The sequence below is a fragment of the Gasterosteus aculeatus genome, chromosome 1 (genome assembly GCF_964276395.1).
Source record: "Gasterosteus aculeatus chromosome 1, fGasAcu3.hap1.1, whole genome shotgun sequence".
NCBI lineage: Eukaryota > Metazoa > Chordata > Actinopteri > Perciformes > Gasterosteidae > Gasterosteus > Gasterosteus aculeatus.
The window spans coordinates 5840223-5984401 of NC_135688.1; the positions used below are offsets into that span (position 1 = coordinate 5840223).

At 41.4% G+C, this 144179-nt stretch overlaps 3 protein-coding genes across 8 annotated transcripts; 1 reads left to right on the forward strand and 2 right to left on the reverse strand.

The window, feature by feature from the left end:
- Positions 1-19044: 19044 nt before the first annotated feature.
- Positions 19045-25071, forward strand: LOC144409896 (uncharacterized). Its single transcript, XM_078105037.1, has 2 exons — positions 19045-23963; positions 24613-25071. The coding sequence occupies exons 1-2, from the start codon at positions 19717-19719 to the stop codon at positions 24614-24616; spliced, it is 4251 nt and encodes a 1416-aa protein (XP_077961163.1). The 5' UTR covers positions 19045-19716; the 3' UTR covers positions 24617-25071.
- A 20656-nt stretch (positions 25072-45727) lies between these two features.
- On the reverse strand, positions 45728-102440 carry si (sucrase-isomaltase). Of its 3 annotated transcripts, none has more exons than XM_040187171.2 (48): positions 102284-102440; positions 97059-97182; positions 95725-95810; positions 95343-95463; positions 94001-94110; positions 93571-93722; positions 91290-91461; positions 90829-90928; positions 90296-90408; positions 90006-90131; positions 87905-88036; positions 87595-87714; positions 85361-85474; positions 84829-84913; positions 84074-84191; positions 80857-81028; positions 79348-79464; positions 77592-77746; positions 75987-76071; positions 72474-72530; positions 70745-70869; positions 70407-70495; positions 70179-70228; positions 69467-69652; positions 67639-67788; positions 67331-67537; positions 67067-67221; positions 65672-65840; positions 63723-63819; positions 63317-63429; positions 62900-63025; positions 62318-62446; positions 62041-62154; positions 61672-61734; positions 61449-61562; positions 61260-61350; positions 60956-61094; positions 60309-60442; positions 60097-60131; positions 59298-59414; positions 54337-54485; positions 53517-53601; positions 53355-53411; positions 52359-52483; positions 52009-52097; positions 50474-50523; positions 48488-48658; positions 45728-46041 (listed from the first exon to the last, which is right to left on the reverse strand). In XM_040187171.2, the coding sequence occupies exons 2-48, from the start codon at positions 97180-97182 to the stop codon at positions 45964-45966; spliced, it is 5466 nt and encodes a 1821-aa protein (XP_040043105.2). In that variant the 5' UTR covers positions 102284-102440; the 3' UTR covers positions 45728-45963. The 3 variants fall into 3 exon arrangements, with proteins under 3 accessions (XP_040043105.2, XP_040043098.2, XP_077960745.1); XM_040187164.2 differs by lacking the exon at positions 102284-102440 and adding an exon at positions 98460-98833; XM_078104619.1 differs by lacking the exon at positions 102284-102440 and adding an exon at positions 97846-97978.
- A 9705-nt stretch (positions 102441-112145) lies between these two features.
- On the reverse strand, positions 112146-124418 carry slitrk3a (SLIT and NTRK-like family, member 3a). Of its 4 annotated transcripts, none has more exons than XM_040178668.2 (3): positions 123224-124418; positions 122505-122590; positions 112146-119917 (listed from the first exon to the last, which is right to left on the reverse strand). In XM_040178668.2, the coding sequence occupies exon 3, from the start codon at positions 119857-119859 to the stop codon at positions 117145-117147; it is 2715 nt and encodes a 904-aa protein (XP_040034602.1). In that variant the 5' UTR covers positions 119860-119917; positions 122505-122590; positions 123224-124418; the 3' UTR covers positions 112146-117144. The 4 variants fall into 4 exon arrangements, with proteins under 4 accessions (XP_040034602.1, XP_040034612.1, XP_040034627.1 ...); XM_040178678.2 differs by having other exon boundaries at positions 122505-122624; XM_040178693.2 differs by lacking the exon at positions 123224-124418 and adding an exon at positions 122730-123159.
- Positions 124419-144179: the final 19761 nt, after the last annotated feature.

Consider the following 144179-nt stretch of genomic DNA (forward strand, 5'->3'; position numbering starts at 1 on the left):
GCATTGAGAGCTCTGTATTATATACACGAAGAGCTCGGCTAACGTTAGCTAACGCTAGTGAGGTAAACAAGCTAACGTTAGCCTGTTTACCTAACTAACAGGTAACGTTAGCTTGTTTACCTCACTAACAGGTAACGTTAGCTTGTTTACCTCACTAATGGGTAACGTTAGCTTGTTTTACCTCCCAGGTTACCCAATTGACAATACATGTGCAGCATTTAGAAATTACACTGCAAATTTCGGCAACACAGTAAATAAAGACAAAGACAAAAGTGTTTCCAGGGGACACTAAAAGGTTATGAACACGGCTTGGACAAGCTTGTTGTTGCTACAGTTTGTGACTCATGAAGTTAGGTCCGTGTTAGTTCGTTTATGTTTATGTTTTGGACTTACATAATGCTATTGATCTACTCTACGGAAAGTGTGCTGCATGCACCTCGCAGGACCGTGCAGAGTGGAAAAGCAGAATTTTATCAATCATTCTAAGTATATTTGAGGAGATTTGTCAGATTTGAAACTTTACTATCCGGTTCCACAGTGAGTAATTAGCCTACATAATAATCATATAGGCATTGTTAAATAAAATAGTATACAAAGGTATAGGTTACAGTAGGCCAAGGAGAGTAAGAAAAACTGAGGTTATATGAGAAACAATTCTCCTTTTTGTGAGTTGCGTGCAGCGGTCAGCAAAAGTCAGTTCACAAGGTAAATATTAACGGATAATACAAGGAACCGACTTCAATAACTTCATGAGTCTCTAACTGTAGCAGCAACAAACGCGTTCAGCACTAGTGTCCTTTGGAAAAAGTTCTGTTTTCTTTATTTGCAGCATGTTTTTGTTTTGATTAGTTTCATGTGTTTTCTTAAGTGGCAGTGTGTTGAGCTCTCAGGGCCACCATAGAGCTGGCATACTTTTCAAATACATTTCATCATGATCAATCTTTTTTTTCGAGAGAGAGAACATTAAGGGAATGACCCTCACACCTGTCACAACGGTTAAGATAAGATATTCCTTTATTAGTCCTACAACGGGGAAATTCACAGGATTGCAGCAGCAAAGTGGACAGTGCACACAAGTTACATGGTAAACATAGCTGCAGATAATACATCATGTATCATCATAAGAATACGGAAATGATCTGTAAAATAACAGTATTTATCTATATAACCGTGAATGAAAATTACCATAAATTTATGGTTTTTGCATTTTATTTGAATTAAGGTATTTAACCTTAGCTGCCAGTCATTTGACCTTTTTACAGGGGTTTATTTTACAGTGTGACCTATACATACACATCCATTAATTAATTCACTTGCATAATCACAGCTCATTCAGAGATACAACAATCTAAAACTGCGTTTTACTTTTAGTTTTTGTATCACTTGATATGTTTAATAAAAGCATTCGTTAAAGTTCAATCAACTCCTTAACTCCACAAACCCAAATTCCTTTTTATACATTTAGTTGATGAAGAACAGGAGTAGAGCATCACGCACAGCGAGTCCCTTCTTTTCACGTGCCCTAAGCCCCAAGTACAAAAAGCCCAATTCCCAAGATAGATAAGATAGATAGATAGATTGATACTTTATTGATCCCTCAAGAGGGAAATTTTGGTATCACAGCAGCATGTACAGGGAAGAAAATAGAATAAAAAGATACACATTATATACAATATAATAAGATAGAAATATTAAATTATTAAATTAAATTAAGTTAAATAAACTAAAACTGAAACAAAAGAATAACTTTCCAAAAGAGACAATAATAATAATTTGTAAAAGGAGAAGAGGAGGAGCAGCAACATCACAGCATTACAGAGTTGTTATTGTCATTATTTAGCCAGCTATGATTTATTGTAAAGTGTTATTGCACTGGGCAGGAATGATCTCCTGTATCGGTCCTTGTGACAGCGGAGCTGAAGGAGTCTGTTGGAGAACGTGCTCCGCTGTCCCTGTAGCAGGTGGTGGAGGGGGTGGTCAGGATTATCCAATATGGATAACAGTTTCTTCAGTGACCTCCCCTCCAACACCTTTTCCAAGTTGTCCTGTTTGTCCCAAGATGACCCGTTTAGGATATATGCCAGTATTCCCAGACCACACAGCACTGCACATGACAAATGCACATGTATAAATTCAAAGGATAGGATAAATTACGAGAGCAATCTGGTGTTTCTACACACAGTGGCTGCAAATGTTCTGACTTGCAGTTCATCTGTCTTTCATTCCACTCACGTTGCCTCACTAAAATGGGTGTTAAGGTGACTGTGGTACGTGATGTCTCAGCAAGAAGAGTGAGAAAATATTTTTTTGCTCACGCTTAGCGTTATCTTCGTCCTCTGAAGGTGCAAACTTCAGCAGCAACACATCCTGTGAGATACTTGGAGCGCTGGATCTGAGAATGCTCATATTTTACTCTTCAACACTAGTGCTCCATAAGGGGTAAGGAGCTCTGGTGATCGATCCCAATCACATGATGCAAGTAAAAATGGAAATCTGGTCAAGGTCAATGGTTAATATAAAAGAGGAGGAAAATAAGTAATTAATGAGAGGTTAAGCCATCCCTGGAAAAATCTCACCACAAGCCTCAATGGATAGATGCTGTGGAGCATTCCGTGATATCAATTGAGCAGATGGTCCAGCCTAATCCACATTTAAATGTAAATGTTGAAATCTCAATTATTCTGCTAATTTAAAGATGTTTTCCGACTTTGAACATTGGGCAGCACTAGTCATAACATTCACATCACAAGGTACACTTTTCTGGAGTCTGCTGATAAAGCCTAGTTTCATGGCAGGTTGTGAAATAATTATGAAAAGCAATATATTGAAGTGAGAAGAGAGGTGGATGTATTTAACAAATAATAAACGTGTAGTACTGTACTGTACCAATGAGCCATGTCTGCGCTTTAACGTCGTCTGGTGAAATGACTCCAAAAGGGATCCCCGCCTGCTAGTCTGCTAGTCTGCTAGCTGGCTGCAAACTGTGGAATGGATTTCCTGAGCGTGTCTTATAACTGTCTCATTGAGCCGTGCCTCCGTTCAGGAATCCATTCCACAGTTTGCAGCCAGCTAGCAGGCTAGCAGGCTAGCGCTGAGCTAGCTAGACTGTTTAGCACGGCAGCCAATACCGTGGATGAAAAAAGGAATCGTCTAACTGCAGAGAGCAGAAATAGTTAGACCCTGGTGTTTAGTTTATTTCAGGTCATCTTAAGTGCTGTTCTGATGCACACTGTTTTAAAACTTATTGTGTGTGTGTGTGTGTGTGTGTGTAAGTGAGAGAGAGTAAGTGTGATTGTGTGTGTGAATGAGTGAGTGAGACTGTGTGTCAAGTGTGTAAGATGTTTACAGTTATTTTATTGCACTTTTCTTCAGATATTTGACATGTTGTTCATGATACAAGAGTCAGTTTACTTGATTTGTGCTGTTATTTTTGTGAACGAGTGAGTGAGACTGTGTCAAGTGTGTGTATGTGCCACACATACACACACACACATTTGTGTCACAAATTTGTGTCACAAATGTGTGTGTCACAAATTTTAAGACTTATTAAAAATAAGTCTTTGACATTCATGAAATTAAATAAATATTGACATGACAATCAATCTGAAACCCTTAGTTTCAAATTTGTTTTCAGAATTTTTTCTGTTAACAGGATTTCCTGTTTTTCAAACACAGCTCTGGTATCGGAATATTATCTGTATCGGCCGATATCCAAATTTAGGTATCGGGATCGGATCGGAAGTGAAAAAATGTGGATCGGTGCATCCCTAATGTAAAGTGATCATATGTCAAGGGATTTCCAAACCCAACCAAACTTCTTTAGTTATAGCTAAAGGGCTGGTGTTGGATTGAGGGTGTAATACCAGTGGTGTCTGTTTGGAACGGGAAAGCCCGAGCAGAGGAACAGTAAAGCTGGTTTGGAATGCTGCCGTTAAGACAGCTAAGCCACTCAGATGCTTCAGCAACAAACCCGACGCCACTATAATATCAGAATTATTATAGAGGGATACCACACAAGGGGTTGGGAGGAGGAAGGGGGCTAGGAAAGATGGAGGTTTAATGTTCATGTGTGGGAGGTAGCATACTAATATTTAGCAGACATGTGATTTAACATAAAATGAGGTTTAACATGCTGGTAAATTAGTTAGTCTATGGGAAGTATCCAGGAAAGATGAATGATCAGTATGCTGCCGTATGAGGCACAAAGAAATGCATCTTACTTTAATAATTTTAATTATCGTTAACTATAAAGGTCGGTGAAACTCCCCAGGTTGATTAATTAATGAAAACTCTTAAGAGAAAGGTGACATTTAGAAAAAAATATTTTTTACCTGCAGATGTAAACTTCTGCTACACCGCCACTACACCAAAAAGACTAATCACAACGAAAATAATGCAATTTAAACATTGATTCAAGGACTGCCACTGTGTGCCTCTCAGTAGAATTGCATCCTAAGCAGTGTAGTCAGGCAGCGAGATGAGCATGAGGATGTCCTTCTGTCAAACAAACCACATAACCAAGTCTCCGATGGTGTGCTGTCGAATCAAATTCAAGCAATTTCCAGCTCACTACATCCTGTCTATGCATCCACACAGACACACACAGACTTTCAAAGTACTAAGAGCTTCCACTGTTGAGCATCATTTATTAAACTTTACCCCACAGGGAGAGGAAGGAGACATCCCACTTAACCCAGTGTAGGTCTCACTAATCTCAATCAACAGCTTCACGAAACTGATTCCTGCCTCCAGTGATTCATTTTAACAAGCATTATTTTGTGGTGCAAATTAATTGAAAACTTATGAAGGAAAAGGCAATTATCAATGCAATTTATATCCAGCTAAAAGTAAATCAATCCCATGTCAACCCTCCTTTGAAGAAACCCTTAGCTGTCTGACTGTAAACACCAGAGGGGATTGTGTTTTTGACTAAAAGTATCCGTTTCCCAGGTTATTAAAAGACTTGAGAGTCCAGCCGTCAGTTTTTATGCATTGTTTTGTATTAGTAATTCTGAATCATTATGATCATCATCATCATTATGAATTCTGTAATTCTGAACGCACTCACTAAAAGACTGTTTCGACGAAACCTGTTATTTGCAGAAAAAAGATATTCTTCCAATATTTCACTCGAACTGTTCAAAATATATAATTTTACAAGATTATATTATTACCGTTATTTTCAGTCCAACAAGGACCAACATCAAAATATATTTAAAAAAACAAGTTTCCATGTTTTAGATGCTATTACTGTCGAAAAGCAACTAGCAAGGCCTAATTTGTCACTTGTTTGCTTTCCCATACACGCTTTGGCACACAATGAGTTTGATAACTGTTGTAAAAATGTTTTCCCAACGTTAGTTCTAAATGCCTCCCACAAAATCAATGACGAAAACCTTTTGAAGTATAAAATAGGTTGCAGACCGCTAATCCATTCAAAGGGAAACTCCTTATTGAAGACAGTTTAGTGTCAGAGCAAGATTGCTTGTTAGAGGGCAAAGTAGTCATGGCTCCAACGAAAAGGAGGTCAGGTCCCTTGTCCTGGCATATAGTCTTTTCTTTACCTTTTTCAGTTCCAATCCATGTAGCAGCCATATTTTTTCTGCCATAAGAGATTTTCTGGGATACCATTTTTTGGTCACCCTCTCACGAAGCAGTTCTTACAGGGAATGAAAACACAGCGAGTGGTAATGTGTGCAATTAGTCCGACCTCTGTTCTGTAAGCCTTGGGGATGCCTTCTACTTATAACGGAACACAAGTGAGCCTGTTGTTCCAGATTTCACCACTATATACAAAACCTAGCCTACATACAATATATCGTACAGTATGGTCTCTCAGAAAGGTAAATGGCAAGCATATTCAAATATACATAATGTGCAATAGTTGGTCATCAGGTAAGGTACCAAATATTTTAGTGGGGGAAACAATTGTACAAAAGACTCTGATCCAGGGCATAATTTAGCTAACGGTTTTCTCCAAATATGTATTATTGTCAGAGAAGGAATTTGTGTTATTGTTGGACCAATGACCCCTTCTGTTAAATATCACTAACAGGCCAAACTTTGTACTTGTTACATAAGCTTGTGAAGAAATAACATTTTTTGAACTCTTCAAACATGCTGGCATTAAATGTCAGTCTTACCTGGTTACTTTGACAGGAATAAACAAATATAACTACAAATAAGCCTAGAATCCCGTCAATGCACCCATATGTACCTAAGTATTTATAAAGTTAATATTTTACATGTTGTATTTCAAAAATACGGATATGGAAGGTTTTATGTAAAGCTATTTGGATGTAAAAAAGAAATTAGACGTGAGGAGTATGAGAAGGAGTAATGTATGTGGATGCTTTGCAAATTGGTAGCGGGGGTTACCAGCAAATTCTCATTGGAGCTTTATAATTACTTCATGCCATTAAACCTACAGTCTATAATTAACTACCTATTTGGATTAGCATGAACAAAGTTACTGGGAGAAGAAAGAGATAGAAATGGAAAAAATGAAGAAAGAGCAGAATAGACACAGATAAAACAGTGGGAGTGTGGTGAGATTGAAGAGAAAGAGACAGGAACAGCAATAGAAAGGGAAATTCAAGTGAACTTCAGCGATTGAATGCTATTGTTTGCATTTAATGAGTGCAGAAATAACACCAACAGACCAGCGAAAATTTGTATGCACATACTGTTGATAGTTTCTGTGTATCAAATAAAGAACTATGATAAAAAAAGTAAGTATTATTTTTTTACTTGTTTCCTGTGTTATATAACAATTTGGCCACGGCTAAAATATAAATTGTTAATTAATCGAGTGATGTTAGTGAGTTTATGGAGAAGAGAAGGTAGGCAATGAAACCTGTGATGCTGGTAATGGTGCATGGAATAATGAGGGAACATTGAAGCATAATGAGAATATTATTATGATCATAAACAGGGCATCTGTATACGGTTCATGTTTAGAATGCTATGATTCATGTGGATGTGTACTCAATAAAAGCGAGAAATTAACATGGGTTTAATGATGTGAGGAAACCTATGATAAAGACAGGTTTGGCTAATGGAGAGAATGGTTAGGTGAAACAATAGGGAAATGGATTATGTTGATGGAGAGTCATCACATGTGCATAGGACTGTGGATCATGGGCTATGGAGGAATTATGCCACTGCATCGCTCAAGTTCTTCATTGAAAGAGACAGCGTGGGTTAACTGAATGTTAAGTGCTGTATGAATAGTTACATAAATCCAATACTTTCAGTTTCCATCTCATTTGACTGTTATTAACTGGTTGCAATGTATACGTTTTGCCTAATATAAAAATATCTATCTATTTAGAAATTGTGAGAGCCTTCTCACAATAGATAGAGGGAGTAAGAGAGAGAGAGAGAGAGCATAAGGAGTAAGGGGCAGGGAAAAGAGACAGAAGGAATTAGTGAGTGTGTTGAGGTGTGACTTCCTTGCTCTACTTGACTAATGAGCTGGTGTTAACTCAGAGGAAGTCAGGGCTCATTCTGGCTATGCTTGACCCTGACGCTAACACTTAACACTGTGCGACAGCTACATATACACTGACTGCCACCATCAACCCTTACACTGTTCATTAACTACTGTGTCCTGAGTGTGGGTTTGCGTTTGTGTGTTTCAGCGTTTAATTTCAAGTCTTAAAACCTCATTGTCAAGTTCTTGCAGATATGGATGCTTACTGTACGAACAAAAAGTGTGTTCTTCCAACCCACTTTTTCAAAAATCTCTTACGAATTGTAAAAATATCCCTCCTCTCAGGTGTCTTCCCATAAGCCCTAAAAACTGCTGTTATCAAACCACTCCCAAAGAAAGCTAATTTAGACGCCGCAACAATAACAATATCAAACCTTTAAGTAAAATAATTGAAAAGGTGTTTTTTCACGAGCTTAACTACTTCTTGGTTGTAAATAAGGGTTTTGATGCCTTCCAGTGAGGCTTTCGACAGCACCAAAGTATTGAAACTGCTCTTGTTAAGGTTTTCAACCAGATCCACCTAAACACAGACAATGGTTCGCAGACATGTGATTTTAGATTTAGTATTTAGTCTTAGTATTACTGGACCTCAAAACTGCATTTTGACACAGTTGACCATGACATACTACTTGACAGACTAATCAACTGGGTGGGACTCTCTGGCACATTACTTGGTTTGAATCCTATTTGAAAGGCCGAGAATACTTTGTGTCTGTCATTGCACATCAGAGCTGAAGAAAATGGCATGTTGTGTTCCCCAAGGTTCAATAATGGGGCCCCTTTGGTTCAACATCTACAACAACAATGCCCTCTGCTGCTGCTGCTGCTGCTGCTGGTGTGACTGCTGCAGCTGCTTCTTGCATTCGCTCAACACTGCGGTGTGCGGTGTGTTCCCTGCTCCCTTCTTCCTTCTCTTTCCAGTGTCCCGTCTTACTGTTTTTAAAAGAAAAAGTTCCACCCCTAGCCTTTCCCCATTGGTCCATTGGCCATGTGCCACCAATTGCTAAATTGTTAATTGAGGATACAATGCAAACCAAAACTCAAAGCACACACTAAATCGTTAAACATGCAAACAATCATAAATCATAAAATATGCAATCCATGAATCGTAAAATATGCAATCAATAAAGCATGCAATTGTCCCCAATCGTCCACCCCGTGACACTTAAAAACACTAGTGTGTTATGGTATGGCAAAAAAGCAGTGTTCAGATTTTCTGCTCCACATATCTGGAAAAAAGTCACGGAAGGCTGCAGGTCTGCTGAGTCCCTTAGCTCTTTTAAATCTATATTAAATACTTTTATGTTTGCTACTGCCTTTGATTGTACATTTCTGCATTTTGGTGCTCTTAAACTACACTTCAAATGTTATTCGTTTTATTTCTTTAATGACTGTTTTACTTTGTTCCAATCAGCGTTCTCCTTGCTTGATGTTTGGATGTTATTAATGGTTTTATGTCCAACACTTTGAATTGCCTTGTTGTTGAAATGTGCAAAACCAATAAAATTGCCTCGCCTTGCATATTATTTGATCAATTAGCAAATTGTCTAGTCGACACAGAGGCGGGGGAACATTTTTAAATCACACATTATTAGGTATTCAGAGGTCTCAATTTAAAAAAGACAAAAAAACAAATGTAACATACTTTGAGTGAGTTTGAATATCACAAAGTATGGAAACTGTGGGAGCAGGAAGGAGGCCCCTACACTGAACAACTGTCAAAGAGAACTGAATAAGATGTTGGTATTTACTCCATTATTCTGAGAACAATGCGTTATATTTTCCCTTTGACATCAATGGTGACAACGTATCAAATAGTTCAACTAACTTTCTCAGTTTACCACGATATTAATCAATAGAGGGAGGTTTGGAAAATTGGTTGAGGATCGGTAAGTATAACGTAATGCCAGTCCACGGCCTGGTAATTCATTTTTACAGAGCATCCTAGAGGTACGAGCCTTACGTGCCTTGTTTGTGTTTGCTTGTGTGTGGGTGTGTGTGTGAGTGGGTGTGATTTTCTTCAGGTGTGCTGGTGACGTCACTCCTGCAGCTGATCAGCATGGGATTAAAAGGCTGGGCAAAACCAGAGTGGGGGGTTGCTTCAGTGGAAGCCAGAGCGGAACCAGAGAGGTTGTGAGGTGCTACCGTGAGGAGGTTTTGGGAGCCAGTAAAGAAGGAGCCATACGCCTCACTCGTCTTCCTTTTGGAGATTGTTTTCAGTTGCCTTGTGTTGTTTGCAATCATTAAATATCCTGTTTTGCCGTTGGTCCAAATCTCCCGGGTTTATTATTTTAACTTATTTATGTCTTCCACCCCTAGGGACGTAACAGTTGTGTATGTTGACTTCTGTAAAAACTCAGACAAAGGACTGGTTTTAGCAGAGTGACCCAATGTACTGCTTAGTTGTGACAGGTCCTGGTCCTGAGCCTCCCAGTTTAGGTGTGCATTGTTGGTACTCTGCTGTGAAAGGCATCACTGTGGAAAAACATACATGAATACCTTACATGCAAACAGACAGTTTAACTAAATGACTCAGAGCAAGGGAGAGACAAAGAAGGAGCCAGAAAAACTTTGACGGATATATATAGAGAGGAATTCGCACAGCCCGTCAGTTGTTTGATTATGACTTGTGTCATAACTTTTCCCATATGGCTTGTCTTGTCTCTCTCATCTGTACCATGGGACAGCTGTATTGAAGCTAGGGATACATAACTATTAGGCTATGCATATGGGAGCTGTCTGTTCTAGATACCCCTTGGCATATCAAAGCTACAGCATATATTGAATCATCCTCCCAATGCTGAAGAAGCAAAGTAGGGAAGTAAAGTATTATATTTCCTGGTGGATGCATATGGATGGCGGTATGGATAAAGAAATACAGCGATGATGGTGCTAATGGGGTCAAATAACCAGGGCTGATACTTCTAAAGAGCACATATATATTTGAATATTTAATCGCAAGTTTGCAAATACAACATTTAACACATAACACTGATGACCGGCAATGTAGGCTATAACTTAAATAGAAGAAATGACTAATGATCAGCTATTAAACTACCATCATTGCCAGATAAATTACCATGTACATAGTTAACAATATCCTTCCTTTGTTACTCTTTTCTACTTTCCTTTTCCAAGATTACCTGTGGACAGACAGCGATGCACAACCACTCACAAACCGACAAAAGCGTTTAAGCACACATAAGAGCAAATTGTCTAACTGTACATCAATCTTCAGCTCCTTTCAGTCTGCTGTAGGCTACTAATGTATTTCCATATTATATACCTGCTAGACTTAATAGTGTCATTGCCAGGTACCAAAGATCAGCCTTAAAATCAGTTGCTGTCGGACACTATTAATATGTTAATATAGTGAATGTCCTAGTTTTAGGAACATGGCGGTATGTCAGTAAACTGCAGATTCAAGATTTGAAGCAAGGTTCCTTTACTTCAGACACATAACCATCAGCGCTTGATTAACATAAGATTAACATTAACATTTGTTTGGTGTAGGTTTTTCACTGAGAGGACACCAATCGATTTTGTTAGATCAACAACTGCAGCGATATCTGCAACTCTCAAAGTAACCCCACACCTTTTTTTATCTCCATCTCATCCCATCTCCGCTGTCCTTACCCCCTCTTCCACTCCCTCCTGTGGTCGCTGTGCCTGCTGTTCATCCATGTGTGATTGATGGAGGAGTGCATCCTTCCTTCCCTCCGCCACTCAGCACTCCTCCGTCCCCAAAGCCCCTCTATCCTTCTCTCTTACCTGCCGTCACCAGATGGCCCACCACCTGCCTCCAACAGTCAACAAAAGCTGCAATTACCCTTCATGTCCAACAAAGGGAAACTCACTCAGTTTCTCACATGCATGAGGAGATATCCAGAGAAGTAACACACACAGAAAAGTAAACTCTGTGAGCATGCACATAATTACACACCTACGCCAGTTCTTCAATTATTTATATAACGTATTACTAATTGTGATCTGTCCCAGTCTCTGTAAACATTTTCAACCCATTCTTGTGTGATATGATAATGTTCCTTTTTCCACTACATGAATAACAATCAGAATTGACCAGAGTTTATATGCACTCAAACAAGGTATATGCACATTTATCTTCACAACTACACAGTTGAGTTGGTGATGGGTAGAGCAAGATTTGTTAGAACTACAAACCTATCTTTATAACTTAATGATGGTTATTATTCTGTCATAGTGTGACTCGCTATGCAGAAATGTTACTGACTGCAAGTTATTTTTCTCAATATACCATAATTACACATGATTGATTATGCGTGTGTGTCACGGTGTGTGTAGACAGTTCCCTTTAGCTGCTGATAATTACAGGGACAACTGACAGCTGTAATAAACAGAATCACTGCTACACCTACCGTATTCTGTTGCCCTTGATTGCCAGCAATACAGATAAAAACTGAAAGAGCTCTAAAGTAGTCTAAGTTGTATTACATTTTTCTTCTTCTTTTGTTATTGAAGTGGAAATGAAAAATAAAAGAGCGGAGCCGTCGTTCAATTTGATATGCATAATCAACTTTTATAGAGATCAGCTTCCTTAATTCCCTTGCAGTATCTCAAAGGATTCAGGCTTCCTGAAAAATGCCTAATGCCCACTTGTGCTATGGTCACAGCACAAGCCTGCTGCATTCAATAAAAATACTATCGTTTTATTCAGTTGTGTTCATGTCATAGTTCTAATGTGTTCAATCAGTTGTGATGAAGGCAAATAATCCTTTATTTTATCTTCTATGAAAGCAAGAGAAGTCAACAAAGTGCTGCATCCTTCCCGATAGATCACATAACATCAGACTACTTCTCTGGCCCCAACGGAAAACTGAACCACATGAAAAGCGAATTACTCACCGAATGCTAAAAAAGGGATCTGGCCCCACGTTCATTCTAACTTTATTTGTTAGTGAATGCATTATGGCCACAATAATTCTCTATTAATGTAATAACATTTTTGTCAGTTTAAAATCAGCCGGCTAGTTTGGTATGTATGTGGATCACAGTAGTTCCAGAAAACTATTATATTCCATTCCATTATATTCCAGAAAAGTACCTTCTCACTGACATTTATGGATTTTGTAAAATCTGTATCTATTAACACTTAATAATAAAAAAACATTCTAACAGGGAAATAGGCACCTCCAAAATGCCTTACTTTGTACTGTGTAGTACTTTATTGGCCCATTTTATTTTGCACTGTGCATGACAACCTTTCTCTATGCGCTAGAGCTTTTCAATAAACGTACGTCTTTGAATTCATACCCAAGTGAACATTGATTTGGCTATATTGAAAAGTGGATCCCTTATTTGATGCATGGCCTCACGATAGCTTGCACCGTCAGTGAAATGTCCATAAAGAAGTAGAGCAATGCGAATTACCACACGAAAAGTAAAATGAAAAAAGTCCTTGCTCATCCATGCATTCACACTCCCTTACTTCTCACTTATTTACTCAATTTCGGGTTATGATGGATGTATCAAATATGATTTATTTCCCTCTCTCATTTCACATTTCTTCTGAATATATATTACTCCAAAGTGATGTTATTTCTGCTTGCAGATGTGAATGCAGACACACACACACACACACACACACACACGCACACACATGTACACACATAGCAAGGCAGTGTTCCTCTCTTAGGGAGGCCAATCACACGTTTCTGTCTCCTGGTGCAGCAATCAACAGTGACAGGCAGACCAATTACATGAGGAAATCATGTAATCTCAATTATTCCACTCCACAGATCATATGATAGCACTTAACATATGCAGACACACAGCACTTTGTACAGCAGATACACATATACAGTATGCGCCCAGTAAACCATAGCATTCATATTTTTCTCAGGAAAGATGTCTTTGGTTGTCATCAAAAGTAAAACTATTACTAAAATTGTTAAATTACTCACCCTGCTTAGCAGACAGCGACGTATGGTACAAGTTTATTGTTTTGCATTTTATTTCTTAACTCCGTCCCATGTCTCTAAATGCAGCACCAGCACAAAGAGCCATTTATCTCAGCAAACAGCACGAGAAAACATTCGTCCTCAGAAACATAACCAAATCGCTAGATTTCATAACATAACATTTTACAAACAATGGATTTATGTGAACATAGTATCCTGCATCATCCATAAACTGAAAAAACACTGTAATGTCCCTTTTCTTCCTCTCTGACATCCACCAGTTAATTAATATCAATAAATTCAACTAAAATAGAGCCCCGGTCTCTCAATGTGTCCCCCAAGTCCTGGTACTCGGCCCCTAATTATTTTAATTTCATGTCAAGTATGCTGACACTAAGCTTTGCATCCCAACCAGATCTATACCTGCCACCACTTGAATCCTTGGATGTTAGACAACTTTCTCAAACTCACAGCGACACATTTGAACTTCAGACCAAAATCAATCAACATATCCTGCCACATTTTCTTCCTCTGCCTCTTTGGCTCCACTTTTTCTGCTTTCACGCATCTGTATACTTGGTGTCTTCTTTGATAATCTCTTTCATCTCAAAAACATGGCCCGTCTTTGCCCTCCCCTCGAGTCCTCAGGCACTGTCCATGCCTTTAGCATTTCACAACTCACTAACTGCAACAGGATCCTCTACAGCACATCCACCAAACTCATCAACACATTACAATAGAACCAGAAATCACTGTTCAGCCATGCCCACACCATGGGTGAATTCCCCCCGCACCCTCCAGTCTTCTAAAACCTTTACTGGAACACCCAACATAAATTATGTCGAAAATGACCCTTATCTCAGACATTCCCCTGTCACCAAGTATTGCCAGCGATATAATTTCAATGTAATAACGTAATTGTCTTGTTATAGATAGGTAACATATCCAATGGCTCATTGAAATTTGGTAATATTTATCAAAGTCCATTGACATCATTTTTGGTTTTGCCATAATGGGACGGATGTTAAAAAGAAGCTGCACTTATTTACAATTCCCTTTCAAGTTTACCAGACAGTAGTACAGTGTGTACCTATGACTTTGCTACCAAACACCCACTCTCCTCTCTGACAACTCTATTACAACTCAATGGGGAGGGGTTGTAATGGCAAGAATCCCACCAAGCTGAGATGGCAAACAGTAATTCTGCAGAGCAAATTGAACTTAGAATCCAATTCCATGGACAGATTTGATGTGTTCCTCAGACCTGCTGCAAAAAGTTAACTAGTAGAGTGCAGCATAGCAAATTAGGAAACACATCAGTTTCTTTCTCAAACATTAAATGTATGTTCAACATATTTCTAATGTGTTTTTTTTAATTCAAAACATGTAGAAAAGAAACAATAAACAGATAAACCTTTCCCAAATGTTCATTTTATAGGAGCATAAACAAATCTGAATGAGTCTAAAATGTTACCAGGATGTCAACATATCTAACATTCCTGTTGAGGCCAGTTAAAGCACTTTAATATTTAAACACTCATGTTGGTCGTTCTATCAAGATAATTAGTGGATCGTGTATAGATTCGATATGGTGTTCAATTGTGATTAGACGCTACTTTCGAACTTTTCAAATCCAAATTTTAAAAAGTGGACTTTTTTTTGCTGTTTTGGTGAGTTACATGTGTGATCTTGTGGAGGTTGGCATAAACTCCCCCTACTCTTCCCTGCTCCACCTCCTCTAACACTACAGAGCAGGTAAGAAGGTCTGGAGACATACCCTGGCAGAAAATAACACTTTAATTTTGAATACAGCATCCAAAGAACGATTAAAAAAACTTTTTAAAAGCCATATATTAAGTGCATTAAGCTTTTTTTGCTTGATGTAATAGTGAGGCATGAGCTGCATCAACAGCATCTACACCATACACTAACCATTACACAACCCACATTGCTCTGTTTTGGACAGCTGTGTCTGACTCTGAGCTGTCTAATCCAGTGTGGCGACTTAAAAATGTTTCATAGTCTGTCAACTGTTTTCTGCATTTGGTAATATTAAATGAATTCTACCACAGTCCTTCAGATTATGCCTAATAATAGGAGTTACTATTTCTTTTTTTAAATGTCCCAAAAATATTTATAATATATATATATATATATATATATATATATATATATATATATATATATATATAAATCCGTCAAGGACTATTTTTAGATATGATTTCAAATTTTAGATATGATTTCCAGTAAACACGTATGGCTCTCAGTGTGTTAGAAACCACCCCCCATGACTATTTAAATCAATGTGTGTGTGTGTTTATGAATGTGCAAACGTTCCTATTAGATGCGTGTTGCATCTAAAGCTCAAGTTCAATTAGTTGTGCATTGTTTTTGCATAATGAGTCAGTTGGAAGTAGAGTGCCCTCTCTGAAAGTCAATTAAAGCCCTTCAAAGGCTCAGAAAGGGTTTAATGCTGCCTCAGATAATTATACCAAATAAAATATAGTCATTGTCACCTAAAGTGACTGTGTAGTCATGACTGTGTGTGTGTGTGTGGGGAGGTTGCGGTCCGGTATCTCTTTGATGGGTCATGACTGCTTGCAAGTGAGCTGTGTGTCTGTTGGATATGTATATTTTGTTCATGAATAATAATGAATGATCTAAATACGCTGAACCTGTGTGTCTTTCTGGGTTTTTATGGAATCCAATGATGGTTGTATGCGTGTCTTTTTAAAGTCTCCTGTGTGATGGCTGTGTGTCAAGTGCCAAGACGAACAGACGCCATGGAAAACCAGAGCTCACTGCAGGAGGCAGCGATGTTTATTGAACCATTTGGTTGGCTGTGTATGCAGAATACCACACTCACAGACACACACACACACACACACACACACACACACATACTGGTTAGTATGTGTTTCAGAGTGTAAGAATTTGCACATTAATCCAGGGTGAGTTTCCGGTTTGATTTTTTTCCAATTGTTCTGGATAAAAAACTTTTGACTCTGCATTTTGGAGCAACAACCTGACATAGTATTGCAAACATCCTTAAACGTCCTGACAGAATACATGCAACTTTTCTTTTCATTATTCACTTACATTTGAGTATTTTTTTTTTTTCAGTTGTATTTTTATGCTGGATGATGCAGTTAGAGATTGTGAGATCCTTAAATCTCCCGGGCATAATCTTACAAAGCCCACAGTCTATTGTTGTTGTTGCCTGCTGTTCCACAATGGTGAAAGTGTAAATTAGAATGCATCATCCCAAATTTCATTAGATCTATTTGGCTAAGCATTTTTGCATCAAGCCTCTGTGGGCTTGGGTTCAGATCAAAATATCCTGACCTTGGATGCAACCATCAATTACAAGATGGATTGACATACATTTTGCGGCCGACAATCACATCCCCCAGAAGATCAATCCTAATAGCTTTAAAGGTCCTTTTCATTTAGCAAATAGTGATGTCGTTATCATCAGTCTTACTTCCTTGAGTTCAATGTAAATAAGGACATTTTGTAATAATAATAGTAATAAAACACTAAACTAAAATGGTGAAAACATTCTGCTGGAAATCAGTGTGCTAAAAATTGACCTCTCAGAACTAGTCTGGCTGTAAACTCATTTGATAGTTATTCCAATTGAAAACAGCCCAAGTTGGTGGGAGGGTGGTGTTTCAGCTACAGAAAATAAAATCAAAATGGATCAAAAAAGTTCTGTTTAGGAAACAGATATACGAGTAGGAAATGCTCCTTAAAGTGAATCTGACCTGCCAGACAGTTTGTTATACAGAACCATCAGAGAAGCCTTCAATAGTAAAAAAAAAGTGACGAGATGAGCCATCTGTCAATAAAACTTACATAAGAGAGCTGGTAGAAGATTTACTAGATTCAATTTCATAACACCATTAGGCAATCAGATGTAAATCACAATATTAATGATGGACCAAGGTTTAAATTCAGGTCAGATTTGGCGAGACAGGAGGGTTAAAGGTTTCAGGAATTTTCTGTGTGGAGTCTGCATGTTCTCACTGTGTCTGAGGAGGTTCTCTCTGGGTACTCCGGCTTCCTCCCACAGTCCAAAAACATGCTATGGGGATTAGGTTAATTGGTAACTCTGTGGATGTGAGTGTGAATGGTAGATTGTCTTTGTATTAGCCCTGCAATTGGCTAGCGACCAATCCAGGGTGTACCCTGTCTATCGCCCAAAGTTGGTTAGGATGGACTCCAGCGGTTTGCAGATGCGTGGGTGGATGAACTTAACAACATACATTTTTTATGGCAGAACCCAATGGCATAGTAGTGTTGGTAATGGAATCCCCAGCAAGTCCAGCTATTTTGACAGCTACATATTTGGAATTCAATGGGCACTTAGTGTGTCGAGCCTCTACGCTTGTTTCAGAAATAGTGCTTGCGGGCTGTGAGGAGTGACTGACGGATGTGTTATGGGATGAATTGACTGACTTGTCAGGATTTGGTGAAGAAGTAGTAGAGGTACTACGAACAGCCCCATCCCAGTGGCCAAGACCTTAATGATCTGAGCCAACCACAAGTCTTCCCTGAAAACAATAATAATTAGGGGTGGACAGAAGATTGATAATGGGTCTCTGTGTTTATTTGAGTTTGTGCAAAAGTGTGTCTGTTGTGCTTGCTATTGTGGTGTGTTGGCCTCAGGGGATATAAATCAATGTGTCACGTAATTGCTTGAGTGACCTTTGCTGATAAAAGACGGTAGCCTTTTGAAATCTCTATCTGTCTCTGTCACTTTGGCCATCTTCACCTCTCAACCACTGCTTTCTCTCTGTCACATGCTTTCACATCATTATACTCACATACTCAAACGCTTATGGAATCACATGGCTGTTGAAGGCTTTGCATCAATTTGCCTATCGTTAACCTATGCACAAAGTGAATCTAATTTCGACCACGGATCCAATCACTTACGCAATTTGCCTTTTTTTTCCAATAACCAGGCCAGTGGAAAGGCCAATTGAAGAGATCACCATGACCTTTAATACTTTAACCGACAGTGTCATTTTTCAAGCAGAGCTCATGAAATATTGAACCTTTACAGTGGAGTGAGGGTAGGCCAGTCTTTTTTCTATTTTTATCATACTGAGAAAAACTATTGCCTAGGATCAATTTGTTATTCCAAAATCTAGATAGGAAATGTCTCTGGGATTGTTGTTAAAGGGGACCTCTATTATAGACTAAGACCTTGATTTTCTGTGACATTTCCTTTCATAAAAGTGCAGTTTAATACCATTTCTTATTGATCATTATTTATTGCTTGAGAAACTCATACTGTATCTATCATAGACTGTAAACTTGTCTCATGTGGAGTTTTCAAAGGGGTTCGATAATATTTTAGCCAAGCACATTATATATATAGACGGCCCATTAATTGCTGACAGGAACATTGCGCCCAAACCCAAAGTATGGCATTTGCAGTTATCATGATTATCCTTTATGTTTTTTATTTTTACTTTCACATATTTTTCCATGTTGTCGATCACTTCTTAATATTTGACCTGCACCTGTTTATCCCACCAGAATTTTTAAAGATGCGGCCAGCCTTTGCACCTCATGGATAAAGCATTTTCACTGTTGTTACGTGTAGAGATTTGTGCCTCTTGCCCTCACCTTTTTTTTGTTTGTCCTGCAGGTGAGGGGCGGAGTATTGGCTGGCCCTGCCTCCAGAGCACCCCGGTATTGGCCCACACTCCGGCCAATCCGATATGGAGGGCAACTATAAAGCCTCTCACTGTGCTCTCTCTCGGGGCTTGCTTTTTTTCCATTGAGGTTTGTGGTGGGGGAAGTGGGACTGAGGTAAGGCTGGGGTACCCTGTACACACCCACATACACGCAGAGTTACTGTTGTTATTCCACTAGGTTATGGGTTGTTGCCACCGATGTATTTCTGTTATGTTGAGCATTTGTAGAATAGAGTCAGGTCTTTTGTTTTCCTTTTTCTTTCCACAGAGTTGAGCTAGGCCTGGTTTTATTGTACTTTGATCATTTTGTTTGGCACAACCCCCACAGTACACTCTCCCCCCCCCACCTTTTTCCAACTTACCCGTTATGTTCTTTTTTTTGTAAATAAACCTACTTTTCTTTAACTGCCTCACACGGTTCCTGTTTTATTCCCCCATTGGATGTCAGCGTTTCCCTCTTAACCGGAGGAAACGTAACAAGTGGGGGCTCGTCCGGGATCTACCTGTTTTTTTCTTCTTCTGACAACCAATGGGAAATTATACATGGGGTTTGTTTGGCATGTGATTGAAAATGAGTTTCAATTTACAAGATTTTGTTGACAATCCCTCTTTTGAAAAGGTTGATGTGTGTCGCAAGGATGATTTATTGTGTATTGCAGCACACTTTGATATTACTGTTCACAAGTACGGACTTAAGAAAGAAATAAAGACGCAGGTCCTAGAAAAATTAGTTGATTTAAATGTCCTTAGTCCTGCCCAGTCCGTGGCTGAAGTTTCAACTAATGATGTTCCTTCTACTACAGCAGGGGTTTTGTCTCAGAGTGCCGAGGAGACCGCAGCATTATTCACACCTCCTGCAGACCGTGCTGGGAAGTCTGCGCCAGCTACGTTACCTCGTTTTGATCCTTTCTCTCCTTCACACCCTCCGGGGTTCAGTTCGAGTTCCAAGCTGAAGGTTCGCTTGACTCGCCTTCAGCTGGAGGCCCAAGAAAAAGAGTCCATGCGTAAGGCAGAGTATGATCTCCGCCTACAGGTACGAAAGTTAGAAATTGAAGCGGATAAAGAAGTAAGACTAAAGCAACTTGAGGTTGAGGCTCTGAAAATCTCTTCCAGTCACTCGTTGAACATGTCCGACCGGTCGACACCTTTTCAAACGGTAGCCGGTAAGCAAAGTTTTGATGTCAGTAAAAATATTTCTCTGGTGCCAGCATTTCGGGAGGCCGAAGTCGATTCATATTTCAGTGCTTTTGAACGAATAGCCTCCGCACTCGACTGGCCGAGGGACATGTGGCCTATCCTCCTCCAATGCACACTGATTGGAAAAGCACAAGAGGTAGCCTCTGCCCTTTCCTTACAAGATAGTTTGCAGTATGATTCATTAAAGGAGGCCATTTTGCGTGCTTATGAACTTGTTCCTGAAGCCTATCGGCAGAAATTTAGGAATCACAGAAAATCTAATGATCAGACTTTTGTTGAGTTTGCACGGGAAAAGGGCACCCTCTTCGATAAGTGGTGTGCCGCCAGTGATGTCAAAAACGACTTTGAGTCACTTCGCCAGCTTGTTCTGTTGGAAGAATTTAAAGGCTCTTTGCCAGATAAGGTGGTGATGTTCTTGAATGAACAGAAGGTGTCGTCAATATCCAAGGCTGCTGTCCTTGCAGATGAGTTTGTGCTAACACATAAGAATGTCTTTGTATCTGCCCCTCGATCTGACAGAACTTTTGTTTCACGTTCAACCAGACCTGGTTCTGGTCATTCTGCCTCTGAACAGGCAAAAGGACCCTGGTCGCACACACAAGAGAACCGTGAGTGTTTCTATTGCCACAAAAAAGGCCATGTTGTTGCTGACTGTTTGACGTTGAAACGGAAACAGCAATCTTCCCTAGCTTCCCAGCAAAAGGATGTGTGTTTGATTAAAACACTTCCAACGCTTGTTACTGAACAGTCTGAGGACGTTAAGGATAAACCTGATCCTTGTTTCAAACCGTTTATCTCAGAAGGCTTTGTGTCGTTAACTAGCAATCCAAAAGACCAGAAAGTGGTCACCTTACTGAGAGACTCAGCTGGTTCTCAGTCAATCATTAGGGATGGGGTCTTACCATTGTCATCTTTTACCTCCTGTCAGTCTAGTGTTAAACTCCGGGGGGTTGGGATGGTTAATGTACTTGCGCCACTACATAGAATCCATCTTCAGTGTCCTCTACTTAGTGGATGGTTCGACGTTGCAGTACTCCCTGACTTGCCTGTTGCTGGTGTTGATTTCCTCTTATGTAATGATATTGCTGGGGGAAAGGTGAGTTCAACTCCTGTGGTCATGGACGTTCCTGTTGTAACAGACCCTGCTGGTGACAGCCAAGATTCTTCGGAGATTTTCCCGGCTTGTGCAGTCACAAGGGCTCAGACCAAGAAATACGGAGCTGACCTGTCTGACTCATTCATCTTTGTAGATCAGCCGTCTGGTACTGAAACTCTGTCGGAGGATCAGTCAGTGTTTAAATCAAACCATGAGCAGTCTGGTATCTCAAGGATGGAGGCAGTGGAGCTGCCAGCCACAAGAGAGGAGTTTATGGCAGCCCAACAGAGTGATAAGACACTACAAAACTGTTTTTCATCTGTTCTCAGTGTTGAAGATGCTAAGGAAAAGAAAGTGGCCTACCTCATGGATCATGGGTTGCTGGTTCGCCATTGGAGTGGCAATGACTTAGATGGGGGGGACTGGAATGTAACCTATCAAGTTGTTGTCCCCACGGCATATCGATCTCAGGTTTTGTCTCTGGCTCATGACAACCCGTGGGCGGGACATCTAGGTATCACAAAGACTTATAATGGAGTCCTTCGACATTTTTTCTGGCCAGGACTCAAGGCTGACGTGGTGCGCCATTGCCGATTGTGTCATGTGTGTCAGGTAACTGGCAAACCGAACCAAGTGATTTCTCCTGCCCCACTCTGTCCCATACCAGTGATGGGTGAGCCATTTGAAAAAGTAATCGTTGACTGTGTGGGGCCGTTACCGAAGACCAAATCTGGCAACCAGTTTCTTTTAACCATAATGTGTGTTTCCACTAGGTTCCCAGAGGCTGTTCCGCTACGGAGGATCACGGCTCCAGTGGTCAGTAAAGCACTTATAAAGTTCTTCACGAAGTTTGGCCTTCCTAAGGTTGTTCAGACCGATCAAGGTACCAACTTCACGTCTCGAGTGTTTGCCCAGGTACTGAAAACCTTGGGCATTAAGCACATAATGTCAAGCCCATACCATCCTGAAAGCCAAGGGGCACTAGAAAGGTTTCATCAGACCTTAAAGTCCATGCTCAGAAAGCATTGTTTTGAGAGTCAAAAGGACTGGGATGATGCTGTGCCATTTGTGTTGTTTGCTGCTCGCGAAGCTGTACAGGAGTCACTCGGATATAGTCCTGCCGAACTGGTGTTTGGACATCAGGTTCGTGGCCCCCTAAAACTTTTGAAAGAACAACTTCTCTTGCCTGAAGGGAAGGTCCATAGCATCCCTGATTATGTTGCGAAACTCAGAGCTCGGCTCCAGAGAGCCTGCTCTTTGGCCAGAGAATCGCTATCCTCTGCTCAGGTGAAAATGAAGAAATACTACGATCAGAAAGCCACTGCCCATTCGTTTCAACCCGGTGACAAGGTTTTGATTCTTTCTCCCATCTCTGGTTCTGCCCTGTCGTCGAAATTTTCCGGTCCCTATCTTGTGGAAAAGAAAGTCAGTGACACTAACTTCATCATTCAAACGCCCGATCGCAGACGGAGAAACAGATTATGTCATGTGAATATGATGAAGCCATATTTTACAGCAGAGAATGAAAGTGGAACGTCTGGACTTCCTAAAATACAAAATGTGTCAGCGGTATCTGCGTGCTCAGCAGAGAGCTCCACTGAGGAGGATGGGCTGGTTATGCGTAGTGCCACCCCACAGGGGTTAAGACTGAAAAACACTGAGCTACTTTCGGATTTGTCTAACTTTTTGTCCCACCTGCCTGATGACCATCGTGGTGATGTGGAGAATTTAATATCTGGCTTCCCATGCTTATTTGGTGATATACCCTCTCAAACTTCTGTCCTTATGCATGACATTGTTTTGACTAACCCGAAGCCCATCAAACAGCATGCTTATCGAGTAAATCCTGCAAAAAGGGAATGCATGAGGAAGGAGGTGAACTACCTTGTGGAACATGGATTCGCGGTACCCAGCTCCAGTTCATGGAGCTCACCATGTGTCCTGGATGCGAAGTCCGACGGCAGCCAAAGGTTCTGTACTGACTTTCGTAAGGTGAATTCCGTGACTGTCCCTGATGCACATCCCTTACCCCTTATTGAAGACTGTATCGATGAGGTCGGTCCAGCAGAGTATGTCAGTAAACTTGACATGTTAAAGGGTTACTGGCAGGTTCCGTTAACCCCACGTGCCTCGGAGATCTCAGCTTTTGTCACCCCTGACAGTTTTCTTCAGTACACAGTAATGCCCTTTGGACTCTGCAATGCGCCTGCTACTTTTCAGAGACTTGTAAACAAGGTTTTGCGAGATGTTCCACACTGTAAGGCATACTTGGATGACATTGTTATATACTCTGATGATTGGAATTCTCACATGGCTACCTTAAGGGACGTTTTCAAACGTCTAGCTGAGGCGTCTCTGACTCTCAACCTCTCAAAGTGTGAATTTGGGAGGGGTTCTCTTTTGTATCTAGGTCAGCAGGTTGGTCGAGGCCAGGTGTGTCCTGCGGATGTAAAGATCACTGCAATCGCTGCCTTTCCTGAGCCAACCACCAGGCGGGAGTTGCGGCGGTTTCTTGGGATGGCCGGGTACTACCGCAGGTTTTGTAAAAACTTTTCTACGGTGGCCGCCCCATTGACTGCACTTACCAGTCCGTTGAAGCCATTTACTTGGTCTAGTGAGTGCCAACAGTCTTTTGAGGATCTCAAGTGGCTTCTCAGTTGTAACCCTGTCTTGTCTGCGCCAAACTTTTCCTTGCCATTTAAGTTAGAAGTTGATGCCAGCGCTGTGGGAGCAGGAGCTGTACTCCTACAGGAGGATTTCCAGGGCATCGACCATCCTGTGGCCTACTTTTCAAGGAAATTTGACAAACACCAACTAAAGTACTCCACAATAGAGAAAGAAACCCTTGCATTGTTGTATGCTTTGCAACATTTTGAAGTATATCTTGTCTCCACTGGTAAACCTATAAAGGTTTTCACTGACCACAACCCTCTAGTCTTCCTCTCCAGGATGTACAACAGTAACCACCGCCTAATGCGTTGGTCCCTGATTGTTCAGAACTACAACCTGGAGATTGTGCATAAAAAGGGTTCTGAAAATGTACTCGCCGATGCCCTGTCTCGTGCATTATAATTAAATGATTGTCCAAACCTTTGGTTGGACTTGTATGTGTGGGGGTGTTACGTGTAGAGATTTGTGCCTCTTGCCCTCACCTTTTTTTTGTTTGTCCTGCAGGTGAGGGGCGGAGTATTGGCTGGCCCTGCCTCCAGAGCACCCCGGTATTGGCCCACACTCCGGCCAATCCGATATGGAGGGCAACTATAAAGCCTCTCACTGTGCTCTCTCTCGGGGCTTGCTTTTTTTCCATTGAGGTTTGTGGTGGGGGAAGTGGGACTGAGGTAAGGCTGGGGTACCCTGTACACACCCACATACACGCAGAGTTACTGTTGTTATTCCACTAGGTTATGGGTTGTTGCCACCGATGTATTTCTGTTATGTTGAGCATTTGTAGAATAGAGTCAGGTCTTTTGTTTTCCTTTTTCTTTCCACAGAGTTGAGCTAGGCCTGGTTTTATTGTACTTTGATCATTTTGTTTGGCACAACCCCCACAGTACACTCTCCCCCCCCCACCTTTTTCCAACTTACCCGTTATGTTCTTTTTTTTGTAAATAAACCTACTTTTCTTTAACTGCCTCACACGGTTCCTGTTTTATTCCCCCATTGGATGTCAGCGTTTCCCTCTTAACCGGAGGAAACGTAACAACTGTACATATCTTTGGTTCGACATCTTTGTCACTCCGTCACACTTTCTCTATTTAACCTCTCACAACTTCATCTGCCAATATAACTAAAGCCCTCCATGGTTACCTCTGCTCAAGCACTCTCCCTCCATTTTTCTTTTCTGCTCATGTGCTTGACGCTTAGTCATTTACAGCGGTGTGTCACATTAAATCTCTTCCCTGCTGTGGCAGGAGCCTGTGGTGAAGGAAGTAAAGAGGGAAAGAGGAGAAATGAACAGAAGAGTGATTCGTCGTTCCAGGTAGTTGCTTGCTCCTTAGGGAAGGGTAATGGCCATTGGCTCTTCAAAGTGTCTCTAATCCGTCATGAATGTTCACTGCAGATGGACACATACAGAAGCGAGCGGCGGCCTGGCAGCTGTATGTCAAAGATCGAGGCGAACTTTGGGGCAAGTGAACAAGGACATCCGCCTGCTGCAGTGTGTGTGCATGTGTGTGTTTGTGCAGAACACTGTTTGTGCAAGCAACTCTGTGTGCTTAAAGGGTGATATCATGTATGACCTGTACTTATTATTCTGTATATGGCTGAATAGCTGAGAAACAGAAACCTGCTGCAATGCAAATAATAACATTATTGCCTGTATTCAATATATAGTAACTTCTGCCCTATACTGCTCTGCCTCCATGTAATGGTACTATTCTTCTCGCACACGCTCCCCTTTTTCTTTTTCCACGACTCTGACTGTAAATCTGATTTTCTGCTGCGCAAACTTACCTCACTCTTCATTTCAGACCTCGGCTGTCTGTCTTTTACTGCCTGTGGCCAAGTTTTCATCGCAGGTTAGAGACAGACCACTTGTGTAGTTGTCAAATGTTTTTTTCTCGTTTTGCTAAAAGGTGCCTATAAAATCCCTGAATCTTTAAGAAATTTAATTAATTAATTACTGCAGCGCAAAATACATCTCCAGCAGCACAAAGTTTTGAAACACACCACAGCAGCAGGGAGTCTAGTTTTATAACAATTCCTAATGCTCAAGGTAAACACAACAATTAAGATCACTGTCTTGACATTCTCTGAGTGGAAATCCTCACCATCACTTATGATTTAAGTAAAACAATTACATCCTCCCTGCATGTTTTAATTCAAATTAAAAATGTAAATAAATGCATCATTCATATTCTAAAAAAGATGTTACAGTTTTCCTTCACGTATTTATTTTAACATTGCGAGTCTTAGTACTCAGAGGTAAGCACGGGTTTGCTGTAAATAGTTGATGAGGTCTCATTGTTATTGGAGTGAATATTTAATGGTGGAAAAAAATACAGATTGAAAAGGGCCGACAGCCAGGAAATGCGACCGGCTTTCTGGTCCTCACAAATACACACTTTCTCGCTCTCTCAAATATCGTGCAGTAATGATATTCACTCACACGCACCTGCAGATGCAAAGAGAATCACCCCCAGGATGTGCTCTAAATGCAGCCTATTAAGTTATTTTTGAGGTCGGTATTGTGGAACGTTGTAATGTGTCATTAGACGTCTGTGCTTGTGTTTGTCTGTGTGAGTCTTTGGGGCTTACTTGAAATGGGGTCCAAATGTACAACACTTTTAGAATGCAACAGAAGATTGCAAAGTACTTCAGGAAGTTACTTTAGTCCCCTGATTGAGACAAACAATTACGAACAGCATAGTCCATTGATTTTTTTGAGTATAGGTACAATTTATCTTGTTGTTTTCTCTGGTCTTGTATTTACAGAGAGATATTTTGTGTATTGCATCTAAGATGTTACACGGAATTATGCTTTTTATGTGAGTTCATTATGTCGTTCCCACATTCCAACACTCATTTAAATTACGCATTTCTTTGTCAGGAAACAGCAGCAATAGAACCCCATGTCCTCTCCTTTTGGGATATTTTTCTTGAAGCTAATCAGCTAGGATGCTCAGGCTAAACTTTTCAGCTAATTTTTGCAACATATTTCTTATACTTCTTATATCAACAGGGAAAAGAGTGAGTTTTCACCCGTTTTGCTTCCCTGTTTAAATATCCAGTATGCTTGAAGAAATACAAAAAAAAAGTATTTTCATCTCATGGCTCCAAATAAGCAGTACTATAATCCTCTTTGTATCAGCACCTTCATGATGTCTGCAATCCACTTTCAATTAACGTGATTGGAGAGGGGCCAAGTTTGCATTTTTACTCTGAATTAATCGTTGACATGCTTCTTCAGGACATTAGTATGTATAGCATATCTCGGTTTTCTTCTTAAATTAGGAAAAATAGTTTGGGAGAAGGTAAGAAATAGGAAAATTAAATTACAGAAAAAAGGGGAGGGGGATGAGAGTGAATATAATCAATGAAATGGTGGCCCATGCCACCGGATCTTTGATACATACCGTACACACACATAAATAGACCACCTGTCTGGGGGTTAGGGGAACTATTTAGGCAAGTTGAGGATCCGTGATATCTCCAGCGTAAACAAAAGCAGTTGCTCATGGTCTGCTGGCATACAGCTTTGAGTCTCTGTGTGTGTGCTCAGTTGTTTTGTGTTAATTTGCAGATGCGTGTGTATGTGTGTCTCTGTGTGCAGGAATCATGAAGTGTGTGACTGAGGAAGAACAGGAAAGATAATATAGACAAAGAGACGTGCATCTTAAACAAATGACCACACATCTAGCAGCTATTAAGATAAATATAGATGTGCTCACACTTTTTACGTTTTAAGACATTTTACACAAAACACACAAATCAACCCTCTGCATTCATACGGAAATCCACTGTCTGGTTTCTCTTCTTGCAATTTCTTCCTTTTCCCACAATCAGACTCAAAATGCATTGACACACACCTGTCTAAAGGTCCAAGAGGGACGATGAGAAGAGGCCTTGAAGCATCAACAGTCAATATGGTAAAACATTTCCCAAACAAAACTTACCTGTATGTTTTATTTTTAATAAATAAAATATGGGGCTTCTATAACAACTGACAACCAGGGTGAGAATTGAATTGAGCAATGAAGAATATTAGTTACATATTTTAACTGCAGATTATAAAGGCGTAGCCCTCTTGAGATTTGTCACTATTGGATTCATCCCTGCCAGGTCATGAAGATTAATTTTGACCACAGCTCTGCGTCTAATTTAAACCAAACAAATACTTAACGTTCGGGTGTGAAACCAGAGGTGCCTAAAACTTAAAGGGGTATGCCAAAACTGATGGAATCTTGACTGCAGCATTCCGATCTGTAAAGGCTTTGCCCTGAGCTGTCACTCTTTGGAAGAGGGTGAAGGTGGTGTTGTCACACTGTGGCTTCTACAAGCAGACAACATTCACCAGATCATAGCCCATGAAAGCGATGCACAGTAAGGCAGGTAGGGGCCAGCTGTGCTGCAGTTAACATGTCAACCCTGTGTGGAGAAAATAAGTTGGTAATTTTTTCTACAAAGGAGTGGGGAAAAAGTATATAATAACAGTCCCAATGCAGCCCGTTTGGTGCTCAGTCATGAAGGCTTAGGTCTCACAAAAAAAAAGTGAAAGAGGTACGCAGAAGCCAAGCATGCTGTTGCAACAGAAAGATACTTTGTCAACCGAAAGCTTGAGTTAGAACCATTGATTGGGCTAACGAGGAATAAAGGAGCAAATGAGAGTCCGTCAATCTTCTCAAACAGAAGGGTCCTGGAAAGCAGACTCCCTAATAGCGTAATGCTCCTTACTAGATGGGGCTCCAGCACCCTGGACATTGTGCACCGCTGCACGGCCGAGCCCTAACCTTTTAAAGCGCCGCCATTCAGTTGCCAGGCCCTCATTTATCGCCCTCAATAGCTGGCCTTTCTCCGGAAAGTGGGAAATTGCACTGTTCAGCTGTGATAGTGCATCTAAGCGCCATGGGTTCCACAATAGCAGCTGTACCATGGTCAGGAATAATAATACACTTGAGCGTTCTTGTGGCAACAGAATGACTTTGCGCCAAAAGGTGACGAATCAGAGACGCTGGGAAAAATGCGTAAAGGAGAGCCCTGGGCCACAGTTATCTGGCCTCCTACTGAAGGTTGGTGGTGTGTGTAAATTTATGGAAACCAGGCATTACTACATTGAGCGAGCGTTCCGAGCTGTGTGTGCAAGACCTGAGGTGGTCTGACACCAGACATGCAGGGATTGCCACTAACTTCCTTAAATGGGTGGGAGGTGATTGATAATTCTTTATGATGGTATTTTGAGAAAGTGACTGGGCTTCGACTGCTGCCTTGTGACTTTTTTGCAACAACGTGCCTTTTTATTTTGAGTTGTGCATTCACTTTATATGTTGGACTGGACTGGAGAGAAACATTTTTTCAAACCCCACTCTTGTGTGTTTGATAGATGCGATTGACAATACAACTGACTTTGACTTTGAGTGTGTGTCTGTGTGGGCGAGGCACTGGGGCCAGAGCCTGTTGAGTTGCAATGGCAGGAGTAGCTGGAGGGCGCCCAACTACGGGTTGGCGTCTTGCTGTCTGTAATCCTGCAGCTGACGTGCAGTTTGCTTGACCCTCCAAACGTCCTCTGAGGCTGTGTGCAGATGAGACATTACCACCTGGGGGAGTGGTCAAAACAGCCCATTAGGGATTATGGGATCACAGCAGCTGTTTCCCTGTGATCTCGGCCACCTCGGAAGCCGTGGTAAGGGTCAGGAAAGCAGTCGTAACATTCCCAATGTGCAAGACAGCAATGATATTTTCTTATGTTCCCCAGCCACCTTAGTGGAAAACTGGTTGAGTGGTCAGAGAGGTGAACATAAATCTAGTCCCAAGGTATGAAAAAGCCGCCTCTGGGAAAAGCAAGTGCAGTTTTTTTTTTACGGCATTACAATGCCTCTCAGATCTGCCGGAAAGAGAAAAAGTGTCTTAGCATGGAGGATTTAATCAAGACTGAGAAAAGGCCCTACTTGTGGGGATCAGCCCCCATTGCTTCAAATGGAGAAGGGGAAGATAAACCACCATGCACTGAACAGAGCCAGCAGCTGATGTTCTTCATAGCAGTCTTGATATCCAGGATGTCCAGTAATATTAGTTTAGAACATTTCCAGTTCCGCCTTCAGCAAGTTGACATTCTGCCCAGCTCTTGGATGTAATTCATTTATGTATGCACAGACCGGCAACCGGTACATGAACAGACTTCCCTGGATGTCTTTGTTGTCTTTAATTTGTCACCTTTTTGCCTGCTTGAAGCTGATGACTGAGAATAGGAGCAGAACCTCGGTTGCACGATTACACATTAGTGCAGACAAAGAGTGGACCATAAAGAGCATCAGGTCTGGACGCACAAAAAAGAGAACACCAATAGCAATAGGAATAGGGATAGAAGCATGTTCACACCTGATATGAACTCAGCAGCTTTCTGTCAAATGCATTTGGATAGAATTTTGAATTGAATACAATTAAAATCCCTTATAGAGTATTTTATTAATTCATTTTATAAACCTGTAAATATAGCACACATACATAAGAAACAGTGAGTAAACAAAGAAAGAGGTGACACTGCTGTCAAACTGTAGGGAGAGGTCAGGCAAACTCAGACAAGTGTACTGAGTAGGTGAATTAACTTTTCAGATAAGTGATTTGTATCAATCAGTGTGCCTCTGGTTACCAAGGTGACGACTATCTTTCGTATTCACTTAACCTCAGTGTATCTTTGCATTAATCCTTATCAACTTTACCTCCAACCTAACCCCATTTTAATACACATCTTTACTTTACTTTTACTTTCCCTCCTCTTCCCATCCAAAGCTACTGTAGTGTGATGTTGGAGGTAGGTAGTCACTATAGGTACTGACTAGTACCTATAGTGCTAGTACCCTGATTGCCCTTGATTGTCTCTTTCATTTAGATTTCTTCTTCTATTATTATACTGCATTTGCTGCTGTGTTTGCCTTTTTCTCTTCGTCAATCACAACACGTTTTGGCCCTGCGTGTTCTACATCCTCTTCCAGGTTGAATTTATTCGTTTTCACACATGGAGACAACTACAGCACAGAAGCTCGGACATGCACTCAAACGACATGGCCATCAGAACACCCAAGCAACAGTAACACATACATGTACTATTGGATTTCATTTTAACAAGTGGGACCACAAGGTTGTTTGAGTCACCTTTCCTGTGAAGATGTTGTTAACAAGGGGACAGATTCTAAGTTAACAAGGCTGTGTTACCTGCCTGCAACCCTACAAAAAATCTTCTTCTTCACAATCTACTCTCGTACACACTATCTCTAACTAACACGTATCAGATATCGCAGATCAGCAGACGTAATTATAACAACATACAGAAATACCAGGATGTTCAAAAGTGGCTCTCAATGTCGCCACCCTGGATTCAGTAACTATCAAAAATATCAGTCCACACTAAAAAAGAAATGGTCGCTTAGACTCCTAAATAGACAAACACACACAGCTCCAAGTTTAGTCGGCTTTTAACGAACCACACACCGGTGGCTTTGTTCAGAACAACTGCCTTCCTCCGTAATGTGTTTTGGTTGCTGCTGTTTGGGCCTTTAGATTACGTGACACTCTGCTGTTGCCACATTTCTACAGAGGTCATTGCAATAACTTGCCCCCCCCCTGTGACTTACATCTAGCAAAATACACAAACACATGTCAGCCCATTTACACACTGACACACAAATACATGGCGTGGACATACACAGCACAACACACTCACACAAAATCTCCACTAAAGTAAAGTTGTTGATCTGATGCACTCTCTTTTCAGTTAACAGCAATTAGCGATGCTCTGTGTGAGTATTAGCCATGACCTTTTTTAGTTAAATTAAACGTTAAGAGGAAAACTATTCTTGGTATGTCACTGCGACCTGTCTCACAGCTTTAGCTGAGCATGATTATTTTTTTAACATTCAGCTGCACATTCAAGCTCTTACAATGTACATGTACTTTCCTCTTTTTTCATTAAGAATGTAACAAAGTGGTAAAAAAGTAGGAATATGCCTGTCTGGTGAGTGGTGGGCCTGATGCTGTGGCACGCACACTACAATTTTGACTGTAATATATATATACATATATATAAATATAGTGTCTTAGATATATATGTTAAATATACATTTGACTACTTTGCTATTGACTTTGAGGCTTAAGGGGGCTTTTCAAATATCCCTCAATAAAGACTGGACCTTATAACAATAGCTTATTTTTGTAGTATTTCCAAAAGCAATAGTATAGCAGTAAAAACAAGCAATTATTAAACTAATCTTTGAACTGAAATGTTTAGGGACCAACATCCGAACCAAGCCATTTTTTGGACCTTTGGCAGCAGACCTTGCACCAAACAATGCGAAATGAAACAACCTACAAGACGACAACAATCCATTTCAACTCACTTATGGTCAGAAGCAAATTACATCACCAATGTGGAGCATTTTCTTGGCATAGTCTCTTTTTAATATGTCTTCCTTGATTTTTTTCAGAGGCACAAATAACAACGATGTACAAAACAATTTCTAAGGAATCAATCATCCGAAAGAGAAAATAAATATGCAGGCTATGGAAAATTGAGTTGTACTTAACCGTGTCAAAATGATGAAAGAATTGCAGTACAGAAGGCTCACATTTAGAAAAATGTTTACAATTGTTAAATGTGAACACAATTACAAAAATCTAATTGGCAACATAATGAGACTGATAATTAAACATATTGCATTAGCGTTTCTTTTTTTTAATTTCCTTGTCATATTGTGTCAAATGTATCTCAAAACCTCCATGAGAAACTAGAGAAGAAGGAAAGTCGATCCTTCAATGTGTAAGAAATAACTGACGGCGCTGGCAGATAATATCACTGCATATCATGAATTACAAATATATGGTAATTAAGGGCTTGCTTTTATCATTGAGGTGGTGTTGCCCCATATGTATTAAGAATGAATGTTTTTGTTATCTCTTTCCCTAAAACTTTCTTCTCATATTTCTTTTCCATATGAATTCACCCTAAACAAGGAATTTCCATCTGTTTGATGTGTTTGCTTTCCTCTCTCCCACTTCCCACTTCTCACATCTCACTTCCATATTAACAGAAACTCCCTCTTGAGTCTACCTATCTGTGTAGTGAGCAATTCCTGGGGGAAAGCATGGCGCTTCAACACCTAGCGCTTTTTAAGTTAAAAATAGTGCTCCTCCGCAAACGAAAAGGTTATCCAATTAAAAGTAATTGCTTGAGAAGAGGATTGGATGCGCTGGTCTTCCAGGAAAATAAATAAATAAATAATGACAACAAGTCGCTAACGGCCTGTTATTGCATTATTCAGCGTGATGTCCCTCAATCTACATCCCCCCCAGGTCCTTCTCAGTCTCTCCTTTCTCATAATTTACCATAAAACATCAAAGGTTTTTAACTCTTAATTTAGAGTAAGGTGCGATGACTTGAGACGGGACAGCGAGGAGACTGGCAGACTTCCAAAAGCTCTTCTGCAGAAGACAAAGAATATAAAACAAAGCAGAAAAAAAGAGAGCTGACGGTTTTGTTAAAGGTTCAGAGTGAAACACCTGAAGGAACTTAAATTGCTGGGGTTACTTGTGTAAAACATCTTCACCACAGTAGTTCCCTTCATCATTAGCTGTCCAGTCAAAGACCACGTCTCAGCTCTCCTAATTCTCTGTGATCAACGATTTGCTTCAATTCAGTGTGCACCTAAACTCAATAAGATTTTCTACGCAGGAATATGCAGAAAACACACTTATCATATAGAATACAACTCTCTACGTTCAACACAGTTCTTATTTAGCACACTCCAGGTTGGTGTCCTCCGATCAACCCTTTAAATGGTTAAATTAGGTAGCTTAGTTTCTGCTAAGATAAGACAAGATAAAACATTATTCTTCCCGAGGGAAGTTCTTCTGGCAGAGTCTGATCAAAGTTTACAACAGAAGAACAACAGCAAACAAAAAACAATACTAATGGGACTAGCAGCTTCAAAATGTGACCTATATAACTTCAAAAGTACTAATTGCAGAACTGTTAACTATGGACCTCATCAATAGTCTGGGTGGTTACTACAGTTTTATGGGTACCATTTTATAACATGGTATGGGGGAGGGGGGTGGCATTCATTCTCAATGCAAATATGTAGCATCCGTGTTGCTGGGTACCTTATGAAGGATGGAGGCCTGTCGGAGGTTAAAATGAAAGCATTAGTAACACTTTTTACCTCAGTGGCAGTCGCCAAAAAAAGGCCGCAAAAGACCGGTTTCGGGCAATGCAAGCTTTCGCAACCGATGTAGGGCACTTAGCTGAAGAGGACAATTCAGGTGGACGTCATGAGCAAAGTGAATGAATGAGACGGTGCGAGATCTAGCAAGGAGACCTGGGATGTTTTCAGACAAAGCACAAATCAATGTCAATCTAGTTGTATTTCCGTTATTCAAACACAGTCAGCAGTTTAACAGCATTAGCAGCATGCATGGTGTTTATCTGTATAGAACTTCCTTGTCATTTTACATACAACACTCACTTCATTTTGTAGTTTTACCGACACCCACCGTTTAAATGATAAACCACAAATCACAAGAGCAATTGTGGGTATGATAAACAAGCTGTGAGCTTGCTCTGTACCTGTGGCCATTGACATCAATACAGCCATTTAAGAAAAGCTGACCTTTAAAATACAATTTTTGACAATTTTCTTTTCTTTCCCTGTTTTATACACACAGAATTCAGCGCTCGAAGAGAGCACAGACACAATAAACCAGTTGCTATCCATCATTTTAGTCCTCGCTGTGCAGCTACCATACCATACAATGAATTTGAGTGGCAAGAATCATTTGCAGGTTAACGACAGAGAAGCGCCACCAGAGATGTGGATTCAGCGACGTCCAAAGACAGCTTTCATTATAACTAATGCAATATGAGAGTAGGGCATTGACATAGCTTCTGATATAAAGCAACAAACAATGAGACAACCACAAAAAGCCGGGCCCATCAAGGATGACAGCCAGCTAGAATGAGAAAAGAACAGCACATGGTAGACAGAAGGAGGGAATACCAATGTTGTCCTCTATTCGTTCTTTCCTTCGCAGTCTTGTTGCCAAGAGTGAAACAGGATTGTTGCCTCCACCTCTGTTTTCCACGATTAGTCTTACTTTCTCCCTTCTTGTCCTTCTTCCTTCCATTTATCTTCCTCCTTTACACCCCATTTTCAACTCTGTGTTCCGCCTTTTCCTCTATCTGCCGCACGTCCCCGTTCCTCTCCCCCTTTCCTTCTTATCTCTATTTCCATCCTCATTTCTTTTGTCCCGATCACTCACCAGTCCTGTTTCCTTACTCCGCCTTCTGCTCCATTTCCATCTCTTCCGTCACTCTGTCAATCATCTCTCTTATATGTCTCCACATTTACTCCAAACTGTTTCTTGCCCCTCCCTGTGTAGCCTGTTGCATTATTCAGTCGGGCATCTTTCACTTTTGGTCTTCCGTCTACCAGTTTGAGATTACACTAGAAGGGCCACAGGAAAGTGAATGAACAGTCAAAGTCTGTCATTTATCCTGATTTGCTGTCAAACACCTGAGTGAAGCCTAGAGGATGACGGAGTGGGGTTGATGGGGTGGGGAAGAGCAAAGGGAAGGAAAGGAGAGAGATGCAGAGGGTCAGGGAGTCAGAGGACAATTTGTGTAGTTCTCGCTCTCTCCAACAGACACCTTTCCTCTGGCTTGTCTGCAACCTAAACAGGTGATTGCGCCCCCCCAGTAAGGTGCCATATGACGTTTATATATGGCTTATTTTTCAAGTGGCTTTGTGAAACAGCTTTTGTTGGAATAGTCCGTTTCTCTGCAGCACGAGACACACGTAGCAGCATGGCAACAGCTTGAATCCCAGACAGAAGAAACAACAGGCAAACGGGTCTCGTGGAGAAATCCGCTTGTTGGATTGTCAAGCCGACAGAAACCAGGGGAAGGAGGGGCTAATCTCGTGGTCGGGGACAGAACACCAGGGCGATTTACCACAGCAGATGCAAGGCAGGAGTCTCATGGTCGGGGACGGAAGGCTGAGGACTCCAAACGGACGGGGTCAGCAACAGGAAATCAGTCGGAGGGTAAACGCGAGGGGGAAAGTCTGTCGAAAAGAATGAATGAGTGAGTGTGGATGAAATACCGAGGTGAGCAGGTGCAGCGGAGTGGGCACCTGAGAGTGATTGAGCCGACGAGGAGGGTGTGGCTGACTGCATGAGCCAATTAGATGAGCGAGGCAAACGCAAACACACAACAAACACACGGGCGCACAAGCGCACCAGCGACACTTTGGGGCCCGTGGCCAGTGGCAGCCTCAGTGGTCCCGCCAACGCCAAGAGGAGCTTAACTCTCAGCACTCGCTTGGACAGCGCTCACTCAAAAGCTTACAGGGCAAGTGCATGTTTGTGTGTCTGTGTGTGAAAGACCAAACCATTATTGTATAAGCTGCTGCAACAGGCCTGTGCAGGGGAAAAAAACTGTGTTGTGCCTCGTCTGTAAGGCTTCTGCCCGATGTGAAATTAAATGTTGGATGCTAGCATGTAAGCACTGAGCAATCGTTTTTACTGTTTCAGATTAATGATACATTTATTCATCTATTTCTTTTTTTAAAGTAACAACAAATAGCTTGTTCCAGGTTCACATGGGTTGTTGTTACAGCAACAGTCCAGTAGCATAGGTTTGGATTCATAGTCGACACTGGTTGGTATCCCCACAACAGCTTTTCTGCTTATCTATTTCACCGAACACGAAAGCATTACTGATCACTAAGGCAGAAATGCCTTCTACCACAAAAGCCAATTCAAAAGATACTTGTAATTAGTTATTTGTCGTTTTAGAATTATTTCTATTAATAGAGGTGGAGTTTTTTTTTGCATACACGCACATCATATATAAATACAGTATAAGCTTATTCATGCACAGTGTAAAAATGTGTTTTTGATGTTTGCTTTTACTGTTCACCTCGTCTTCAACAATTCAATTACTCAAAACACATTCCTCTCTCACCAAAGCAACAGTTGCACAAATATACATAAGATTTCCTGCCGATTTCTTTTGCCGATACGGTGCACACACAAGATTGTCTCGTCTCAAATCTTCAAATCTCTACTTTTTGATACATGAGCACTAATATGTCACCTACTAGTCGATTGTCCTGCAGCTAATTAATGGTCCGTAAAGCAATAACTTCTCAGTCTGAGCGTTCACTAGATCCCCACACAGTAATTTGCATTAGCAAACATCAATAGTGTGGCGCAGATGGTTAAACAGATGAAGAGTAATATTAACACCAGAAAGGTAAACAACGGCTCACAGTTGAATCAACCAAATGTCAAGGACCAGAATACTGATTATAAATTCAATATACAAAACCCTGAGCCGAACACTATCTCTTCCCCCTTTCCCAACTATTTAATGATATAACCATACAAGGCCTCACAGTAAATGTGTTTATTACTCATTCTTTAAGAAAATTGTTGTTAAATTACTTACAATTTAACATTAAAATAGAAATGATAAGGAGGACTTGAACCTAGCATTTCATTTTACGTTAATTGTGAGAGAATTATAGGCTACAGCTTTATTGTTTAGAATAGTGTTCTGAAGATGGCTTATATGATTATCAGCCAAATTACTTTTCCTTGTTTGTGTAATATGGTGTGATGTATCACTCTGGCTCAATGTGGATAAGGTTATATTTAATATCATTACATTATGTGAACTTTTTTTTAAGTATTAGTTCTCTACCTCTCTCTCTCATCCCTCTCTGTGTGGTTCTTTTCCTCTGTTTGTCTGGTCTTCTTTAGCCTTCTTCCGCTCTCCCTGGTTGTCTCCAGCATTATGCTAACACATTTAAACGCATGCTCCCGCTGTGCAGAGTAATCCTTCTGTGAAGCTGCACTCCCTTAATGTGTCTGCAGGGCCTCCAATTCCTCCCAAACCGATCTATCTCTTGGATGACACCAGCCCCAAGGTTAAACCAGGGTTACACGCAGGCTGCACACTCCCGTACATTCACATGCAAGAGCATACTCGTACTAAATGCATCTGCACACAGATGGAAAGGGAATGCATTTTAAAAGGTTTTGTTCCTGTTTAAGATTTTTCACTCTTTTGGCTAACAAAAATTATGTATCTTAGTATTGCATTGTGTAATGTTGACTTAATAACTTATGACACACGTGTACACACACACACAGCCTTACATAGAAACCAAGCCATGTGCCACTAGCATTGCAAACCATGCATGAAATTGCATAAACATCCATATGTAGACAGCTGTCCAAAAGCATGAAAGGATGACCTTTGTCTTGAAGTCAAACCCACACAACTCACAAACTCAAAGGGATGTTTTATGGGCCACTCGGACATCAACATTCTGTGATACTGTGTAGTTGGAACATGTATTTAATATCTCCATCACCTTTAATGATTTTATGATTTGGTATTTTCAAAATGAAGTAATCCGACAGCTTTATCATTGTGATAATAATACAGAACAGGAATTCAAGGTAAAAAAAAACAACTGACGAGACTATTCTGATTAGCTTAATGTTGAACAAGGTTCACAAAGTTTGTTTGTTGTTGCATTTGTTGTAATTGGCTATCTTGACGTCAAAGCGACTTTCGGGAAGGATTTGGTCATCATCCATATCTTAGTTACCGCGGGAACAGCTTTCATCAGGACCTGAGACAGAGGGGGTTTATGTGATGAGAATTTTATTAGACTGCGCTTCCGGGGTCTAGATGTATAGGGACAACATATCCCTCCGTGGGGCTCAATTCCAAGAATAGCACTGGAGGCAAAGCTGTGTTACGCAATGTTCACCCACACAGGGCCACAATGTGCTCGCTAGCGGTGATGGTTTGTGTGATGTGAATGTCCCCTTGTCTCTGCTATTCGGCAACAGAGAGTCTCATACCTCCGTGACCCACGGCGAGGCACAGTCTGCTTCTGTACAAGCACCAGGGTCACAGCCAGAGCATGCGGATAAGGCTCTGGTTATTCTTTTTTTCCCCTGTGTGCCACCCTGCCAGTTGTCAATGACAACGTTGACGCCTGAATAATGTTTCTTTCATAATTGAAACAATTGAATCCAAATTTGTACACCGTTCAGGGGAAATAGGATATTTAAACATATCCTGTGCAGCACTGTTCGCCTTGCAACCTTTTTCGTCATTTGCAAATCAACTCGTCTGCAGTCAATCAGAAAGGCTGGTAATGGTGTACAAATGCGTTTCAAACCTGCAATGACATGATCCTGCTCCCAAACATACCGTTGCTGTTTGCCTTAAGTGATGTTGGCTTTCATCTTGGTTCCAAAACGTTCAAAAAACAACCCATTGAACCACACTTCAGTTGTAGATTGTGTAATTAAATTGAACTACCCCATCCTTCATCGGAGAGTACCCACTTTGGCAGCAAATGCCCCTTGTATGAAACATTTTCTTAAAAATACAGTACCCAACTATTTTTGAAATGGTGTGGCATTTATTCAAAACGAGTACTGCCTGCTAAAGCTCAGTGTGCCATTTTGAATCAAAGCTAAGTAGGTGTCACTCTTGCTGCAGACAGATGGGAGATCCCAAGCTGAAACCAGGATCTTCTCATCTATGTCTCTCTCGCGCTCTGCTATCTTTCTCCGTCTGCCTATCTCCATGTTTTATCCTCGCGTCAGAGGGGGCTATGTTGTCACTCGGTGGGCTTTTATTCTGTCAATTTTGTATGAATGCGTTGGGGGTTACCTATAGCAAAAATACTTAAATAGTCATTTTTATGGAATGAATCATTCTTACAAAGCAGAAAGAAATCAACCAAACGAAGCAGTCACACTGAATTGTAGTTTATGTGTATTAAGAAAGCACAATGTGTACTGGATAACTACGATAATGCTTCAGCTCTCATGCCATGGTAACATTCATAGTGTCCTTTTATGTTTGATCACAATTACTTAGAACAATTAGGCCACTCTAAATACATTGGGTATTCATGGTATTAGTGTAATTAGCTTGACTTTGCTTATGATGCTTCCCTAACGATCATTAGGAAATAACACAGTCCTTTAAGTTGTGCTTCTCTATCTTTAGCTCCATGTAAATTTCAGTGAATATCTTTTCAGGTCCTTTACTGGATACACATTTACAATTACTGCATGTAAAAAGATTGTTCATAACGTTACATTTTTCCTTTAATGTTGAGCTGCCATATTTCCCTGTATGAAGTTGATATGATATGTGGAACCTAAATTGAATTTTCATGCTGGATGAATGTGGCGTAGTGAAAAGCACAATACATTATCCCGAGTGTGGAGTAGAAGACCAAAGCATCATAAAATAGTGGATGAGGAAAGTTGAAGCGTTTTACCTTCACATAAAGACGTCATCATCAGAAAAGCACTAACAAGGAGGAAAGTGGGCTTACAAGGTTCAAGGGGGGGGTTTAAATGCGTGTTTTTCCTCTAGTCTGATAAACGTTGCATTTAATGCCGCATTTATTTTTCTCTGTCACTTGGCCCTTTGCTGTCTAATTCTCTCATTGTGGATCTGCCGCCCACTTTTATTGAGCACATCCCGCTCAAATGGTGCATGCGTCTCTCTCCTTGTAATTCTTTTTATTTCTCCTGTCAATGTGTCTCCCTCTCTCCACGCACTGACTCTCCTCTCGTCCTGATGAGGCCAGCCCCTCCATGCCGATGAGACTGATAGAGGGTGATTAAAGTGCAGTCTCATCTGGTGGGAAAACTGACCTCAATCAGAACTATTCTACCCGAGAGGACGCTCTCCTCCTCTCTGTTTCCGTTCATCCATCCTTGCTCCACAGCATATTCCTGACTCTCATCCACCATCTTTTATCCTCCCTGACCTGCTCCCTCAGCATGTCAGTGCTCCCCATCCCTCCACGTCCCACTCGGCCCTCTCATTTTTCATATACACCGTCCACTCACAGGGATCACTCTCAATTTGTCATCATGGGCCGTGTTGTCCTCAGATGGTAATCTGTCCTTCTGGAGGACTCTCAAATTTGTTGTCTTTGCTTTTCAAGAAAGCGCTTATTGACAAAAAGGCTACTTTTCAGGGTATATCTGACTATGTATGGATGCATAATTGCCGAAATTGTGGAAAAAGAGTTTAATAAATGGAAATGCAATGTGTAAACGTAACAAAATACAAGATGAGGAGCATGTGGTTTAATCAGTTGATATCTTAACTTGGTTTCGTTCCATCATTTATTCTGTTTAAATGGATGGAAAGACGAGTGGAAAGTTTCTTCTGCAACATAAAACATGTTGTCTTATGGTCAAGGTTTGGCATAATATGGTATATAATATATACATATAACAATGTGGTTTATGAATAGACTCCCGGTTGTCACAAATCCCTCAACAAGTTTCTGCCCGTTAGCTTGTAGATTTAGCTTGCTAAGCTGAGACAGATGGTAAAACAATAGCATTGAACCTCAGGGGAGCGGCACACACTTGATGCAGTAAGCGTAACAATGTTGTTGTTTTTTTCCGCTGTAAATGATTGAGGAGCACCGCTAGAAAACCCCACGAGTCATCTGTCCAACTCCAACTCCTTTGTTAGCTAGCTGTGTCCGACTTAGCTAGTGAGTCTTATGCTAAGAACTGAGCCGTGGGGAAATTACTTTCATGGAGAGTATAATAACTGGTAAAGCTTGTTGACATAAGGCTGCTCGTCTCTTTTTATGGTGGGATGGAAATCAGATTGTAATTCCCCTTCTCTGCGAAAGTGAGCTGCCGAAGTGAGCTCCTCGTGCACGCAAAGGTGCTCCTGTTGTGTTTGCATTTCTAATCGGTTGACAGTATATCGACCAGTAAGGTGTTGATCTGGCGACAAGAAAGAACACACTTTTCAAGTGTTCTTCATATATATATTATATATATATATATGTTATTTAAATATTATATATATAGGCTATAATATTTAAATAAGGCCATGCTCAAGATTTAAACTGTAACATTTGTCTCGTTCTCTCTGTCAAAGGCAACGTGAAAGGTCAGAGTTATTATACTCAGCTGATAACGTCCGTCCCCCTTTAGATCGGTTGTCTCTGGTAAAGTAACAAGTTGAGTTTTGCTCAACGTTCAAGATCACAGATCACTCTTACCGCGCAATAAATTCACATATGTTGCATGTGTGGACCTGAAATAAAGGAGAGCAATCTCAGTGTGTCCTTCTATAAATGTCAGCCGTAATGTGTGTTGTCATGGCAACGTTCAGCCACGGACTAAATAAAGCGCTTTCCAGCTTTAGCTTCGCAATTACTACGATACATCACGGCTGTCAGCCTTTGCTACACTTTCTGACTTGGAAAATATAACATGTGATTCCCACAAACGTCGCCAAGCCCACACACACAAGTGTGTGTGAAGTGTGTGAATGAATCACGTGTGTGTCATTTTCTGGGGATGATTGTAATGTCCAGTGAGTCTAGAGGTAAGTGCCACTTTGTTTCTATGTTGTTGCTACGAATGAACAGTGAAGAAAAGAAGGAAATAAAGTAAACAGGGAGATTTCCCCTCACTGTCAGCGCACATAATTAGCAGAGATCGTGCATTTGTTCGCAGGTCTTTTTTCTTGTCCCCGTTTTTATCACCTGACAGACACAGCGAGCAGCTGTCACGTGATCTCTCCCATATTCAAATGAGGCAAGCTCGGGAACAAAGATTGTATTTCGGAGTTAAGACCACGGAGTTATATATTACATAAGTAATATAACTGGTGCTACAGTCAAAGCACCAAAGGGCAGAAGGAGTTGAATGTATTATTGCGTGCTCCCTGGGCGACACTCTTGGGATAGCTTGATTTGAATCTTCAGTTAGAAGAACACATGCTATCTGGAGTATTGAATCGCTCCGCCACCAGAGGCATTTAACTAGCTCTGCTGAACCGGAAGTGATGCAATCACACCGGCCCCATTTCCAGTGATATTTAAATCCTTTTCTGCGTGGATGGTCTGGCCAATTGGAAAATTGCTTTTCCTTCGTGCGTGCCCTGTTTCTGATTTGATTTGTGAGGAATGTTTGTGTCAGTGTGTAAGTGCGTGGGTGCACCGTTGTGCCCGTTGATGTGATTTTTTGTGAAGATGTTTGCATGTGGCCACACTTTGGTGCCTAATCCACAATCCGTCGTGTGCCAGAAAGAAATGTCTCCTTCCCATTTCTTCTTTTCTTTCTCAATTTGCACAGACTGCTAAGTAGCCGTGCAGTTTTCACCCTCCTTTTCAGCGAATGCAAAAAACATGGAAAAAAATCATGGTCCATCATTTTGTTGATTTTGAGCTTTGTGACTCAGTTCCAGCTGGAAATACTACCGTCAGGTAGAAGCATGTTATTGGTAGGCGACGCGATAGAACAATGTCTAAGACACAAGGAACATACGCATTTTAATTATCAACATTTCTTACTTTATTCAATAAATGTTGTTTTACCTTTTCCTTGTGCATGTGAGGGAAGTCATGGTTCTATTCTTCAATCGTTAAAGAACGATGATAAAGAGGTAGCTGGTGTCAACAGATGCGTTACAATCGCATTTATTAATTAAATAGTTGTTCACTCTGATAAAAACATCAATCTAGTTCTCTCTGTATATCTATCTCTGGATTTTGCTGATGTTGATCTAAATGTTAACTGTCACACACATTTGTTTTCGCCTTTTGTCTCAGAAATTGTCCTTTTGATGTTCACTGTCATGTTTTTAAATTTACTCAGATGCACAATTGTCTCTCACTTAGACAGTCAATCATAATATTGTGGTTGTGTTGGATTTTTAATGTGAATAATGAAACGTTAATGTTAAAATAAGATTATTATAAAGATTTTATATATATATATATATATATATTATAAATACTGTCTAGAAGGTAGAAACATTTTCCACTGCTTTTTTCTTAGTGAGGACATGAAACGGCTTAAGGCTCTTGACATTTCAGGTTATATGCATAAAAACATCTAATACCTTATACACATTAATTTGCACAAACATATTAAAGTATACCAACACATTAACAAATGTTCTCACAAACAAACACACACACACACACGTCACATCTGACAGTCTTTGAAGTTGTCAAAGTGTTTCCCTACTTTCTCGCATGTTGTTTCATTCTCTTTTCCTCCCTTCATCTGCGACACACTTGTATCTGTCACTCACCCCAGTAACAAAGACGCATTGTTACTGCAGCTCATTTAAAAGCATGTCGGCTGGTAAAAATTCTCTTTCAGAAAGTAAGTGAAAAACACATTGATCTGTGCACAACGAGATACAAACCAGACTGTCTGTGAAAAGGGCCATATTATGTTATTGTGTTGGACGAAGGGAACCAGTTTTTAAAATGTATTATATAGATAAAATTTCATGTCATGAATACGGTCTATTGGTGTTGTCTGTGTAAACATTGCGCATGCATCTTGTTTTCTAACGGAAATCAATTATACAACTATGGGATGTCAATTTTGTGATACAAATATAACTGAAATTGTCTTAATGTTTTAGAAGAAAGCCCGATTTAACTCCTCAACTCGCCCTTGGTGTTGTCTGTCAGGGTAGTTTGTTTTTGGCAGAAAATAAAAGCGAAAAAACATGATGTCAGGGGACATTTATCTGAGTTTCTTCTTCCAGCGAAATTAGATATAAATCTTTTCTTAGTTTAGAATTTTTCATAACAACTGATTAAACCGGTAATCATCAGTGTATGAATGCGAAGGGACGAATAAAAATACTTTTCCTCTCGCTTATGACGCTTATGATCCTGAATCCAGGAGGAACAACCAGACACATCGCCTGCTCAATTAGGCCTGCTGCTGCTCGCGGGTGACCAACAAAACACAGAACCTCGGTCTTCGATGTCCCATTTTACCTGAAGACGGGGACCAGAATGAATCATCACAAACATTTTATACAAGTATCACAGAAATACACAAGAGACACACACACACACACACACACACACACACACACGTCCACCATTCATCATTCAAGCCCTTTGTACATTCTTGTCCAAGCAGTGGCGATTAGAGTGGAAATCAATTTCAGGTGCCCATGGTTAAATTGATATCATTATGTTTACTGCAGGCCGAATAATGGATGACTATATCATTATATGTGGAAGTAATGGGACGAGGCAAAGCACAGGTAGACAGCTTGCCGCAGGTGAGAGCTATAATTAGTGGCTAGTTCCTGGCACACCCATACGTGTGCTGATGCATTCATAAGTGCAACTGTGGGATCACACATGTAGCCACGCATATTTAAATCATGGCATTTCAAGCTGGTTAATGATTCCATTATTCATTTTATTTAATGTGAAAAACTTTAAGATTATTATTGCCTAGAAAGTAGACATGCAAAAAAACATTCTCTTAGTGAGGACATTTAAGGGCTACGGTTTCATGTTATATGCTTAAAAACATCTAATACTACTGCATATAATTGCAATTGAATGAACAGTTCTCGAGTGTGGATCAGTGGAATATTGTAAAAACATTGTGTATCATTCCCTTTGTGTACATCCTCACGCAGAGCTTATTGATTCTAGAGGTCAACGACTCCATGAGACACCTTGTATATAATTTGTAAAAAAAAAATCAACAAAACAACAAAAAATCCATAATTTTGCACTTTAATGAATGTGTGGTTCTGATAATAAGATAATGAGACATTGTACAATTCATTGTAAAAAGCATTTTTCGGGTTAATGATATAGTAGTGTATGTTAAAGAAAGAAATTGAAGTGATGATCTGAAGTTGGAAAAAAAAAAATCGGCATTTAGTTTACATCGTACATTGTGACAATGGACTAGGTGTATTAGCTATCTGGTAAAAACACTGTACTCTGTTGATTAGATGCTGGTCTTCCATGTGATGGTAAATTTCTGATCCACAGGAACAGACAGCGGAGCAGCATATATTATCAGCTCCTGCAGACACAATAAGAAAGGTTCATATAGTTTGCTTAATTAGACATGTTGTCAAACCATTGCTAGGATACTGCACAGTTATGAAAGAGCACGTCTACTAATACACAATCTTTTGAAACATTTGAAAAAAGTACAACCCAATGACATGACGATTGATTGTTATGTATTGGTTAATGTAGTTTTGTTTAATATTGCTTCTTTTTTATTCGTTTTCCTGTACCGCACAAGTGACCCGAGAGTTTTATTGATCCACACCGGTGCTGTAAATATAAATGTGTAAAAGAAAGAAGGAGAGAGGATTCTTGCTTTAATCTATCACTCATTTTTTCATCTCTGTTGGCTGATTGTATGCTGTTTGCAAAGGCTATTTCCAAATAATGGGACATGTGAACATGTACGTGCAAGAGTGGGGAAAAAGCATCCCGACAATGGTCAGAACGTGGGTGTGAATAATTGCCTGTCCACACACTTAACCTGTCAGCCCGCAATAGACTTGTGACTCCTCGGTTGTATTCTGCCTGCTGCCTCGTGCATTCTAAGCTCCCCGAACTTGCCCTTGAGAATTTAAGTCTCCTTAATGTGACACGTGTGAACATATAAACTCCATTCATCCGGTCCTGTACGTTGTATCTGATTTAAAAAGGAAAATCCCAATTTGTCCCTGTCGTATAAAAAACCAGGGGTCACATGCTAAGCCATACAAGCCGGGCTTGAACATGATGATTATATGTATATTGTAAATGAGAGTATAAATAGGTCTAAACTTATTCAAAATAAAGCATGCTGTACCAGACAGACATGCGTGGCGCCCTCTCTGTATTTAAGTGACACGACGCCGGCTGCTAACAAGTCAAGGCGTCGCTATCAGACGATACTCAAGGAGATGAATGGATTGTCTTGCACTGAAAAACCACTTATTACCATATGCCCACTGTGTCATCCTCATTGTCTCCGTCTCCCTTTTCCACCCCTGTCTGTCTGTCGTCCTTTACCTCCCCCTTTTTTAAAGATGGCCTAACTTTTCATTATTCTTTTCCGATCATTGCGTCCGTAACACACACAAACGCACACGCGCATGCACACAATCCAGATCCGTTCTGACTTCTTCATTTGTAATTCTCGCCTCCTTTCTCCTCTTCTCCGAGAACAGTATAAATCAAGAGCTTCTGGGCTGTTTCACCTACGGTTATTTATGGAGCTACTGCAGCTATGATGTTCATGCTTCCTATTAGTGCACAAAGAGTACAAACGTGGAATATTTTATTCACTGGCCGAATAGAGGAGACCTGGCCTTGTTTTTCTGTTTCCCTGCTGCTTCACACTCTTGCGGTACTCTTGCAGTGTCTTTATTACCCATCCTGCACCTTGAGTGGGACTGTAATAAAGTCCTAAACCCTCCCTCCCCTCTTTTCCAATTCCTCCTTGAATGATCTAAACTCTTCTAGTGATTAAAGAAGGTGTCCATTAGCTAAATAACCTTGATTAAATGTGACACCGTGTAGATGCAGCTGAATGTTGTAATTGACTTTGACCCTCTGATCTCTCTATCAAGGACCACAACGAAGATTCACCCGCAAAACTAAGAATAGTAAGAATTCCCTTTGACGTAAAGAACTGACAACATGCAAGAGGTTTCGCGGTCTCCAACTGAAAACGGGAAGAATCACCCCATGGTAAGTACTGTGAGCGGCCCTTTGGCTCGGCCTCGTACGCAGCGTTCCTCCAGATTCTCCATCACGGTTCTCTGCGCAAAACCAATGGAGCGGACGACGGGCGGGTCGAGAGGAAATGACTGTCATTCTGCATAAAACCGCATCTTCAGCCACGTATCCATTACACAACAACAGTCAGTGGGAATGCAGAGTTGATTACAGCTGTCATGTGCGGCACGGCGGGGAGTCGTGAACCGGAGCAGGTTTTTTTGTTTTGTTGTAGTGACAGCTTTTGACTGGCAGGGAAAGGCTCAATCAATGTGAAGGCTGCTGTATTTAATGATGTCACTGATTTAAGGGTATAAAGGCTCAAAGTTAACTATTGCAACGCAAACACGACATCAGTGTTTGCATTATGGACAGTGATTAATATGTTTTGAGGCCATTAAAGCGTCATTTTGGATGATTGCATTTGTGGAATGCTTGTATAGTCAGCAATTAATAGTGTTACATGATGCAAATATAATGTGGTTTGTCTATTAAATAAATTACGTAAATAAACACAAATACAAACTCTATACCATTGAGTTTCTGTCTGCAGCTGTGTTCAAATAACTGAGCATGAATTGCATCTGTTGGGTTCATCATGATGAAGCTGCACGGGTCCAGAAAGCAGCACTTCTTTAACACTATGTGTTAAAACTGACCCAACTTTCACTACTCAGCAGTAACTTGGCAAGCAACACAGATATTTAGAAAACTGCATGAATTGTACCCAGACTATAATTACTGACCTGAGTGTCGACGTTGTGGTTGGACTCCGGTTTGTATGCTGCTCCATCCGCGGTCGTCAGGGTAACATCCGTGATTCCAACGCTGCCCGCTCCCCAAACCTTCACCTCACCCAGGGTCAGACGGTCAGCAGGGGCAAGCTGGTTATGGATGACCTCACTGGTCAAGGTGTTCTGGGGGGGTGAAAGTGTGGGAGGAACAAGGACGCAGGGTTATTACAAAGAGATGAAAAGATAAATGATGTACAGGATTCACATTAGGTGACATTTATTCTCATCCCTGCTGTGTCTATTCAACCAGACTGATTTAACATTTTAGTATCTTTCTCCATGTCATTGGTTTTACATCCACCATTTTATACGTTCTACTTCATGCTTTGTTTTCAGCAGAGAGGGTTTAATTGTCTGAATAGTTTTACATCCATGCATTTATTACGATGACACTGGGAGCGACACACATGTTTGGCCAATTAACCAGAAGACTAAGTTGTTCTTACTTTCTAAAAAACGGCGTCACACTGAAGGTTTGGAACTCAAATGGAGCTCCATCAACACACACACACACACACACACACACACACACACACACACGCACCCACTAACACACACATTTCAGATACCCTTCCAAAATGGCATTCAATCTGCTAATCTGCCAGGCAGCCCTGGCCTCATTGCCCAACTTATCCTCATCTTCTCACATCTGCCTGCTCACACAACACACGCAAACCCTTGCACAAACACAAAAACACACTCTCCCTCACCCCCCCCCTCTCTCTCTCTCTCTCTTACACCCCCCCCTCCCCCCGTTTGGCTGTCAGACAGTGTGGCTGTTTTATCGCTGTGTGAAATTGCTTTGGAATGGGCCTGATGGTAGGCAGAGGACAGCCACAGATGTTTGGCCATGGTTACTCGATGTGGGTGTGTGTATGCTGCAAACGTGTGCACGTGTGTGTGTGTGTGCGTGCATGCCCGTTAATGGCTGTCCGTCTGTGACTGTGTGCCTTTGCCTGGCTGGGAAGCAAACAGGGCTGGGTTAGTACCATTAGTCTCAGTGATTAGGCGGTTCCTGATCAAACTGTGGCCTGGAAAACATTCTCTTCTTAAATAGAAGATAATCTTCTTCTGAAATTAGCCACAAGACTATCGCACATAAAACACATAAACATTGATGCAAACCCAGACACAACTATTCACTGTCTGTGTATATATAAACACAATGAAAGTGTGTATCTTTATCTGGACGACCTTTTATTGCACTTCAGTATATCTTCTTTTTTCCCCAATGCTGTGTTCCACCACTAATACTATTTCAGCGTGACAAATAAAAAACAATTAGGATTTTCCTCAGATTCACGGTCGTTAATGGAACGCATCTAATAGCTAAAAATATTTTGAGGGAAACATTTGTGGGAAACAAGTGACAAAAAGTAAGTACAACAAACAATTTGAAATCAATGTTCTTGCTTTGTGCAAGTAGTCTTTGTGTTTGCGATAAGAGGTATCTTGTACGGGCGGATAATTAAGTGCAATTTCATGCCAAAAAAAAAAGAGTAGGAGAAATGCTCTGCGAGCTGCCCAAGCACAAGCACAGCTCCTCCACTCCAACCACCTGGACAGGCGTGTTCCCTTTTACAGAAACCAGGTGTGTGCCGAACAAGCAAGAAGGAAGACACAACAATAAAATCACAGTAATTATCTCCGCTAGTTCAGTTTCAGTTGTGTTCCATACTGTGGAATATTATTTGTTGAAGTCTTCATGAATTGTGATTAAGTTTAATGAAGGTGAATCGACTGTACTGAAATCTCTGCCTTAAGAGTTTTAAATGAATTCTGCGTTAATGGCTTCCAACGGTTGACCTATTACATCCACTCATCACTCTCCTGTTACATGGGAACCGTGTTTCTCACTGTCCAGTCTCACTGCGTAAAGATCAATAACAACAGTAAAGACAAAAGGGGGCGCGACATGCGGTTGGCCCTTGAACTTACGAGATTTGCTGTGAAGGAGATCAGTAGATATTCTTTTTTCTCCACGGTGTCTGTGGAGAGAGAGAGAGAGAGAGAGAGAGAGAGAGAATACGATTTTTGGGAAAAGGGAGTATTCATATTGACCACTGGGTTTTTATTCATCCGACCGACTGAATGGACCTTAAATGAGTGAGTCGGGCAGTGAAGGGGGGCTTTAAAGAATGAAACATTTGATGGCATCGTCAATGGATGAAAACAACTTGCAACGTGGCCGAATGCATGATCTTCCATGGAGGACTCTCTATGTCCCAAACAAAGGATCACTGGTTGAATAAATGAGCAATTAATGAATTAAATGCTGTATGAAAGGCTGAATTGTTAGTGGGTTGCATGAAAGGGGGGTAAACTAATGGATGGATGGAACCGATGAGTCGGGCTCCATCGGTAGCAGAGTGCACCACTCATCCCTTGGAAATGAAACTCAAACGTGTGGTTCAACGAAAGCAGAGACGACGCAGGGAAGCAGGCGCTGCAGCGAGAGACGGAGCGGACTTGACAAACACAGGCAGGCGTCGCTGCAGACGGACGCGCACACGCGGCAGAGAGGAGCGAGGGGGGGAGTGAAGCGACGCGGGGAATTACTGTAACAGTTCCTGTCGGCCCCCTTCTCTGTCATCCCTAGTTCTCTCTCCGTCGCTCCCTGCTTTCTTTATCGCAGCACGAACACGCCTTTCACAGAGGGGGGGACTTCTCAGCACTTGAGAGCCAGAGGCCGTCAGTGTGCGTCTGTGTGTGTGTGCGCGAACAAGGGAGAAAGTGTGTGATCTGATCAAATCAAAAAAGTATTTTGAAAATACAGTAACCGCTGGTGTATTTACGAAGTCTACACGGGATTTAGTCATCAAGAAAAAAAAGAATATATGCAAATACAACTGAACACTCTAAGCATGAACATTTTTCACCTCGTTGCCGAGGTGACCGAGGTGAGAGGATGTTTCCAGGTTGTTTAAGACTTCTCTTCTCCTCCATTGTGCTGCTGATGCAGCTTTGCTTCTCTCACTTATTGTTTGATTTTGTTGTTTGGGTTTCTTGCTCTGCTTTTGTTCATCTTTCAAACCTCACATCATAAACTTAATCCCCAGGACAAGTTACGGCCTTCACTCTTCACGACGACACGCATTTGAATTCCTTAATAACTTGCCGTGTGCGTTATTTGTTATGGCCACTTGAGCCAGGTTGTATCGTCTGCTAATCACAAAATAAACATCTTGAATTCACACCTTTCTATCTGCACACCAACTAAAATGTTCAAAAGAGGCCAACTGTTTATTAATTAACTTGTAATGTGTCTGTGTGTGATTTTACCACCAGCTGCTTTGCAAGGTCAACTAAATAATGGTACAATTCTTCCTCACAGTAATTAACTTCCCCATAGGCACCTGAAAGCAGTGAACAATTGATGTGAACTGGACTCAGCTTTTAAAACGTGTCTTTGATTTGATTACTGAAAAGGGCCACTGGGCAGAGGGTGTCCGAGTGAGTGACCTTTCACTCACCTATCCCTTCTCCATCATCCCAGAAGAACGAGCCTCTAGCGGTTCCGGCGTCGTCAAGGGCAACGATCAGTCCTAAAGGATTCTTCCGACTGGGACAAAATGGGCAGAGCGGGTTAAGGCGGATTGCTACAGGACGACATCTATTTATACCTCCTGCTGAGGACCAATGAATTAACATTTCTACTGGGGGGATCCACCTGATCTCTCATCAGCCTCTAACCTACTCTTCAGTCTCAAAACAATCGTAGACAGGATTCGTTTTGATGAATGTCGGTCACATTCACTAAACACACAGGAGGCTGACCTGTCGTTGTGTGTGTGTGTCATCACCATGATGTGTGCACACTTACCTGTAATATGTGGTGTTCTCTGGGTTCTGCCAGGGTAAGATATATCCACCTCGGATATGAAGGTTGATTTGGTCCAACGGTGTGTGCATGGCGACCATTTGGCGCCGCACTCCAACGTCCCGGGCCTAATGAAAGCAGCAATGATTCCATTTGAATAAAATACTATGAATATGATTAGTATGTTGTTATTGTTTTAATGTTAATGTAGCTTTTCGTAAATGATCTTAAACGTCCTTTTTGTTGGCCTGGTATGCCCATTATGTGAAGCACTTTGAATCGCCTTGTTGTTAAAAGGTGCTGTACAAATACATTTGCTTTTGATTTGATTCATTTTTTTCAATTTGAACGCCTGCTTTGTGTGGAACTAGCATTCGTGTGCCGGTAAAACACAAAGCATGCAGTAAAAGATGTGACATCTCTGAAAAGCTACATGGGAAACATTTCAGTCATTCATTACATCTCTAAAGAATTCTTTGTGAATTTCTTCCACTATTTCCCACTTCACACCCATCCCTTTTCTTACAGTTTACGCTTCTCTGTGCGCCTAATGGACACGTTTAATGGAGGTTACCACTTCTCTTCACCAAGTTCAAAAGGCTGTTTCTCTAATGGTGTTTGGCTCTGTGACGCCTTCTCACGAAAGGGGAGTCCGCTTGCTAGAAGGAAACAATGTGATTGGATGTTTGCTTTTGTCATCGAGGCGCCTTCTGCAGTCATGATGTCATCAAAGTGTCATTTGTGTTTGCGTTAGTTATTTTGGACGTACAGCAGCTCATTGAAGCAGGATTTAGATACGATGCACGGACATAATGTCATATGTCATGCATTATTTCCTCCACACTAATCACCAAGTAGAATCTCTTTCAACAAGAGATGCTTTCATTAATGCTCCATGTTATAAATCGTTTCACCAGGGTCCTTCATTGTTATCTGCAGGAATCGTGAATGCATTTGACAATATACTCTATCTTTTGGCTGCTACGGACTTGGACTCACCGTGTGGAAGTCGTACCAGCGCGCGTCAGGAACATAGCCATGCACAACCGTGACTCCCTGTCAATCATAAAGATAGTCAATAAAAATCCCTGAAATGCTTGAAAAGTTGCATGTGTGATATCTATATTAATGCAAAAGAGCTGTGTGAGTTTGTGTGTTTACCGGGTCGAGAGCGGGGGTTATGAGAAGGGCCGGTCCCCAGAGGAACTGCTTGTAGATGTCCCACGTGGCTTTATCGTTCACAAACCTGTGACACACCAGCGCAGATGTCACGGGGCTAGACTATTACCAGCACTCTCTCTTGTGTCCTCGGCACAGACGACAACTCAAGTACTCATTCAGATTTCAATGGTTTGAAGATGCAAGCCAAAGATCCCTGCCAGACTCGCCCTGCCAGCTCCTTAAATACCATCTGTGACTTTAGAAGAGTCTCTTAAAATGAATGAATATGTTTTTCTTGTCATACAGTTCCTCACATTCACACATGGGCGCTTCAAAGTATCTACGGTTATCCGCCTCACTAGAATTGAAATGGGAAATGCCTTGCTCAAGGGCCGCTTAATGGCACTTCCTGGGGCAGGAACGACACTTTTCCAAACCTTTCGAGATGTTTCAGGAGAAAAGTCACAAAGCAGCTGATTCACCTCCATGCAATGTCTATAAATATTTGTATAACCCCCCCAGACTCACAAATTTAACTTGTAATTTAAGCACAGTAATAAGGGCCGTGTTGGAGCTCTACCTAAATAGTTTTTTTAGTCCGGCAGCTATCGCGTACAATATTATACTATATGCATACTAATGAGAAGCAAAGCAGTCGTATATCAGGTTATTTTGGCAGTAAATAAGGAAGAAAAATCCATTCTGCTAATAATTTCAGAATTTGATTAAGTAATTACATGTAATGGCTGAGCCTTGACGTAAGAAGAAAAGATGAGACTGTGTGTGTGTGTGTGTGTGTGTGTCATGAGTGCGTGCTTACTCGTGCAAGAGCGGTCTGACCACTGTGCTTCCATCGACATGAGCCTCGTACATCAGCGTGTACAGGTAGGGCAGGAGGGTGTAACGGATGTTCAAGACCTCCCGGGACGCATCAGAGAATGTCTGATTCCAGGAGACGGGATCCTGTCTCTGAGGGAAACATATTGTAAACATGGTGATTAAAGACGAGTCAAAATGAATGTGAACAAAATCACTGGTAGCACAGACTGGACTTTCCAGACTCTAAACCTCAAATCCAATAAACAGGAAAGTTTATTGGTGGATCCCCTAATTCAGTGGTTCTATAACGTAAACCCTTTGAATGATTTCCTATTAGGGTTGGCTATATTGATTTTATTAATCACACATAACTTCTTAAAAAGAGAAAAAGACAAGTACCTCCTGCAGTATCCTAAAGAACGCCTAAGAGTACATATTCTACCAATGTTGAGAATCAGTTGAGCACCGGTTTTAGGGAATGGCAAATGGAAAAAGTCAAAATAGCTGAAAAACAAGTTTGTTTACTGCAGCTAGAGAGGTTCTCGCTTTTTGAGGGAAACGATTCACTGCTTCAATACATGGTTCATTTCAAAAGCTCCGATGGTTCATTTCTCTCTGTCACAAGCCCAGACAGAGGAAACATGTGGCTTCAACACACGTCCATGGAATGAACGTACATTGCACCCTCTGGTTTATTTATCTTCATGTGTTGATGCTTTCCTGTTTGAATGTAACAACACGCAGAAGATGATGAACTTTAAAATGTCACAAAGTGAGGCGATACTGACGCTCGATAGTTTGTAGCATGCCAGAAAAACTCAATTGGCCTGCGTGCATTCATACTGATAAATGAGGCCAAAACTATTGTTCCCTGCACCGAACTGGCATTTACCAAATGTTTAATTGCCAACAAGTATGACGGGCCCTAAAGAGACAGAGGACAGAAGGAGAGGACACCGTGTGCTGACATTTTGTAGTAACGGGCCTCACTAAATGTATTGGCTTGATTTTCTGGAATTATAGTGCGGAGAACCATCAATCTGGTCAAGTACACACACACACACACACACACACACACACACACACAAACATGCACGCATGCACACACACCCACACACTGAGGAGGACACTGAAGCCTGTCATCAGCATATGCTTCTCCCCTTGATATGTGTGTGTGTGTGTGTGTGTGTGTGTGTGTTTGTGTGGTTTTCACACTGTAAGAATGAATCTGTGTGTATTTGTCTTATGTCTTCCAATGTAAGACAAAAAACCACCGTCACCAAAGTCCTCACAGAGAGGAATAAAAGTGACGGGCGTTTCCCTCGCAGGTGCAATTTGACGAGGTCAGATTTGATAATAGTTATTAACTGTGGCCCAGTGGTTACTAAGTACAGGCCCAACCGCACAGAGGATTTCCATTATCCCACGACCCAAGGAGTTTACCAGATTATCATTTCATTTTCGCATGAAAGATTGTAATTATCTGGAAACTCAGGAGTTATTCTACCTGTCTCCCTTTTCATCAACGCTCATTTGCACCCCCCCCCCACGTCTTTGGATAAGATGTATTCACCGGCACAGCAATCATCATAATCGTTGTAAATTTGAATAAATAAAAAGGTATTTTATGAGCTCATTTTGATTTCACAGTTAGAGTAAACAAATCTGCTCAGTGTAATATATATATACAATTACGCCGTCCCACACGAGCCGGATGAGACAAGGTACCAAGTCCGGCTTTGGGGGGATTTGTAAAGCTTCATGCTGCGTCAGGTTGGGTTAATTTTCAAGTGTAATTCATTAAGACATTCATCTCTTCCTTTACTCTCATCTCAACTTCAATCATCATCGCAGAATTAGCCTGCTGAGCTATTCAGTAAGGGAAAAAAACACCAAATTATTAAGTGAAAGACAATGCATTACGGTCGCATTCTGACCTTGTTGTGACACCTGATGAATAAGCCACTGTCTACGTGAAGTGTACAAACCCGGTGATAATCTGACAAGGTAAGAGAACACATTATCTCTGCTGTGCCATGCTGGAAATTGCTCCCGGTTTCACTCCCAGTGCGGGAACCAACGATGTGAGAGCATCCTTTGCCGTTTCCATAAGAAGCACCGGGCCTTGAAGTACCTCCAATGTGCACTGATCCGCGTCATTATTAAATTCTCAAAGCAACGGACACCTGATTCAGAGTTGGAGAAGTCTGTGTGCGTGTGAACACACAGGGTTGGGAGGACGGCTTCCTGGCGAGGTGGCACCTCGTATAGATTTAAGCTTTCAGCTCAAACGGGGGACCAAACATCACCTCATTCATTCAAGCAGACGGGTTCGTGGGATGAGTTTCCTGTTGCCTCAAGTTTTTGGATTTGTTGGTAGTTGTATTTGTGTTATTTGAAAATAGATTAATGAATAAATGCTCATCTCCACAAACTAAAAGGCCAGGAAATATTTTAATGCTGTTGAGTGATGGACATGGTGTTCTTAAATTTAAATAATCTGAAATAATTCTAGTCCAGCATGCACGACCAAATTATTTCGTTGTAATGCTGTCTTCATGTAGGAAGAGTAAAATCTTCAACGAATATTCTTTTTAAAATTCAGTCGGACAAATCTTACATGACTTGGCAATTATGCGACGGCCTGTCGGGCCCTCAAGGTAGACTTTTCATTAGTGGACACCGAGATTTGATGAAAAGATGTTAGATGGGAGTGCTGAAGAGTGAGAAGCAGACAGAGAATCCATTTTATAAATTCACATAATTTACGGTCACATCGATAGTGGAAAAGGGCCCCGTGACGCACACTGATTATACAGATATGCCTATGTATGCGTTTTTCATCTTTTCTCTCCCGTGCATATTCTCTGGTGATTTATCCGTCTGGAATCTAGTCCCTCACCCCCAACTCATGAAGCCTTCCACTTTCTGTTTTGCATTGTACAGCAAACATCTTAAAATAAAACTACTTAGATGAACAATAATACAATACCGTCTGGTTAATAACAATATTCGCAACTCAACACGAGTCCGCTCCTGAACTACTGTCCGAGAATACGCGTCTTGTTTGATTAATTTTGCATTGTTCTAAAACTACTGTGGACATTTCGGCATATTGCTGGCGCAGTGGAATGATCTCAAGGTCAACGTTTAGAGGTGTCTGAGGGCAAAGAGACACAAGGCGTGACAAAGCTCCGGGAATGAGTCTGCAAAAACTCTCCTCCCTCGTTCTCTCTCCGCTGATTCTGACCTCGCGTACCCTCTGGTTTGGTTTGGGGTGTTAATACTTTTTCAGGCAGAAGTCAAAGTCACTAACTGTCTGCTGATTGGGGATTTTATGTGGCTGAACGGGAAAATAATATATTTGTAGAGAAGACTTAAGCTGACCTTGATTGCATTGTCTCCCGTCTCACAGTCCTGCTTTGTGTGTTTGTTTTACTCCAATTACCACCGTCCTCTCTCACCCAGCCGCGTCCCAGCGTTCTTTTCCTTGTCACCTTCCTTTGTCTCCACCAGTTAACTTGCTAAATTAGCATCTTGTTTCACTCTCGGACAATTTTACCCCAAATATTCATTTTCTTTCTTCAGTCTCGTAACCTCTGAACCTTTCATCGCCTCGCTGTTCCATAATGTCTTTTTCCTCGCCAATGTTTCACCTCTTGATCCCGTTGTTTCTTCATTCTCCTCTCCCAAATTCGATCTATTCGTCTTACTTTTTGACTCTCAAATCATGTCTTTGTGGGCTTTCTTCCTCCACGTTTAAACACCTATTTGCAAGCCATTATTGAATGATTGGAATCAAGCTGTGTATATGTGAGTATGGAGAGGAGGTAAGGTGGTGTGCAGTGGTGGCCAGATCACCTTGAGAATTCAATTATATCCCCACCCCGTGCCGTTGCAAAGCACCGGCACTGAGAAACACATGCATGCACGCACAAACACAACGGTGTCCTGTCTGGTATTGCAGACAAAGCAGAGAAAGTTCGCCCAGTGGGATCGATCTCCGGACGGGCATTATTGGATTTTTCAGATGTGTTCCAACGCTCTTAAAGGTTACTGGCAGAATGAATGCCACCGACACTCCAGCACCAAACAGGTCCATCTTTTTGTGTGTTTGTGTATGTCAGATGTAGATCAAGAGAGAGTTGGGTGGAGAGAGCAACCAATATTGTTGTTGTTTTTTTACAGACGATAAGACGGATGGTGATGTTCCCACAAATGTAGAACAGCTACAGTGACCAACTACTACCTGGTATCATTTAGGTCACAGCTGTCAAACTCAAGGCCCGAATCCGGCCGCAGCGGCCGCTTCAAAACGTGTCCCCCCTGTCAACCGTCGGCCGGACCACCCGCACGACACCCCTCATATGATTTTTAATGGACTGGCCCACTTGAGATTAAAGTGGGTGGTATCTGGCCCAAACCTAAAATGAGTTTGACACCTCTGACTGTATGTACATTTAGAGTAGATTAATTGTTCGGTGTTCCTTAACTTGTTACGACCTTCATTTTTACTGACTTTGTGTGTGTTTTTTTTAATATACATTAGATCATCAGCGGAACCATAATTCCACTTGAAAGTAATCATACTTTGAGGTAGAGAAAACGAATAAATGGAATCATAATGACATCATCCCATCCTCGGATTTACCGTTTTTATTGTACTGTATTAAGTGGCAGAAAAAGCTAATCTAAAGTTTAAGGATCCTGGCATTAACAATATCCACATTCCCAGCACTATTGGAACCCTGCGAAACATTTGTTAACTAAATAATAAATAAAGCAAGTTAGCTTGAAAGCACTACAGCAAACATTTTTAAGATATGGCTCCATAGTTGGCCATCAGAATGAAACTAGCAGCCACAAATACATTTAAATATAAAGGTTTTGGGGTAAAATGCTTCGTTTGAGTGAATACATCTAACTTATGTTATTCCCCTGTTGTGTTTTCATTTGGCCCACCTCGTTACCCTTGCCATTGTGGTTGCGTGAGTATGGATAGAAGGCACCCAGCTGCATCCAGCGAAGACACATCTCATACTCGGCAGCGTTGAAAAACCCACAAATGTCGGCCCCAGTCTGAAAGAGACGGACAGACCAAAAAGTGTTAGTATCTGTGTGTGTGTAAGAGGAGAGAGATATGGACAGAAAGATGGGCACCAAGGTGCACGAGTGAAGATGATTTAATTGATATTTAAATGACGGATAAGCCATATATAAGCATATGTGCAACTGCACACCCTGGACTCTCTACACTTATCCCACTGGTCACTCTACTTTTGTAGCAAGCATCAAATTGCGTATGTGTCCTTGAGTGCGACATCCCAAGTGTGAGCGATGTTGTGTATGTGACCCTCTAGCTGGCTGGGGCACACAAATGATTTACCATATTGGGATCGATGAAGTGTCATATTACGATTATTATTAGATGCACTGAGGAGATGAGACACAGTGGAAGGACAGCATGTGAGAGACAGAGCGAGAGAGAGAGAGAGAGACAGAACACCAATTCTGGACACCAAGTACAGAATACCAATTTATTTTAAAGTTTTTACAAGTCACGACGGACTAGCGTTTAGCTTCTTGGTTAGGGCGGAGCTTGTAATGGCATACTTCACATTTCATCTCAAGACATCCTTTGATGTAACGGTGCTGCAAACAGTGTAACATCACTCAGGCTGCTGTAATCTATTTAAAGAGGGGAAGGTCACAGTAATAAGATCATGTCTTGTAAAATCCAAGGTGAGATGGTGATACTTACATAGGAAATGCCAAACAGACTGAACTCCATCATGCCTGTAGAACAATGGGAAATGGGCAGTTATGCCAAGTGAACGTTCCTTTCCTATGTTGCACAGTTTGAAACCACTGGACTCTATTAGATCTAACTCGTATTAGTGTTCAAAACCGTAACATTTTAAGATCACTGAAGTTTTATCTCAAAAAGTATTTACAGTGTATGTAGATACTTACCTATGATGGATTTGAATAGCTGGTCCCAGCTCGAATAGTTGTCTCCCAGCCAATGTCCAGCCCATTTTCCACTGGTCGGATAAGTGGACCTGGTCACCACTATGCCTCGTTTACCCGTCACACTCAGCAGGGCGCTACATAGAGAAACCAGTCAGGGATTTGTTTTGCAAGTGGAATTCCCACTCCAACATTAATTAACAACCAACAAAAGCGTATTCACCTAAAGTAAGCACAATTCATTCTTGAAACAAATAAGCCAATTTATTGTGATTTTTTAATTCTGCAGTGGACAAAACACAAGACGGTTCAGACGCTAAAGCGCCTGTGCTGAAGGCCTATTGGGGAGGAGCTTCTCCATGCACTACTGTGCATTCTGGACTCCCTCTAAATGTCTTTAGAGCTATTTCCAGATGATGTGTCCTATTTGTGTTTAACATATCCCCAAAAAACAATTTCCACATGTCATGTGTTGGTTCTATGGCCATTTTGTTAACCACTTATTCCAAATAATGTATTTAATCTGCCCTCTTTCAGGGGATTTACTGTATGTTCTACTGTAAGTGTCAAGTGAACCAACAAATACTGTGTATCGACCCAACAAATTATAAAAGACAAAAATAAAAATAAATCATAAAAACAGCACTTACTTGTAGGTGGGCTCTGTGTGGGACCAGCCATAGATATTGTGCACGTCATAGTGTCTGACCTTTGTTCCATCACTGAGTATCTGCTCGCTGTTCATGCACAGCGTTTTGTGGTTTAAGCCAAGATGTTTGGACTCCAGGGCTTTAGGTGAAAAATGACAACAAAAAAACACAAATATTGTGTTAAATGCATACTCCTTATGCTGACTTAATAGCTTCGTACATACATAAACATTTATATAAATATATATAGCGTATCATATAGCGTTGTTATCTACACATATATGCGGAATCATAAGTGGCTTACGTGGCATATATGGAGGGTTCTCCAGAAGGGGATTACCAAGACATTTCCCACCAACTGTGCCGTGGACAAAGCTGGCCGGCTCATTCATGTCCTGGAGATAAAACAAGTGTACATGGAGGTGAAAATAAAATCATGCACAATGAGGTAATAATGTAATTTTATCTAATTGTCAACTTTTCGGTCACTCACAATCCAGATGCCATCAAACTTTAGTTTATTATAGAAATCCTGTATTTCCCTTTGCCACCATACTGCTGTTCTAGCACGGAAGAAGTCTGGGAATGCGGCGTATGCTCTGTATAGCTGTTAACAGAACATTGGGCGGGAAAAGAAATGGCAAGAAAGTCAACAACCCAAAGGAATCTCAGGAGCTTAAGTGATGCAAGAGGGATGAATTACAAAGATATTGTACCTCGACTTCGGTGTCCCAGTCCAGAGAGGTGTTTACTGTGACATTGGGGTAATCTGGCCAGACCTTTAAAAAATATTAACATGTCTGTTGGTATCGATCTCTCTTATTGTATATCCATTTCTTACTGTTCATATTGCACAACTATTTCTTACTGTACATATCTATTTATTCACTTATTACACTTTACATATGCACATACTCTGCACTTTTTTGCTACTTTGCACTTCTGGTTGGATGTTAAACTGCATTTCGTTGCCTCAGTACTTGTACCCTGTGCAATGACAATAAAGTTGAATCTAATCTAATCTAATTAATACACCTTTGTTTGTAATCCCCCACTTGTTTGTTTGGCCTTCCATTGCCTCTCACCTTCCCCCAAACAATTCCATCACTGAGCTCTGCGGGCCATTTGATAAAAACATCGTCTGCTATTCCCCTATCAAAGGCAGGGTAAGTTGTCTCATTTCCAGAGATGGCTGGATCCTGGAATCAAAGGCAAACCATTGGTGTGCATTTAGTTGAACAGAGGCTAGATAATTAGTTATAGAACATGTTGTATATAATAGGTACAGGTGGTACAGCCATATGGATGGCTGATCCTTGGGTGCCCAAACTTGAAAAAAAAAGTATTTTCTTTTTGTATTACCAAAATGAAAATGAACCTCATGCCCTCTCCTCTCATTTTGTCAACTAGGGCAGGAAGTCCATCAAACTTTGGGTTCAGAACAAAGTCCAGCTGACGTTCCATGTAGTCAATGTCTCCGTACTGCACATCCTGCGGGAGACCAAAAAAATTCTAAGCTGCCATATTTTAAATTCTGAGCATTTTTTGTCTTCGCACAACGGCCAACATGGTACACTATGTCAATGCAGTTTGATTGAATTGACTAATATTTATAACATACGTTTTACAGAAAGCAATGCTCGTGTCAGCAGGTCAGGAAAAAGGAATTGCACATTTTGTACCAGCAATGTTTTTTTTTTCACATGGAATGCTTTTCCAGAGTCAAACACAGCTAAGTATTACTTGAAATACAATGTGATTCCAATATTTAATTATGGGACAGAAGTACTGGTATTTGTACGAACTGAATAGAGGCTGGTATAGCAGCTGTGCAATTTACAAAGGAATCAACTTTTAATGAACTGAAGGTCATGTTTCATTAAACTATTCCCAATGAAAGACATGAAGTCACTGTCTCCATTTTGCTTCATCCCAATAACTTACGTAGGGTATGCCTGCTGCCCTCATATCTTTGTATAGATCTGCTATCTCCGTATCATTGACGTAACCATAGCGACAGAGTTGGAACCCAAGGGACCAATAGGCAGGTAGAACAGGTCGTCCAATCAGCTGTTAAGAACAAACAAACAAGGAAGTCAAAACAGTTCAGCAGAGAAAAAGTTGTTTTGTAGGAAAACGGTGTGGCGTTGTGTGTTTGATTGTTTGTGTGTGTGCGTGTGTGTGTGTGTGTGTGTGTGTGTGTGTGTGTGTTTAGCTAAATGAGAGAACGCAATGAAGCAAGGAACTCCCAGCTGCTGCAGTCCATCAGCGGCGGCCTGGGGCCAGACACAAAACCCGCACACATAGGTGCAAAAGCACACAAATGCACACAAGTGCACAGAAAAGTTAAAGAAGACTTACAGCAGTGTACTCCTGCACCACCATCTCAGGCGTCGGTCCCAGGACCATAAAGAAGTCCAGGATGCCTCCGAGCGTCCGGTAGGTTATCGCAGGAGTAGGCTGGAAACTCACATCTGGACGTAAAGACATTCACGCCTGTTAAACGTGTAGATGAAGTGTATGTGTGTTCATTGTCTGCACACTGTGTGTGACTCGTGCAATTTTTATGAGGTTTTCTTTTCTGTCACTTTTTAATGAAGACAGTCAAGAGACAAGATCAATATGAAATCATTTTAGAAGGATATTGGCTCAGAATGAATTACTTAGCTCTTGGAAGGTGAGACATGGATATATGTGTGTATTACTGTTCAGTATTATTATTTAAGACACACGTGTGCCTTTGTGCATGTGTGTTTGTTCCTCTCACCCATGGCATTGCTGTTAAGGAGCAGCACACCGTGAGCATCAGCCGTGTTCTCAAGACCCATATAGAAGGGATGCACTCCATAGCAATTCATCTTGTACTGAAGTAGAGTGACAGAGAGAAGTAATGCAGGAAAATGTGTGAAATAGGTCTGTTTTGTTGCCTGTGCTAATGTATGCTCCTGTTTTTATTTATTTAAGACCATTTTCCATGACACCTGAAAGGGATTTTCTCAGGGCAATGAGCTCCGATATTTCCAAAAGTATCCTGTGGCTATCCTCTAAGCAAATTGTAGTACACTCAACAGTTATTTAAGTATAGTCGTTATATTTTACTCGTCTTAAACTCGTCTTGCCTGAGTTTAAAGACCAATGAGATGTTATTTATTTTGCTGCGGGGTGCTATAAAAAAATCAGGAAGCCCTAAATGTAGCATGCAGATCATTAAAATGAATGACAAAGCTGTGGCTTGGTGTTGGTGGACTTATAATACTCTTAATTTCTCTGTGAAAAATGATATACAAAAATGTTTTTGCATTAGCTTCCATCATGCATACACTGCAGTGCACATAAATGATCATAGCATTATATTGTTCTATTTGAAAGAATTGAGGGTGAGTTACTTCTGTAACTGCCGCTACTGAGGAGGAAGAGATAGAAAGGTGGCGGCAGATGGGACATCTGCCACTTTCGGATGTCACCACACTGCAGATAAGACTTACGGGTAGATCCCACTCCATTAGCATGCTGCCCTTCTGGTTCACAAGACGTTGTTAAACTGTGTTACGTCTCTTTGACTGTATGTGTGCTTTTCTTGCAGTATATTTATAGTCTCCTTCATTTTCTGTGGCAAAAACAACCTAGTTAGAGACTGAAGAAATCCCCGCCAGAGTACACAACATCGAGTTTCCCTCAACTACCACGCATTCAACCTCGGAACACATCTCTCTTTCATGTTGCTGCAGTGGTGTATCCTTCTGGCTATGTCTCTGCAATTTGGAACAAAAAAGACCCATGAGGGTAGACTCAGACGATATTCCCTGCATTGCAGTGTTGTTTTTGTTTATCTTTTTTCTGGTCTTCTCGTTGGAAATGTTGAACGGTTCAACTTAAATGAACTGTTGGTTCGGATTATCTGAGGCTCCAACCACTGCTGGACCAAGACCCCGGCTTTGAGTGCTTTGGCAGGGGGCCTGGTGTGGAAAGGTGCTCAGCAGACACCAGCCTGCCTGGGCTGAGGCCCCCCGACACGGTCCCTCTTTAACCAGGGGAGAGGGTATTAATCTCCCTGGCGTTGCATGAAGGTCCTGGAGCCTAAAACTGGTCACCACAACTCGCTTAGCTCGTTAGTAGTTGAAGTATCTATAGAACTACTAGTCTCAGTTGCAATTTTTTTTATTATGATATGTATTCAAAGTGTCTTATCTGGATTAATATTTGCATATGAAAGCAGTATGTGTTTTAATATAGATGACCTTGACTGATCTATATTATTTTCACTCATTTTTTTTCCCTCCGAACTGAAATTATTTTGTTCTCTGAGGACTCCCACAACATTTGTCTGAACCCAGCTGTCTTGCCAACTCCTTTTGGCTTTGGCTTTGATAATGTTGATGCAGGTGGAACCCTCATCCTGTCCGGCCCCAGTAGGTAAAAGCATGACGACACACATTTCAGCCGCACACATCAACGGCATCGCAACAGGTTTACAAGTTTACACACTGGAAGGTTGTTTTTTAAGTCACCTCTACAGTCAGAGGATGGGCTGACACTCTGTTATATACGCCATGACCAGCTATAATTCTGGGTTGGAAGGAATATAAATGATTAAAAAAAAACATTGTCACTCATTTTTTTCTAAATCCTTACCTGATGTGGCATGTAAGCGAGCTGTGTATAAAGAGCAGGGTTTGCTAACATGTGTGCGTGCTTGTGCTTCAGAGGGATACTTACACCAGGAGGCTGGTCCTTGGCGAACATTCCCCAGGTGTGGTAGTTGAGGTCGTGTTTGTATGTGGGATGCTCCGTCTCTCCAAAGCCGTAGACGTACTCCGATGACAGTCGAGTGGACACTTGTATGAACAAGTCTGAGAACGTAAAACCTGGCACAGAGGAGTCCCAACTGAGAAAATAACAGTGGATTAAATCAATGAGAGATGGAGGGAGGAGGGGAGAGAGAGTTGTTTGTCAAAATAGAGTAATTCACAATATATTTGACACAAATAGGAAAACTGCAGGCATCGCTTCAAGAAAGTAATTCTAATTAGGAAAATCTCCCTAGGAAATAATGTCACCCTTTGCATGGGGATGTTCATTGAAAAGACTCTCGACAGCGTCATGTGAGATCATCTCGATGGCTGAACGAGAGGAGGATACTTTTAGCGCGGACACACTGGGAAACTTTCCAGAGGATATCTGATAGGATAACGGGGCCAGAAGAGTTGATCGAGCATTTTTACTTTAATCACAAAGCGGAAAGAAAAAATATTAAAGGGTTCTCGCCTGCAAATCATTGATTGATTGAAATTGTCACAAAATGTCCCACCTTATTATTTGTTAATGGAAGCATTGGTTTGCAATGCTAACGGGTCATCTACGCTGCTTTAACATACACCATCCAGAAAGACTGAGATATTTGAACTCATACAATTGGTTGCCGCAATTTCTTTTCCATAGTAACCACGTTGATAGTAAGCGGTTGAGGGTAAAGCAGCAGCACAGGTGTTCTTGCATGGTTAAAGCACAGAATGAATGCTATTCTGAATAGCATTTTATTAGATGTTTAAAGATAAATATGTTAATGTGTGGCACACCCCATGTTCAGTTATATTGTGTGTGATTACGTTTTGGTAAACTACATAGATTCATGACAAAAAGGCCACTGTATGATTTTGAAAATAAAGAAAGTCGCATTCTGAACGGTTTGTTATGTTGACGGATTGTTTTTGATCGTTCTTTTAGCAAATAGAAACATCATTTGTGTGGGCAAATTACACATTACAATATCAGCTCAACATTTTGGGGCCTCCAGGATACCGATTATTTGATTTATTACAGCATATGTTCGGATAAAGATGATATAAAAACTGATGTGTTTTTCTGAAATGGTAAATTTCTTGGAAGCCGTCGTTTTTTGTGGGACAAAAAATAATCATTGTTTAAATTTGTTCAAGTAGAGATTTTAATAGCAAATGCCAATTTTAAGAGAAACTTCTGGTACAGTTGACAAGTCTTTCAAAGACACCCACACACACACACACACATTAGCGGGAATCTCAAACTCATGGCACGGAAAAAGAACCCATGGAGAAGACATAACAGAACCACCTGTGCAACTAAAATACTCACATCTTAGTTCCTGTGCTTTTCCTTGTGACCTGGATGCCGAACGGGTTGTTGGTGACTTCCACCTTGTAAAGCCTCTTGTTCTCGTCGGTCTCTGGAGTCGGGGGAAGCAACAGCGGCACAGGGACCTCGTAACGCGCCGTGGCTGGGTCCCAGATCTGAACGGGGATGGAAGGAATGTTTTTGCGTGTCACTGTATGTGTGTTTAAGTGGAGCGCGTGTGTTTCAGACGGACGCGTTTGAAATCAAGACAAATGGTGAAGTAACCTTGAACCGCAGCATGTCGCTGCTGAGGTACCAGATCTGAACACGGAGCTTGTCGATGTCCGGCGACCCCGGGCGACCGCTGCTCCTGTACTTCCCGTTCCGAGTGATGTCAACTGTCATGCCAGAGGGGGTGTTTTCTACTGGCGTAAAAGTGTAGCCATAGTCTTTCGGATAGAAGCACCATGGAGCGCGTTCTACGGCGCTCGGCTGAATTGGGACAGAAAGCGTATCCAAACATATTTTTTTTCCAGTTCGTATATATACATATAATACATATGCATTTGAAGCTCATCTGTGTCACCCCTCACCTCCCAGATGCAGCCTCTGGCCTTGCACTTAGCCTCATCTGCGAGTTCCTCTGGATGGCAGTCGAACCGCGGATTCCCCGCGGCCTGCAGCTCCCATTTAACCAGATAGCTCCCCCCGAGTGCCAGGGAGAGGTTTTTCAGGAACATAACCTATATGTTTGTGTGTGTTGAAGTGCAGGCGAGAGTGAAAATGGGAGAAAGTAGTGAGAAATAAATCCAAGGATGCCAGAGAGAGAGAGAGAGAACATGCTCGGACAGACTTCCTTGAGAGAGACTGTGTGCTTGACGTTGCGTACCATCAATTAAGACACAGCTGTTAATTTCTCCCGCTGTTTCAACAGCCTCTGTCGGGAATTATGACTCATTCTCACAACACATCTCGGGGAGTCCCTTTCTCGCTAGTCACGAGTCACCATCTGATACGTCCTAGGAGACTTCAGGGATCTTCATTAGCTTTTCTTACATTTTATTTTAGTATCATGGATGAGCAATTGCAGAAAAATCTTATTTGACAGGCAAGTACACAAGAATGCATCATTAGAATGCAGAAAAAAGACACAGCAGGCACATGGAAATGGACCGTGAACAAAGGAAAGGGAAGTCAGGCTATATAGCAAACAGGAAAGTTTTTTCAAAAAAAGCAACGGAACGCAAGTCAGAAAAAGAAATTAGCCAACACAAGTGTTGTGAAGTTCTGCTCTGTTTAATATACGTTGACCTAATGGTGTGTGACAGCTCTTAGCTACGTTCAAGGCCCAGTCCGACTAGACATACAAAGAGCGATGGACATGACAAGCCAGAGTTTTCGGTTTAACATCATTTACCCGTCACCCCCAGGAAATGATAACCACTCATTTGATAAATGCATGCTTGCATGCATGCTTGTGTGACCACAGGGACCTTCAGGATTTACAGAGGCATTGACCCGGGCCACGCACACATGTTTGTGTGACAAGCACACAACGCAAATCCCTAAAGAAACATACTGAACTGAGACTCTTGACACTTTACAGACTCTTGGCAGTTACTTATAACCTTGGGCCTGTACTATAGGACCATGTTTCATTGCCTCACACACACGCACGCTCAGGCAAAAGCTTCGATGATCCTCACCTAATATAAATTGTTATCATTTCTTACACTTAGAGGCCAACCTTGGGATGTAAAGTGATGGTTTCATCCCTGGTCTTATTGAAACAAATGTCTGTGAAAGCCAGCTGCAAGCGACATGGTCGGCCAGGCAGAGCCCTGAAGCTCCGCCCCCGCTGCTGCAAAGGTGCCATTGCCTTGTTAATTCAATGTTTATCAGGCTATTATTGAACTTGTCAGGTGTAATTTGTGCCAAATTTGACCTGGCACTTTTTTGGGTCAGCAGCGATATACCCGCCAAGTGTAGGACAGATCTGATTAATGATTGTTGCAATAGCTGAAGAATGCACCTACGGGAAGAGAGAGAATCCTTTGCTTTAAAGTCTAGGTATGAATTGGCGTTCATACTTTATTATCTATGTATCTCTTATACACATATATATATATATATATATATATATATATATATATATATATATATATATATATATATATATATATATATATATATATATATGATTGAATTGTAGTAATTCAATAAAACATGTTTTTCTCATCTTTAGCATTATTTAGAGATGTTTGATGAATGTTATCCAACAATTGGCTCTCTTTTATCTCGTCCCTATCAACTCTTGAGGGAAATAACTCATTTTTTACATGGACAGTATTGTTACATTGTTGTGTACGTACAGCATTTGAATTGAGTTTTTTGTTTTCATGTCAGTTTGAGTGTGTTTACCTTCTTTGCTTCGTCGTACTGTATGTTGGCGGTCGGCACAGTGGAGTTTGCAGTTGTTCCGCCGCTGACGTGGCTCACAGAGACGGAGATGGGAGGTTGAGGAACGCCCATGACGGTGATATCTTCAAACCTGAGAACGTCTGGGTTCCCGTAGCCGTCGTGTGTCACCTGCATCGTCAGCACCCCCTATGAGGTATAGGATACACACGTGCATGCTTAAGGACCCATTGCATGCTCTCAAACTTATAATGCTGATTATTTAGAAACATAACTTTATTTCACTTTTTTTGCTGTTTTGAATGACCATTTTCCAGGTTTAACAGTCCCAGCGAGCAATACTTGCTCTTTTATCACGTTAACCGGATAATTTACCAGCTCATGAACTCCCAAAACTCTTGTGCATCACTCAAACAGTTGATCTGATAGATTTCCAGCCTGTAGACCGTGCTACACCGGCGTAATGCCAAGATACAGGAAGAACTCACCGTCATACATTAAACATGCAAGGCAATTCTCGCTGCTCTGTGAAGCAGCAACACAGGTTACTTGATCCAACTAAGCTTCTGGAGCGCAGCGTGGATCGATGGTGCTTGATGTTGTGGATCGAGGAAGTCTAAAGTCTCTTGCGGTTTTGACCTTTGAACTTCTGTTCAGATCAGAAGGAAATATGTGGGCCAGATTTAAAAGATGGCGTAGAGCAAGATGAACTTACATTGACAACAGAGAAATTGTAGTGGATGAAGTTTCCTGTCTTAACTGTGTCTGTAAAAAAGAGAGCAGTTGTTAATAATTGTCAAATCAGTTGATAACTGAGTGATGTTTATTTGTTAATGTGCGTGAGGTGTGTTTGAACTTCAACTCAAAGCTCCTGTCATGACTGGTAACAACAAGAAGCGAATAATCCCGTTTAACACAAAACCAGCGCGTTTGCAAACGATACCTCTGGAGTCGCCATCATCCCAGAAGAGCTCCCCAGCTGCCTGGCTGTTGTCATCGAGAGCCACGATCAAACCCATGGGGTGCCGCCGACTAAAGACGCACACACAAACACACGCTCAACACCACACGCACACTTTGCTGCGACCCAATGGATCAAGCAAGTGCACGTTTATCTACTTCAATGGGATTTGATGCGTTCATGATTACGTGGTGAAAATGTCGGTTGATCTGTACGCACTTAAGTGAGTGAGTGAATGATTCTATTCACGTGCATCTCATGTTTGCGGGACGTTATTTGAGGGGATAAATGTGTGTGTGGGTGTTTGTGATGGTGTGTACCTGTATGTTGTAGTGACATCAGGCCTCTGAGTTGGGAGGATGGCGCCACCTCTGATGTGCAAACCGAGCTTGTCAGCTGGAAGATGCATATCGACTACGGTCTTGCGGACTGCCACTTGCTCCATCTGATTGGTAAGGCAACACAATACATGAACTGACCTACATTTCCCCAACGGGATGTTCTGTGGTCAAGAAAACACGTGGCGACTTTCAAGGTTACACTGGTGTCTAAGCCCGGGTTGTAATAATACATAAAATGCATATAGTTGGTGTTCATAGTTATCAAATTATTACTCATTTTAGATGACGGGCTTGGTCACTGCTCAATTATATCAAAATACAAAAACTACAACGCGGGAGTGAGTCAATTGTTTATTTTTTTGCATTTTAGGGTTCTTTGGAGCTTAAAAGGATTTATGTCAGGTGAAGTAACCCGTTTGACTCCCCCCTCCCTGTGTCTGCAGCTTCCTCTCTCTGCCCCTCCACTCGCTCCTGTGAGGGCCCAGATAGAGAACAGTTCATTTCTCATCCCCCGAAGACTGAATTCTCTGCACAGCCACAATTATTTGAGGCACTCTTATTTCCGTCTCCTCTCATTCTCCTGCTTTCTGCTTTCTTCTCCACCTCGTGTTATTCTCTCTTCTGTTGCTCTAGTTCTTTTTTTTTTTTTTCATCCCCCTTTTTTTTCCATTCCCATGGATGTGTGCGTGTGTGTACCATTTTATGCAGTACAGTAGAGCATGGGCGAGTGTGTGGGCTGGAGTTAGTGGAGCGTCTACAACCAATTTCAGATCTTATCGCCTCCTTATTGTCTGGCTTAAGGAGTTCTTCTCTAGCCTTGTCTTCTCCTCCTTATTCCTTCAGGCCCGACCTCATGTCTTCCAAACTGTGGTTATCATCCCTCTCTTCTACTCATCATCTCTCTTCCCGTCAGGTGCCGTACTTTTGTCCTCTTCTCATCTCCCATCCTGTGTGTTTTTGCTCCTTCATCCCTCTGTTTCTGTAAGATGTTTTTCGTGGTCATTTTTATTGCATCAATACTTCCCCACAAACCCTCCCATCGTCTTGGCCACGGGGGGACCAAAGAGAACAGGGGGCCGGCGGCCAGACAGCCGATCTAATCGTTCATCTGATCAGTGGACACTTTACATCGCAACTGTGACGCCAAAATAAGGTCCCAAAGGGGCTCAACACCTCTTTTATCTACTTGTCAGGGAGAGATAGTCCCTCTCCTCTCCTCCCTGCCCCCCCCTTCCCTCTGTCTTTGTCCCGACTCTCGCTCCGTCTTATCTCTCGTCTTTCTGTATAAAACGAAGATCTTGAGGCAAAGACTTTCATGTGATTTGTATTTGAGTTAATTTCAGTAATGCAGCGTACTACTTATTAGCCATTTTTATTGAGGACTTAAACTTTTGTGATACCAATTAATCAGGGAGACCTGTGAAATAAATAACACCTTACACAGAAAGTAACCCTTCAATTAATCCTGTTCAGCCTCCCTGTCATCCATTTTTCTGTTTACGGGCTGTTTACAGGCTTAGATGTGCTTATTAGATATATGTTTTTATATAAACACCGTATATTTGATTTGCAATACATTTCTTTCAACAATCTGAGTTGTATCTGCTAGAAGTATTCTTAAAGTTAATTTACATGTTTCATAATCTCGCATTGGAAGTGTAAAAAGGCTTTAGAAAAATATCCTAAAATGCGCAGAATTGAGTCTTACCGTGTCATAGTCGTACCACACAGCATCCGGGATGTATGCCTGCACGGTGTCCACACCCTGCAGGAGACCAGCACACAATACTTCTTCACATGTGTACGTATCTGAACGAATTTAAATGTTTTTTTTGTTGCCTTTGAATACAACATTATGTAGCTCTGATTTGTTAAGTAGACAAATGTGTCAGCCTGGTGTTCTGTGTGACAGCATGCCTGTGTTTGACTTGCAGCCGGTAACATCTGCTTCTGCTACCCACACAAATCCTGTCACTTTAATCTTACACGCGCCTAAACAGGATAGGAGCCACAATAGATCATTTTTTCCGCTCTAAATCACTGCAAGTTAATAATGAATAAGATAAAGATGAAATGAACAGGTTTTTTTTTTTTCAAAACTGCCTCCCATCTGATATAAAGTATCCACAAAACCCTGGTGACATTTCAGTCTTTAGCACTATGATGCAACAGACGATGAAAAAAACATCAAGGGACGACTGATAGGTAACAGCCTTTGATAGCTGAAGGTGGCGGACAGACAGGAGCAATCAATAGGCGAGCGCCAGGCCTTTGATAGCTTTGTCACTCCTGTGCTCTTTCTGACATGGCGGAACAGAAAGGCAGAGAGATAAACACGGCGAGAGCAGCGAGAGAAACAGCAAACCAGAGGTCCGGTTGAGAACCGAGACAAATTGTGAAATGCACTCTGTCAGCTTTGTAGGCCTGGACCTTCTGTCGAAGGCACGGACGGCATCTCTCTCTCTCTCTCTCTCCCGCTCGCTTTCTTTTCCAGTGGAAGAAAGAGAGACGGAGAGTTAGAGTGGCCCACTGAGGCCTGTTAATGGGAACAAGAAAGAGGGTCGACATGAAGCCAAGGAAGAACACACAGGTAAGAAGACGAGGAACAAAGGATGAATAAATAGAAACAAATGATTCAAAATGCGAGACATCCCATAAGAACATGGAAAAACCTTTTAAGAGCAAATTAAGATATTGCTGTAATGTCTTACTAACTAACTTAAATGACTTGATGTCCTCTTTGGGGTCCACGACTGCAGTTTGAGGCAGATCACCTGTCACAGCTGCACAGCCTGTCGGGTGACGGCCAGGGGCAATGGATGGTCCCCCGACACCTCGTCTTATGGTGTCTGATTTACTCGCGTCGCCTATCAATCAACACGTTGACTAATGGGAAGGGACCTCAGGACCTAGCATGGCTTCCAGCTGCCACTGAGAGGGACGGGGGACGAGGCCTGTACCCTCATTTGGAGTACTGAAGCCCAGTTAGCCATGGGGTAAGATTTGATCGGGCGGGCTAAAGATTCAGACTGGCAGAATGATCAGTTGGTGGCTGAGGTACATGAGAGAAGAAGTGAAAGGAGGAAAGAGAGATGGGATAAAATGAAAAGGGATCATGAGGACGAGTTGAGAGCAGCTGATTAAGAGAATGCAGATGAGATAAGGGAGCCACTGCTTGATGAAAGGCTGAGCAGAAAAAGTAAAGGGAGCACAGGAGAGTGGAAGCACAGATGAAGACTTGAGGGGATGACAGAGACCAGGAGTCCTCCCCAGTTTATCACAGAGATCAAGGTTAAAGCATCGACTGATCTGATGATGGAGCAAGAGCATCATTAAAGAAAGGGAAAGACAGACGGACAGAGCGATACAGAGAAAGTGACACAGAGATATGAGGAGAATGAAAGAGAGGTGAAGATAGGATAAGACGAGGAGATCAGCTTGCGACCTCACTCCAGGGTCACACGCTATCTGTTCACTATCTTTCACAGCCTGATGCATCGCAATCAGGAAGTGGGCGCGCTGTTCCTAATGCCCGCTCTTACCCGGTCTTAAACCGCAGCGCCGCGGCTCAGCGGCACACTGGCACTAGAGAAGATAAATATTCGGCCTCATCGCATCTGTCATATTGAAAATGTCCCTTTTCAAGTGGCATTGCCCGAGGTCCAACTTGTTTCTAATGCTCTGGCATCGGCTTTAGAGGCAAGTTGGACCTCGGGCAATGCCACTTGAAAAGGACATTTTTCAAAACGACAGATGCGACGTGGCCCAATATTCACTGCGCTTCTGTTATTCAAAAAAAATAGTAAGAATTCTTTAATGTGAAAGAGATGAGAACAAGAACAAATGTTATTCCAGAGCTCGCAAACACTGGTGGAACATCTGTTGACGATATGTTGGACCAATCGATTTGAAATGTTTGAGCATAGCGATGTGAAGAATATAGATTTCACCCGTCGTGACAGAATGAACCGACCAGAGACCACATGGTTTAAATACACTGGGAAGGTGATTGGACGCAGGTGGAAACAATCAGGGACACGGGAGACAAAACCACAGGGGATAACACAACAGGGCAGGAAGTGAAGCTAACCCAGGTGCAACGAGGCAGGAAACTACAAAATAAAACAGGAAACAAACCCACACCGTGACATAGATGTGCATCATGTGGACAGCATCAGGGACTGTTAATGTTAAATGTTCCCTATGAGAGAAGCATGCAGTTTTACAATGTCATCCAAAAAAGTATTTCTGGATAACTTCTGAATTCATTGGTGACATTCCGTCACCACCACGAGCAAGGTCATAATTTGCCTCCACGGAGCATCTATTTAACTGTCAGTGACAAATCTGGCTTTCGGCTTAGTTTGTTTCCTGTTTCTGTTTGCATTTGGGTCAATCTTTGCCTTTTTCCTTTTTCTACAAACCGTGACGATTAACGGCCTTCGATGATGAGGGTCACATTGCTTTCACAGAGGAAAGAAAAGGGTGGTGAGTCATAATCGATGCCAGGGCTCGAACACACTCATCCTCTTCATGACTCGCTAACAGTTGCTTTGATAGGATCCCAAAAGTAGTCGTCCTTTTTGGGCCTTTCTCCCACCTCCCCCTCAGACCAACTCGAGCCATGAGGCACTGAGAGTAGAAACCTTCTGCTTATTTTATTATAAACTTTCCCACAATCGCACTGATGGAAGTTACTCGATCCCTGGCCCCACTATGAATCCAACTCGCTTTCACTATTCTGTAATTCACAAGAGGCCACGCTAAATTGCTATGTATGCACGCATACACATGCGCGTGCAGGCACCCACTTTTACAAGCACACACAGGTGTGCACACACACACACGCACGCACACAAACACGCAAACACACTTCTATCTACATTTCTAATCTGCTGGTAATGAGGTCAATGTTCTCATTAGAGTTGAGAGAAAAGAAGGAGGAAATGAAAGAGAGAAGAAGGAGGGAAGAGAGGAGGGGAGGGCAACAAAGAAAATCCCATGTCATGTTTTCCCAGCGGAGGTCATGGTATCTGTGTGTGCGTGTGTGTGAGTGTGTATGTGAGAGTAACCGATAATCTCATCTGCAACATCCATTTCTCTATGTACATTTCTGTATGTAATTTATCTGTACACAAGATCTAGTCATGAAAGTGCATTTTGTGCCAGCACATGCATTTGAACGACCAAAGCATGTATATATCTTTGTGTGTTTGCTGACCGGATGTAGTACAGGTGTGATGAGCAGGTATTTTCCCCAGAGGAACTGCTGGTCCACTGTCCACGTAGCACTGTCGGAGTAGAATCTTGGGAGTGACAAAGAAGAGTATTTAATCAGTGAGATACGTTTTGAATAAAACACATACAAGACTTCCTTCACCACCTTTAGTAAATACATGAAACAATATAGACATTTCTGATGTGTTTGAGTTTTCCCATAGGCCTATTTCCCATATTTGCTGTGGGATAGCGACCACTATTTTCATGCAGGTCTATTGTGTGAACATTGAAACTGTAACTGTCCATTATGCTCATAATGTAAACATGTTTTCTACTGTTTGCTCCGCGCTTCTGCTTGGTTGGCAATGCCAGCAGCTAGCCATGGCCCTGCGTTGTTGTGCATTTCAGTAGCTAGCCATGGCCCTGCATTGTTGTGCGTTTCAGTAGCTAGCCATGGCCCTGCGTTGTTGTGCGTTTCAGTAGCTATCCCTTGGCCCTGCGCTGTTGTGCGTTTCAGCTAGCCATGGCCCTGCACTGTTGTGTGTTTCAGTAGCTAGCCATGGCCCTGAATTGTTTTGCGTTTCACCCTGCGTTGTTGTGCGTTTCCGGTTGTTGCTGTGTTGTTGCAGTTCATTGTTCAGTTCCTGAATTATTGGCATTCAAAGCCTCTGTGTTCGCAAGTTATGTTTTGCAGCCGGCTGTTTGCAATCTGGCATGTTGCTGAATATCTGCGGTTTCAGCTGACGTGTTTTTGTGTTCATCTGTTTTGTTCACGCATTGACCAAAACCGAAGTGCATATAGCAGTTAAGTAAATGTCTTGTGGTGTCTGGCAAGTACTTGTTTTGTGCTGATGTCCCAAATAATGATTTGAGAAATACTTCGATGTGGGCGGAATTAGTTTTGGGCACGATTTCTCCAAGCTGTTTGAAGGTGTTTTCCCTGACGCACACTAAATGGATGATCATTAGAGAATATTTTATCAGACTTAGTTTTAATGGTCATTTATTCCATAGTGGCATATAAAGCCAAACTTCTGCTGATGTTAATTGGGTTCATTTTGAAGAGGAGGCCTTGCTTCCAAACGTAATTTCCTGCCGGACCCACCTCCACCACCCCAACCTCCTATGCGATATTGTTGATTTAACGTTGATGGTCACATACGGGTTATTAACTCCTTCACGAGGCTTGGCACTATACTAAATATAACTCATTTTAAAAGTTATAACGGCAAAAAAAAAACTGAGCCTTTTCCACCAAACTGTATCCGCATTTGTATAAATGTTCAATTCCTTGAGTGTCCCTGTCTAATTTCAGGGAAGTATGTTAGACATACAAGGAATTTGTGGCGGGTGGTGCATAACATTGGACAATAAGACAATGAGACATTGGACGACAAGACAAATAACAGTGCAGGGAATATAACATATTCAATTTACAATTCAACATACAGTAAAATATAGAAGAATGTAAAATAAAAAAAGATTAAAATAAGTGCACAGGCAAACGCAAGTGTATTGTGAGTGTATTTGAAGGTGTTCAAGTGTAATCAAATATGGACTATGAAGGGATGTGCATATTTTGAGGGTCTTATTTTGAATGACTTACTCGTGCATGACAGGGCGTACAACTGTCTCCCCTGTAGTGTGGGCTTTGTAGAAGAGTGTGTAGAGGTAAGGCAGAAGTGTGTAACGTATCCTCAAGTAATGTATGGAGCTCTTCACCAGAGTGGAGTCGGCACCATACGCTGCTGGATCCTGGGGCTGGAGACACACAGATGGATTAAAGGGAGGGGGTTGAGGAACGACAGAAAAGAAGGGCAAATGGGAAATAAAGATTTGTCTTTTATCCACGGGGGGCAGAAAGGGAAAGAGATGGGGAGATGAAAAAGAGAGTTTGTTTGAACGAGAAAAGGAATAAATCGGAGGGGACTTTTTTGGGGGGAGAAAATAAACAAAGGTGTGATGGGAAATTTAGAGTATGACTATGTAAGAAATGTAAAAAAGATGAATTGTTCGTTAGTAAGTGCACATTAACTGTAAGGATAAAGAGTTAAATAGAAATCTCACAAAGGACTAAAAAGAGACAAAGATAAACAGGATAAAAAATGTTTGAAAATGAAACAAAAGTATGATTTGATTCCGATGGTGAGTGAGAGGGTGATTAGCTGCTAACAGGCCGTGCTCCCCTCATCTGGCTAATCACTTATGCCCTCAGCTCCTTCGGAGAGTGTGATGAGGATTGTGTGTGTGTGTCCGTGTGTGTGTGTTAGGACTGGCCTGCATGGCCATGTGTTGAGAGCCATGATTAGGGCAAAGGAAAGGTCACACATTAGCTGTCTTGTTTAGTGGAAAACGCTCTTCAGATTCATCACCATCATGTCCCTGTCCCCAAGCATATCCCCCCTACCCCCCACCACCCGTCCTCCAAGTAACTACCCCCCCCCCCCCCCCCGCCCCTGCCCGCCTTCCCCTGCATTACCGTAATGCTGTTCTATTTCAGCAGCAGTCATGTGCATGGAAATGTCACATTAAGGGTGTTGCGAGAGCTATTCAATGCTGCTCTGTGGACCGAGTCATCTCCTCAGTATGGATGAACAATTTAAACACTGTAGGGGATAGTGTGCCTCCTAAAGATAAAAGGTAAAAGTTCTACTTTTGATGATTATTATTATTAACGACTATTATTTTTGAAGTTTAGTTGTATTGAGAAGAACATTTTAAAAATTAAGACAATCAAGAAAACGAAAGTAATATATAGGTATTATATCCACATATGTGAGGATTTTTATCAGAAATGTCACTATGTGACTACTTGCACTAGTCAACCCTATACATCGTCTCAATACTGATATTAAGATATCTGGTTAAAAGCTATTGAGCTAGTATCGGCTGTGCTGTGTGTGAATGGATAGAGATTGCACTAACCAGATGTCCACGGGGTACATCTAAGCGGAGAGACGGCCACTGTACAAAACGTCGGCCCTCTCTCCGCCACACGGCACAGCGTGTGATAGTGAAGGAACATCATTTAGCATTAACTTTTTTTCGTGTAAAATCTCAACCTCTTTGGAGGATCGGTCATGTGAAAATTCACTGAACAGAATTTCTTTTACTTCAGATGTTCAAATACAAAATACTATTTTCACGGCAAAAATGTTATCAACCCAGCTGTACCAGGGCTGATATGATCACCATGGATACTAACACAAGTTTCTATTTTTAACCACTTGGCCTTTTATAGCACCTATATACAATGCTATGAAATAAAGCGCTACACCCTGCAGCACTTTGGACGTGTGATACACTCATCTAAAACTGACAATCTAATGGAAGAATTGCAGAACAAAATGCCTTTTCAGTACCTTGTAGCCCTGAGCGTTGTGGTTCCGGCTGAAGGGATAGAAAGCTCCCACCTGCATCCAGCGACGACACAACTCCTCAGTGGAGTCGTCAAAGAATCCACAGATGTCAGCTCCGATCTGAAACACAGGAGAGGACGACAGCTTGACATTCAGCCACAGGCCTACATCATCCTTCTTTTAATCGTAGAAATGGCCCATTCAGTGTATTGGAAGAGTTCTTTGAGTTGTCAAAATTCAAAGAGAAGAGGATCATGTGGATTCCATTTGAAGAACGCATAATGGAGTCGAAAGAAATAATGAAGAGAGAAAACAAACATCTGAGTTCAACAACTCTCCTGCAGCGGGGAAAAGGGGCATTTGTGTATTTGTGTGGCTAAACACATCTCTTTCTTTTAAAATGGCTTTCTTGATGTCTGCTCAATTCAGTCAAGATTCACTGGCCGACAGTTATCTGTATTTACATTAATTGCACAATGGAGTCCAAGAAAGATGCTTCAGTCAAAGGGAAGTCTGCAGAGACTGCTTGCTTTCTTTTGTTTACTACTTGCCCCATTTTACAACGAGCTCAACTGGAGGCAATCGATCCAAACCCCATTTCTCTGGCTCGCTCTTTCTGTGCCTGTGTGTGTGTGTGTGTATGTGTGTGTATAAGTGGAAGAAACTAAAACCCGCTTCTTGATCTGCATCTTGTAGTTGACCTCTCTAAGACCACCCGACGTGCACAGCTGGGTCTGTACATGCATGCGCGCATGCATGCGTTGGACTCTTTGCTGTTTTCTTACTCGTGTTTTCCCTTAAATAGAAGAATACGAGCAAACACGTTGGTTTTGAACCTGGCGGTGCTCCCCCAAAGGGAACCGGTGTTCTTCCAGACATTTTAATAGATTTCATTCCAGAGCCTCTTTTTATTGCCTGCCTTCCAGCCTTTATAGTTACGCCTGAACATAGATCTCTATTAGCAGCTGAATCCTCTTTTGAAACGAGGCAAAAGAAGGAAAGTTCCTTGTTCCAGAACGTCGTGTTAACCAAACTAAAACACGTAGTAAGACCTACTACTGGCTCCAGCTGAATTGATTTGTTACAAGGTCTTTTTGTATGATACAAGCGCTCTACATACTGCTTCGTGTTTCTGTATTTCGTTATTACAATCGAAGGCAGCTAGGGCCCCAAGTGAAATGTGCCTGCGTTAATGGATATTTGCTAAAAATGAACTGACTCCGAGGAGCTCCGGGTCGCCTCGAGTTTTTCTTTCACCAGCATCAAATCAATCAAAACGTGCATTTTTCTTCCGTGAGTGTGCAGCGACAATGTGAGTGATAAGGCTTGAAATGAGGTCCGCATTAAACTGTTACGATGCCATGTCGGTGTGAAAAGCTGAAGCGACATTACTCCTTGCAGTCCTGTTAAGCCCTGCCACGGCATCCAGGTAGAAACACTTCCTCCTGTCAAAGTCACTTACCTTGAGCACAACGTGGACAGTGATTTGCCTCGTGGAGGTTTAGTACTCACATAGGGAATCCCAAAGAGCCCAAACTCTAGCATGCCGGGGATGGCCCATTTTATATCGTTCCAGTTGGCACCATTGTCCCCTAGCCAGTGACCCGAATATTTCCCCACCCCTGGAAAGGAGGATCGGGTCAGCATCAAGGTACGGTTTCCTCCAAACACACTCTGCAGAGCTCTGTGGGGGGGCGAGGGTTGGAGCAAGAAAAGCAGAGAAAGAGAGTTGTTAGGATAAGAAAGACACGGGTGAAGTGGTGGAAGGTGACTCCAACAGCACAAGGGAGAAATCAATCTCCAGGACACATGCTGACGAGTACAATGGGAGACACTTTTTTTTGGTGACAAAGCCAGGGCTAGTTGTACCTTTTCTTCCCCGTTGTTGTACATCCTTATTCAGTTTGCATTGGGATTTCGAAGCCGCATCGATTTCTATGACACCACGGAACACTCATGATGTTTACGAAATCTGGCTCCTGCCAATAATATTCATTTGTGGATAGAGGAAGGAAAAGGAGCAAGCGTTGAAGGAGACAAAGTAAAGACGAGCTACCTTCAGTTCCAACAGATACAATGTGTGTGTGTGTGTGTCTTTGTGGACCCGTGTTTGCTGGGCCTTTCTCGTTACTCGATATCGGTGCCTAATTCTCTGCATGCTCCTCCGCCTGTGAGCCAGAACTCAATCTTGACTCTTAATTGTGAAGGACGTCCCAACTCTTCAAATATACCTGAAGGAGCGAGGAGTCCGAAGCCTAAACGCCGGTGTGTTCCATTCGGCAGCAGTGACATATGAAAGAGGCATGACACACAGCAGGAATATTTCAAACCACGGCGGGACACTACAAATATGTTCTTTTAGTATTCATAAGTTACAATTGTATACATGATCAAATGCTCCTCAGTCTGTGAAGGTTGTGTTCTACACTCTTATCACATTATGCCAACATGTGAGTGGAATTATTGTTACATATATAATCTGTGGTGAAATATGTTATGCTCATCTGTCCCTTTTAGATGATGGCTCCGAGGCATTTCATTTGGGAATCATCTGTTCCTCAGTAACCGCGATCGCATCTCAGTGGGTGCGACATGAAGACATGAAGAGGCGAGAAATGGAATGGGAGATGTTGAATTCATTTTGCGTTCAATTTTTTCTTTCCTCAACTTAAACGGTCCTTTATTTTGCTAAAATAGCAGGAAGGCGCAACATTGAAAGGTCTGTTAATGGAGACTACACACTATTTTCCTTAATGTTAATGTGACTTTGCAAAGCCTTTCCCTGGATTCATGTCCGTTGAGCACTGGCACGTGGTCAGATATTTTGACGACCTTCTTACAGGGCCATCGTGTAACAGCATTTTCATTGGTTTATTATAAGCCTATTAAGAAACAGGGAGTGGTTCCTCTTCAGTATGTTTACTATGTGGCTTAACTTTTTTTTTACTGTCTGTCTGTTTGTTTTGCCCAGAACGGTTAAAGCAAACATCCTCTAACGAGAGCCTTTTGAATTGTTATGCTACCTGGAGGTAATTTGAGTTGCCGAGTGTAAAACCGTAGTACCCCCAACCGCAACTAGTAGTATTGTATTGTTATAATAATAAGCAGAGGTTTTGCACTGTGCGGCTCATAAGCAATCTTCAAACATACTGATAGATGCCACAATATCATATAACCTGTAGGTTAAGAATGTTATATAACCTTCTGAATCCTGTACAGTAATAATATTTATTGTAGAGTAATCGCTTGCTCTGCAGATTCTTTGAGGAAAACAGTAACACGTGAAAGATTACAGTTAATAATAATTAATTTGCGTTTTTTTCTGAGATACATATGAAAGTTTATGGCGGTGATGAATCCGGGGAAATTCCCAGTAAGTGGTGTGAAAAACATGGAGGAACCCTTGTAGCACCAATGTGAGAAATGTTAAGTTCCTTGCTACTTTTTGACATAACATATACTATTTGATGTATTTCTTTAGCAAATGCTGTGCATTGCATTTGTCTAGTGTTATGGGGTGTTATTTTCCATCAGTTGAAAAACCCATTAGTGCAGGTGTGTGCAGCTTTCTAATTGATGCAATTTCCCATACCATCATCATTAGTGCGTATTAGGATTCTGGCGACTGAAGCCAACTTTAGCCTTGTGTGAAATGACTGGCTGGGGGCTGGGAGACTAGAGAAATTCCACCAGCTAGATAAATATGACTGCAGCCTTTATACCTCTGTGACATTTAAGTGGTTTGTTTTTTGTGCAGCGAATGCTCGTGTGGCAGGCTGACCTCCTTGACTGTACAATTTTCATAGTCTTTGGATTTTGAATCTGATGCGCTCTTGTGAACCTCATCTGCTACTCTCTATTCAAATTGCTTCGCGCTTGTTTTCATGATGCAAACGGAAAGAGATTAGCTGGGTTTAAGGCCCACCTGACTTATCCCATTATCATCTGTATGGCACCCGAGCACGGTTTCAGAGGCATGGTAAACTTTACGTAGTGTACTTTGTGTAACTAAATGGGCTTTACATGCATTTGCATAACTTGATTGTAGGATATTAACTGTGTGTGCCACTTGCATGCACATGCTATTATCCATTGACTCCTGTCCAATGGATATTATCATGTCCAAATGTGTGTCTTCAAACCAGCAACTGCACTCAACTATCAGATGTCCACATAGTCCCCTAAATGGATTATAACTAATACCGATTGTGTCCCACCTTTCAATCTATAAATACAGCATAAATAAACATTGATCTGCTTAAAGCTCCATTCGCTCCCATACCTAAATAAGTATTATAATTATATCCCATAATCACATTGATGCCTCTCTGTAGGTTTGTGTAAGTAATGGGCCCCATTAAACGGTTTCAGTACCAGACCTATATGAGAAATTCATTCACTCACCTTGGGATCCGGGCTCATTAGAACATGTTTCTGCTCTTATCTCATGGGATACAACTTGAAATGGTCTGCAAGAGTCCCTGGTTTTGATATAACCGAGGGCATAATTCGCTTGGCTGCGCTGGATCGACAGATTTTTCTGTTGCAACTTTTTCTTTTTTCTTTTTTCATTTCAGTCCCATTATTGAGTCGCCATTTCTCAATAGCCACTGATTCCACTGCACTTAACGTTAAAGATCCCATGTGCCGCACTGTGATTACGTTACGCATTTAGGGTTTGTTGGCGCCCTCAGCGCGAACCGGCCAAACTCCTTGCGGATGCACTCACTTTTCAGTAGCCAGCACCATAGAATATCCATACAGACTGTGGACATCGTAGTGGTTCCCCCAGGCCTGTTTGGCATCCATACACAGAGTCTTACTGTACATCACACCATCCAGAATCTCTGTGGGGAGAGAGAGAGAGAAAAAAAAGATGGAGGAGGAAAAGATATTGGTGTAAGGTGAGCAGAGGCGTGGAAGGAAAACAAAATGTAGGATGCAGTGAAGGGAGGAGAGAGAATGAGGAAAACAGGCCAGGAAGAAAGGGAGACATTGATGTATGCAGCAATAGGATGTGTGAACAATGAGGAAATGAGAGACAGCCAGAGCAATGGAGGAAGGGGATGACTAAGGAGGAGTGCAATAAAAAGGTGGCATCAGGGGAGCATGCCTTTTTCATTTACGATCATCGTGTCTGGGACACAGTCGGAATAGAAGACATGGCAGAAGAGTCATTTTCAAAATCCCTCACTGGGGATTTGCTATTTTTGATGAGTTTTCCTTTGGACCTAAACTTACTTCATGAGCTATCGTGACAGATTTACAAAGTTGGGCGACATATTTGGGCTTCAAGCTGCAAGCCCATGACATTCTCGGTATCTTTGAAGGTATGTTATGGCTGGTATCCAAACTTGTAAACAATGCTACCATGACAGCGTTTAGATACCATGTCCCTAAGGGAACATAGATATTCTTGATATCAAAACTGTGCATATGAATACTATTGTGATGGAGCAGAACACATAAATAAAGGTGTCTTACTTGGAGTGAAGGGAGGGTAGTTGAGGTCGTTATCGGCACAGCCCTTAATTGAGCCTTTCTGGAAACTAGCTACCTCATTCATGTCCTGCAAGGGCATCAGAGGACATTGTTTCATTTAAATTATTAGCGGCATGCTCTAACAGTTCTATGAAAGGATTCTTCCACTGAGTTGATCACTGCATACTAAAGAGGAGAACATTTTTTTCCCCCTTCACGGATAAACAAAGTAGCCTGGGATGTGCCATTGTGTTTGGTAAGATCTTAAATGGTGTGTTGTGGTAATCAGAAGTAGCAATGAATGAGCCAAATGTGCTTTTTCAGCTGAAAAACCTTTCAACAACATGATGTAAATTCCAGCCTGTGTTCAACTCACAGTGAAGTAATTGCACCCAAAAATAACAAAAAAGTAAGCTAACTGGCCGTTTGTGTGCGTAATTGGATCCAGAATAGCGTCAGTGTCGGCATTTTTAGGTTGGCAAAAAAGTAATCAGTGGAAATGCACCTTCATTTTAAATATTCAAAATTGACTTACAATCCAGAGGGCATCATGTTTGATCTCTTTGGAGAATCGCACATACTCATCAACCCACCAGTCGATGCAGCTTTGGCTGGTGTAGTCTGGGAAGACAGTCTCTCCGGGCCACACCTACGAGGGGGAAAATGTGAGATATCAGTTCACGAGCACATTTTAATAGGTTTGGAGGAACATTAGTTTGGCATGTGAGCTCCGCTGCAGAAGCACAATGCTGTACTTTTTCGACAGAACTTTTTTTTTCTTCCCCTCTCCTTTTTTAATTCAACCCAAAAGCATCCGCGACATGTCTTTATCGAAGAGATAAGCCAGCCTTCACACTATCGTACAGGTGAATGACGTGAAGGAGCACGAGCATGATGGCGCGGGTGCATAGAAATGCCCTGAAGCAAAAAAACTAGGCCCAATGGAAACGTCGGAGAAACAGATTGAAGCTGTGGAAGTGACAAAGAAAAAAAAGATCAGAATCGAGCTGAAGTACAGAAGGGGAAGGAATGATAAGAGAGAGGGAGAGGAAGGTTTAGGAAGAGAACAGAGGAGAGGAGGAATCGATAATGCAATAGAAAGTCTCTGGACGTGACTGTGTGTCAGAAGTCGTCCTTAATGGCATGTATTGAGATAAATGATTAATCCACAGAGCGAGGCAGAGATTTCGGAAATGTGTGCACGTGTATTAGGGAGTGTATTTCTCAAGGTGAACGCCTCCCGTAAAGCGTGGTAGATATTAAATCTCAAGGTTGCTCAACGCTAGCTATCTTTCTACCTTTACTTCCACTGCCAATGACTTTACAACCCGGTTTGTAGCAAAGACATGAATCATGCTTACGTATGATCTCTCTCACACACACACACACACACACACACACACACACACACACACATGCACACAAACACACAGATTTATAGGCAAATGTTTTTGCCAGGTGGTCAGAACTCCAAGGTCGGAGCTCATTGATAGGCCCTTACGGTTGCAATCTAACCTTTTCCAATCAGTCCTTACTTCTTTTACAACTAGATTTCTGTGCCATAGCTGCTGGCTAATGCTGACAGCCCGGTTACCACTTATATAAACCTGCTTTTGTAGCGGAATTTCTGACTCTATTTTCTATATAACTGTTTGTCGGTCTTGTCGCGCTCGTCAACCCAGCTAAGTCATCATTCTCGGTCCCTCTGCCTGACTCTAATCCAAAAAAAAGGGAAGTACAAGACGGAAGGAGTGAAGACATCCATGTTGTCGGTCCCTTTTTTTTTGTTTACCTAATAATCTGTCTTTTTGTGTCTTGTCTCTCAGTGTGACTGACTTTCTGTGCAGCTCCCTGTCACTCCAGCACTCAGAAAGACAGCCAGTCAGTGTGTCTGTACGTTAGTCTCTAAGCTAGTATTTGTGAATGTTACTGTCTATCATTCCTACCTTACACCAACATTGACTCTTTTCTCCCTGCTGCTTTGTTTCTTGTGTGAGTGACATCCCGTTATGATTTTATTCAATCCCTTTTGAACATTTTTCGGTCAGAATAATTACCAGCATATCTCAGTGTCGCCATTGTCAATGACGCATCTACCGCAGAGGTCGTTTGGCAAGAGATCCCCTGTTTTCATAACCAGGACACATACTTCAAATGGTATTACAAATCCATTGTAATCCTATACTGTATATGTGTGCACTAACAAGCAGGAATATCTTGTCACTTAAAGAAACCTATCCATATAAACTGACTTTTGCTGGTAGAACATTTTAAACACGTGCTCTTTGGGGAGAGCCAGTTCCTAGTTCTAGCGGCATAACAGACCTCCAAGGCAGTTCGTTAGTCATGGATTCTGCAAGGATCCAAGGATGTTTGTCAAATCCTAAATCATTTGACAAACGAAATGTACTCATTTCATGCTGATTCTTTAATGGATATCCTCAGGCTAATATCTGTTTATTGCATATGACAATTGATAACCCTGCCAACAGAGTTAAGATAGAAATATTAGACTGGAGAACCCTAAGTTCCTACTTTTTGTCTATGTAGGGTTTTCCAAGTTTCTTTAAAGCATATTTTACTCCTTCACTACTTGAGGTACGAGCCTTGAGTGGTGCAAGACAGCTTGAGTTTGAACACTTGATTCTTTGAACATACTGTATGAAGAAATCGTTGAAATGGCTCCTGCTCTCCCTTGTAGTTTGTGCTACTAGGACCCATATCAAATCATCAACAAGTAGTAGAAGTAAGTAGCCAAAGGTCGCTCACCTCTCCTACAAGTGGAGTTTTCCCATCTGATTCAGTGATCCATGCGTTCTTCTCCGTGCCCCGGTCATAGGATTCGTATGGTGTGTTCCCTACTCTCTTGCTGATAGCTATGGCAGGATCCTGGGGGCAGGTGAGAATAGGACAGAGCACAAGTGCCATTTGTAAATAATTGTTGTCATGTTGTTGATGCGGACTCAATTTTAAATGAAGAATAAAATGAGTGTACACATGCATGAATGATACCATAAGGTTACACAGTGTTATTTTGCATATACACAGTTTGCGTCACTCACAACAAAGGGCTTCTTACCAGGATGAGGATATATCTCTGTCCCTTTGCATGAAGGTAGTCGGCAAACTGAGGCAGCTCATTGAAATTGACTTTGTCGTACGTGAAATCTTTCTTATCCTCCATGTAGTCAATGTCAGTGTACTGAATGTCCTGTATGTGTAGAAGAAAAAAGGCTTATTGCATGTGCACTTTATTTGCTTGCAACAGATATTGTTATAGAGTTCATCAAAAATACCTACAAATTAAAAGAAATACAAATTTTATTCAGAATATTGCATATATCCCCTTAACACTGTATTCCATCTCAGCATGGATGGTGAATACTAAAACTATTTGAACTGTAAAAAAATAAAAGTATAAAATTGATCTGATATCTATAAGAGCTGCCTTTGCGGCATTTTTTATGGACCTGGCGTGATTGCTAACAATCTAGCTGATGTGCTGCTAAACCTTGGGAGGACAATGGGAATGCACAGTATTATTTTTCCTTTTTTTTCACGGTGTGACTCAATGATTGTCTGTCTGTTGACTGCCAGAATCTACTTTATATCAATAGAGCAGATGGTTCGGAAGGTTCTGCCAGATCCTTCCTCTAATGGTAATCAGCTCCAGACATATTAGGGAGAATGTGATAATGCCCTTTGTGGTCTATCTAATGGTTATCAAATATGTCCCTAAGTACAGCAGGAGAGGAAGCAGATGCATACTAATGTCTCCGGATGTGAAAGAGCGATTGAAGATTGAGATGGGTTAGAAATGTGTTTGCATTTTGTCATTAAATGAAAGTTCAAACTGTGTGTGATCGTTGCAGTCTTTGCTGAGTTGTGATACAGTTGAAGTGTTTCACGGGGACGCGCCAAGATTTTTAGTAGGAGTTAACCTTAGTGATTAAAGAAAATAAATTGCATCAAGCATTAGTGCTCTGTGTGGAAGGGACTTTTTGGAGTTACTATTTGGAAAACTCAGACGAAGATAAGCAGTAAAACTCATTCGCAAGAAAATGTCAACCGGAGCTGGTATTTATCAAATGTCTCAGAAGGCAAGAGGTGTTGGAGTAGTTCTAACATTCGGATCAGGATGAATGAGATAATGAAAAGGAACTCGGACGATTGATCTTTGATCAGCGCTAACAATCATTGGCGCTCGAAAAATAGTCGTCCTGGGATTGAACCCCGAGAGCCCAGAAGACTCTTCATTATTTGACAGAAAGCTGGATTACCCCGTCCAAGCTAAAGGCCACCGCTATCACTCTGACTGCCTGTCGAACTCCTGCTTCCTCCTTCACGTCACGTCTTCACACGCACTGTAGTGGGTGAGCCTCCTGCTCGCCTCTGGAGCCACACGGCAGTGCATGAGTGGTTCAAATTTAACAAGGAGTGCTTAAGGTGAAATATCGACACACACCCCCCCCCTAACTATCCCCAAAAAGAAAAGGTATGCGGCAAGCAGGAAACTGTCCGCACTGCACACATTGGCTTCAGACTTCAGATCTCCACATTATGACTTCCGAGGTCATATTCAAAGAGCTTCTAACATTTCTTCCTTAATTGGCATTCTTTGCCTTGAAAAGAACGTGACATGTTTTCATCTCACACACTGTGGTGTGTTGTTAATGATTGCATGCTTCTTGTGTTTCGATTTTCTTACGTGTTTTTCTCAGGAACAGATGTTGATTACCTTTGTCACAACATCTGAACCATATTAATTCAGCTTGCAGCCCCACCTTACATCTAGTCTGTCTCAGTGTTTTTGTACATTCTGAATGCTGTCATGAGTCACCAACTTAATTTCGTTGTATATTTTTACGATGGCGATAAACATTGTTATCGTTATAAATGTAAATTGCAATGATTAACACCTTTCCAGTAAATATGACAAGAAGGTAAATGCTGGAGATATTCAACACAGAACCGAGGTATTGAGGGTGAAAGTGCCAAACAAAGTAAATGTATTCCCCTAAAATCCATGATATATCATTAAATATAGACTCTATAGACTCTAGTGGCAACGCTAGCCATTTCAGATTGACATGCACATTTTTAGACAACATATACACAATATAGAACTAAAAGAAATGAACTAGAAAAATTCTAAAATAAAGAAGCAGACAGGATCTCACATATGGCAGGGACACGGCACGATTCCTCTCAACTGTATCCTTGACCTCGGTCAGGTTGCCATAGTCCCACCGAGAAAGCTGGAAACCCAGGGACCAGTAGGGAGGAATGACAGGCCTGCCAACGAGCTGGACAACACAGGTAGGATACATCATTGCATTTAATGTTCCTCGGCAACTCTATAACAACTTTTACAAAAACAGACCAGCTTAGAAAAATGTGCCTGTTCATTCCCATGTACAGTCAGGTACACCTTTTTCAAAAAGGTAATGAATAATTAAATGTTTTTTACCTCAAGAAACTCCTGGACGACTTGTTCCGGCGTATCTCCGAAAAGAATATAGAAGTCAAGGACTCCTCCAATCGTCCTGTAAGTAACTGCAGGAGCGGGCTGCAAAGTCACATCTGGGGGGGGGTGAAGAAAAAGACTCTAAAGATGGAAACGTTGCAAACTAAATACATTCTGAAAGTACTGAGAAATCATGAGAGGAAAAAAGTCATCATTGCTTTTAGTCGTCTCCTTGTGTAAATAACAGTCAATTGATATTGTCCTTGATTTTTCAGCACAATTTTTGGAATGAAGTTCATTCATTTTTGTTATGGTAGGGTGAGCCATTACGAGTTGTTTGTGTCCTTGGACCAATTACTAAAGGCTCTCCTTCACCAAAGATTCCTCCTCCTATTAAAGTTCATGCAACTACGTGTTCTTTTTGTGTATACGATTGTGCGTCTATTGACATGGTTGCACTTGTTTGTTTTTATCTATTTCCCCTGTGTGTGTGTGTGTGTGTGTGTGTGTGTGTGTGTGTTGCTGTTTTTCTTCACCCATAGCATTGCTGTTCATGAGAAAGACCCCGAATGACTTCCCACTCTCCTCCTCCAGACAGAGGAAGAAGGGATAGTGTCCGTAGAGGTTGTGTGTCCCCTGCGGGGGAAGACAGAGGGAAAGGTGAATGAGGCGACAGAAGGAAGAGGAGTGAGCAGCCGCCGGGTTGTGGGAGGCTTATTGAAACTGAGAAGGCGGCGAGTGGGGGGGGGGCAACTTCACTGCGTAATCAGCTTACAAGGCGGTCCAAAAAATACACATGTTAGGAGCACGCGTTAACACGGCACTTGAGTAAAAACAAGTTTGAAGTAGAACCGTGTAAAGGTTCTGACCACACAATCGGTTTGGTGCAGAAGTGCAGAAATATCTTCTCATATGTCCCATATGTATGCACATGTGCACAGGTGTATTTAAAACCATGCATTTTGTAGGTCTTTTTTTTACCCTGTCATGTACTCACGCCGTTAGGGAAACCATCCCTGGTGAAGATGGGCCAAGTTCTCCAGTTTGTGTCATGGAGGTACCGCTGATGCACGTGCTCTCCCAAGCCATAAATATTATGGGATGGAAGCCTGGCAGATAGCTGCAGGTACTGGTCTGCGAACACTAGTGGAGCCATTTTTGTGTCAAATCTGTTTAAATAAAGAGAGGAAAACATGGTGTTACTATCGGGAGGAGAGAGGACGGACAGAGAGCAAAGGGATGCCAAAAAGAGTAGATGGAGCAGGTCAGAGAAAATGTGGGTGGCCAAGAAGGATGAAGAAAGTTGGTAACAATAGGGAGCGGAGACAAGACAAGCATGTGTTGAGGAGTTTGTTTTAGAAAGAAAAAGAAATGGGAAAGAGAGAGCATCCCGTCCAGCTCTAATAAGCCGTCTGGGTAGCATTGCTCCAGCCTTCAAAACAAGACATTCACTCGCAGTTGAAATACTGTGCTTGCTCTAGCTTTATGCAGCTGCCAAAATAAAGATCTAAATACAACCGGTAATAGTGAATATTGCATATATAGTAAAATATATTGTTATTGAAAAGTCATGAGATCAAACATTTACTTTTTAAATCATAATTCTCAATCAATGACGTTGACCACCGAGTGTTTGTTTCACAAACAGCTTTTGTTAAAAGCTTCCTGCCCACACTCAGGGCAGAAAGTTAAAAGTAGCGTAGAATTATCAGAAGTATGATACACGTGTGTGCACAGGATTATCTCCTTTTCTTGGAACTATGGAAATCTTGAGAAAGATATGAATGCCTTTGTGGAATTGTTTGGTTTTGACAAGTGAATTATGAATCTTGTTGTCACTTGTCTTGCAGTACTCTCGGGTTTCAGAATTCACTATAAAATTGTTATAAAAAGATATTACACAAAATATTGCTTTTAACAATACCAACAGCTGCCGATAGGGAAAAAAAAAAATTGGATCAAAGTAATTTGAAAAACAGTCGTCTGGCAGATTGATGTACTAAATTAGTTTCCTATAACCTCGATAAGGTAAAAAACACGTGTAATTCAATTGAATTAAAGGGGGTAAACCTCTCATATGTCCCATATGTATGCACATGTGCACGGTATGTTGTAATTGGTCGAATGATGAAACCGTTTGAAACTTACTCGCTTGAATAAATAAATTATAATCTTAATATAAAGAGAAGCCTTTGAAAACGCAAAGTCACCTGATCACCTGATTACACAACAAAAAAAACACAGTTTTAATGGTGAGTAACATTTGGCGCTGTTGCAACAGGAGAAGTTAGAGCAATTTGAACTAAATAGCTGCTTATCTTAAATGCAATCTCGCCGCTTCTGGCTGAAGGTCATGTGCGTTGTTAGGAAAGACAATGCTGGTTAATACATCACTATGTTATATAATATTTCACAAAGAATATACCATCTGTGTAAAAGCACAGACATTTTGCTCTAGAACCATATAATGAGAATACAAGGAAAGAAGGCATGAACTGTTGCTGCTCTGTGTTAAGATCTGTCCGCGCAACATTTAGCAGTCAAAGAGAAGATTTTCGCATTCCCATAAAATAGACTCCTCACCTAGATTAAGGAGATTTGTCATGCACCATGAATGTCGATCAGCTCTCATTTAAAACAAAAGAACACAATGATGTGCAAAACGTCATTTAGTGTACAGGGTGATGGTGGTGGTATTTAACCCTGAGCATCATGCAATAGTAATGGATTGTTGTGCCCTCAAAGTGCCATGTTCTACATTGCATCAGCGATAATAATGGTTCATGCCTTTTAATAGGAAGTGTGTGTGTGTGGGTGTGTGTGTGTGTGTGTGTTTGAACATAGTTATGTATTGCTCTAGGTTACTAATCTGTAACATGGCATGGTGTCCCATTATTATGTGGAAAATAACGCATCACAATGAGCTTATGTGCCACACTACTATGGAGGGATTATGAAAATAATTGCATTAAATGAGATACAAAGGATCAATGTAAATATATTGACTCAGAAGAATATCCTCACAATCAACTGTGAGCATAGCGTGCTGTAACCTCTAATAAAACTCACCATATCAATCTCCTGCTACCATAAAGGTTACACAGCCGAGTAATAAAATAATTGCATGGATGCACATATGTTTAGTTGTTAGATATATACGGCCCGTGCAGCTCTCTGCTTTTTGTGTTTACTTCAGCGTCCAGATGGAAAACCATGTGATGTCCCCGTCGAAGCAAATACACAGTGAAGACAGACACACATGTGAACTGAGCACTCACAATACTTTTTTGTTCTCCTTCCTGCGTACAGTGAGACCAAAGGGCTTGTGTGTCATCTCCAGTGTGTTGCTGATGGGGCTGGAGGGGTCACTGGTGAGGCTGCTGATGTGCTCATGGGGGACTTCAAACCTCTTTCTCTGGGCGTCGAAGATCTGAGAGGAGAGAGAGAGAGAGAGAGAGAGAAAGAGAGAAAGAGCCTGTGTGAGGACGGCCTCCTATTTCACAGTCATGTTCATACTTTGTTGTGTACATCTCTATTTTTGTCCTCTGGTGTTCTCCACATTATTCAAGTTTAACATGCTTTGATCCAAACTACTTTTGAAAAGAATTTGACTAGATTGGATTTGGCTCACTATTCCAGCTGTTGCTGTGTGTGTATGTGCGTGTTATATTTTACTGTGGATTAAAAAGGGTGTCTGTCGGTGTGTACCTTAAATCGAAGTCGATTGTTTGATTGCATTTCTGCGTGAAATGACAGCTCGTCTATATCGCCCCCAAATAAGGAAGGAGACGCCATTCTCCTCAGTTGGGCGTTCATCACTGCAATATTAACCACACGAGGGGAACGAGGGGAAAGGTTAGATTACAGTTAAACAGATACATTACCAGAAATTAATCATATTTAACTAGTACTCAAAATAAAGATGAAATTACAGAAAAAAATTGCATTCTCATCATGAAACTATGGTGGTTACAGTTGCACGTGTCATTTCAATAAAACAAAAGCTTTAGCTTTAGTTTGAGACTAGAAAAGACTAAAACCACTCCCATGTCCGAAAGTAAGTATGAGGCAAACACCAGCAGCTTTGAATAAACAGCGGCTAGCCTGTCTTTGTACAAAATTAACAAATTCCATCACCTTCAATAGGGCTCACTAAATATTATATTTTGTGTATTCAACACGTACGAAAACAAAAGTGTGAGAGCACAATGCATTGTGATTTTAATGAGAATGATGGGCTGCAAGTTTCCTGGCAACATAATGGTTACGACAAGACTCCCGGAATGTCAAACTCTTCTTCTTATGCACACATGTGTGACCAATTTTCTCTATTAATATGCAAGAGGTCTCAAAAGTGAGTGGTCTGTTTAATTAACACAAAATGCCCCACTGGCATTCAAGCTCAAGAGAACCATTGTTGGATGGGGTGTGCACCATCAATCATAACACAACATATTCTAGCATAGTGATGAGTGCACTGCAACAATGAGGAAAAACTGCAATAGTCCTGAGTTCACTCATAAAACTCATCAGGTGAGGTGGGAAAAGAATCCATTCAAGCATTATTGTGTTGCAACCCCGGTTATACATTTACCATTATGATCAAAGGGTGCAATATGTGTACAGAGTCCATAGTGGTCCCGGAGGTAAATGTGGGTGGTTTTCATAGATGCCTTGAAGGATACCATGGCAGAATGTAACAATATGTTTAAATGTATTTATTAAACAGTGTTACCAACAATATTGTTAGAAAATGCCCAGTTTCTTCCTGATTTCATACAAAATAGTTCACATAAGGCAGTGAAATCAAGCAGAAAATGGAAAAACCTGCATGCTGCAAAGTCAATTTCTTTTTCTGATATTTCATCCATGTCTTATTTCACAGAAGACCTTGACTTGGGCAAAATCATGTGAGGAAGACAGACCAACACATTGGAAAAAGTGTAGGATTTAGAATTTGAAAATAAGCTACAATTTAATCCAAGTGTTTTTCACTCAGAGACCACGTGAGTGGAAGAGGAGGACAGGGAGAGAGGAAATGGGAATTTACCGTAAGGGTTCGGCTGCTCCACTGATTCCACTGTGTATCCATGGTTGGTTGAGAAGAAACACCAGGGAACGTTTCTCTCGTCCAGTGGGCTCCAGCAACATCCACGTGTCTCACATTGCAGCTGTTAGAGTTGGGAGGTTGGTGCACAATACCATTATTCCCATTGCTCTTTTAACAATGTTTGTTGCATTATCATCATCCTTGCTCTTAGTAATCATTATAATCATTACAATCAGACTATTATGATCAACACCTTTTCAATGGGGCCATCGGCCGACTAAGAAATGACTTGTAAGGAAACCAGACATTATGGAGTGTTCAACTCCTCCTTGGAGTTGTTTGAAAAAACCCTTTGCATTTTTGGAATGGGGGTGACTCATACCTTTGAGGCTCCAGCATCTGGGAAACAGTCTACTCTTTCAGCGACAGGGATTGCGGGACACTGAGGAACGAACACTCCAGTGGTTTCTGCCAAAAGATGAAAAGTTTTACTTCAAACTAAAAGAGACAACTAAGCCGCTTACTAATTTCAGTTTTACAGGTGTTTGAGCAATGAGCTGATGATAGTAGTCACCAATAGACCTTTTTCCCATGAAACATTTTTGGCATGTCTTAGCAGGAAAAGTACAGGTGGAATTTATTACACCAGAAATTGTTTGGTTCCAATAAATGTTGTAGTAAGCCGGCAAGCACACACAATACCAGGGCGCCTGGAGTAGATGCTGCCATCATTCAAGTTATTAAATACACCTGTTATTTTCTTACTATGACAAGAAAAACGTTTTTTTTAACATTAGTAGCATAGAGACGCTTCCTTGTGGTAACAAAGAGGATTTACTCCGTAGTTTTTTCAGGTATTACTCCAGTTTTCTTTTTTTCTCTGTTTCCTCTGCTAGCTATGGGACCTGTCAGTCACAAGGTAGCCCCGCCCTAGAGCAAACACCGCTTTGAAACTACTGATTGAGACCATTAAATCATTTTCATGTTTACTGAGGTAATAAATCAGGTAATAAATCAAGTCACAAGGAGGGCCGTTGACTTCTATGCAGCCAGTCTTCTTCATGCAACCAGCATGAATAGGCCAGTAGAGAAAATGCAAGTTTAATGCATTTCTCATTGTTGCCGCCTTTGAAAAACAGAGAAAGAGAAATGATGAGATAAGTCATTTCAGCAAACCCTCCATAGGCAGTTGTAGTTTGGATAAGATAAGAAAGTGGAAAGTCGAGGTAGGTGGGTGGGTCATATGAACTCTAATACTGAAATGGGGGATGACTGTTCTTTTCCCATCACCTCACCTAACTAGGTGAATATAATTGTGACCGATTTTTCACTATCAAAATATTCTAAAAATTATTGTCATATTTTTTTTACATTGCATGTCAGATTTTTGCCAGACTATGACTGGAAATAGGTCTATTAATGAGCTTTGTTTTTTGAGCTTGAGAGTTACATGGACCACGTGATACGGTGCTCTTGTCGCCAAAGTACTCAAAAACATTTTGCACGTTTAACCCTAACGAGCTTTGTACTGACCGTTACGAGCTAATTGTATGACTCACTACTCCGAACATAACCCAATTTCCAGGATATATTGGGGGTACTAAATCTGCATTAGACAACTTTAGGCGAACGTTGTGATTACTTTGAACTATTGTTCTTCAGTTCCCTTCGATTTTGCACATGCGTCTTTGTGGATGCGTAAGCACGTGCACCTACCATCTTTAAGGACGCCAGGTTCTCCGGTGACAAACAGAACTAGGAGAGCGATGGCTGCTACAGACATCAATGCAAACATGACCATTAGGGTCAGCTCCAAACCTGAAAAACGCCTTCTCCCCATCTAATACAAATGCACAAACACAAAGAGAGTGATTACACAGGCCAGCATCATTAACACCCAATAATGACACCAAGTTTACTAAAGGCAAGGTCTCAAATGTCTCAAAGTTCCCTGTTTAATGAGGCCGGTCGGCATCACACACACACACACACACACACACACACACACACACACACACACACACACACACGTACATAACAAGCAAACTATATTACACACACATGTATTGTATTAACCTTGGACAGCAATAGCTTTATGAATAAAAAACACACACACGCACACAAAGTGGGAGAAAAACAAATTAGGATTTTTTAGGAGAAAAAGAGAAAAGGGGAGTGAACAACTGCCTGACAGACTGGGCCTAATCTCCCAAAGGCACCCATTATATCACCCGAGCGATTAAGCTTCACTCCAAAGTATTCTCAGACAAAAACAAGGTGAACGCGTGTGGGTATGTGTCTATTTGGGCGAATGAGGCTCATAACCCTCCTGTTCAATGTGCTGTGAAGATCAGGCGAGGGCAGCGAGAGAGACGCAGAGTCAAGCGTGTGCATGCCCCCCCCATCCCCCCTTTCCCCTCTTCCCCCGCACACCATGCAAAAGCACATTAGCCCGCAAACATGCAATGAAACACCGAGGCGAACACATGCATATAGTCCAAACCTTTTAGCCTCTCCCTTTGGCTTCCACTGAGTACCTAAATATAGCGTCTACCCATAACAGCATATCATCTCACTTCTCCCAACTCACTGACATTCTGATCGGTGTAGACGCACGCAGCCTTTACCAACACGCAGGGCAACCTTTTGGCTCTGCTGTTTGGGTTCCCATGGGTGCAAGTGATTTAGAGAATTATCTTAAAGTGCATTTTAACTTTTAACCTTATCTGATGACTTTTGGGATTACGTTGAAACACATCTTTAAAAATGAATGTCAACCGAAGAGGAGGGTTTGTCACCCGTAATTATGTGCAAAAATGTGGATCAGTCTATCCACAGAAATGTGGATAGACTGATCCACTACTGCATGATGCAAATATCTGCAGGTAACAGAATGCTGAAAGTAAATCTATAACAGGAAGGAATTGAAATGCATTAGGTTATATTTATTCATCATATTAAGGTCGATGTTAAAATTAAGACCCACTAGCGTCACATAATAATCCCGGTATCACGCTTTAAACTATTTGGTATCACCACCAAATGTTAGCAGTGTAATATAAAATAAAGATTAGTTTTTAAGCTGAGCAGGTAGACAGCCGGTAGCTGCAGTCTTACCTCGGCGCTCTCTCCGATGTTCAGGGCAAAGTCCTTCTGGGTTCAAGTGAGATAGCCCCTTATAATCCACAGGCTGTGTTGTGGTCATTGGGTCTCACCTCTCCTCTACTGCATTATGTGTGTGCGTGTGTGTTTGTGTACGTTTTACCTTCAGAGCATGCAAACCCTCCAGCCATAAAATGTCAGATAACCATCTAATATGAGCAAACTGTTGCTGTAAATCCCTGTATCAACGTTTTACAATCAATCCTGCAATCATGTTTGATATTACAGTATGTTCCAGATAGAGTGGCGTGTTTGTGAACGGAAAGTTGTAATACACCTGCCAATTGTATATTTTTTTCTTATGTAAGCTGTGACTCAGCATTGGAAATCTTTCACACACACACACACGTAACCATGCATACACACAAAAAGACCATTCACTAGAAGAGTCATACTATTTACTATGTATAATATGATGTATATAATATTTGGTGAATCCAATGTGACCAAAGCTCAACAGTTATTTTCATACAACAGAACCACGCCAATGGTCCCGTATGTGGCAGCTGAGTAGCCTAGTGAACATATTGTTGCAGACAGAGAGAAAAGAAAAGTGCACAGAGGGTACGCACCTGTGAGCGGGAAGGCAAAAATCAACTAACAGAAGCAGTATGGAGGAGAATGGAGAGAAGAGTGAGAGTAGCTAAAAGAGGAGATCATTGAAGTATTATTTTGTTTCTTTTAATCCCGGGTGCGGGTGGCCTGCATGTGGGCCCCTTACCTTTTGTTTGCCCATCAATTTAAGCTACCCCACATGCAACTCTTCAGGCTTCTCCTTCTTCTCCCTTAAAACTACACAAACCCACACTGACCTAAACAGGACTGATATGAACTGCTTATTTTACATATGCGCACTTACAATTAACTGCATGAGACTGGAATGAACTGCTGTCCTTCAAACCCACAAAATGTGAACTGAATTATATTAATTTAGTTTGAAAAAACCCTTTTAACCCGCCCCGTCTCCCAACACACACACACACACACACAGACACACACACACACACACACTCAAGCCACATCTCTCAAACAAAACGATTGACCAGTTGTTCCGTTCCACCCTGAATGATCTGTGTGGATGAGGAAGCAGTGTGAATTAGAGCCATAATGACAGTGATACAGTCTTCCGACCTGTACTTCATATTCATTCATGAGCTTGTGTTATGGATTTAACGATAGCTAAACTGTGCAGAGGTCACTCTACTTCTGGCTTTTGGGCATTTACCGTACAAATTCAGGTGTGTTATAAGGGACAATGTAGCCAGGGTACACTGGTTGCAATTCTGTCTGTTATCTAAATCAGTGTCATTAATCCCATTTGGATTTTACCTGGATCCAAGAAACTTTAAATTTTGAGATTAAATGGGTTCTATGAACCCCTTCAGTGACCTTTTAAAATGTCTGTTAAAAAGTTGTAATCCTCAAATGTCTCGTCCAAAACCCCAAAATGTAAATGTAAATTTAGTATACAGTTTGGTAAAATGAAAATAATGGACACAATTGAGTAGCTGGATCTGATGGATGTTTGTTAAGTACAGAACTAACCCTAACCCTGCATTTAATAAAATGAGTGTTGCCCATTTTTATACTGTCTTTGTCTTGTTGTTGTCTTTGTAAGCTGCAGACCGGTGACTGCACCCTCTGTTGTGACACTAAGACAATGCCACAATCATCATTATGTAGCAGGTAAGCATCAAAGAAGCATAACTCTTAGCTGAGAGTTACATGTGGGAATCGTAGGGACACACAAAAAAAACAAATTGTGTAATTGGCTTTCTGCTTCAAAGAGAATGGTTCCATTGTTTACCTTCACTGCCAGAGATGGTATATATATATATACATACATATGTATGTACATACATATACATATATACACATATGTATATACATACATATACATATATATACATATGTATGTATGTATGTACATACATATGTATATATACATATGTACATATGTATATATACATATGTACATACATATGTATATATACATATGTATGTATGTACATACATATGTATGTATATATATATATATATATATATACACACATATGTATGTATATATATATATATATAGCCCTATCCATTGGCAGCAACAACGACCAGGGCACCGCCGATGAGCTCGGGAACAGCAGTATCAGTCAGGCAGGGTCAACCGGGTTATTGTTTTGTGGCTATTTCCACTCTATAGTTGTGCAATGGAATTGTTACACAAAATCCAAATAAACACAGTGGAGAGGATCAACCAAGTGAGCTATTCATTATCCAGAGATGCAGTCATTTGCTCCTTCAACACAGAGCAGTGAACTATACTATTTAAAAAGCCAATATACGCTTTGCTAGAGTGTGAGTGGGTTCATGCATGTGAGACAATAATAGACGTAGGGCAGAACGCTTTGATAACAGGAACATAAGAATTTGCCTTTGATAGCGGAGGTCTTCAGAGCGTCATGTAAGGCCATTGAGATGCTGGAGTCTCTGTTCTTCTCACTCCTTCTCTCTCTTTACACATCCAATTTCACTGCCGATTTCAGGGACCTTCCCTCTAGAATGCAACGCCAGCCGGTTTCAATAGAACAAACTGAAATTGGCAATTCACTCCCCTGTATCGATCCAGTCACTTTAAGACCAGGCACTCAACATTGAGAGCTGCCAACCAAACCTGATTATATATGTGTGTTCATTTGTGTGTGTTTCTTTGTGTGGGTATAACTGAGAACCTTCACTAGTATCCCTGAGAATCAATACCTGGAATGTCTACCGATCTGCATTGACCAGTTATTTTAACTTCTATTTGACAGAGTCTAAAATGACTTTTTACTGGAATCCATTGAGAGTTAGATCATTATGAATCTTTTTTGCTATGACATTGGGTTATCTACATTCCTAATCTCAAGGTCTTAGAAAAATAAATCTACTTTCACCAGGCCTTGGCTCTCTGACTGTCGTTGAATGTATCTGTAAACTAAATTATTTTTGATAGTGATAAATACCAGGTCTAATCATACCAGGTGCAATCAATTGCATTGGTATAGAGAATGTTCAATCAGAAAAACAACTATACTAATGAATACTCTAACGCGAACGCTTGAGAAATTGATACATTATTTTTCCCCACACATGCTACTCAACATTCATCCAAATAAACTTGTGTACAAGTTATGACAAGTTACCGGAAGAGCAGATATCCACTGATTTCTTTTGATTAAACTGGCAGTGTGAACTCAGTTCAAAGACCTCCGTCAGGAACCTATCGGTCACAAAGTGGTCAGATGCTCAGTTATCCATGAGGCTGCTGAAACTCAATACAGGACATGGGATCAATCATTGCACTGAAACCAGTACGGCTGACTTTCAAACTTTTATAATTCATCTCTCCATCTTTTTTACAGACTTAAAGGCATTTTACTTGTTATGCTAGTCAGAGTTTTGGTAATATATATATTAGGGCGGTCCACATTACCGCATTAATCTATGTGATTAATTTGGCCTAGATTAATGCAACAAAATATTTTATCGTAGTTAACGTTTGTTTGTTTACATCCGGTTTACCTAACTCTCCATCATTTAACAGCTGTGTTTGTGCCAACAATCTCCCCACATTTAGCCAGAACATTTTCAAACCACAATCTTTTGAGGACACAGTGGTGGTCCTCTGCAAACTGTGTGCCACGCAGGGTAACGTTAGATGTTGAGATGGAAGTAGCATAGCAGCTAGCTTAGGCTAACAGCTAGCTCAACATAGCAGTGCTTTGAGTGGTCCGTTTGCCACTCACCCCCCTTCTGTTTGACACGTGGAGTAATTCCTCGGCATAGTTCTCTAATCTTTGTCGCACCACTGTTTGTTTTACTTCCAATGCAAAAAGCTCTCTTCATCTTGATGTAACTGAATGCAGCTGGCGGCCGTTTCGTTTCCACGGTCAACTTCCGGTCAACTTCCGGTTTACTTCCGGTCCGGAAGTTGGCTGGCTGGAATTAAACAAACGTACGTTAAATACGTTAAAATGTTTTGTTTTATTAATCTCGGCCACATTAATCGCATAGATTATAATAAACATATAATTACAGTCCACATAAAACATGCTGCACAACACCATCTATAATGTTGTTTTGCATGTCAGATACATAGTATAGATCCGGAAGGGTGTGTCTAAGTATATTCAATTTTTTCAGAAGGGGATAACCCCTTCCTGGCCTACTGGACGGCTGCACAGAATGAAGTTTAAGGTGGAAAAATTATTTTCTTTGCCTTCGACCTTACATAAATCAAGCCCATGAAATGACAACAAAACAATGAACTGTGGATGTTGATATAGCTGTATAGAGATATATTCAACCTCCTAGGAGAAGAGCAATTAGGCCACATTGTTCACTGTATGTGATTGTGTGTGTGTGTGTGTGTGTGTGTGTGTGTGTGTGTGTGTGTGTGTGTGTGTGTGTGTGTGTGTGTGTGTGAATGAATTAAATGCAATTGGCCGACCTAGTAAGGGTTCCCATTATCCAGTTTTCCCAAAAAGCATGGCGCAGATGTGAGACCCCTATGGGGCAGAAACAGCATATTGAGGGGAAAGCATATGGACAACTGTGTATACAAATACATGTTCTGTATCGTTTCTAAGGGAAATCCATCCCTGGTCCTACGTCTGCGTGTTTTGTCATAGAATGGGACCTTGTGAACTGCAAAGTATAGGAGAGTTGTAACGAGAGTATCACACTGGAATCTGAAAAGGAGAAAAACCAAAAGAAATTAAAACTTTTTTCCCTCGTTTCACGTGTTGACCTCTCAAATTTAGTGATTCTGCTGAGCTGCTTATGGTCTGTGGAGTATCAAGATTTCATTATTTTATATCTGTGTGCTTAGCTCAAGACGAGAGCATGGTGTTACCTCATCTCTCTTCCATTCTCTGCCTCTCTTACCTTTTATATTTGTTTTTGCCTCCTCACAATTTGAAAACATTCTTTCGGATGACAGTTAATTATCTTAAATTGAATGTGCTGACGATGGCATAATAGCCATATCGTTGAGGAAAAAATAAATGCGTCCAAAGATAATCGTTTTGGTTTTAGCGTATGCACCTTTTCTTCTAAATCCCTATTTGCAACATAAAAATTGCAATCATTCAGGAAGAAAAATTACTGATCAACTCCTCAATAATCTTCTTCACGTGGAGTAGTGAGAGATACTTTTCAGTAAAAGTAAAGTGACCTTTGTTGGCAGAGGTATGGGAGATACCATTAGCCAAAATTGACGTGGCAGTAATGGGCCAGTCTTGCTTTTGAGTAATGCACATGCATTGAGCTGAGTGACAGACTGGCCGTCAGAAGTCTTCCCTCCGGAGGTGCTTCAGTTCCTGCAAGTTATATATATATATATATATATATATATATATATATATATATATATATATATATTTGATGAATACTAATAGGATAATTTGACTTCAAAAGAATCATCTTATATTTTTTTATTTACTGTTTTACAGATTTAGTATTGCAATTATACTTTTAAACACCATACAAAACATGACTCATTATTAAAATCATGGCAGATGGATTGCATTGATATTACATCTGAATCTATTACCACCATAAGGTCCAATAAAAGGCTCTTCCTAAAGAGTAAACAAGCTGCTGTGTATATTGATGTTGCAAAATAACATGTTGGTTAAACATAAATTAAAAAACACTCAGCAAATACTTTTGATTGTACCACGAGTGTAATTAACACCCTAACACCCTTGTTTAATCTCCCCTTTTTGTCCCTTCAAGCTAGGAATCAGGCAGTACTGGTAGCAACAGCGACTTTTCCCGTTGCCATGGCAACTCTGCACGGGTGATCCTCGGTCAGGTGCCTGAGCGCTCGCTGTAATACAATAGCGTTGGGTGTGCATGCACACACTCATAGTGTGAGGGTTAGCAGGAGAGAAAAACAACAGTGTGCTTATCTTTTAGAAAGACTGCACATCTCCTTTGGTTCTGTCACTCACTCCTTCAGCACACAGACTCTTTATTTCTTTCTCAGCGTCATTCGTCTTAACTTCCATTATTTTTCTTTTGGAAACATCGGTGTTGCATACTGCTCCCCATCACACAGAATAAATAAAAGGGACCACACAACTTGTCACATCTCCCTGCTGCTCTCCACCGCTCCCATCTTTAAGTTGCTATTTGTACTTTTCTGTTTTTCCACACCTACTCCTCCCTCGCACTGTTCCATAATATGCAGATTCTGAGCTCTCAAAGTACAGACTCTATTGATCCTCCCCGCCCTCATTCTCACTGCTCCTTCTACCCATTATCCCCCTCTTCATTCTGCTCTTTTCTTTTCCCTCTTCCCTCCATCCTTAAACGACCTCTCTGCTGAATCAGAGGCCATGAAGACGGCATATCTTTACTTCTGTTTAACAATAATAACAAAAAAAACCCTGATTAGTCTGCAGTGAAAGTTAAACAGCATACAGCACGGCAGCTGGAAACTTTCGCTATCAAACCGTCTTGTGGTGCAGCCTCTGCATGCAGAGTTAACGCTTGTGCGTGCGTGCGTGTCCTAATTTAGGTGAATGACTTGTTGTTGCTGTGTGGCTCTGCCTGCCAACACACAGGCTCTCTCTTCAACTCCACCTAATCAGTATGCAGCTCTTCTCTGCATCACTGTCCCTGTGTCATATTTACGTAGGTGCACACTCACACACACAGGCACATAAAAAAACACACATTTCCTCAAAACTCCATCGCTGCCCTTGTGGTATAATATTTATATAAATATAACAAGAGGAAAGATCCAAACTTGGACCCAGTCCAGATTCTAAAAATCTTCCCCCTCTCTTACTTTCTTTGATTCACACAAATGCGCGCTCACCGACGCGGACACGCACTATATACCGCAGTCACGCTTGTGAGAGTACCGAATATGTTAACGCAAACATACACAGAAGCTCGCTGACTTTGGGGTGATAAATGAAGCAGCGCGAGCTCAGCAGTAGCCCTTTGCTATGTCAGGCTTTACTGATGTCTGGTTCAATCCAGAGGAGTGGTTCAATCAGGTCCCACAAGACCAATCTAATCTGCAACCCACAACATGCACACACACGCACACACACACACACACACACAAACACACACACCGCTATGAGAAAGCATTGAGAATTTTTCCTCTCTCTTTTATACAGTGACTTTTTTGTTGCATTATTGAGCCAACTTTTATGAAATTACTTGTTTAATTTATCCTTAGGAGCAGAAAAGGGAATATCTTAATTTCAATCATTTGGCAGAACCTGAATGGAGGAGGCCGGAGATGAAACTTGAGAACGAGAGGAAAAGATATATTTGTTAAATGCAATGACGTAAATCCACTTAATCTTAAGAACAGAATATAAATGGGAAATTTGCAAGATAATAAGAATAAGTGACTATTTTGCAGAGAATACGGAGCCTCTTGAAATTCCAAACCCTCTGAGAACACCGGCAAGACTTCAGCTTGTAGAGCTGCTGTCATATCGGCTTGTAAAAAAAGGATTCATCACAAACTGTGCTCCCAAATTAGTACCTTGGAAGTGGTTGCTGCTGAGGTTGCAGCAATCACCAAGATCTGCATTTTTATAACACACTGCAGTATGTTTACAATTATCACTACCACATTCAAGTAAGTAACTAAATATTAAAGTTAAAATATTTCAGGGAGAATCTGCATTATGCTCTCTCTGACTATAACCCCTGTCATTTTTTTATATTATTTAAGTATAGAAATAACAGGTAAAACCGAGTGTGTTTTCTCTGTCACCCACTGTAGCATCAGTACGTTCCCTCTGCCTGCCGTAGGTAGCCTACGGCTTTTGGAAACAACCTCAATGTCCGTCCACTCCAACCTCATAAAGACATTGGCTTGTGTTTAATTATGCACGCTTTGAGAGTTTGTTCATCCAGTTATGAGTCCAATATGCTCGAAGAAAATATATTAATTCAATTTTTCTGGGACTTCTTGCCGCTCCACACTGGGGAGGATTTCATTCTTGGAAGTCTCTGGTTGGCTGAGATATGGTAGCGCAAACAGAAGATAAAGATTTGAGATGCTAAACATATTCTTATGAGTTTAAAATATATTATAAATATATTCTCTTTCAGGTATGAAAATTTGAAGTTAAGTGTGAGGTAAGCGATGGTCCTCTCCCTCAGATCTATTGGTTGCTGCAGTCTTAAAATTGGATGCTGCCCACAAATTTTGTTTTTTCCAGTCGACAGTGTGTTCTTTTTAAAAGAACACATTCAAAGTTATTCATTTCTTTTCCAAGTATTGCTGCAGTTTTTTTTACTATTTTACACACATGGGTTTGAAATGGAGAGGAATACACAGCGTATCCTGCTCATGACCTCAAATTAAAACGCTACTTAATACATTTTAACATCATCTTAGTTGATGTAACAACAAAACGTGTCTTATGAACATTAGTAGGCTACCCGCTGGGATTACGTCATCAGACCTATAAAAACATACAAGGCTGAGAACATGGAACATGCGGGACATGGGTCTCGTCAATGCGTCTCGTCTCGTCAATCTAAGGTGAGAGAGAATCAGAATGCAAATGATGGTATTTCATAATTAGTTTTGACCCGTATGTAACTGGAGAGAGAATATGTTTCTCACTTACATTTCCCACCCATGTTCTCCCTGCCTATAGCCACAGATGTGTATCAGCAATCTCATGTTCAATGGCCTCTACTCCAGCCTTTAGGTTGGTGCTGCTCCTAAACCCCGCTGTAAACCCATGACATGGTGCAAAATGAGGAAGAAGGTTGAGGAAAATAGACGAGGTCAAAGCATCAGCAGATGATTGTAGAGGTTCAAAGGATCGGGGCTACGAGAGAGGGTGAATGAGATGACGACTGTAGCCATCTCAGTCTTGCGTTTTCTTTTCTTTTTTTGTGCACTCTGCGTCTTTCAGCCTCTCTGTCTCTTACATCAACCTGCCGGTCAGCCCTTTTGACCTGAACAATCCATCAACTGCTACTGGTGCTGCTGCTCATGCAGAGGGAGGAGGGGGGAGGAGCATGTGAGGAGAAGGAGAGAAAGCAGAGGGTGAACGAGTGACCAGGGTCAGAATGAGGGACGCAAACCTCAGATGCAACAAAATCTTGTTTTGGGTTTAGGGTTACTTGGCATTATTTTTTGCCTCTGAAACCAGGGAGGACCTGAAAGAGGCTCTGACCGCTTCGTCACTGTTACCCAGTTCTTATTGTCCTCCCTTTCTTCTAGCACTCAGAGGAGGGACACTAGCTAAAATGATACGCGACCACAAACAAAGCCACGTTCTCTCGATGCAAACTCCGTGTGACGTCTTTTTTAATATAAATAATTTGGTGTAATGACCAGTGAGAATTATGTCAATTCATCCTGGGTTTTTTCCTCCAATGCCAGTCCAAATTCCTCCCCGGCCTGCTGCTGATGGAAGGTCCAGTGTTACAGCTTTAAAATTTACAGTCCGACCCCCTTGCATGCCTGCCCATCACCTGTCCCGCTCTCGTCTTCGCCGCTCAGTCATTCGTGAAACCGCATTATTCATGGACCCGGGAAAATGACTCAGTCGAAGCAGCTAAGCATCCTCATACATCAGACAATTACAAATAGTCTCCCTCCCTTGGCCACATTCATTTTTCTAGTCCTCTCTTTAGGTGTCTATAATTTAACGTGTCTGCTGCGTCTACACCGTTCATCTCCCATCCACTTTTCTCTTCACCTCCCCACCTCGTCAGACCCTCACCCGCCCTGGTTTCTTATCACACTCCGCCCTCTCCCCTCCGGGCAAGATGGAGGGAGGGGGGGACAGAGAAGCCCAGGGTGGAAGAGGAGATAGCGGACGGAAGAGTGACAGCAGCTTGCGGGGAAGTGGGTGGAGGCTATATCCCCCCTTCCCTGGTTTCCTATCTCCCTTCCTTGCACAAAATGTATCTTTTGCTTATTACACACACAATACACACTGCAGGGGTCTCTGTCTAGTTATGTTTCCTTAAGGGTTGTCAGCTAAGATCGGGCCTGGTGCTGCCTGACAGCGGATGTACATGCACGCACGCTTGCGTGCATGCCTGCCTACATACAAATATTCACACACACCTGCAGGGAAACAAGAACAGACACTGACGGCAGATATCGTCAAACATGCGGTACAAGCAAAGCAGACATGTATGAGCTATGCTGATTTGCAAAACGAGGCTACACCCATAGAGTGTATTACAGCAGACCTGCTGCTTTTGTCCTGCCCGCGGCCGTGAATCAGCATTCTGCCTGAATTATGGAGCTGCATTGTGGATTCAGTCCACAACCCACGTACTCTCTAGACATTGTTCCGAGAAACAAACACTAGCGCGCGCACACACACAGCCGTAGCTAGTAAACCAACAGACAGCAGTAAGACATTTTTAAACCACAAAATAACAGGCATTTTCAAATCAATATTCCCCCATTGGTAAGAGTGTTACTTAACACCAACACAAAATTATACAATCGCTTAGCTGTCGCAAGAAGAAACACGCTGTTCCTATGCTGACACTTTTCAGGCACAGCTCCAAACTGGGTGCTTCTGTTGCAAAGGCTTTGCGTGGTACTGAAGATGACATGGAAGTTTTGGTCTTATCTTTTATCTGCCATAACAGGCTACATCTGTACCCAGTCCATTGTGATACACTTGCATACACATCAAAGTCTGACACCACTTGATCCGGACGCCGTCCACATGACCAATTAAAGTATTACTGCTCTCCTCTATGATCTACCCATTCAAGTGCATTTTAAAGTAACATACTTCACGTTTGGCAAAACAAATCATCCGGTAGCTGCGGATTTGTGAGCCAAAGATACTCATTACCTACAGAAAAGAAATGCATAGGCATGTCTTTGTGTGCGCATTCGGTGTGGGTGATTGCTGATCCTCTAAAAGCTGTCAGGCCTTAATTGAGCAAACCCCCGTATTGTTCGGTACTCACGCTGACAACGCAACTGATCCCTGCTCATTAGCCAAAAATCTCTGTAAATCGCTCTGCCGTAGTGGTAGTTACAGGGCACTCTCACTAGCACGACGGATCCACATCATTACTCACGGCCACATACGTATACAGTATAGAGACGCATTATGCGCCATTACACTCTCCACCAAGCAGAAATAACACCAGGTCGGTGCCAGTGGGGGAGGACATGCCACTGGCTTGTCTTGTTGGGCTGAAAGTCAACAATTGTCAGAAAAGTAAAAGAGCTGTATTTAGTATTCTGAATAGTAATATAGCAGCAAGCAACTATTAGTTCTGTAAAGATACAGCTGGTTATGTCGACCGGAGTAAAGAATTAAGCAACTGTTGCAGCACTAGTGGAATTAGTGGCGTTAGCGGTGTTAGCTATTAGCCGCGGCTTAGAGAGGCAATGGCAATTCTCCCAATCATGTATATTGCGTCTTTAAGGGTCAATTGAGCAACAAATAAAACGAAAGCTTTTATTTTAATAAGTTTGTATGAGGCGTATTTGAAGTACTTTAAGAAACTAGAGATCCTCTTGTGATCGAATCACACAAGCTGCAATGCCAGGTCGGGCAGCCCTCTACATCACGCACCCCTACTAAAACTGGGTCTAAAACGAAATAAAGCTTCACTTAAAAATACATACATGAGGGCAAGAATTTGAATGACATCAATGGAAATTCCAATCAATAGACTTGTCAGCATAGGGATCTTACCAATATGGCCCTGTTAATTGCACTTTCCTCTCTGCCTTTTTACCGTATGTCCTTAATCACTCCTTCCTGCTTCTCTCTCAGTTGCTTCCTCCTCCTCAACCTGACCTCTCTTCGTGCCACTATCGTAGCCTCGGGCTAATGGAAGTCGGCAGGCTGATCGAACAGCCAGAGCCAGCAAAACGCACACACACACTCTCACATGAAGAGGAATACAAATTAATTGAAGTAATCTCTATGCCTGAAGCCCTGATTGGAAGGGGGTGGGGGGGTTAGGCAAATAACATATTTTATATTATTTTGTATTCATATGCATAATCGCATAGAAAAGCTAGATTTATATACCTCAGGTTTTGAGGTGACACCTAAATTGACCTCATGAATTCAGCTTTCTGTCACATTGACCCTGCATGAACATGAATAATTGATTTTGCATGCAAATACACCTTGCTGTAATTCGCGCTGCATTTCTGAACTTTTAATATGCGTTATTTCACCTTCAAACCAAGGATTAGAAACCCGCTCCAATCATTCCAACTGTATATAACTGTAGTTTCACTGTCTTTATCGTCTTTTCTTCAATTATCACCTCTGCTTTCCTCTCATTTTTCTTTCCTCTTCTTTCACATTTCCAGCGTCACTCAAATTGGTAGTGTGCTGGCACAGCAGACCTCGCTAGGCCCTTCGGGACTGGCATAAATGTGACATGCTTTTATGTCTCAATCGAAAGCTTGATCTTGCTTTTACTAAATCTCTGAATAACGTTGCTAAATCGGCAACAGCACTGAACCCTCTGAAAGCTGTTTTTACGTAAGGAGCATTATACACTTTAAACAAGCAGGCACATAAGCTACACCAGCCACGAGCAGATGGCCTTGGCCAACTAAACCATTTACAATCCGAGTAGAGCAGGCAAAAGAGAGACATCGGCCTCTTTTATCTCGAGCTTAATTTTCTCCAAATACAACCTCAAAAGAAATTTAATTAAATTTGATGTCCGTTATCTAACAACTTTGAAACAATCAGTCTAACCAGTAAATATGCTTATCATATCAAAAAGACATCTTTTTACATTTTGGAATATTACAAAAAAGAAAGAACAGAGAGATGGTTTATTCTGTTCCTCAGTGCAACACACAGACCAGCTGCAACGTGGCAGGTCAAAGTTGTCTGTTAATGTGTTTGCTCAGTAAGAGACATGGATGGAAAGCTTTAGAAGAAGGGCGATAAACAAGCGTGAAGGTGTGACGGACAGTGGAGGATCCAAATCATTAATTTGGAGAAAATAGTCAAATGAAGTGCAAAGAAATAAAGAAACAGAAGAAAGAATTTAATGATAGGGACTAAAACTCCAAATAATAGACTTTGTAAAATTCACTACTACCCATCATAACACACAATGTACGACCCACGCTGAGGAACAAAAGAAAGATATGGTCTATTCAGAACACCAGCAAGGGAATGCTCCATATTTTATATCATAAAATTATGCTTCTCCCCTCTCTCCCCTTTCCTGAAATGAGTGATAACGACACAAATGCTTATCTTTCTTATACACAAAAGCAAAGTCTGTAGCACACTGCTAAGCAGCGCACATCCAACCCTCCTCAAACTTGCAAAGTTTTTTTTAGACAGGAGAGCGGACCACAATCTCTAGGGACTCAAAATCCGCAAGGCGAATATATACAAATGCAGAGCTTTCCAGCACAGACGGAGGCAGAAGTAGCAGAGGTTTGACAATCACCCTTTCTCTCTTTCACACTCACTCTTGCTCTCCTTCTGCTCCCCCTTCTCACTGCTTCTCCTCCCCCTCCACCTCTCTTTTTCAACATACTGGGTCAGTCAAGCCTCTGCACTGCAGCACTGTCGACTGAGTTGTTGGAGCCCTTTTTCACGATCTCTGGACCAAAAAAAGACACTTTCACACTTTCTTGGTTGTCATCTCAGGCTTGAATGCCCTGTTTTAATTGATTGTGGCATAGTTTTATTAAGACTAAAGTGTGGCAAATAAGTCAATTGATAGTTGGTCCTCTTAGAATAAACCCAGTCGATGCAGTCCAAGTTATCAAATTGATGCAGTATTCAGTACGGTTGCAGCAAATGTGGTGCTTGCAAATAACCGTGGAAACGGAACCCTCCCGTTTTTGCACAAGATGCACACACAACGTTTTATGGCACCACCAAGAAAAACAAAGTTAATTGAGCCATCAGCATAACAAAAATGCTAAAGCGCACATACACACACACAAACACACAAGCACGCACAGAAAGTGGAACATGCTTTTCTTTATGCAGCACCTGCAGGGTACTGCAACTTCAGCACCGTGGTCAGAGACAGATCAGATTTTCAGCACAGGAGATCATTTCCTGATTCTCAAACAGAGAAAGCATATCACACACCAACTGCACAAATGCATGTTCATATAATGCTAAATCAGTGCCTCCATAACATAATCTCATTCTCTAGTTTGGACTCTCACTTTGGTTAATTGGACAATTATGGATCAATTCAATTCAAAGAGCTCAAAGACATTCCTACTTTCTCTGAGTGCACATCCTTTACAATCCTCTACTGACAACTCTGTGTTCTCTCACCCTTCCATAAGCTGTTTGTCTGTTTGTCTCCTTCCCTTCAATATGGATCTCAAACTATCTCCTCTCTACGTCTGTTTTATTCCCGTTGCTCTTTAAGCCGTGCTGCCATTTCAAATTATATCTGTGCTAATCAACTGACACACGTCCGGCTGGCTTTCCTTCTCTCTGACATTGCACAACATACACAAGGAAACAAACAAATAGACAGGCCGAGGTTCCCTGGCAACTGACAGCACCCGTCTTCCACTATGCAGCGCAGGCACATACAAGCAAAACAGAAACCACAAGGGAAACAATGTCTTACACGAAAAAAAGAAAGCATTTAAACATGTAAGCAACTTATATTTACTCATAGTGAACCCACAAGAGGTTAAAGTATTTCATATCTGTAAAACAAGCTCATTTGAAACTGCTATTTCATGGTTAAGCTTTAAATCAACCAATTGATGTAGAATTATGGGTCATTATCTTTGTTTTAATAGGCATGCGCTGCTGGATTATTTCTGCATTATGTTCTAGTAAGGCTTTTAGATAAAGGCCTTAAAGAAGGTGCATGAAGAAGCATTCTTTTAATTTGAACACATTGCTCTGCAGACAAAAAGCTTTTCACCCCACCGCATACTTTTAGATGCATTCACCCCACTGCTGAATGCATCTAAAAGTAGATTGAGCCAAGGCAAAGGTCATTAAAGTATGTGTGTTCTATTCAAATAATGCAATCATCAAAAGATAAAGAGTGTGCAAAAGAGCCACGGCAGACATTTTGTTTCCACAGAAGTTAAAAAACAGGATTCAAAATGGAAATACATATAACCGTTAGAAAGACAAGATTTTTTTAACAAACCTGTGTTTGAAGCTTGTTCAAAAGGTAGAACCTAAACTAATAGGGAGAGAAAACCCTGAAATGGAAACGCAAACTGAAAGGAAATAGATCAGAGCACAAACTCAGCACGAGGACAAAGAGGAAGACAGAAGTGGACAGAACACAGGAACAAAGCCGAGGACAGAGGGCCACACGCTGCATTTGCCACGCTGAAGTCTTGCCAATGTGTAAACCTCCAGAGAGATGTTGAAGGAAAGGTTAACTCCACTGAACATTCTGATACCACTGACTGAATAACGAGATTCAAACAAGCAGTGAATGTTTACATCTCACACACAAAAAAGAAACATTTAGCCAACCTTCAATCCTATTGGTTGCCATTGTCTCATGTGAAATCACTTGGAGATGTTGGTGCAGGATAACAAGAGGATTTATTGGGATAAAACCACTCAGCATGGGATAATGGGACAGAACCCAGAACTCATTTATGAAAGATAATGGTTTGTTGGTGACAGGAGGATAAACGATTAGCAAGATATGGGCTGATAGCAAAAAAAACATCAATCATCCCAAAACTTTCACTATTTATTCATTAATTTGGGGGGTTAGGGGTGAGGGTGAAGTTTGGGCTTAACATAGTAATGCGTTACTGTTTTTACTCAAATTGAGTGCACACTTAAAGCTCTGACCATATAGACTAACCTCTTGGTCAGGGAAAGGAAAGCTGAACGTGTGTTAGTTTGTTTGTGTGCGTGTGTTGGAAAGTGCCTAGGTGAGAAAATAAACAAAAGAGCAGAGCAATGAGGCGGGATCAGCAGAACATAAGGGTACAGCATTGTGAAACGTTCTGCGACAAGGAAACGGAGGCTCGGCGTAATGCTACCATGCTCACAAAGGCTTTATATGACAATGATCTCCAGTCATTTTTAACAACAATAATTGTCAAAGAAACTAAACAATGAATAAGGTAAACACAAGGTAAAATGTTTCATACTATGCAAGCTTGTAGACTGGATCCTTGGTGATGTTGATTGCACTAAACTAGTCAAGGGCCTTCCCATTTAACATGGAAGTACGTGGTTTGCTACATGTCTTCCGTTTAGCGTAAGTTGACACAAAGAAGAAACTATAAGACCCATTTGCAACTGAGGATCATCACTGCTAAACCTATTGAAATCAAAGCAAATGGCACGTCATGCCCATTTCAAAACAAAACATAAATGCACCCTTTTATCATAGATAGTCACAAATGTATAGACATCAAGATCATATTGTTCTCAAACAAAAATTTTACTTCAGAAAGATAAAAAGCAAAAGCACTATAACGATGCGAACTGCAAAACCATATTTACTTCCAGCTGCTCAAACCTTTTTTGTGTAATATTTGGTCCCAAAAATGAATTGGACTCATCCAAAAATAACAGCAAAAAAGTTAAACAATCAATATTTGTCGTGAAAGAGACTGTTGAGGGTTAATTAACTGTCATAACCTTTCAAGATATCTTTTTTTTTAAAGATAATGCTTCATTTTGTTGATGCAGTGGCCTGTTTTAGTTGGCCATTTTCATGTCAATTGGTTGAAATAAAAAAGAAAGAAGAAAGGTAAAGAAAGCATTAAACGGATGAAACTGAAAATGGATAAAATTCTTATGCCAGTTGTAGTTTTTTTTTTTACATCAATATATTTGAAGAAAAAAAAATCATACTTAAATAAGACATATGAATAATCTCTTAAAATAAACATTTTGTGCAAACATTATAACTGCATCCAATGTACTAAATGCCCAATGACTGAAAGCCTTTTTATCGCCCTCCTGTGGAATATATCCACATTGCTACCATGGAAGGGATCAGAAATAAGATGTGCAAATTCAAAGAGCGACACCCGATCATGTTTTCATTCGCCTTTTCAATTACTGGTTATTTACCAACATCAGCAATACCCGTTAAGATAATTCAAATTGCAGCGCGCTGCACTGATTTGGTATATCCAGTGAAATAATCAACTTTAAAACCAGCTAAATTCACATGACTCGTTCTTTTGCCTTCATTATATCCTATGGGACAAGTTATAAAGCGGCGCACACAAGTAGCACACACTGTGATATCCATTTGGTAAGGGTCATAGGACTAACTACCTACAAACAGAACAATATTATTATATTTCTGAGATAACTAAACCAAAAAACATGTTTTGCTGCTTTAGTTGACCCTTTTCCTATGAGAGAAATTAATATGGTACTAATTTGAAAATAAAAAGTAGTGGTACTCACTTGTAATGTTATTTCCCTCTGCAACATTCCTGTCTAGCACTCTATTGGTCCAGTAGCTATTCTCTCATCGCCAGCAGCATTACCTCTTGATTGTTGGCCAGCCATTGACAAGACACCAAATAAACAACCCGCCAATGGCACTCGACACACAAGTTCCCGTGGCATCCACCCTTTCAACATGTGATTGAAGAGTTTGTTTTTATTAAGAAGGCTATACCAGACGCATAATCACTATACATTGATTTAACATTACCTTTACAATTAAATTCTTCACTGAAATTACAGAATAAATATATGCACATTTTTCTTCAAATCTTTGTGAGAGAGAAAACATTAAAAGTGCCTCCTACAAAGCCGTTAGTGGGTGACGATGGGGAATCCAGAAGCAATGGAAAGGGCGTCAACAAAGTGCGGGGAAATATCCAGAAAACCTTGAGCGTTGTCTTTTAATAATATTCACAAATGTTTTACCATCCGTGCCTCGGCGCATCCTTTCTTTTTTACGAGAAGCACCCTGATATAGACGGAAGTCCTCATTAATTGTAATAACCATATTAATAAGATATAAAAATTAAATAGAACACTGAACTGTAAATGTGTTACAGTATCTCTGTTCATGATGTGATGTGATAGTCTGAGTAAATCCCCCCGCTTCCTGCACTGAAGCGAGTGCATGCAGCAAACTGCAGTTCATTTTAATATATGTTTTTTTTTTCTCTCTCTCTTTCGATTATTTCCTACAAACTTCATGTGCATGGCCTCCGGGTGTTTGTACATCCTAGTCAGGGGTTAAAGTGTACAGAAAGAAACCCCAAAGTCAGGGAGACGTCCAGCTCCCGTGCTTGGTGCGCATCATGTTAACTCCATGAAAAGGGGTTATAGAGACAGATGTGATGTATGTTTTATTTCCCGGTGCCCCTCTCGTTCCTCTTCTGCTCTTTCTCAAGCATATAGAGATATTTATATGTTATAAAAATAACGGCTGTTGACATTGCTGGCTACTCTGAAAAAAAGGCACTTCATTGAAATATCTGAGAATGGCCTCTCCTCCCAAGTGATTTTGGGGGAGGGGGGGGGGGGGATTTTGTTGTAACTGTGATATATTTTTAATTCATAACATGCTGTTCTTTCAAGTTTGTATTTTGTTATGTTGGTTTGGGGTGATATTTGTTTTGGGCGGGTGGCAAAGTAAATGTGTTGATTTTTGTGTTTTTGTTCTCCATGTGAGAGAGATGTTAAAACCGGTAAGATTTTTCCAAAACTTCGAGGTAATCAGGCTTGGTTTGAAGTTTGGCCCTTAACTCGAGGTAATCGCTTTGGGACTGGTCGGGGTAGCAGCCCTTCCCCGCTGTGAAAAGCAACGTCTCCTTCAGCCGTGCGTCCTGCTGCAAATCCGGGTACTGCATGCCTGGTGGGTGCGCATGCGCCACATGCATGTCCTTTAGTTTGGGTACCGTCCCATACAAACAGTCTACAAAGCCCACTGTTGGTGTGGGCCTCTGACTGTCAATTACTGTGTGGCAGAGCCCTCCATTCTCATGAAATCCTGCCATGTCAGCCGTGGAGTGGTTGACTGTGACAATGGTGTTGAGTTGAGAGTTGGAGACGGCCAGGGTCCACTCTCTCTCCTTCTCTAATAATGTCCTGTAGTTACTATTGCTGCTGTCGCCACTATCTTTCTTCTCTGAGAACTGCGCCCTGTCTTCCTCTGCTATCTCCCCCTCTCTAGGCTTATAGATGGGGTTGTTGCACATCTGCGTCACCGGGTGGGGAATGTAATCATAAACGTGACCATGGGCATGTGTGTGACCAGTGTGAGTGTGTGTGTGCCTACTAGGGGTCGTTTTTTCAGGTGTGCCAGTGTTACCGGCGCTGCTCTGCCTTGGTGGGTCCTCAAAAATCCTGCATTGCATTTGGATCCCCGTCAGATCTACCTCGGAACGTTTCCGGAAAGGAAGGTTCTTCCTGCGACGAAGAACAAATGCGAACAGCCCGGCAGCAACAAACACGGCAGAGATGAAGAGGATGAGTAGGCTGAGAATGAGGACGGACAGTGGGACAGCGCCTCTCCCACCGGCTTCGCCCAACTCAGAGCTCCTTGTGGTGAAGTCGTCCCTACCAGGCAGGGGAGGGGAGGGGCTTGAAGAATACTTGAGCTCAGGACAGATGACCTCAACCTCAAGCGAACGCAGGTCCTTCCCAAACGCGAATTCTGGTGTCTTGCAGATGACGTCTCCAACCACAATTACAGAAGACAGCTTTTCCAGCCACTGCTTGAGGGGGGTGATTTCACACGAGCAGTCCCAGGGGTTCTGATAAAGATCGATCTTGACAATGGAGGTCAGATGCTCCAGAACACCGTGCACAGGCATGGAAATAAAGTAGTTGTTTCGGAGGTTGAGGCGTGCAAGATTGGTGCCAGCAAATGCGCCATTGGGAAGGGAGCGTAACAGGTTGTCATTAAGGAAAACCAGCTCGAGGTTTGGCATTAGGGAGAAGGAGTTGGGTTGTATCTCCCGTATCACATTGTACTCAAAGTAAAGAAACCTCAACATCTGAAGCCCCCGAAACATCCCAGGGGTGAGTCGCTCAATGTCGTTTCCATTCAGATATAGACTTTTCAAACTAGGCAGGTTGATAAAGGCGCCTTCTTGGACATAGGATATCCGATTATTCCCTAAATGCAGTAAATCCAAACTTGAGAAGTTCCAGAAGTCAGATCGGTATATTGTCTGTATTAAGTTCCCACTAAGATACAATTTCTTGGCATTGAGGGGCCGTGGAAGGAGCTTGGAGATGTTGTGAAAGCCTTTCTCTTTACAGTTCACTGTTAGCCCCAAGTCATTGATGTGAAGGTTGCAAGTACATCCGGATGGACAAATTATTGGGATGGGAGGCCTTGTTTGGTAGCCCGCTACAGGGGGCTGGTTGATGCCTGGATAGTTGCTACGAGGGGTTGGAGGGTTCTTTGTGGGCCGAGGTCGTTTGGTGGGCTTGACAACTCTTTCCTTGTATTCCACAGAAGAGGCTGTGTTGTGAAAAGACGAGAGCATGGAGGAAGGTTTAGTAGGCCATGTGTTCTCATTGCTGAATGGGATCCGGGGAATTGCCAGCTTGGCCTCAATCTCTGCATCGGAGAGCAGCGGACAGAGCTCACTGCGCTTGATTTCCCGTAAGTCCTTCCCATGTAAGTGGAATGGGTACTCGCATGTGATCTCACCGACCAAAGCTGTGTAAGGAATTCGCTCCAGCCAAGTTTTTAACTGGACAATCTCACACACACAGTTCCAGGGGTTCTCCTCCAGCTGGATTTCCATTAGGTTCCTTCCAACGTACTCAAGCGTGCCCTTATACGGCAATGTTTTTAGTCTGTTTCCTCTCAGGTCCAGATGTGTTAGTGATACGGATCGGAAAAGATAATTTGGGAGCATGGGAATCAGATTGTCATTTAGTATGAGGACTCTCAATTTGTGAAGATGCCGGAATGCACCACTTTCAATCCGTTTGATGACGTTGTAGTCCGCCTGGAGATACTCTAAACTCTCCAACCCGAGAAAAGTGTCATTCCGGAAAACCTCTAGTTTGTTTTCATGTAGGAACAGCCGTTTGAGTATTCCTAAGCCATTAAACGCTCCCGCATGGATATCTTGCAAGGCGTTATTACCCAGGTTAATGGATATGGCATTGTTGAGATGGAGGAAGCTGTTAAAGTACAGCTTCCTCATGGTGTTTCTCTGCAGGTTGAGTTTGAACGGCCTGCTCCATATCTGGGAGATCTGGCTGACATTTGTAAATCCTTTGCTGTCACAGTGGACATGGAAGATGCCCTCCTTGACCTCGCAGTAGCAGGGCTCAAAGCACGGCTCGTCGATCTCCTCGGAGTCCTCTAGTAGTGGGATCGGGGTGGTCCATCCTAAGGCTATGGTGCTCAGCAAGGTAACCCACAGCATCCTCGCTGACACCAAAGGGATGAAGTCTCGGCTCCAGGGACAGAGCCACTTCACAGCACTGCAACAGAGTACAGTGGAAAGAGAGAGTGGCAGGGAGGGAGGTCATGGGGATAGGGAATACACAGAGAAAAGCAGAGGCAGGAGAGAGTAAGGGTGCATTAGTTTAAATAGAATGGAATATAGCTTTGAAATGAATACCAGTGGATAATAGAATTACATTGGAGACTACACTTTTGACGCGTCAATATCTAGTAATTTCGACCATATCTAAAACCCAGCACTATGGGGTAATATGACACCTAGCAACGTAAACAAATCTCCACATTCGGATAGTTAACGCCAGCATGTTTTTGGAATTGTAATTTATCATAGAGGGAACATGCTGGTAAGGTCACAATAAATCACCTGAGAGATGTTTATCAGCATGAATAAACGTGGGCAATGGCAGGTGGATAAGGTTAGCTCTGAGGAGACACTGTCCCTCTGCTCTATTTATTACATAATGGGGAACTCGATCCGTCTTTCGGTAAATGAAAGTATATCGCAGGACAGGAACGGAATAGGTATCGGCCAGGTGACCATTAGTAGGACGAGAAGAAGGCTGCCAAGGGACTTGCTGAACATAAATCACGTTAGAATTCATCCAAACATATTCATGTGTTCTAGTCTATAGCTTAAAGAAATTATCTCATTCAGAAAAAAAGGGGCAAGAACACTATGGTATACATAGGGTCTCAAAGATGCTTAAAAAAACGAAAAATACTCAAAAAAGGTCCATTTATGCACGGTTTCAAGGGAGTGGCCATTGCGATCCCCTCAATGTGTTTTGCCACCCCAGACGCCAACACAAAGTTGTGGCACTTTGTAGCCTTTTACCTCGCTGTGGGGCATGTGTTTCGCCACCCCCCCACTAGTGTCTGTGAGATTGAGACTGCGCTGATTTGCATTTTAGGCAACAAAAGCTCCCTCTCTCGCTCCCAGGTCTTCAATTTCTGTCGTTTGCCGTCGGAATTTGATAATGATGCACAAGGCAACCTTAAGCGCATGGAAGGCGCACCAAAATTTCAACTAAAACCAACAACAAAAAAGCAGCACCAGCAATACAAATAATGGGATCAATGGCTCTAGTATCTATTTACTCTGTCCAATTCTAATGATCAAGCATATCAAATTTATAAAGTATTATTATTATTGATTATCACTTTATTGTTATTATTAATAATATTAAGGCCTTGTGATCTCTATAAATGGCTTTTTATGGATTCATGATGACAAATGGTTTAGCTGGCCAGAGTATTTTCTATATTATTAGGATATATGCAATACAATAAACTTATACAAACTTATTTATACCAAAGCTCAGGAACCTAATGATGACCATACACATGTGTGCTTTATTAAAGATTCACATGACACATGATGCCGGTTACTTATCAAGTTAATTGGTGCAGTTTGCTCAGAATTAAAAAAGCCTGTAAATGTATGTTGGTATAATGTGATATAATAACTCTTTCGAGGAACCTATAGAAAGTCTTTTGAAAATTTAAATTTTTAATGTTGGCCTACCACAATATACAAATTCTGTAGAAAGACACTGTCCATCAACAGTTGTGTTTGCATGCATCATTATGTTTTAGTCAATTCTAAGTAGATTAGAAGACAAGTCTGCAAACTGTGGGCACCATTGAGATCTTTATTGGGTGCCATGTTCTATGCATTCTTAAAAGAGGTGAAACCTCTTTTATGAATTTATAGAACCGCTTCTAGTACAACCTGCAGAAAATGCAAAGGATATTCTCCCACACCGCATTCTTGGGCTAAATTCTCCATTTGGGGAGGGGTGGTGGGTGGATGGGGGATGAGGGGCATCAAGTCAACTTATTCTGGTGGTGATGCCTTTAAGTATGGCTCATTAGGCTGGAAATGACTATCTGGCCTAGAAATAAATAATGAAATGCGACTCTGAGATCTGTTGTTGAAGAGTTTGTTATAAATAAAATCTATTAGTATTATTATTATACAGGAAGAATGAAAATTATAATAAGGACATTTTATAAGAATAATTATTGTTCCAACGATAATAATAATAGTAATACTATAAAGACGGGGTCATAGAAGACTCCGTTCGGTATATCCATGGTGTGAAGTGGGATAAAGTCCCACTCGTACAAAGTCCCCTAGCCCCTGAATATATTTTCTGAAGGCTGTGATTTGTTTTTACACGCACTAACACGCACAGTGCCTGTCCATTCAAACGAGGGACCTGGCAATCCAGAGGAGATTCGCCCGATGCGAGCAGAGCCGCTGTTCGTGGTGCTGAAACCAAAAAACCCAGCGACACGGCGAAAAAAAAAAGAAAAAAAGAGGGAAAAAAATATATATTGTAATCCCCAAAAAAACAGTAAAAATGCGACAAGGAGAAAAAAAAGGATTCCTTAGGCACAATCTCCTCATTGTGAAAATCCCTGTTTGTATTGCCCTCTGCGTACGTAATCCTCCAGGATTTAATCATTCGGCTTCCATGATATAGATCAAAAAGCGCAGATGCGATGTCAAAAAAAGTAAACACGACATTAAAAGCAATTCAATTAGTGTTTCCATGTTATATTCCCCTGGGGGCATCAAATCAGGTGCTATATACCTACTTAGTTTAGCGGGATTTCAACTTCACATATCCTCCAGCGATGTGTTCTATTGCCCGGTGCGTCCCATCTCACCATCCAATGCCGGGCTGCGAGGAAGAGAGGAGGACACGGGGGGGTAGACTGAGCCGTAGGAGGAACAGGAGGAATCAGAGAGTGGAGACGGAGAGATAGGCATTCAGGAGAAAAGAGGAATGAAAAACCAATCTGTTGGTCACATATACTTACATAAAAGTGCCGTTTCCCACATAGGTAGCAAGCTCAATGTCTCCCATTAATCTTAAATGTATATAAAACTAAGTTACTCGAAAACGATTACACCCGTAAAGCTCCAGCTTGTCCAACCCGGTCAGGGAGCTTGCACTCGTCCTCTGAAATTCACCCCAAAAATATCACTGCTGTCAATGCAGCGGGGTGGGGGGTGGGGGCAGCCAGCGCTCGCTTGACATACATGCCAAGCATAATGCAATCGCGCCTTTTCGCCGTGACATTGGCAGGGGAAACGAGGCGGATAGAGAACAAACCCGCTTTTGATCACTCAAATGGATCCCCGCGATCCGTTATCCTTGATGCACGCAGAGCGCCGGCTCTCGCTTTGTGGAGTCCATGGCAATGCGGGCGCACTTATACGCACACCAACACATCTGCATGCAAGACCCCCCGACCCCCCCCCACCCCCCTGGATTCGCTCATGCACTGGCACACACAGCTTAAGCACTCACCTTAGTTCCGTAGCGCAGTTGGACAGCATCAAGGGGGAAAAGAGCACTAGTGTGAATCTTGTTAGATCTCGCTCTCTCTTTCTCTTTCTCTCCCCCCCTCTCTCTCTCTCGCTCTCTTTCTCACACGCTCGCTCAGCGGCTGTGGCAAAAGAGAGGATTGAAGACGTGATGGGAATGCAATCTTTCCCTCTCTGGCTCTCGGGTGACTTTGACTCTCTACCTTTCTTCCTAGTCTCCTTTTTTTTAATAAACAGATTACTTCAAATGCAAGCCCTTGACTTGTGCCCGTCCGCTTCCTCCCTCTTCCTCCCTCCTCCTCCTCCTCCTCCCCCGCCGCCGCCGCCGTTGCCGCCCCCCGGGCGAGCACTCAACAGCAGTGTAGCCGGGTGAGAGTGTCCTCCCCTTGGTTTCAGGACCGCGTCTCTGTCCTATGCCGGAGTGCCAATAGTCTGTGGATCATAATGACACCTGGGTCAGCTGCTGGTTTCTTTTTTTCTTTCTTCCCTTTACTTTTCTTTTTTTTTTCTTCTCTTTTTTGGGGGTGCCTTGCTTTCTCGGGTCCGCTTCCCTGTCGTGCGTCAGAGGAGTGAGAGGGACCGAGCTGGGTAGGTGGAGGGGGGCGGGGAGCAAATGGGTGAGAGACGCAGTGGAGAGAGGTCTGGTGGTGAGAGAGAAAAAGGAGGAGGAGGAGAGGCAAAAGAGTGATGGGGATGGTTCCGCTGTGGTTCTGGATGCTGTCGGGGAGGAGGAGAGGGAGGAGAGTGAAGCGAGGAGCGCTCCGGCTTTCGGAGCGTGGACGTGCGTCAAGAGGAAAAAAGACATAAACATATTTTTATATGTATGTATGTATGTATGTATGTATGTATGTATGTATGTATGTATGTATGTATGTATGTATGTATGTATGTATGTGTGTGTGTGTTTCTGTGTGTGTGTGTACGCGTGCGGGCGGTCGGTGCGACCGTCGGACCTGTCGATGACCGTTAAGACGCAAAGCGACTTTCTCCACATGCTCTTTTAAAAAAATTATTATTGGTATATAATACTCATCACACTTACACCACATGCTTCAGCTGGTCCTTTTTTCAGCGTAATACAACGTGCGCCGTGCCAATACTCCCCCCCGTCTGTGGACGATGAGGGTGGCCGAAGTGACTAGCAAATACGGAGCGCCTCGTCTTCTCCTTCTGTTTGCGTGCCTTCCCCTGCCTCGCCTCCAGCGGGCAACACAGGCCCGTGTTGTGCAGAGAGCCAGCACGACCGAGGCACATTATCACGATTCAAGGAGGGGGCTGATTGCAGTGGGACGATGCAATCTCCCCACTGTGTTCTCTGCTCGCAACCGCACAACCTGAAATAGTTCCATACGGCAGTTTACAGTGCAGCCGTGATATTAGGCTGTTGTGAGATCTCTGCCTTATACTTTCTTTTAATATTTGCTCTCCAGCACAGTGACGTAGACATGACGTGACATGACGTGACGTGGAAACAATACGCCTGTTTTGCATTCCAAAGGATATCCATCAACAGTTGGCAGAGAGAAGCCAACATTCATGAGAGTAAACCAGACTTTTGTGTCATTCATTTGAATTTATTACGGGTAAAAAAAGTGGTCCAACTTTGCTTTGGGTTCAATCTGCGGCCACGTATGTGAAATTAATCTATAGGGGTTATATGATTGCTGATCAAAACCCTTGCTGGTCCACAATGAACCCACGCACAGTCTACTAGCTTAAAAAGATTATTTCTAAAATGATTCTGCTCTGGGATTAGATTAATAAACATTTCATCCATTTATAACCCCTTTTGTTCCACCACTTTATTTATTTTATTCTGTAAAAAAAAGAGGCTAAACCATTGAGGCCATCTGAGGAGAATCTCAACATCAGGTTGAATATGAATTACAACGAATGGATATGCGCTGTTGTGGTAACCTGAATGGAGATTGTTCTATTCATATTCTAAATTGATTTCCCAAGTGGGTAATTCAGAATCAGGGATATTGCATAAGAACCAAACCATGTCCTACATTGAAATAAACACACACATACTAACACATACCGAACATAAAAATGAATGAATGAATGCATTTGTGAGCAAATATGTTATATGATCATTGCAAGCATGTGGTACAATGCAAATTATTTACTTTTGTGTTTTATTTGAAGCTCTCTTCAGGGAAATAAAGCACATATAAACAACTCAAACACATATACCACGACACACAAGCATACCATGCATACACACACGCACACATACACAAGCTGTATGTGGGGGGTTTAGGTAATGGGGGTGAGGGAGCAGCTGGTGGACCATAAAGCTGCCATTCTTTTTTATGAAAAACCGTCATTCAAACCTGTCACATAGTGGCACACAGACTGACGTGAGGCCACTACAACCTCTTCATTCAGCATGGATCGGCCACAGTTTGTCACAATAAAGAGTACATAATTGTACGGGCACAGATTAGAGGCTAATACCAGTCAGAAATTGCATTTTTAGTGGCACTGTAAACATTTAACATTGAGAAAAGGTGTGTATAAATGAAATAGCCTTAAAACCAACATCACTTGTGGGAATACAATGTGCTATATGTTACCGTTTCTATCACAGGGGTAATAATGACATAAACCCACTGAGGGAGGAGTCAGTCGTTCATAGATGCCCTACCAGCAATAAACAGAAAATCCTATAAAAAAATATTCTGTTCATGATTATAAGAAAAACTACGTGTTCGGTGGTGCAAACCCTAAATCTGTCAGTGGCTTATGACTCATCCTTGTTACTGGGCATGTCTGTCGTTGTGGAAGGCGTTCCTAATGTTGATAACAAAAAGGGCAGTAAAAGTACAAATTTGTCAAGTCATAATGTTTGACTGATATGTCTCGACATCGTAATGGCCATTAAAGTCCACTTCATCACCGCTGACCTTTTCGAGGCCATCACTGAGAGACATCGGTGACAACTTCGTCATCGCGGACATCAAACAGCTCTGTGGCCAACGGGGAGAGAAATGACTGTCAGCACTGCTCAGCCACAACCCCCCACCCCCCCCCCCCCTGAAAGGAAAAGAGTCAGAAGATGCCCCCGTACAGCATATTCACTTAAGTGGTACAGCACTTAGTGTGGGGATTGTTCAAAGGCAATATTTAAAAGATCAGGGCAAACTTTTTTTGAAGAAACTATTTGTTTGTTTAAAACTGCTAAAACCTCTATGTACATAGTTTACACAGTTTACCCTGCTGCAAGTTTTAAAGCCACTTATTCTACAAGATATCGGAGTGCTGACTCGTATTTAATTTCTTTGTGATAACCAAATTACAACACGACTATTTCCAGATTATTATATATAACATCTACAGTGCACTAGAGTTATGTTAGAGTTATGGAGTTATGGAAAAAGCATATACATATCTATATCGATATCGATATATAACTATATATATCTATATAGAAATAATACATTACATTACAGGTCATTTAGCAGACGCTTTTATCCAAAGCGACTTACACTTATATATATATATATATATATATATATATATATATATATATATACACACTGCATTAAGGTACCAGTATGTTGAATAGTAAAATAAAAATTCCAGCACTTTTTAACAAAAAAATGCTAAGCAACATTAAACCGTAAATTGAGATAAAAATTTAAATGATACGAGAAGTTAGTAGTAATTCCATGCCAGCATAAACAATTGTGTCCTATACACCACCTATACAAATGTGATGAATGATCTTTTACAAAAATAGATTCAAGAGTTTGACTGGTGCAATTACTTAACCAACCTTCTAGCCCAAAAAAAGTTTAATGAAAAGGAAAAAGTTTGCTGTCCATTTTAACCCTTGGTCCTCCTCCTTTAGCTGCCACTCAATGACATACCTCATGCCATCTGCCTAAGTCCTCTGTGGCCCACAAGGGAAGCACAGTCAAATATCTCCCTCTCCATCAGTCCTCCGTCCCTCCACCCGACAGTCTGCCTGACTGCTTGTGAGTCAATACGTCTGAACGCTGGTTGGCCTTTTCTGCTGTTCCACTTACATCCCCGCCCGGCTGCCTGCCAGTCTCTCCACCTGATGGCCTGTTTGGCTGACTGCTTTCATATCAGTGTGTCTCTGCCCTGCCTGTGTGCTTGTGACAGCCAGATACGCGGCCGCGGAGCTGTGACTTGGTCTTAGTTGTATTGCATTCCACGCTGGCAAACAAAGATTGATTCAGCCAAGATATTGTGCGGAAAAGTGTGTAAACATAGCTTCTTTTACACTGTATCTTGAAAGAAATGTTTTTAATTCAGTGTACATACCGTGTACGTTGCTTAGATGAATTAATTTTGTAGCCTAATAACTATGTAACTAAAGGAAAAGCGTCAACCCCAACTGTTTTCATTAGTTTGATATGAGCAAGCAACACTTTTTCACTTACATCCTTTTTTTAATTTGAGACATCTTTTAATTTCCAGATTTTAAATTTACACATTCAAATCTTTTCCTTTTCCTGGTTCAAATGTTAATTTTTCTGTTTCAAATCTTGAGTGAAAAAACCTAACCCAGGGTTTGTAACTAATGAGTTTTAGGTCTTTTTTCCCTTTTAGATCCTATTTCTTCTTTTTTTTAACTTTTAGTTGAATGACGCCAAGATCAAATAGTGGCAGGTGGTGTGGGCCAATATCAGAATGGGTGCGTTCCGATGTCAGATTGGTTTACAGCAGAATGTACCAAAATCAGGATCGGAATCCCCCGGCACCGAGCCTCCTCCTCATTCATTTGTAAATAACATGCAAATGAGTATCTTTTACTACCTGTGATGCAGTACATTTTTTTTCCAGCAGTATCGGCAAATTAGCACAACGAAGCATCTGGTGCAGGGGTGCCCAGTGTGTCGATTGTGATCGATCGCCAAGGCAGTGCTGATATATCGGCTGCCATCGTCGGGTCATCGACGGGTAACGGAAAACTTGGTAGTGCCAGTCAGCGATCCATAGCTTACTCACCGACACATTAGATTTCAGCCCCATTCTTGTGAATGTCCCACTCGAGGTCTCGTTGTCAGAATATGAGGAAAGCGAAGACGTTGATAACATCAATCAATAAATATATAAATGATGTATTTGGTAATAATAACGTAATATTGGCTACTTACTCATTTAAGTCAGCCTTGACCAAGATGAAGATGACCTACTTTTACTGTAAACCATCAGAGGGGGGTTTGAAAAAATCCAACATGTAACCTGAAATAGTGCGAGACTTGTTGCCAATAAGTACCAAATAAATGTTATAGTTATGGAAAAAGAAGTTAATGTTTTACTGGGAGCTGTTGTAAGTGGAGCATAAGGAAACTAACTGTGCCAGATTGTCTCTTTTGGGTCACTTTGCCGGCATAGAGCATTCAAATAAGTCTTTGGATTGATTTTCTAACATTTAATGTTCCTATGTTTATTGTAGAAAGAACATTAGCATTATGCATGCGTTATTGTGCTATGACTTTACTGGACTGGCCCACTTGAGATCAAAGCAGGCAGTGTGCGGCCCCTTAGCAGAAATTAGTTTGACATCACTGCTCTGGAGGGAATTGTGTGAAAAATAGGCATCTACATTTGTGTTTGGTTCAAAAGTTTCCTTCCGTGGTTCTCTGTGTTTCTGTAGTAAGAATGTAAACTGGACTAGGCCTTAAGAAGCAGCGGCTGGGGAAAACTTTGACTTGGGGGAAAATAACTGAAAAGATTCTTTGAAAAGATCTATTAATGTTTGTGTTCAATTTGGGCAATGCTCTCATTTTTAACAGCACTAAAGATTTGTTTTCCGGGCCATGGAACCAAAGAAACTGACCATTGTCAGTGGAAATTAAGTTACATCCCCATGTGCTTCTTTTTAATATTGATCCGAGTATTATAAATTCATATGTAGGAGCAGATCTCATTGGATTAGTGAATACTGGAGCGCAGAAATAGTTAATAGTAATAATAGTAACTTCCGGCGAAGTGCGTGGTGCTGCTTGTGTTTAGTGTGGTCACGTCTAAGCGATAGATAACAATAGTGCAAATAAAGATCAGGACAAAATAAGATAAAAATATCTCTTTCTTTGACACAAACATAATATGAGGTTGAGATGAAGAATTTCAGTGTCATCCCATCATAAGAACATTAAGGACAGCTTCACAGTGTCATCTTTTGACTATAATGAGCTTGAAACTCAGAGAAATTCAAAAGCAGATCCCAGTGGTCTGTTAAAGTTACAACCTTTTTGAGTATAACAACACAAACCTAGAAAACACTTTGCCAAGTGTGAATGCGTTACATAGCATGGCAAAGGCCCACTCTGCATCCTAGTTTGAATAGCCAGTGAGCTGCCAAATGCTTAACTGCAGTGCTGCTACGTGCAGCTTTCTCAAGACCGGCCGAACTTGATGCATCAATGTGTGTCAATGTGCAGATAATTGAACCCATAGCACCATTACCACTGATTATTGCACTTGTGTGTATTTGATTTGGTGTGTGTGTGTGCACCTTGCATGCATGTTTTGTTGATTTTCCAGCAGTCATGCTTGATGAGTTTTTGAGCGCATAGCCAGATGGTGTCCCCACCAAAAGCCTGTGTGTCTTGGCACATTCCCGTGCTCTCTTTCACCCTGTCTGTCTCTTTTTGTCAGTCTGAAACACAGAAGCACACGTATACTGTCCAGGCCTACCGTCCCGTCCACTGTCTCACTCTCTCTGCCTGCTGTAAAGCCTCAAATTATAGGAGCAAAAATACCCACAACACGTCAGCTGAGAGAGAGAGAGAGAGAGAGAGAGAGAGAGAGAGAGAGAGAGAGAGAGAGAGAGAGAGAGAGAGAGAGAGAGAGAGAGAGAGTGGGACATCACTTTCTGCTTTAACAAGTTTGTGGGGTAAATTAACATCGAAATTTAAGGGAGGGAATGAGGCATGGAGGTCTAGTCGTAGGATGGAGGTTACCAACCCAAAAATAAAACACATGCCCACATGCGGTACGGGAGATAGATGCTAATGGCTCCAAATTTTTCTTTATAAGGGGAAATACCAACTGCTTCATATCTTGTCTATGAAAACAAAGCAGAGGGAAATGAGAAAATCGGGGGAGAAACATGTGGGAAGAGGGAGGAAACGCGTCGGAGCCTCGCGGGAGCTGATATTGAAATTCACGAGAGCTACTATTTTGACTTCATTTGTCTCCCGTCTTTCTTCTTTCATTCAATTTTATTAGCATTGAATGTCTTTCCCCAGAGTTCCGCATCTTAGAAAGAATGTCAAGGCAAGAAGAAGCCGGAAACCCTAACTGGCTGTGGACTTCAAGATTCAAAATACGCTTCAGTTCAGTTCAAATCTTCTGCATCCAGTTTAAATGGCCAAGCTGCCAACAGACACAACGTCATAACCAAAAGTTGACAGTTTTGATGACTCCTAAGCTGTGAAAAAACAACAAGTGTTCATCTTTATACTAAAAATATCATCCTTAATATATATGTAGTATATTGCCTCTTTCCACTCAGGGATATTGCATCAATGTTAATATCATGGGACGCTTCAGTAAAAGGGATGTTGTGAACTGGTCCCGATACAGCCCATAAGCTGTAGTCAGGAAGCACTCGGGTGGTCTCTGTACAAATGGATTACTGGCCTAAATCCAGATGAATCAGGAGCCATTTTTGGGGTGCAGTGCAATCGTACAGAGAAATAGTAACTTGTTTTTGTACTTCTTTTCAAGGAAACATAACACACAGTGATCGGAGTATTGTTGTAATAAGACAATGTAAGGAAGTGACATTGCTTTTCGTATCTTTCCTAAAACAGTCCCTCCCTGACACGTTTTCCCCTGCATCCCGGCTTTGAAAAAAAACTGGGTCATCTCCCTGACATCTCCATGACAACATTAGCTTTGGTTTCCGTCCAGCTTTTGTCAGTTTGACCGATATACACCGGCTACACTGACGAGATGTAAACCCTGACTGCTGGATAGATGTAGACCAAATAAATGCAACCATGTGAAACTCACAGTGCATACACGAAAGATTAAACTCTTTTCAAGTGCGTCTGCATAACATTTTGTAGCGAAGAACTTGATACATTATTAATAATCCTTCATCTGTGGCTCACTGTGATTTTGCACTGTTTAGAGCAGAGTTGCCTGCATCGCCCCACTTGGGTTTGCCAGATTACTCTGCTTGCTCACTGAGATGCGGCTACATATCAAGCCGTTCTTGGAGTGCTACAATGATGAAATGAATCAGACTTTATAGTTAGATTAATGTTTCATATGCAATGAGTAAAAAATCAGAATTTCTTTGCTGATTATGATATTTATTTGGGATTATTTGTTTTAGGTTTTAAAGAGTGTTTTATAGAATACCGCATATTAACATTAACAGCCGTATTTTTTACTTTTTTGGGGATACTATTTTTTTTCTTTGACCATTTCAGTTTCTTGTTTGCTCTTTAATTAAATTTTGTGACCAAGGGAATGAAAGTCCGTGAGGGGCTGAAGGGCGGAATAGTGGCGGGAGTTTACGTTCCAGCCAGCCGGCTTCCACCCAATCCATCAGGGGAAGTGTGATCAGCTGTGCCAGGAGACACACCTGGACCTCATCTCCTCATCAAGGAATGGGTACAAAAGGACGAGCAGGAACGACGTCACAGGAGAGACATGTTGAGAGAGGAGCAGTGTAAACAGAAGGCAGTTCAATTCTGAAATTCTTAATTTATTTTGGCTAACGCACGCTGGAAATGAGCTTGATTACGTGTTGTTTTTGTTCACGTTGGTTTTATTATAAACTATTACTTGCAAACCATTTGCCTCTGACTTCTGTGCTGCCACTTATTTATACCTGTGATGCTCAGATACAAAATAAAACCTCCACTGGCTGACCTCTATGTGTAGCTCTGGGCCTTGGCAGTTTCTTTATGTTTGAATGAGATATAGAGGATATGCTGAGAGAGCCATAAACACAGATAGTGTCTGCCAGAAGCCTTGGCAGCAGTAGCTAAAAATGATGATGCAGAACTGTTAACTTAGTCAGTTTGAGCATTCCTTTCTTCTCAAAGGTCTCCAGAGGTTGCATTGCGATTTAAATTGTTTTAGATGAATAATTGAAATGGGTATATTACCAAATTGGCTTTGACGGCCAGCATTTGACTGCCTTTTGCCTTGTTTTCTCTGGTCACTCATCACATAAACAAAGCCAACTATTCAATTGCCCATTGGGAAAACTACTTCGAAACTATCTAGATAACTTGTTAAAGTAGGTATTGGATTGGCAAGATAGTCCCATCCTTTAAGGGCCCATAAGGGACTTTGAAGAACTGGAATGGGACCAGTAAACAGCAAAGTACTCCATCACAGCCAGGTTCTTTCCCATCCAGACCGAATCAGCAATTCCACCACACTAATTATACACTGGCAGTTAATGAATTCAGGCCCGCAATAACTATTTGCTCTATAAAGGCTACGATATTCAGCTTTGTTCAAGAGAGGTGCTGATTTACTGCAGCCGGTGATGCTGTGTTTGCGATATTTTGAGGTTGTTCTATTTTGTCCAATCCGTTTTTATCAATGAGTTTCGATTAAAAACCAAACGTGTCTACCAAAAATGTACTTCACGCATGGTGCCGGTGAGGCTAAACAGGAGACTAGTCCGGCCATGTGTGTCGGAGTTGTGAGATTCGCTCCCTCCTGACATTGGCATTCCAGGGACGACATTTGTTCCGGCAGGCGTGATTGAAAAGCTGGCCTGAAAAAGGCATCAGTATGTAGAACTGTAGAAATGAGACCATTGTAATTACATGTACGAATGCTGACAAAGGAATTGCTTGACTAGTTTGACATCGAACCATTTCATTTCCACATGTTTTTATTATTTTTAATTACACACTGTACCTTTTTTACGGTTACAGACAGACTCAATAACAACAACAGCGTGGAATTTAAGAAGAAAACAATGTCAACAGGGAAGATCCAAAGACCCAAGCTGTGGAATGCTGGTTCTGATGTCTCCAGTGAGTGTTGAAGCAAAGTGAAGTACAAAGACTTTCTGCTCAAACGCACTGAAGAGATTAACTGCTTCAAGTGACAGACAAGACCGGATGCATTTGCAGCGCTTACAGTGTGACGTGTTGAATTTTGTGTGCACTTACTGTAAATCGCATATTTGTAAATCTACAGGCTGTGAGGTATTGAGGACTATGTTTGGGTGGGTGGTTGTGTGTCTGTTGTGTCATGTACGCAAACTATTTCATGATACATAACGAAGCAAACATTTTTTTCACTTTAATCGCTCCTGACAGTCATGAAAGGGACATGATGCATGTACGTTCTACCCCGACTGAATGGAATGAAACTGTTGTGTATAACTAAATGCAATAGTTCTTCTAACGAAGAGGACACTATAGTGTTGGTCCACGCTTACTTTCTATGGTTTCCTCATAGATGTGAATCAGCAGATGTGCAGTAGCTGGTGCATGTGTATTAATTTTGTACAAATGACATTTCTCTAAAAATATTAAATATTTTAAATAGGTTTCTAGTTAAGAGTTGGTATTACAATCAATAGTAGTTGGAAAGCCATGCATTATGGAAACTATTGACCCGTCTAGAAGGTGTTTTGTATTATTCGGCTTGGCTGAAACACCCAACTGTGTAATAGATGTTTTGCAGCAATTCCAAACACTTTGCAACCGAGGGTCAGCTTAGCCCAATCAATGTATTGTGCTGCATTCATAGGCAAGAGTAAACGGTTCAAGACCACTTACAACAATCTAAAAGCAACAAAAAAAATACAAATAAATTTTTATATATATATATAGTAAATGTACACCTTTTTATTTAGCATAAAAAGGGGATGCCTACCCCTCACTCCAATGTCAATAATTAGACAAAGCAACTGACTTTAAAGGTCAGTTTGAAATACAAACTATGAGCTTTACCGAAGCCTACTGCACTGTTATAAATAAAGCTACGTCTTTTTGTGCACCCAAAATCGGCAGAAAACTGACCACACTCGTCCCTGACACGTCCAAAAAAGATACTTGTGGAGCTGCACAGTTTGATGCTGTGAAATGTTTTTTTTTTACTTTTATTTTTCTTTTGAAAATGGCACAGCGTCAAATTGGATCCCATTCGCCATATCATAGTCTCAGCCCATCATACTTTTTTAATTTCATACTGTCAAACAGTTGTCAATTGTCACGCATTGCGGATCTTATATGGTTTCAATTATTTCAAAGAACATGTATTCTACATTATATTAAAAACATGTGTAATAAACATGCTTGAATTTGATTGATCTTACGACGTGCTGCACGGTGGAATTTAATTTGATCAGAATATTTATTTTGGTAAATTTGCAATTATTAGGAATATTATTTCACATAGAAATCCCAATAGATTTCACATGAATTTTGATGATGGAATCTAGAAAAAGCCTCCATTTTTATTCAACCGCTCATAGTGGCAGCATGCTTTATGTCATGATAACCCTGTTATCTTGTTCCACACACGCTACTTTCTGCTGATCAAAGACTTGACCAGGAGAAACTGTGTTGTCATGTCAGCCTAACAAGCAGAAGCAAATGGTTAATCGATAAAATAAATGACTGGTGTTTGTCTGTCACCTTGATTGAACATAGCCATCTTTAATGTGAAGACTCATGCAGTATTTCAAATAATAAACACATTTTTTGTCAAAAACTAAATCCTATAACACCTTCTAGTTCCCACAGTAGCTGGAAGTTTGTCTGACTTGGTTGCAATCTGTAATATAAGGACTTGAAATACGGGTCCTGAACTTAATGTTGGTGAGTCATTGCGCTTACTAAATAGTGTTCTTGTTTTTGAAATGCATCACAGCATGTTTCTGATAGTAAATCCTCACCACATCATTTTTTTTGTGAAGCGTTATATCCCTAATCTCTGTATCATGGATGGGGGAGGGGGGGCGAAAGAGCTCTGCACCGATCGTTGCTTTAAATCAATATGTGGAGAAACTGAATCGGGCTTGGGGATCCCTGTCAGTATTAAACTTACTATAGTCATGATAGCTAGTAATTGCTTTTCCATCCCAAGCACCCTTCCAGCTCTTGCACACTTGAATACGAGGCTAGAAACCCAATCTCCCTGAATGCTAAAGTAAATGGCCATTTTAGCCCGAGCAAATTACCAGTAGATGTGTGGATTACAGTGGTGCTCTATTCACTTTGTTGCAGTCCTGCATGAGCCAAACGGACAAAAATATGGACAAATTGACTGACAGAGCAGCAGACTGTCCTACATACGCGCATGCTGTTTATGATTTTGAACTCTGGATAGCTCACTAATTAACTAAGAGAGAGGTAAAAAATGAACAAACTCCGATGGGCGGAGCAGCTTCCCGCTCCTCTCTTCTGGATGTCACCTGTACCTCTCCAGCATTTGTGCAGGCGCTCTATGGCCCACGCAGGGCCTCACAACAAAACATTTTCCAACAGATGACCGTTAAGAATTGAGGACACATTTTAAGAAGCAAAGAAGAGAACATCTACACTTTTGCCCGGCTGTAATTGCCCCCGTTGAGTCATCTTTTGTTTCTTCCCACAAACATCTCCAACTAAACCAACCTTTGCCCCAAAAAACTGTTTGTACTTATTATCCCCTCATTCTCCTCTGAAAATTATATATATATAATTACACACACAACCATGTGCTCAGACTTTCATTTCTCCTACTTGCTCAAGCACATTGCACCATTGATCTCCAACATCCTTCAGCATTTTCATCACAATAAATGATTGAAATCAGCTTCTCTCGTTACTCTTCGTACTAGTATCCCAAATGTATCGGATTAATGATGCCTTTTGTTTCTTCCTGGTCTTTTTAAATGGATCTTGTCCTTATAACTGTCATCTTCCGCACCTTGTTTCTCTTTCATGCACCTTGTCCTATGCTGCCTCTTGTGTTTGTACCTTTTTTAACCCCTCTACCTCAAACCTTTGATTATCTCACTTCCTTCTTCTCTCACACATTAACATGCTCCTTGCTACTATCACTGTTCATCGTTATGTATCTTTATCTTTGTTTCTCAATTAAATATTCAAAATATTTTTCCCAAAATAAAATGCATATGCATATTTTTGAACAGGTAATTCCAACCCTGGGATACAAAAGATCTCATGAACTTTAGCTTGCCTAGTTTCAAAACTGAGAAGAACTGTTTGTGAGACCGTGGTGAGCAGTCCAAACCGTATGTGCGTACAAGGGACAATCTACAGGAGTTGGCGGATTCGGCAGTATAGCGGAAGCAGTCTGCTTTCCTGTGCATGTTAAGAATGTAAATCCCTTATTTCTCTTCTCAAAATATGTATATTATAATGAGTTGATATTGATGCAGTGTACTCTTGTTTATCTTATAATATGAAGATCAATGAGATGCTTTCTAAGAAGACCATAGAAAATGAGCAAAATATTCCAAAGTGGAACCTTTCCCAACTACAAACAGACACTGTTGGGACAGAAATAGACAATATGACTCATAGATTAATATGAGCGGCTTGGAGTATCATCATATATTCAAAGAAAATGCTTGCATAATCTCCCCAGACACAACTGTACAGAACAGACTAACGAACATAACTATGCAGGTTAGGTGTTGACATCGGAACACAGTATGTATTACATAATAAATGTAATATTTTAATGAATCCTTGATGCTCATTGGCAAGCCTTTTCCTTGTTTTCAAGTGTTTTTTTATGATTGATTGAACAAACAAAACAAACTTTTTTTGATTTTTGAGGAATTCCTGCAGGATTGTCATTTATTCTTTCATTTTCAATCATCAAGGTGTCATAGGCGCACAGCATGCGTAGACATTATGCTGCGTCTGGTTCACAAAACATTCCCTTCTAGAATTTTTGGAAAGGACTTATAAATAATAAAATGAAACAGTGGGATACGGCACCACCACTACCGTCGCTGATGAAGCATATGCATGTTTGATGACCTAGTTTGTGACTGTACCTGCATGGCCTATTGTTTCTGCAACATTGTCAGCAAAGCAGGCTCACTTTCTATAATTTTAATATTATTGTTTTCTGAAGTAAGATTCACAAGTTGGAAATAGGATACTTAGACTAAATCTAACTAACCAATTTCGTTTTTTGGTGGAAGTTAATCTGTTTATCGGACAGTTAATCAGCTGTAATTCAGGTCAACGCAGATAGGAATTCTACTTTCCTTCGCCGTGTGTGTGCACGTGATGGAACACTGGTTGGCGTCGAATGAGTACAAAGAAGATTGGGAGGGAAATGGAGAGCGACAGAGCGAATGAGGAGATGAGGGATGTGTAGTGCTGGAAGATTGGATGAGAATTGGGGGCCAAAGAAGAGTAAATCCACTTTTGCAGGCTGAATATCTATCTATCAAGCACAATTCTATCCAGTTTTCTCTACTTTCTACTACATCCCTCAGTGTGTGCCCATTTACGATTCAATTCAATCTCATTATCTCTGTCACGACAGACTGTTTGACTTTGTGTGAGTGTGTGTGTGCTAGCGGATGCGTACGTGATGGCTGTTTTTCCCTGGCAAACCTTTTTAAAAACAAAGTCTTGACAGCGGACCACCCAACCTGAGCGTAATGACTCACCGCAAGCAGTCAAGGTTGGTACGCGCTCATGAGAGATAAAGAAAGTGATAGTGAGACAGGTCATGTCCCATTTAGCGAAATAATGTCCGGTTGCACCTGCAATCAAATTGCATTCAGTTTAGTCGTGGAAGAAGTGACAAAACAGTTTTTTTATTGTTGCAGAAAACAATAAAGACAGACAATCGCCCTAAAAGAGGTGATAAAGCGTGTTGCACACTTTCCCTGCATGAATGCATGTAGCAGTACCTGCGCTGTGTGCTATCCGGAGTCATAAATGAATGCACAACTTCAACAACGGAGTGGTAGACTGTCATGAGCTCGTGCGGAGGCTGAGTCATATCATAGAGGTGGTTCCTGTGTTTCCCCTCCCAGGAGAAGTGACCCAAAATGAAATGTGGGAGTCATTTAAAGGATTATCCTCAGGTGAGCCGTCGAAAACAACAAGAGGGGGAGATGATGAGGAAGGCAGAGCATTGAGAAACTGAGGTCATAGAGATAAGGCGCTATTACTAGAGAAATGAAAAAAACAAACCTTTTCTTTCATGCTAAATTGCATACTACAGCATCTCATTTTCTTTTGTTGCTTAGCGAAAGAGTTCAATATGATTAAAATAAACCAAGCAATAAATAAGTAAAGAGATGAAGTCACATGAAAGCCAGCCTGTAAACATGTGTTCTAAGAAGAGATTCCTGAGACATTACTGATTATGTCAGTGGTATCTCCTCCATCAAGTCGTTCCAAAGCAAACAGCCGTAACAGCAGAAGCCCAATGGTCTTAATAAGAACAGCGACCGGTCGACTCACTACTCAGGAAACCGAGAGATGGGTTTTATTCTTTATGCGTAGTTGAGGACAAGCAAGGTTCACTCCACAAAATTGGTGGAAGGCAAATGTACAAACCGGGTCAGGCAGAGACAGATTTAAGCCCAATCCCAATCTCCATGCTCACCCCTGAACCCTCAGGGACTTAAGTGACGTCACCTGGTAAGTGTTCGAGTGTGAGTCTGAGGGCTTTAAATTGTGTAAACATGAGTGGGACAGCACTTTGCTGCCACATGTCACGTCACCCAGACAGTCAAATATATGTGTGTGTATATATGATTTATAATTGAGTGTTTCAAGCTCCTTCCTCATAAAATGAAAGGTCATAGTTGGTTAGTGTTTTTGTTTATTTTTTATCATGAACAGATGAATGAATCAGGTTGCATATGTTTTAAATGTATACATTTTATGACACTTGTGTCACTTCTTTTTTTTTAACGTCTTCATGCTTTCGCTGGTTATGTTTTTTAACATCACATTTCCTTGACCCGTGGGCGGAATTTAACTTTGCATGGAAGAAGTGCGTGTTTGCTTGGCGAATGGTACAAGACAAACCGGCATTAACTAACAGAGCCGCCACTTAACGCACACAGGGAGGGTGAATCTACAAGACACAGGTAAGTAAGGCGGCTGCAATAAGCGCACTAGAAAGACATGTCAAGAAACTTAAGAGACACGATTGTCAAAGTAAAACAGGAATCCCAGTGGAAACTGAAGTAAATAAGAAAAGGTGCTTAATTTCCTGATCGAGCCCTTAAACGCGCGACTTCAGTTGTCAGCTTTGACCTTGAAGCAGCTGGAAGCGGAGAATCCAGGGCAGCCAGCCTGGTTAGAGCGGGTCAACATTTCCTTCCTCTTGTGCTTCAAAAGTAAAATATTAAATTGAATTCTAAAACCAGTGAAACCAGGGAAGTGAAGCCAAGTTTGTTGTGCAACAGGATGGCACGGAAGATAGTGAATAAATGGCAGCGCAGCAGTCATGAGGCAGAGGGTGTCTTCGGAGACATTTTAATCAACCAATCAAATAAACAAAATTAATCACTCCGGTAATTTCCAGCAGCCAGCAAAACCTAATCACAATTTAGTGCCCAGGGCTGCTATCCGGTTTACCAAGGTCTTCTCCCCAAACTGTCTTTTCTCCCACTACTCCTTTCATCTTCCTTATATAGCCCCTTGACGACATGAGGTCCAGGTGTGTCTCCTGGCACACCTGATCTTGATGAGTTCAATTTCTGACGCTCAATTTAGGTGGCCCGCCTTCCCAATATATCTCCCCTCGACCACTCTGCCCCTCAGCTCCTTACAGTTGTCTTTTTTAAAAGAGAGAGAATCTGTTGAGTTCTAAACCAGTTGCAGGCAAAAGTGGGAATGTTGGTTGACTCCAGAGTGAAGAGAGTTACAGTAATCACGTCTTGAAAAGAGTAATACATGAATGACATTTTCCACGTTAGGATGTGAGATAATTGGTTTGATTTTGGAGATTGTTCTTAAAGTAAACTGCCCAAGATTTATTTTTGGGACTTAAGTTTTAAAGCTTAATATCAAAGTATAATCACTCACAAGGGATGAGGGGAACTTTCAATGCATGTGTGTGTGTGTGTGCATATGTTTTTATCTTTGTTGCATTACTTCTCAAGTGAGACTGAGAGGAAGAAAGTTTTGGGAATTCCATAAACGGGCACAATCAGCCGCAGGGCTTCACATGAATATGCATGAGCACACAGGGACAACAACCAAGTTGTGTTTATTTGTATGCGTGTGTGTGAGGTAAAGCGAGAGCGATAGATGAGGTTCTGGTAGAATAATTAGTTATTTGTCAGTTTGGAAATTGAGGAAGACAGTTGATGTTTCACACCGTGAGTGACTGAGTGACAGGAATTGAGAAAAGAAGTGATGCAAGAAAAAGAAAGCGGGAGTAAAAGAAAACAATTAGGGTGTGAAATAATTCTGCAGGAGATGAAACGTGTGTGTGTGTGTGTGTGTGTGTGTGTGTGTTTTCACAAAAAAAAGGTGCTACCGGATTAATCCGAGTTGCTTGGAGCGGTTGTGTGCGTCCAGGAGGATACTGATGGAGATTAATTGTGTAACTTACATGTTCACACCGGCCCTTTTATTCAACCGGATTAATTGTGCTTCTCAAATTTTCTGTGACATAAGGTACCCGTCTCAACTAATTACAACATCAGAAATATCATCAGCTCTATCAGGTACTAGAAGGCTGGCCTGTCCGCCTGGAGATGTTGCATTAACACAGATTTCCAGCTCCACAGCGACTGATCACAACACATCCACAGTCCATCATTTGCAGCACAGCCAGGCCTGTCTCAGGAAACATCCTTAGCTTTTTGACTTTTGATTCTCTGTTTAACACAGCATATGGCGCGCACACACACACACACACACACACACGGACACACATGCACTCAGTTGCCAGTTTGTTTGGTACATCTAGATCAACCAGGGCTGTAGTGGAGGGTAAACGCACGTAAACGCCGTTTACGCACCTCTAGAATTTTGGAAATAGCGTTTACGCACCTCAAAGTTCCCTGCGCCTTGTATTCTTCCGTTGGAATAATCCGAAATAAACTTGGTGTAATTAAAACAGCTAAGACTACGTTTCCTATTGTTGAACATATAAACGCCGTAGTCTGAATCATGTTCATCTGCGCTGTATTACGGTCTGTGAGCATCCTATCAGTGCCTTGCGGCTGCAGCAGCGACACCAATCAGGATCAGGAAGTAGTCGCGCGCTCTGTGTTCGCTGGTCGTGCACGGTGAAAGGACAAGAAACACAGGACAAGAAAGGAGACTCCGTATGTAGATAGTTCTTAATCTGCAATTGTGTTGTTGTGTTGACATACTTTTCTTTTTGGTTTTCTTAAATTTAATAAACTACAAACTACTAACCCATTTATTTATTTTCATTGATTGTATATGACTTTTACTGATAACATAATGCAATATAGCCAGGACAGCCTTACAGAGTCACGACGCTTTGTGTTGCGGTGCTTCGCATCGCGTTGCTTCGCATCGCGTCGAGGTCTGTATGATCACAAAATTCAGAGTTTACCCACCTCTAACTTTACCACTACAGCACTGAGATCAACCTAATACAATACAGTAAACAATCTGGACTGAAGTGTCTGAATTTGTGAATTTGTTGAGTCTCTCACTGCACTCGTGACCTGACCAAGTCCACGATGGCATCCTGTTTGCCAGACAGGTGCCTGGACTTCTCCATATCCTGTTCTTCCGTCCTGTTGTCCTCCTCCCGTACATTTAGTCTGTCAAATATGATTGACTAGGTCCCATTAAGAGAGGGACACCCCCAACGACATCTGTTTACCACTAATCTCCCCTTGTAGGGGGGGTGGGGTCTTCCGTTTTCCTCTTCCTCTTCCTTGAACCTCTCAGAGATGTATGAAAGCTCCTGTTCTCCCCTAGAAACTTGGTCAGACCTTCCTGCTCCTCTGAGGGAGAAGGAACAATCTGACCCTTTTCAGCTGAATTGTAGTCATTTGACTTCTGACTTCTGTCTGTACGGTTTGAGTTGATGATTTCTGTATTTATAATTTTTCTATATTCTAGTTCGTAATAAATACTTAATCACAAAGCAAGTTCAAGATACTTTTGATTTCTCACAAGAGCTAAATCCACAAATTTCCACCACAGTGTCCACTTTGCATCTCACTACCTTTAATATATTTGAGTTTAAAGGACCCATCGTTTGCCCATTTTACTGCAGCTTGACATGGTTCCTTGGGGTCTTAACAAAATGTCTGTAACAATATAATTTGGTCTAAATACCACAAAGATCGTTTAAAACAGGACCCTTTTTACCCCGTCTAAAACAGCCCTCGATAGAGTGACCTGTTTTGAGTGCCTGTTCCTTTAAAGTTTTTACTTCATCACAGGTAAACTCAATGTTTTTCAAACTGAAAACTTTTTGTGGCAAAGTGACACATGGTTTACATTTATCTCTGAAATTGGTGGAGTATTTTTAGGGGGAACGCTGCAGACGGCAACCACCTAACAGGCTGCAATGTAATCGCTGGAGGCAGCTCCTCAAAATCTATTCATTTTTGCGACTGAAAGGCTCAGATAAGTTTCAACACTGTCGTCCCCTCTTTCTCTTTGTCTTCCACTCCATTGATAAGATGCCTTGCTTCATGTGGGCGGGCCATCAACACATATCTTTTTTGTATATACACCCAATTTACATCAACACAAAAATTACCGTAAAGTTCTATCATCACATCTGTAAAGCAATTTTAAAACAAATTTAAAAGTAAACATTAGAATCTTCATGAAAGTTAGTTTTTATTGCAGGACATTAATTATCAGGCTACTTTGGTTTGAGCTACCTAATGTGGCGCACAAAATAAACATATACATGTTTAAAGCCCACAAACGAAGACAGACTCTTCACCTCCTGCACACAAACTAATTACACTCTCTGTCAACAACAAAAAATGAGCAGATTCTATTGGACTCCCATCCCACTAACCCACTATTTGCCTGCTCCCTGGAACGGTATTAGCACTGGGAGGAGTATAATTGGACACTCGGGTGGCCAAAGAAGAAAAGCCCATGACCGCTTCAGGCGGGATTTAGACACAAGCAACAAGACCAATCTGTTTTTAACACCCAGCGTGACACACAGGTTTCCACACAATCAGCTCAACATAGCAAAACAACATCAAAATCAAGGTCCAACTGGGTTAAAATTTGATTTGAGGGGAAAAATCGAGCTTTGTCGATATCTGCGGAGTTGGATAGGGACGGGATGGATTGATATTGATCAATTGGACCTGTCGAAGCAAACAAATTTAAAATTAAAGTTATGGTTAAACATTGCGGATCTAATGGAAATTTCCTATGGTTTCTTCCAATGCTTATTGTTTTTTATACCTCTGAAATCACTATTTGCAGGAAAGTAAATACTTTCCGCATACTGGGAAAGTATTTTTTCTGGTTCAATCCAGGGGCACATTCATCACTGTGTGGGCAGACACTTATAGATATGCTCAGTCAAACCGTGTTAGCTCAAGGGCTGAATTGTGAATGTTCATTCTTACGAAAAGAGAATGCCAAGATTATTCATTACATCAATACGGCTTCCGGTTTTCATGCTTCTTTTTTCTTCAAGAAGACATCTTCACAAAAAAAAGACAGTCAGAGTTTTTTTCTTTTTAGATAACAGACTGCAGGACATGTTTTTACCAGTACTGCAATTTAAAGCCCAAAATTTGTGCATTTGATTGTTTCGGAGCATGCCAGGTCAATTTTGCGAGGTAAACTTGCAAGTGAAAGCATAATTCTACCAGCGTTACTCTTCCTTCACTTGCAATTTGGTTCCGTTGGTAAATTCGACAAAGTACTCACTGAAAATACATAGATTTTCAAAAACAATTTATGATGCATTAAGTATCTCAGGGCCACTCAAATGAAAGACTGGTTGCTAAGGCCACTAAGCTTATGTCGCTGATGGACTGT

What these genes read in the sequence shown, in the direction of transcription:
- LOC144409896 (XM_078105037.1), top strand. Translation starts at nt 19,717, where the DNA reads ATGAGTTTCAATTTACAAGATTTTGTTGACAATCCCTCTTTTGAAAAG.
- si (XM_040187171.2), bottom strand. Translation starts at nt 97,182, where the DNA reads ATGGGGAGAAGGCGTTTTTCAGGTTTGGAGCTGACCCTAATGGTCATG. An exon ending in CAGATGCTGGAGCCTCAAAG is followed by an intron (nt 95,464 to 95,724) that starts GTATGAGTCACC and finishes CAACTCTAACAG; the next exon opens with CTGCAATGTGAGACACGTGG. An exon ending in GTGCCGTGTCCCTGCCATAT is followed by an intron (nt 88,037 to 90,005) that starts GTGAGATCCTGT and finishes CTACACATACAG; the next exon opens with GACATTCAGTACACTGACAT.
- slitrk3a (XM_040178668.2), bottom strand. Translation starts at nt 119,859, where the DNA reads ATGCTGTGGGTTACCTTGCTGAGCACCATAGCCTTAGGATGGACCACC.